Source organism: Rhinichthys klamathensis, unplaced genomic scaffold, assembly GCF_029890125.1.
Source record: "Rhinichthys klamathensis goyatoka isolate OS25496 unplaced genomic scaffold, OSU_Roscu_1.1 h1tg000275l_1, whole genome shotgun sequence".
NCBI classification, from domain to species: domain Eukaryota; kingdom Metazoa; phylum Chordata; class Actinopteri; order Cypriniformes; family Leuciscidae; genus Rhinichthys; species Rhinichthys klamathensis.
Window position 1 is genome coordinate 3,224,752 of NW_026606794.1, and position 112,450 is coordinate 3,337,201.

General features: G+C 38.2%; 4 protein-coding genes across 7 annotated transcripts; 2 read left to right on the plus strand and 2 right to left on the minus strand.

Moving 5' to 3' along the window:
• Positions 1–14,646: 14,646 nt before the first annotated feature.
• calca (calcitonin/calcitonin-related polypeptide, alpha) lies at positions 14,647–29,056 on the minus strand. Of its 4 annotated transcripts, none has more exons than XM_056268619.1 (5): positions 19,260–19,622; positions 18,480–18,571; positions 17,896–18,030; positions 16,392–16,577; positions 14,647–15,729 (listed from the first exon to the last, which is right to left on the minus strand). In XM_056268619.1, the coding sequence occupies exons 1-4, from the start codon at positions 19,260–19,262 to the stop codon at positions 16,418–16,420; spliced, it is 390 nt and encodes a 129-aa protein (XP_056124594.1). In that variant the 5' UTR covers positions 19,263–19,622; the 3' UTR covers positions 14,647–15,729; positions 16,392–16,417. The 4 variants fall into 4 exon arrangements, with proteins under 4 accessions (XP_056124594.1, XP_056124592.1, XP_056124593.1 ...); XM_056268617.1 differs by lacking the exons at positions 14,647–15,729; positions 16,392–16,577 and adding exons at positions 16,816–17,315; positions 28,635–29,056 and having other exon boundaries at positions 19,260–19,362; XM_056268618.1 differs by lacking the exons at positions 14,647–15,729; positions 16,392–16,577 and adding exons at positions 16,816–17,315; positions 28,635–29,056 and having other exon boundaries at positions 19,129–19,362.
• On the plus strand, positions 23,914–28,101 carry LOC130102651 (vitamin D 25-hydroxylase). The gene is made up of 5 exons (XM_056268615.1): positions 23,914–24,218; positions 25,253–25,394; positions 26,204–26,833; positions 26,917–27,243; positions 27,331–28,101. The coding sequence occupies exons 1-5, from the start codon at positions 23,979–23,981 to the stop codon at positions 27,510–27,512; spliced, it is 1,521 nt and encodes a 506-aa protein (XP_056124590.1). The 5' UTR covers positions 23,914–23,978; the 3' UTR covers positions 27,513–28,101.
• A 3,756-nt stretch (positions 29,057–32,812) lies between the features above and the next one.
• Positions 32,813–92,516, minus strand: pde3b (phosphodiesterase 3B). The gene is made up of 16 exons (XM_056268614.1): positions 91,442–92,516; positions 55,847–55,897; positions 54,060–54,308; positions 52,702–52,838; positions 52,099–52,205; positions 50,534–50,753; positions 50,345–50,436; positions 50,079–50,242; positions 49,367–49,501; positions 48,895–49,006; positions 48,613–48,726; positions 47,289–47,488; positions 46,805–47,008; positions 37,143–37,304; positions 36,819–37,056; positions 32,813–34,791 (listed from the first exon to the last, which is right to left on the minus strand). The coding sequence occupies exons 1-16, from the start codon at positions 92,333–92,335 to the stop codon at positions 34,574–34,576; spliced, it is 3,297 nt and encodes a 1,098-aa protein (XP_056124589.1). The 5' UTR covers positions 92,336–92,516; the 3' UTR covers positions 32,813–34,573.
• A 2,743-nt stretch (positions 92,517–95,259) lies between these two features.
• Positions 95,260–107,784, plus strand: copb1 (COPI coat complex subunit beta 1). Its single transcript, XM_056268556.1, has 22 exons — positions 95,260–95,409; positions 96,349–96,498; positions 97,018–97,247; positions 97,349–97,518; positions 97,601–97,715; positions 97,820–97,912; positions 100,370–100,507; positions 100,604–100,723; positions 100,813–100,920; positions 101,561–101,707; positions 101,900–102,045; positions 102,232–102,328; positions 103,538–103,698; positions 103,777–103,897; positions 104,005–104,232; positions 104,325–104,504; positions 105,342–105,486; positions 105,573–105,692; positions 105,795–105,940; positions 106,035–106,124; positions 107,040–107,195; positions 107,445–107,784. The coding sequence occupies exons 2-22, from the start codon at positions 96,408–96,410 to the stop codon at positions 107,502–107,504; spliced, it is 2,862 nt and encodes a 953-aa protein (XP_056124531.1). The 5' UTR covers positions 95,260–95,409; positions 96,349–96,407; the 3' UTR covers positions 107,505–107,784.
• Positions 107,785–112,450: the final 4,666 nt, after the last annotated feature.

The window sequence follows — 112,450 nt, forward strand, 5'->3', positions numbered from 1 at the left end:
CTGGCAAAACCAGTCTGTTTAAACTCCACGCCTGCTGATCACATAGGCCAATATTGTTCAAACCGGTGCCCACGGCCACCTTTTCCTTAAACGTTGATTGGAGCTACAGTTCTAAGAACAAGTAAAGCTTTGTGAGAGGGTATACAAGTGTACCTGTGTCTTTAGTGACTGGAGAGGAGTTGAGGTGGCTCTGGACGGCAGCCCCTGGTGTTAGTTATGCGTGTCAGAGGAGAGCGGCTCTCAGTGTTCTTCATGCAGTCCTGCCCCTGTCTCTCCAGAGACAGTGGGGGTTTGATGTTAAAAGTGTGGCTGGAAGACAATACTGAGTGCATGTGATCTTTTCGACTCTTTGGTCTATCGTAGGCTGAGGGAAGGTGAGTCAGGCACGACTCGCCACTAATGATCTTCCACAAAAGCTGCTGTAAAATGTTGGTAGGCTACTGAAACTTTTCCTTGAGCCCAAGAAGCATGATTTTCTCTGATCAATTTCAGCCTTATCTTTGAGAGCTTGTCCACTTGTATGATTAGTGAGCTATGGCAACATTAGCCTTTGTGCCTTGAAATCTCAACTCAGCCTTAATATATATCTGATTACAAGACGCTTTCTTCCACAGGCCACTGGTCAAAGCAGCACAATCAACTCATTATCAATGATGCATGGATCTAATAGACATATGATTATTACAAACTTAAGAACATTAAAAGACTTTCTTATGCTGCAGGTCCTCACTGTTCGCTGCAATTACGTCAGTCACAGAGTGAAACATATTGAACATGTGCGTACATAAGCCATGATACTCTTCTGAGTATGTAGCACTTTTATCATGTAATAAGAACATACTGTGTTAATATAGACAATGTTAATGTGGGTTTTTTTTATGCATGAAGAAATGAACAAAATATATGGAAATAAAATCAGTTCACACAATTTACAGAATTATTTAAAAAAAAATTAAGTCTTGAAGGACAAATGGATAAATCAACAGATAGATGAACAGTGGATATTTGTAGAAATACCATCATTATATTATTTTTCTAATGCATGTTATACAGTGGATATTTGTAGAAATACCATCATTATATTATTTTTCTAATGCATGTTATATAGTTTCAAGGATTTATACACTGTAAAATCCTTACTCCCTTTTTTCTCCTCCATAATTATATCCAACAACATATATTTAAAATATGACTTTATCAAACTGGAAAAAGCACCTGTTTAATAGAAATACCAAATAGCTGTTCTAATCAAATGACTGGCTAAACAAGAACAGTTAGATGCATTTGTCTTCATGATGTTTCATAATTGTTTTTGTTTGTAAGGGATTGTACATACTATATATCCTATATTCAGTAAGTGTAATATGTAAAAATAAAATAAAAAAGTAGCTTTATTTGAGATCACAAATGCTCAAGGAAAAGCTTCCAGCAGAGTGGAGAACAAAGTAGTATTACTAAAAGACTATTTTCTAGCATAAAAATGGATCTTCACTGCCATCTAGAGGAAATATTTTGCATCAGCGGTACGATAGTAGATTTTAGGTATGAGCAACTGTTGGTATGGTTCTTGTATCACATAAAGATAGTATTCTTTAGGCAAAATCAAATAAATCTTCATAGCAATTAACCATGTACATCACAACATTCCATTTCTTACCACATGGGTTTGCTGGGACTGGAATTTAAATATGAAGCCAATTATGAACAACTCATTCAGAAATATTATGATATAATTCAGTATCTTTTAAAAAGCAGTAAAAATCGACTAAAACAGCTCTTTTACTCCCTTGAAATTCAGCCCCTTTTGAGCCCAAAACAGGAAAATAACATGCATGCTTGAACTCAAATGGTTGTCTTTCCTAAACCCTTTTTAGTATGTGCATAGTTGAGGTATTTTTCAGTTTCAGAATAAAAATAAGTAAAAAAATAAAGTTAGACAAGCTGAACTATATTGGGAATGGAAACGTAAGCTGAACTGTATTGGGAATGGAAACGTTCCATTCTTTTTATCATTAAAAAAATTATTATTAGAATAAAGATGCCTGTGACTATCGAGGACCAAAGTACTCAAAATGAAATAATTAAATGAATAATGAGTTCAATAAAACAACAATTAAATGTTCCAGTTTATTCTGAAAAAATAAATAATTAAATGTATCTACTTATTTTGTAAAATTCCATGAAAACAACATTGTTTAAAATATTTCACAATATCCATTTTCATACACTCCTACTGTTTAAATAAATCTCCTTTTTTCAGAATAAAATGTTCTTTTTCAAAAAGCTGTTTTTCATAATAATATCCTGAATTTTAAGCAAATATAACATTTTAAGTTTTGCTAATTTTATCTCCCTGCACATTGTTAAATTGGTCTTCAAATGCCCAAATAACGCTGCTCCCCCACCCCTTTGCAAAACAATAGCCTAACAAGACAGCAAAGTGGTACCAGACCCATTACCCGAGCAGCATTAAAAGGTAATTGTATGATCCCTTTCCATAGAACATCATTTGCCCAAACTGGCTTTTCAGTAAAAGGGGTGAAATTATGGAATTCTCTACCAGACTACTTGAAATGTATTCCAACATTACCCACCTTCGAAAAAACAAAACAAATTGTGGCTAATTCAGGAACAATATTGCGCACATATTTAATTCTTACATTGTGCTCTTTCTGTATAGCCTACGTTTTTTCTTTCTTTTATTGCATTTTATTTGTTCTGCATTTTATCTGCATCTCATTTTTAATAATGTTAGTCTGTATTTTTATTTTTAACTAAAAGCCCTACTAGGGACAAGTGTTGTGAATTAGCTTTAGCTAAAAACACTATGATGCAACTGAACGCCTGTGACAGTGGAATTTGTAGTTGTAGAGAATAGCCACACATGTGTATCAGTAAATTTGAAGTCACAGAGAGAAATGTTTTAAGAGTTGCAAACGTGTAGACTTTTTTTGATCTTCCACAAACACAACACAACAGTGACACCTTCTCAAATTCTTCATTGCAGGTGCACAAATCCTATTCTACAAATCACAAATCTCGTACGCTCACATTTTTGCTACAGTTGCTGCAGTGGGCGGAGCTAACATTAATATTCATGAGTATCCCGGGCATGCGCGTGGAACTGCTCATTCTAGTTCATGCTCCTCGTTTCTCTGCAGGTTTAATGGATTATTTCAAAAAAGGTAAATATAGTTTCAGCGCGAACTTAAAGGGATAGTTCACCCAAAAATGAAAATTAAGCCATTAATTACTCACCCTCATGTTGTTCCAACCCCGTAAGACCTTCGTTCATCTTCGGAACACAAAGTTCACAACATGAGTTCAAGAGATTTCCACGAGAACTGAACAAGAAGTAGTAGAAGAAGAACGTCCTCTTCTCAGTTCTCGCGCATGCGTCGTGGAAATCTCTTGAACTCTCCTCTCAGGCCCACAAGGAAGAAAAGGAATAGTCTAATAAAGTCGTTATTTTTGTTTGTTTTTCCGCACAAAAAGTATTCTCGTCGCTTGATAAACTTATAGTTGAGCCACTGTAGTCACTTGGACTATTTAAACATTTTCTTCAATTACCTTCTGGGCCGTCAAGTTTCACTCCCTTAGGAAGCCTATGTAGCAGTGATCCAGCTCTCAAATTTAATCAAAAATATCTTAATTTGTGTTCCGAAGATGAACGAAAGTCTTACGGGGTTGGAACAACATGAGGGTGAGTAATTAATGACTTAATTTTCATTTTTGGGTGAACTATCCCTTTAAACTACAATTGTGTATCGTTTCGTTAAGTTCATAATGTTTTTATTAATTCGTCACTGACTGAATGATTGCTGGCATTCACTTCGTGTATGGCCTATATAAAGTAGGCTACAGCAAACTTCAACTCTTCATATAAATTCCACCTTGCGAAGCTTTAAAACTGTGGCTTTTACTAATTGTTATCATTTGTTGATTGCAATAAATTAAATAAACCCTCATAAATGTATCCGTGGGCTAACACTTTTTAAAAATATATATATAATATATCCTGGTGTGATTGTTCTTAAAATCTTGTTCATTTAAATAAGCCAAATGAGTCAATATCACTATAAAGTACCTTTGGTGTCCTCATCAGAATCGCTCAGTCATCATGAACATAATGCAAAATAATGAAATTCTGAGGTTTTATTATAAATGGCCAAACACTTACGCACATACAAGTACAATGATAAGTCTCTTGAAATGTGTTTTTCTGATTTTAGACCATTTTCTTTGATTGGATGTCTGTGATTTTGGTATGTCCCACACGCTGATCAGCTAACTTTAGTGAGTGTAAAAAGTGGTTAAATTACATAAAATTAAAATATTTTTTGAATGTTCTTATTGTCCTCGGCAAATTATTTAATTAAACAAGCCATTTTGATTATTTATATTTTATTTTCATAATAATATTAAGCATTTTGCATGTGTCCCTGAAATTGCTGTCCACCCTGTCATTATGGGGTAAACGCCCCTTTAAGAAACCAACTAATGTACTCAGTGACATCCTCTCCCCCATTTGGTCTTTCTTCAGTGGAGGTTAAAACCTCTGCTGCACACACAGTAAGTATCTACACTTATATTTCCTAATTTTCATCATATTGTGTTTGTAGTTGCGTGTTGTCAAGTTTAACATGTCCACCCTGTCATTGTGAAATTTTAATTAATATAAAAACTTTTCAGATATTCAAAATATACATTTTAAACAGTGCACAGTCAGCTTTCAACAGTGAATCACTTTGCTAACTGCTGTACACCATGTGCTCATTAAATGCTAACTTTAGCCAAAAAATGTCCACCCTGTCACTGTCCACCCTGTCACCAAGCCTTCCATTACAGGGTGGACATGGTTCATGATAAGGAGGACATTTGCAGTTTTCGCCACATTTTGATTTTTTCTCCCCACATATTAGAACAGTTATAACACATAATATTATTAGAACAGTAGATTCTATACATGAGTGGACGTGGACTTTTTTTTCCAATATCACTATCAGCAGGTGTTTTGATGATGACGATAATTTGATGATAGTTTACAAACCTTTGTTCCTAATAAAAGATTGACATGGATTTCATTGACTGTTTGAAAAAAAAAATACAGCCCCCCTAACAATGTAAATAAATAAGACTAGGCAAGCCTAGTTTAGCTGGACCAATTAAAGGGGAATTTGTAAGAGAACGTTTTGAATTCTTTTGAAATATAATTTTTTTTACCAGGAATGAGCCTAATAGCAAGGCGATATAGGGAATGTCGTGATGCTGACCCAGAGAGAAGAAGAAAGTACCTTGAGAAAGAGGGGGGAAAAGACAGAGAGACTGGAAAGAAGAAGGGTATTAAAGAGCTAAGTGAGAGAGAGAAAAGGGCAAAAAGATAAAACAAAAAGGCAAGCCAGAGCCAGTGCTTTGCTACAGTCAAGAGACACCACCAAACTCTCCTAATATTCCTGAAGCTCCTGAAAATCAGCCTGAGCCAGGCCCCTCCAGGTTAGAACATTAAAGCATTTGTCCACCCTGTCATGCCAAGTTCCACCCTGTCAACTTGTTGTCCACCCTGTCATGTTCAACTTTTTTGAAAATAAACAAATTATTTTAACAAGTTAACAAAACCTTGCGTGTGATTTCTTAATAAACAAATGAGGACCAGTTAGTATTGTTTTAAAGTTTGACTAAATATCTTTGTTTTTAGATTTTATTTAGAAAAGAATGTGCAACTATCGCATATTATATTGGGCAATACATATTTAGGCAGTAACTTCATTATTATCAAAAGACTTTTACCATTAACTAAAATGTTGTGTTGGGAAAGGGACACATTATCTTTCTGCAGATCTACATTTTATAATCACTATGCAATGAAAATGTATACTGTATAGGCTAAGTTCCTTCAGTATTATCAGCAGCTATCCAAATTACCCTCCTCCATCCCCAGCTCCTCCTCTCGCCAGTCAGGATTTGGCATTCTGATTACCCCTGAATCAGACTAAAATTCCCTAATTATGTTGTACATTAAAATTAATTAATGATATCTGTAATACATTCATGTTGGTTCTGTTCTGTTTATTGTTCTGTTCTGGTTCTATTGCTGCTCTCCCTGCTCTTATCCATAGTTCTGCATGGATGCGCAGGGAGTTCTTGCCCGGAACAGAACCATACCGCCAATCCTAACTGTATGCTTTTCAATCATATTTGACGATAGTGGTCCTGACAGAAATGGGAAAATAAATTATCTGTGAGGTATTTTGAACTGAAACTGCACAGACACATTCTGGGGACACCTGAGACTTATATTACATCTTGTGAAAATGGGGCATAATAGGTATAGGCTACCCTTTAATGGACTACATTTAAGAATTTAACATTAAAGATTACATTCATATTTAATAAGGTTAGAAAAAATTCCTAGGTAAAAATACCCCTAAAAATTATTCTGTTGCGCGGAACTGAGGAACATCTGATGACGGCATAGTTTGATGCGTTTTATTCCCGCCCATGTAGAGATTGGATTTAAAGCTATTTGTCCATTTTTCTTTTGAAGACAAAAACGAGAAAACAAATTAGGCTATGTATAATATTATTTAGAGGCATAATGTTCTTTATAATATTATTATACTAATTACTCCCAATTGGCCAGTTGAAATTATAGGCTAATTAAATAAATGTTTAAAAATGCGAAATTAAGAAAAATATAAAAACAAAATGCCTCCGATAGTAATAACTGACCTAACATGAAAATCCTTTCGATTGAAATCTATTTACAGCAAATCTTGCCTAAATGTGCGTGGTTTATTGTTCACTTGTTCATGCAACAGCTAGGCCTATAGTGAATTGATCTTTTGAAAGTTTCGAATATGAATAGGTCTAGATATGTTTAGAGTAGAAACCTGCTTCTATAAGCTATTTGCAGTACAGTTTGTTGGTTGCAATAAATGGTAGATCCTGATTTAGCCGCATGGTGGCGGTGTTTTGCAAAACTTGTACAAAGAAATGTCATGAAAAATGTAGCGAAAATTTTAAATCATCTGCAGAATGATTCGACTTTATCACGTGTTTTCGGTCTCTCTACTCTTTCAGTGAAATGCTAAACAAAACAGAAATCTCGTTGATTTAAAATATACCAGTGTAACAACATTATTAGGCTACAGCTTACAAAACGTTTTCTAGTTAGCAGTTTAATTGTTCTTCATCAGAATGCAGTAGCCTACATGGCAGGTCAAAGAAGGAAACAAAATTGCATTTGTTTATTGATTTTCTTTCAGAAGTGTGAGTTTTCGGGCACTAGATATATCGCAGTCGCAGTGTGATGTGAAATAGAACCACCATATGCAAACTTTTGGCATAGCCTATCTGAAATATTTTAAGGTAACAGTAAAGTTACTTAATTTTACTAAATGGTGTAACATTCTGTTTAAATAATAGCATTCGGCATTTTGTAACCTCTCAGGTAGTCTTATTTTATTGGGACTTCTGTATTATTTTGCATTTAGTTCATAACAGTGTACATGTTGTAGACACAATGGCCCTCATTTATCATTCTTGCGTAGAAACGGGCGTATATGTTGGCGTAAGATTATGCTTACACAAGTTACACTCCTCTCACCGCCTGATTTATGAAGCTGTGCGTACCTTTGAAATCCAGGTGTACGCAATACCTGCCCTTGATAAATCCCGCGGCTGAAAACGATCCTCATTAGAATAACACGCCCCTATATATTCAAGTCTCCGCTTCCCCCACGCCCTCATTTTACGCCATGGACACACGGAAGACGGCAAAGAAGAGAAACTTCTCTGACGTGGAGCCCGAAATGACCTATCACAATGCAATATTTTACAGCACGTCTTTTGAATTAGCATTCAATTTCGAATCACGTTACATGTATGGGGTGTACAATAGTGATGATGATGATGATGTGATGTGGAGACAGTGGAGTACCATTCATTCACATTAATAATTGCATGACAATTTGTAATATTATTCTTAGTAGGCTATTATTAGTATGCTTTGTATTATTAATGACGCTTATTGTTATTTAGAAGAATAATGTCATTATTATTATTTGTATTATTATTATTATTTAAAAGAAGAAGAATGTTTTTTTTATTATTTTGTCAGTCTGAATTATTTTTTGGTCATTGAAAGCCTTTCGTTACCGAACCCAGTCCGTGCGCACCTGCCGGGCCTAACCATGAAACGTCAGGGTAAAGCGCACAGGTTTTGCAACTGAAGGAATACATATGCTTATAAATCAAATGCTTTGGTAAAGTCACACAAATTAAACATTGAAGTCCGTGTTGCACAAAAATAAACACTGAAGTTTATAATTACTGTTGTTGTTGTTGTTGTTGGTCATATATCAATATATCATATCTTTTAGTTATGTCAGTTTGAGCAGTTGATCAGTTAGTTTGTCAGTGCGTTTTGTGGTGTTAGGAATTGTTTTTCTGCGCATTTCCGCACTAACTCAAAACGTGCGTACACCACCTCCTGAGCTGGCGTAGGATTTGAGCGTGCCGTACGCCAACGTTCATATTGATAAATCTCAAAGTCACCGTGGTTTTGGGTGTACGCTGGAAATTTGGTGTACGCACTTTTGATAAATGAGGGCCAATGTCACTACAGGTAGGCTAAATTCACAACTGAATCTTTACATTTCCTCCCATCAATGCATTACACTACAGGTAATTATTGTATTGTGTCTTTTCCTCCATTGTCAACCTAACAGCTGTTTAGGTTTCGTTGTTGTATATGACAACCTGACAGAACAGTGCTTATGTTCAGGATGAAATGGGTAAAAAAACATCTGTCATCTAATGGATCCATTTTTTGTGAAACTTTTCAGTCATTGACATTTGCTCTCCTCTTAAATGCAGTGTGAATCATGTTCAGAGAAGCGTAATGCTTTAAAAGATTATCATTATTGATCTGACAATGAAGACTTCTCTTTGTGCCTGCTTCCATATGGTCAGTCCACTTGGTCCTACATGTGTCTCTAATGCAAGTGCACACTATTGATCTTGTGACGGATGTATGGCGTAAATGGCGACCCGGGAAGACGCTTATCAAATATATAGTGGAAACACTGGTGAGCTAATGGCTTGTGAGTCTTGCAGGCTCATATCAGATAAAGTGCACTGGTGCCCACAGAGTGACTGCAGTTTCTGTATATAAGTGTGAGAAAGTTATGGATTAGTATTATTTACAGTCGTTGGAAAAAGTATGTGAACCCTTTGGATTTACCTGGGTGGGGGTAAAAATAGGGGTTCTGCATAATGTCATCAAATTTGATCTGGTCTCAGATAACAATAAATGTTAATCAATGATTTGATTCCATGTCTTTATTGGACACACCATGTAAACATTGACAGAAGCATGTTAATCACTAGGATATTGACAAACCTTGTGTCACGGATTGTGTTGGTAACACACACGAACACGAAAATGAAGATTATAAGGCAGTCTTCAATAAATCCACAGGTTGAAAGTAGCGTAACACATACAGAATGATGAACACAAACACATATTGAGAGAATAATGTTAGAAATCAAACTACCCTTTTATTGCATTGCAATAGTTATACTTTGTTCCCTGTATTTATTAGCACAGTCTACAGCAGCGGCGGAGTGATATGTAGTTACCTAGGCAACCGAGAGAAGTAGTGAGAGAGGTGGTGCAGGTAGTCCCGACTGTAGTGCACTTCGGTTCTGTTTACTTTTCGGCGCAGTACTACTAACCGGAGCAAAGTAAAATTCCGCCGCTGCTGAGAAACTAGTTCCTGTAAATGTATTGCGATCATTGAGAGATGCAAGAGTAGTTTGATTTTTAACATTATTATCTTAACAGACATTTACATAGATAGTCTGGCGTTATAATTTATTTGCTTTTGGTGTACTGTGGAGTGGGTAAAACTGTTTTTAATGGCAGGCTAGCAGTTACCGTTGACTCGCGCTAGCCTAGCACCGGCGAACTATGCAACTGGAACGACTGGATGAACATTTTTGAAAACTGTCTCCACTGATAAAAAACACTAAGGCTAACTTGGAAATTAGGCCCGATGTCCAAAATCCGGAACCACCCCTTTAAGTCTTCTTCTACTACGACTCTAGTTATGCCATCTGTACGTCTGACCACTATAAGATGTAGCTGCTAGAGCTTTTAGTTGTACTGCTCCGAGTCTTTGAAATACCTTATACCTCATCAGACATACGAAATAGTTCTAGTCTAGTAATTGAATTTTTAAATCATGTCTTAAAACTATTTTTTTTAGATGGGCTTATTCTGATTGACATAGCCTATGTGTATTTTATTTTCATTTTTGTTCATGTTTATATTAATTGTTAATGTATTTTACTGTTTGTAAGGTGTCCTTGAGTGTCTTGAAAGGTAACCATAAATAAAATGAATTATTATTATTATTATTATACATAAACGAGACCACAATGAACAGAAACAAGGGATCTTAAAATATTGTGCAAACAAGAATGAGTAGACACACACGAATAAATGACCAAATCAAATCCCGGCGAGGCCGGGAGGCCGAACTGCCCGATCTGCCCTTGCTGGAGACGAGCTCCTAGCTCCTGGCTCCTAGCAGGCCCGAGGTGTTGCCACGCCACTGAGAGGAGGCAGAGTTGTTGCCGAGGAAGGCAGCTATGACTGGGTGGCAAGAGTGGTGTTGTGCCGAATTTCGACTCCCTGCCAAATTATTACCCCCCTCGTTGAAGTCAGTACCTGATTGCCTAATCCCAACCCCGCCCCTAATCCTAACCCCTCCCCCACAACTAATCCTAAACCTACCAATGCTAGGGGGGTAATAATTTGGCGAGGGTCGAAATTCAGCACAACACCGGAACTCACTCGGTGGCAGGAGGCTGGGCTGGGCTCGCTTCCATCCCCTCGTACTCCAGGAGGGCTCCCACGGTGATGGAAGGTACAGCATGCTCACACACCTGATCAGACTCGGCCAGCTCAGGCTCCGGGGTGATGCCCTGCTCGATCACTCCTGTAGGCACGGGCTCAAACATTGCGGTGGAGACAGGCTGTTGGTCTGCGGTGGGCTCATGCTGTCGCTCCTCGCAGTGGGATGGTCTCTGGCTGGGCACTAGGTGAGGAGTGGGGCTGGTTTCATCATCCATAGGTCCGACGGTTAGCGCACAGGATCCAGAGGATAGCAGCACCAACTCCACGTAATCAGCGAAGCTCCCTCGAGGGCCCTCCCCGAACAACTGCTCTCTTGTGGCGGTGTTCAGGCTGGCGTGTAGGAACGAGAATAAGCAGTTGTCCGGGTAGTTGGTGAGATGGGCTAGGAACAGGAAATCCTCTACATGTTCTTCGAGGGAGCGAGTTCCCTGCTTAAGGCTGATTAAAAGAAAGCAGGATTGTCCCTGGTGGAAAAGAAAAGTAAATCCAAAAAAACATGAGAAACACTCAGTGTAGCGTGGCGTAATCACATCGGGTCTTCTGTCACAAATTGTGTTGGTAGAACACACATGAACACGAAGATGAATATTATAAGGCAGTCTTTAATAAATCCACAGGTTGAAAGTAGCATAACACACATCCATACATAAACGAGACTCGACAACAATGAACAGAAACAAGGGAACTTAAATACACGTGCAAAGTGCAAACAAGTATTATTAGACACACACACCTGAACTGAATGACGAAATCAAATCTGTGACAAACAAGACGAGAAGAAATGGTGCAAATGAAAACAAAGTCCAAACTTAGGTGACTGTGACACCTTGACAAACAGGCCAATCAATGCAATTGATGCAATGCAAAAAGATTGAAAGAGTTAAGGAAACAATCAAGAAATTTCAGAACACCTTGTGAACTTGCATAAAAATTAATTTTTTGCACATTTAAAGTTCTCAAACTGGCACTTGAATGTTCCACAGCACATCTTGAAATCATTTGAGCCCAATAAAACTGCAGCTAGTTCAACAGCACAATGGCTTCTTCAACAGATGAAAACACACCTTGAGCCCTGACCTCAAACATCATGCCCAGTGCTGATTAGGAGACGGCATTACACACACATAGATTTAACAATTACTAATTCCCCTGAGCATTTTCTCACAGTTTTTGAGAGGATTTATCACTCTGGCCTGAGTGGTTTTACAGCAAGAACAGATCATTAATATTGGAATTTTGATAAGAGATTCAGATTTTGATTAGACGCTTTCCTCCCTCACAAATAAATTATGATCTTGGTCTACATTTTCCTCATTCATCTCCATGTAACCTCAATTTCACGGATTATTGATAATTGAATGCAAACTGTTTTTGAAGAGGAGGAAAGTGGGCGTCAGTTCAATGATTTCATGACAGTGTCAACCATGCGTAACTTTAGGGTAAAGCAATGAAACCAGAAATATTGTGCTGATTGGCTCATCTAACCGAGTATTTTATGTCTTATTAATAAATTCAGCTGCCTTCGGTTTGTGCTCATGATCTGTGTAAAACCTACTCGTTTAATTTCTATTTCCCACATTTAAATTAGCAAAGAGCAACAAAAAAAGCATTCACCATTTGGTCCAACTCATGATAAATATCTTTATCAAAAAAAGAATAATAATAATAAATAAAAAAACAATAATAAATTAAGAAATTAATGAAAAAAATAATTTGTGTGAAGTAAGTAGTGTTTCTCTTCATGCAACAAACATTTATCGTCACAGCACAGGTGTGAAGATGTCAGGTAAGCATAGTCTACACAGAAACAGATTATAAATATTGAAACAGGCTATTAATTTGTATTGTTCGATCGAGGTAGAATAGCATCTCCTATGAGAATGCAGACAACAATCCTTGGTTTGGGGCCAAAATGCCCATTTCATCTTCCATAAACAGAGTCCACAAGAGAGTGATGTGGAAAGAATTTTTTTTTTTTTTCTCTTTGGGCTTTTCTTGTTCCACTCAGGGTGAGAGGCTTGGTAAATATCATGTTTTCTATATTCTGCCATTGATCTCATTAGCGGATGTGCGTCACTTTGCCTTCAATCAAAGCAATTGCTTTTTACAGTAAAGCGCATCCAGTAGTGACAACAAACAGAACTGCCCCACAGCTCTCCCTAATGAAAATTATTTAATTGAGATCACAAATCCATGAATTTCAAACCTAATTTAAAAAAATCCCATTAAGTATGATGAAAAGATAGAAACTTCATGCTATTATATATTATATGTTGATGTTTACCGTGTAATTTGAGGAGGTCAAGTAATATGTCGAATTGTTTTTTTGACATACTATTAAATAGTAATTAACTTACCAGTTGATAGTGTAGGATTCTTTTCCGCTTCATTCTAGAAATGTAGTCCTTCAATTTTAGACTGCTTAGCATTTTAGCCAGCTTGTTTAAGCAGTATTTGTCATAGGTGAAGTGACTGGCTGACTGCCATACAGACGCTAAAGCACTAGCTGCTTTATTTAGCTCCATGTGTTGATGTATTTCATTTAAATCAGTCCATTTTTTTAAGTTGGATGTACAGCGCCGGAGACTTGTAATCCATTTACTAAATGACGTCTTACTGTGGCAAAATCATCACACTTCCGTACTCAATTATGCAGCTCAATTAGCAAATAACTGCAGAGCTCTTTTTCTTTTACTTACTTAAAAAAAAACATTACTTAAAGCAATACATCTAATTTAATGCTATAGGAGCTTTTGGTAAACAATTCTTAAGTTTTGCAATTGTTGCGTTTTCCCTTCTGTTTGCATTGTGAAATATGTCAGATGTAATTACAATGAAATTTGTATGGTGATATAGGAGTAATGTAATGTAAAAGTTTGCAGATAAAGATTAATTGACTGGCTGGCTCTCAAAGAGAGCCTTATAATCTCTACTTATTAGCAGAGAGGAATGGGTGGGCAGCAGAGGCACTGCAATATGAAATGACTCACTACTACTATGAGGGCATAGAGGTTAATTAACAAAGCATCTAACTGGATGGGATCCATTTGAACTGTGAGGACACAAGAAAGCACTTGCCGTCACGATTGTTGAGAAGGCTGTGATGGGAAGCTTGGATGAGTGGTTTTGGTGATTAGAATGAGCCCCATTTATGAGATTATATGAATGAAAATGAATCATTCAGATTGTGCTCTTTTATTCTCATTCAGAAGCACATAAAATGTTATTGCTTAAATTTTGAAATATATTAAAGGTTTCAATCGCTCAAATAGATGCAGGAAAAGACGATGTATAGGCTACATTATTTAAACGTCACTCCTGCTTACAACAGAGAGACATGTTTCATAGGACCTCAATGGTGTCAGTAAATATGAAGAGGATCAATTCATTCTGCAAAACGGGTCTCTGCACTCCCTCTAAATGACACCAAAAAAGGCCATGTTACTTCTATTTTGGTTGCAAAACTGGGTACTGGGTAATATAAGGTAACTAAATGGGTTACGGTTAGGTTTAGGGGTAGGTTCAGGGTTAGTGCCTTGTTATTAAGCAGTTATTGCAATTACTATAATAAGTACATAGGGAACAGGACTGTAAAATAAAGTGCTACCTCTATTTTAGGGAATTGATTTGACTGTAAACAAGTTCCCATGGGTGGTCACTGTTGGGAGACCAGCAAGACAATTAAACACACACACAAAAAAATAAAAAACAGAATCATGACGAACGGTTCCCAGAAGGGTTTATACAGAATGGCTGCTGTCACTGTAATTTGCACAGAGGACCCAATAAAAACAAATAAAGCATGTCTCTGGGGCTACAAAACACAAAGCAGTGATGCAAAATCTTTGTTTTTACTCGAACAAACCGTACTACTATTATTCAGATATAGAAATAAGATTTATATTTTTTGTCTCCTGTTAGATATTAGGTTTTCATGAATTAAAATGAATTGATTATGCTAGATTAACGTTGGTTTACAAATTGGATTTCTTAAATAGACACTTTCAGTAAGACCTATTTCAGTGCTCCATTGGATTATGACCTTTTAAATTGGCATTCAGAACACCTGGACAAATCAATGCTGAACCTTGATGTGGTTGTCATTTAATTCTTATTCTATTATTGTTTCAGAAATGCAAAATCGAGCGTGACCTGAGAGGGGCATGGGTAAGACTATGCAGACCAATTACTAAAACAACCAGTCAGTCAATAAATCAAGTACCCCAAACCTTATGTATCTAAAATACATTTTAATCTTGCTCAAATTCACAATTGTTACAATTTGTAATTCAGTGGTAGTACCTCCCTCCTTTAATTCAAACATACTGTACAACAGCGGCATGTAAAGTGTGTTACATCAAGGCACAAGACACATCCATAATCAGGGAAGCCTTTTTATGAGGCACTGCTTTAATATGATCCCCCAAAATACCGTAATGTGCTGAGACACATTAAAGGAACAAGGGCCAAACCCGACTGTACATACTGAATGTGCTCTCTGCTGAGAGGAAAGAATGAAGCAATGCTCTTCCTCGGATCCAAATGAGTAGAAAAATGATGGTTACTGATCATCACCGCTTTCTCGTTTCTTTTTCTTTTTTTAAACTTATGTTGCTTTGTTGAAGAGCCAAAAAAATAAGCAGTTATAATGTCTGGCTGGATGGAAACGATCAGTGCTATCAACTGGAGTCCATTCAGATGAAAGTGAGGAGTTTCCATTCCCAGGGTTCATAATGAGGACATGATGGTTTCTCTTTTATTGACAGCGATCAAAGAAGAACTGTGGACGTGTGTAGATTGGTGACCTGTTGAAAGATTTATGTAGGATGTTATCATCATTGTATATGACACCTGCAATATAAATTCATACTCTAACTATAATATCAGCATAGTAATATGAAAAATTAAGATTTTTTAAAAACTATTTTAAGTAGAATAAGGTGCAAAAAGAGGAGTACACTTCTGAAAATACTTCTTTTTTATAATAGCATATATATATATATATATATATATATATATATATATATATATATATATTACATTTAAAAATTAATTTTACATCATAAAATTGTTTTACACTTTTCAAACATCTACAACCTTTTGTTTATTTAGGTTTAAATTAGATTATGAATCCCAATTTTTTTATTTATTTTTTTCAAGTTTTTATTCTTTTCACCCAGTACATCACAACACATGTATCAATACTGCTTGCAAGGCCAGAATATTACAGTGGTTAAATGTAATAAAAAAGCAAATGTATTGGTGGACTGTATCTATTATTGGTGGTGCTGTTTCAGTATGATCACATAATCATACGAACATTAAATATAATCATATTCTGTGACATCAACATCATCATTCTAACATAAAACACGACATGCCTATAATGTCATGGTGGAATTATCTTGATTGCGCTACACTTAACACTTGAAAAGACACAAGAGGATTCAGAACACAAATCACGTACCATTTCACGAAGACCCATTTAGTTGACTACTCCTGACTGAGCCTCCTTCGTCTGCCGAACGCCTGGGAGCCCACATTAGTGGGGACAAATTTGCTGCTTCCGATTCCCCCCGAGCGGCTCAGGAAATCTGCCAGGCGATGGGTCACACATGTGGCCGTGTTACAGGCTCTCTTCTGTGTCGTAATACTGGAGGGGTAAAAAAAGAATGGGAATTGAAATATTCATTTAGAAGAAATAAATCAACATATTCAAAGACTTTATGAATTGATTAGAAATGTACAGAATTTATGCATTAAATATATTTAACAAAACACATAAAAATGTCAGCAGTAATATCTCTTACCTAAAATGTGTACTTAAGCCTGATAATACATAAGAATGCTCGTTCATTTCTGAACTTTAAATAAACAACCGGCAAAGAAGATCTCCTTCTAAAAATATCTTTATTAGATCAAGAACAAAGTCAAATCACACAAGACAGGAATTTTGCTGTGGGTTAAAAAAAGCTTGTCGTTACGCCCTGTCTACCAATGAGAGCGCCCCGATTTTATGAATGAGTTATATAACCCAAATAGATCCAGTGACTATAGGAAATGAGTGGAACAGAGTCTGTCTGAGATTTGTTACTCTGCCAAAGAAAGTAGAAAAAAATGTTCTTTCAAGTCAATCAGGCAAGCAAACTTCCACATGCACTTGCATATCAGGGCCAAGCACGGGTTTACAGCCGCTGCCGATTAGACACGGTTGAGCGCCTCTCCGTAACCAGCCAACACATCACTCTCTTCCAGGCTGCGCTTCTTGCCCGGTGTACCCGCTCCAACATTGGTGCGTGGATATGTCTGCAGTTTGTGCAGCTCCTGGGACAGTTTCCCCAGCACGCAAGTGCTGAGGCTGGAGCAGCGCTTGGACACGGCTCTACCCAGGCTGTGAGGAAAAAGACCACATGCAGAGAAACTCATAGACACTTAGACATGCAGGATACATTCACATACAGGATAGACATGATGACAGGATGCATGTTGACATGCTTCCTCGCACGGCTGTCATTATGGTTTCATAAAACAAATCATGCTTCAATAATTCATTTCTGCTGCACTTTTCATGTCTTTACTTGAGCATATCATGCAGGCATTTTCTCACATGTTTTCAGATCATGCATCCGTCCATGCCGTTTGATATCCTCGTTTTCATGCATTAAGAGCAAACAGGCATTTACACATAGTCAATCTCTCATAAATCTGACAGGTAAATAAAGTTTCATGCAGAGAATAAACTGGCAGAGAACTCTACAGCCTTCCCCACTTCTTAACAGAAAGTCATCACATACCTGTCATTTACAACAAGTACAAGTACACTTGACATTAAGGAGGTATTGCTCTCATGTTGGAGGCATTTCGGGCTTACTTTCTTGAATATGAGAGAAACAAATCAGTGCACACTCGCTAAATTATTCATCAGATTGCGTTTGGAATGATTCGAGAAATAGACACAATGTGATTTGTACCTGTTTTCCTCAGTAGCTTGTTGTTCCATGTCCTCTGCGGTCATCTGCATGAATTCTTTGACAATTGCGTGAAGCAATCTTCTCGCTTCGTAGTCAGTAAGCGTAGTTCGATCTGGTGATGATTCCAGCGCAGGCCTGCAACGCAATGTCTTCATGATGATCATGTCTTACAGGACTATACAAATAGTTTGTGTGAGCTCTCCTCTCTTTTTTTTTTTTTTTTTTGTATGATAAAAGCACTTTTTGCTTGCTACATCAAATCCTAAACATAATCAAAACAATCTGCTAAGAGTATGGCACTTAAAAGCTGTCCAGTTGCCAAGTTAAGATTTATCGCCCGATCAATACTGTCGTAAGCAGAGTGGGTTTGGCCGGGATTCATCTGATGTAATCAAAAGACTGATAGTCCATGATGCCGCAACCTCTAATGAAAACATATGTTCCCTTGCCTTCGTCCGGATGACTTTACCAAAGCACCTATTTCACTTGTAAATATGTTTAGCCAATTTGAGGAATTATCAAAGGAAAACCACTGCCCTTTAAGCATTTATCAACATGACAATATGTTTCTAATTGAACCTTACCTGGCAGGAGCTGCATTAGAGCTGTACATCTGACAAATAATCAGTGCGTAGGCAACCAGGAAAGCGGAGATCTTCAACATAACCATGGTCCCCTGCAGTGAAACATTTCATCATTAAGAACAGACCGAAAATGATGAGGGGAAAAAATGTCATGGTCAAGCCATCACAAGTGAAAAAGTTGCAAATAAGCAGCCTCTTTGTCATTAGCAAATTTAACTAAGCTTAAAAAAACTCAAATAATATTATTTGGAAAGTTATCCACACATTCTCCTGTTTGCTGCAGAAGAATTAGAGCTTGTGTGGTTTGTGCAGACATCTCCTCCTGTCAGGCGCTATGCTATAACTGGAGCATTAAAGATATTAGCCTCGTGATTTCCCTTCCAGCAGGACCATGTGCATTAGTGTAATGAACTGCTGTCTCTGCACCCACAGCCAGGTCTAAGTAGCCGTCCAATTCTCCTTGAAAAAAAAAAATCCATCGAGCATGCCTCTCTGTGCAACTACAGAGCCAAAGAGTAATGCATATACCATTAAGCTCTCCCTAACATTTTATTTTATTACTTACACACATCTATGGTACAGTATATTGAGATTTATAAAAAGCATGGCACATTTATTATGTGTCAAGCCATAAATAGTTGTTACTTACCTTGAGATGTTCAGCTTCGTGCAATAGATAGAGTATAGAAAAGAGTCGTCCCAAAATAGAGGGGATATTTCAACTTGATGAAATTTTGAGTCTGTTGCATTAAGCTACAATACACCTGCCTATATACCCACCATGTGGGTCTCACTATTGACAGTGTGGGTGTTTAATGATTCTCCGACAGCCAACCAGAGCTCACTGCTCCCTCATCCAACCAATCAGATTGTCCTCGGGCTTCTGGAAAATGATAAAGAGTGTGTCACACTAATGACGTCATTCTTCAATCACAAACTGCTCCATTCACAAAAATTCACCAGTGATCAGCAAAATTCAATACCGTTTTTTTTTTTAAAAAGTAAGGGAACTATTTAAAGAAAGTCTATGATCTGTTTTTCTGTTGTGATAATTTTTAGTACCAACCTAATCTATCGTATCTCTTCAACTCTCCTATCTATCTATCTATCTATCTATCTATCTATCTATCTATCTATCTATCTATCTATCTATCTATCTATCTATCTATCTATCTATCTATCTATCTATCTATCTATCTATCTATCTATCTATCTATCTATCTATCTATCTATCTATCTATCTATATGGCTCTATCACACATATAAAGTTGGTATCATACTTCTGTTCCTGCTTTATTCTTCAAGTATAATTTTCTAAAATGATACTTTTGATAATTGTTTATAAAACCTTGTGTAAAGCACATACACGAAACTATTTTAAGAGAGGGAAAAAAAAAAACCCAAATGGATTATGTGTGACATTTTCGTAAAATCCATTTCAAATTACGTGCCAGACAAATGTTGATGGCAGAAAACAAACTCGAATACCCTTTAACTGTGTATCCTGTAATAATGCGTGTGATCAATTGCAACATTGCTCTTGTCCTTATTTGGGTTTCCGTGATGATGTGACCCTTTGTCAGAATCAAAGAGGTTACGTCCATAACAAGCCTTCTATCTCAGTCCCAATTACAGAAGTCTTTGTCTTGAGGCATCATCTGACTTCTCTTCTTTATTGGTTAAGGCCTAATAAACCATTTCCACTAAGAGACAGTGTTTGCGTCACATAGGAACCCCATTAGTCTGGATGAGCCTTTTAGTGCTATCGAACCCAAAGCTGCGCCAATGACGGAATCAGTAAATCTGGGCGACGTGACAGGACCAGGGACCCATGCTATGGACGCAAACTACACTTGCACGCGTGATGAACTCCAGCCTAATGAAAGGTCATTTCCTCTAGAGGAACACTTTGCTGAGACGCACCACGTCCATAGTTCAGTGAGTAAGCAAACAAAGTCGAGAGTTTTCCTTTCCTGCATGAAACTTTGGAGTCAATACTGTAACCTTTTCAAATTTGGTCATGCTTTCATCACTCACTCCAGCCAGCCTTCTGTAAGTTATTTCAGAAGACAGATAATCATTTTGTTTTGAAGCAGACAATGTCCTTTTAGATTATGTTTGCTCATGGGCTGCATATGCCTATGCACCTACGTATGTGAGACATCCTTCAGAGTTCATTTGAGGAACGGCATCAGTTTCATACGGTAGCTGTTATCATGGTGCATGAGACGCCCGACACAGCTTTTTTGGTCTGCGTGGCTGTTTAAACACCTGCAGACGGAACGGAGCAGGGATTAAGTGTGATTTGTAATGACTCTGAGAGGAAAACTAAACACAATCCATAACCCTCTCAGAGACAATGAGTAGCACTAAATGGTCATCGAGGAGCCAGCACAGTTCATCCTTAGACATTAAGGAAATGAGATTTAATCACTGAGTGTTGCTTATCAATCAACCCTCCTTAGCGAGTTAGAGTTCATCATAATCTCATCTGTGTGCTTTACTAATCACACACCATCCTTTTATTTAGGCTACATTAACAACCAATGGCATCATCTGACTGGGATTGGCACGCTACCAAGTCACCAACACCAAGGACTAACAAAAAGAATGACTGAGACGCCTCTGATGGGTATTAGCTGAGCCCATTCAAAACTGCTTACTGTATGTGCAACACTACAAAAAAAATGCAATATACAGGAAACAGCTATTTGTGAATTCTGAAACTAATTACGGTTTCAGCCTTGTCTTTTGCAAAAATCACTGCAAAGGATTTCTTTTCAATATGCCGTTGCTCCTCTGAGGCCTCAAATTCCTTTTATTGATTAATTTATGTTGACTGACTTTTCCCTCAGCTATACCAAATCCATAATTAGAAGTGTTTCTTATGGGAGGATATATTGAATGTTCTAGATGTCCTCATTATTTATCACAAACACTGCAGTCTTTGAAACAGAATCCCCTGAGACCTGCTGGATGTATCTATCAATACCGATGGAAGGGCTCAAACTTCATAGATAATAAAGCCCAAAGACACCATGTAATAGAGCATCAACAATGTGGAAAATCACATTTCTACTGAGAAAACCAGGAGGATTTATGATCAAATTAGTAGCCTATGATTGCTATAGTTAACACTCTGATACTTCATTCACTTATCCTTTAAAAGTATAAAAACATACAGAGGTTGGTATGATTCCTGTGTTGTGGAAAGACATGCTTTGTTTTCTTTTCAAAACTATTATTTTCTCAAGACAGCATTTCCCACTTAACACAGTTTATAAATACAAGCTCATGCAATTTATATAGGCTGCAATTAAGATGAGTGTTATGCCATTCTGCAGGCACAATTCGCTTTTTTTACGAGGCGCTGTTTATTGATAACATATACATAAGACTATTTATTAATTTATTTGTTCATTTTATTTTTTGTTCATTAATTTGGTGGTTGTTGTGCACAATTTGAAATGGAAATGTTTTGTACTGTCTTGAATTCAACTGTTGGTTCTAAAAAAAAGCAATTAATATGAAAGCAATTTCCTAATTAAATAAGAGTAATAGCCTACATTACAATAGTTATGACAAACTGAGTTTTAAATATAAAAGATTCTGCAGTGCATAGCCCATGATAATATTATTTAACCCTTTACATGCTTTTTGAACGAGTACAGTGGTCCAGAAGCATAACGTTTAAATAATACACTAGCATAACCGTACGGATAATAAAAACGATCACAATTCATATGTGCTGATTAATTAGGCTAAACTGGGTGCTTTTGTATAAGCCTATATGGTGTCTTGATAAACGTGCTGCGAACTTGCAGGTCTTACTTAAAATAGCAGGACAAAATGCTGACATGAGTGGAGGGTTACGTTAGTTTCAAATAAGGTCAAAGTTTGTAGCACAAATCCTACAGTGCAAACGTGTCTGACCCGAAAACTGGTTTTGTTTGCAAAGCACTGTCTGTTTCTCTCACTTTTCATGAAAAAAGCAAAAAGCCAGGCGGACTAATTTATTTTAAAACGATCGTAAATCTTCGAATTCTTCGGAACTTCACCCAAACTCATATTATAAATGGTAAGTGACTCAAAGAATTCAAACTAGGCCTAGTGATATTCGGTTCGTGAACGAATTAGTGTTTTGAATAAATAATTCACGTTACCTTCTAACTGACTCATATTTTGCGCTCACTTCAAATACGTTCCATTTGACTTGTATAATACGACTAGTTCAAATACGTTCCATTTCTTCTATACTCTTTGCTTCAACTGATGTAACGTTACTGCGTAGGAACCCTGTCGAATGGAACGCACGATTCTGCCTTTCGAAATATTCTGCCTTTCGAAATAAAGTGATTTCCTGTCTTCAAAGTTTATAACGACAAACAACCTATGCAAACAACTGGACCGTTGACTTATGCCGCGTTCCAGGCAACCTGTAACCCGTGTTTTTTCAACTCGTAACTGGGAGTACATCGATCTAGTACGAGTTTACGGGTGGGAAGTCACGGGTTTGACTGCCGTTCCAGTGCACTTTCACGGGTATAAGGTTGGAAAAACACGGGTTACAGGTTGCCTGGAACGCGGCATTAGTAGTCAAAGCATTAGCAGCAGACTGACTAGCAAGCAAGAGCAAAAAGCAAATATCATTCGAGACGAGTGCGAGCTGTGAAGGAGCATCTCATTGGTTGGAAGGAACTACTAAACGGACACGCCCCCTCCATTGAATGAGTCGATGTACTTTTTTAAACTGTTGCATTTAAAAAAAAAAAACATTTTTCGAAAAGGCAGCACAAATCTTCAGAACACCGGTCGCCCGCGGGTAGTTTTTAGTAGGCCTAGTCGCAAAGTAGGAAATAGGAAAAAGATAGACGTGTTGTAGTTTGTGGGGACATCTCTTGATGCTAGACACCTTTTCTTAATTTTTAAGTAGACTTAACCTTTCCGTCGTCTGCTATTTAATGAATCGATTCAGGAAACGGTTAACTTATTATTAAACAAAAATATTGTCGCCTGTCACAATTAACCTATGGGCGCTACGATGTAGCCTAACCGCAAAAAGGGGTAGTGAATGAATAAATGAGCAAGTCTTTTTGAATGAACAGATTCAAAAGATTCGATGAATTAGTCACTAGTTCAAAGAAGAGAAGGTTTTTCCACTGCAAAGTCCTTTTTTGGATTACATGGGTGGGCGTGGCCATTTATGTTGCAAGTTTCTCCAATACAAAGAAAACCCCGCTTGGAAACGTACTTGTGAACATCTGCCCTAATGAAAAGAAATTTGTCTGAATTCTCGCGAATCAATCTGACCACCGTTTAATCAAACAAGTTAATCCAAAAGCGCTCTTCCCGCCAGCCAATCTTAGCCTTTAAGAGGCGGGGGATATAGAGCAACATGTGCAAGATGATCTCCTAATACACTGTCTGACAGAGAACGGAGCTCTGGAAACTTTTCAGAAAGCACAGATTATCCCAAAGTGTTTAAGTAGCCTATCTAAAATGGTATCGATTAAACGGTTGACATCTCTGCTCTCTGTGTCTTGGGAGCAAACGCTCGTATGTTTGGGTAGTTTGTTCATTACACTCTTCATTTTGGTGGTGATTTGCAAGCTCCTAAAGCAGCGGAGACCCCGAGGGTTTCCCCCTGGACCGACACCTTTACCCCTGATAGGGAATATTCTATCCCTAGCCACCGAGCCTCACGTCTACATGAAGAGGCAGAGTGATATCCACGGACAGGTACGGATGACACTTCACTCTCATTCCTCAATTTTTCTTATTTACTTGCACATGATCACGTAACATGCAATACAGTAGACTTGTCAAACTGGCTGCTTTTAACGTTTTTGCTAATATTTTTTTGTTGTCACTGTATGGATTTTCTTTTTAAAAAAAGTTATTTTAAGCCACTAAATAATAATAATTATGCATAATATTGTAATGCATCTTACTGTCTTGTAATCAATGAAACTGTCTACAATGGAAGCGTCCCTTGCGGCGCATCGCCACTCGCCTTGAGTTTCTTTTTTTGACGCGCGCTGCAGAGCTGCTCCTCTAGCCACACAATATACGGAGATAAATAATATATATACCTATATATATAGCCTACATATATAGGCTATATATATTATTTATCTCCGTATATTTTACATATATATTTACATAGGCCTATATATACATATAAATTATATAACATATATATATATATATATATATATGATTTATTATTATTATTATTTAATAATAAATCATAATGGTCCGCACTAGTTGTCTAACTACTATCGTAAAAAAAAAAAAAAAATGTTTTGTGCAATGTTTGCTACTTATTGTGGCAAAATAATTTTTCTGTAATTGCAGAGATTAATTACAGATGCATTTGCATGCAGGCATTTTTATTATTATCATTATTATTATAAAACTGAAGTTCGACAGTTATACATTAATTTACTGTTGCTGGTATCCCTCGTTGAGCTCACATCTGATTGGTCCGTGCTAGTGAATTGGAGCGTTAGTCTTGAAGCGCCGCGTCGCTAGAAGTGTATTTGAAAGGAACAAAAGAGTGTTGCATTTAGCGTTGCATTTTTGGCAGAGCGCTTAAGCACTCAAGTTTTGTAGAATGGCCAAGACATGCTGAGTCAGCGTCCCTAATTCGTTTTCTTCACCGTATCCACGAGGGTGAATGTAGTCCGACTCCTCTAATTATACTCCGTTCATTAGTAGAAATATGTTTGGCATAGGAGTGGATTAATGAATATTGCCCTTTTATTATCCAGATTTTCAGTCTAGACCTGGGAGGAATCTCGACTGTTATTTTAAATGGTTATGATGCCATTAAAGAGTGCCTGTATCATCAAAGTGAGGTTTTTGCAGACCGCCCATCCCTCCCTTTATTTCAAAAGATGACAAAAATGGGAGGTAAGTGGTTTCTTATAGAATAATTTATTTTAGAATGTTTTCCAAGAATATATCACTGCCGAAAAATCTAGATAGTTAGAGAGTAATAAAAAATCCCAAAGTGAGAATTCTGACATTATGTATTCCCCCTTATGTCCTAATTTGTAAGCAGTTCTTTTTTTTCAATGGAAGAAACAAAAGGAGATAAAAAAAATCATCATAAACTATTTTACAGTATATTCATGCACTGTATTCCAAGTCTTCTGAAGCCACATGATTGCTCTTTTGAGAAACAGACCTAAATAAGTCATTAATCACTGACAGTTTATGATAACACGCTGCAGTAGAGTCCATACATTTTTATCTGTGCAGCTGTCATGGGACTTCAGAATAAAGCATATATTATGGACTAGTTTAATGGTGGGTTTTTTCCTTTGTCCATAACAGTCATGGTCACTATGAAATGTCTGGTAAAAAAAAAAAAAAACAACCTCCAATTGTTTTATGCAGAAAATATAAGGGAAGTTAATGAAATGATTTTTAATTTTTAGAAATTTATTTTAGAAAGTATTCTTTCACATATTTGGGTGATTCAGAGAAAAGGCTCTGGCACGGTTATGTTTGTCAGAGTTGGGGCAATAACTAGAGAAGAGCGGACAGTCACACATGAGGTTAGCACATTATCAGTATTGCAATTCTTGTAAACTGTGTTTAACCCATGAGACTGCTGTTTGACTAATAATCTCTGGTTAAACATACAGAAAGTTTTTGCAGATAAACTTTCTTTGTTTCCATTTTTAAGCCAACCGCATTGTTTATTCTCCGTCTAGGACTTCTGAACTGCAAATATGGTCGAGGCTGGATTGAACACCACAAACTGGCTGTGAACTGCTTCCGCCACTTTGGCAGTGGTCAGCGAATGTTTGAGAGGATTTCTGAGGAGTGCCTGTTTTTTCTGGATGCCATTGACCAGCACCAGGGGAAGCCCTTTAACACTAAGCATCTCGTCACCAATGCCGTCTCCAACGTCACCAACCTCATTATCTTCGGCCAGCGTTTCACCTACGACGATGGTGATTTTCAGCACATGATTGAGATCTTCAGTGAGAATGTGGAGCTGGCCGCCAGTGGCTGGGCTTTCTTGTACAACGCCTTCCCCTGGATGGAGTACGTGCCATTCGGGAAGCATCAAAAGCTGTTTCGCAATGCCAACAAGGTGTACAAATTCCTTCTGCAAATCATCAATCGCTTCTCACAGGGAAGGATTCCGCAGTCGCCGCAACATTACATTGATGCCTACTTGGACGAAATGGAGCAGAGCGCCACCGATAAAGCGACTTCTTTTTCTCAAGATAATCTCATTTTCTCGGTTGGAGAACTCATCATTGCAGGCACAGAGACCACCACAAATTGTCTGCGCTGGGCTATGCTCTACATGGGTCTATATCCCAGGATACAAGGTTGGTGCCCAGTGCCCACGAAGCAGTTCTCGTTTACAACATTTTAATGTCGTTGCACTAATGACGTGTGTTTTTCTGTGCAGAAAAGGTCCAAATGGAGATCGATTGCGTCCTGAACGGCAGACCACCTGCTCTTGAAGACAAGCAGAGGATGCCATATGTGGAGGCAGTGCTGCATGAAATCCTGCGCCTTTGCAATGTCGTCCCACTGGGCATCTTCCGCGCTACGTCTCAAGATGCGATGGTGCGTGGCTACACTATCCCCAAGGGCACAATGGTCATCACTAACTTGTACTCGGTGCACTTTGATGAGAAGTACTGGAGCGACCCATCCATCTTCTGCCCAGAGCGCTTCCTTGACTGTAATGGCAAATTTGTCCGGCATGAAGCGTTTCTCCCCTTCTCAATAGGTAAACTGCAAAGATTTAGGAAATCAGTACATCTAAACCTTGTCACGTTATTCTTCATTCTAACGTATCCATTTTGATGGTCTTTAGGTAAGCGGCACTGTCTGGGAGAGCAGTTGGCCAGGCTGGAGATGTTCTTATTCTTCACCACATTGCTTCAGAGGTTCAGCCTTCAGTTCCCCGAAGGCTTTATTCCAAGTCTCTCTCCGAAACTGGGCATGACCCTTCAGCCTCGGCCATACGCCATATGTGCCATCAGGAGACAGCAGTAAAAGTTCCCCCGTGAGCTCTGGAACACATGCACTCACCTCAGGGGATCCTTCCAAGAAACGCAAATGGCAGAGCAGTTCCCCATCTTAAATTCCATCAGGTTTTTCAATGGGGAATATTGACCTCTGATATTGACTTGTTAAATTCTCTGAACGTGTCCTTTAAAGTTTCACAGAACCCAGCCTGAGAGTGATAAGAGTACTGTTACAGAACACATGGCGTGTAGAGCACAGAATTAGCACATGTGTGTTACCAAACGAGTACGTACATGAGGGTATCAAGATATACTGTAGTGTAGCTTGTATCTTTGATAGCTTTGAATAAGAGTACTGTGTAACCAACCCAAACATTGTGCTTGTTAATATGAGAAGAGCTATTGTGTCAATGATTGACAGGGTTTACCTCTATAATGGTTTCGAGGTCTGTCTTTTTCAGCATTCCTTGAATTCCGCCATTTCTGGAGTCGGGCAAGTGAGAGGAGAACAGCTGCCTTTCCCAGAAAGTTTTGGAAATGTTTCATGACTCCTGTTGGTTTAATGCCATATATCAGGTTTGCAATAGTAACGGCCCTGTCCCTAGTTTATCTCAGTGGAAAGAAACTTGAGCTGCAATATAAGAGGAAAAAATGGTGCTATTGTGAAAAGCTGACTCCAATATACATTTTATAGTACAATATCATTTTTGATTTTACCTCACATTTTAACCAGTTTTTGTGATTATGATAAAAATGAAATGAAACAAAACCTGACAAACTTGTATAAATAAACACAAAATTAACCGTTGTTATGCGAGTTGTGTTTTAATGCTGATCCTAAGCTTTTTTTTATGTCTGCCTGCGGCCTCTCTTTCAACCGTGCTGGAATTTTCCGAAGCATATAAACCAAGCTGAAATGACTCATGTAGTTCTGTGAATTTATAAATCTAGCACACTTCAAGAATGAATGGTTTTCAATGGCAGTTCTTAACTGTCTTCAGTTTGTTAATGTGAACCTACAGAAAGCAAATACATGTAGCTTTTTTTAGTATATATTTTTTCCTTCTCATGCAGTGCCTTTAGAATCCCCATGTTGTCACCGTAAAAACATTTACTGGCCAAATAATCTTTCCAGTCTGTTATTACTTACACAAACTGCACAGGGCCGGAAACTCAATTAAAAACTGAGAGTGACGGGTAGGGGCAGCGCTGCTTTGGGTAAGCTGTCACAGTGATTCTGTCATCTGAAGAGATAAGGCTGGCCTTTCATACGACCTACACTTGGGGACTCATCATCCGCTGACTGTCATCTTACAGGCAGTTCCTCCCATGAGAACACTTGGGCTTTCATCTGAGCACGAAAGAAATAAGTAGAAACCTGCAGCTAGATGATGCTCAGTAGCACACAGATAATGTCAAAACATGTTGCGTCAATGAGATAATAGCGAAGGGTGAAGACATTTCGCTTGTGTCTGGACTTCTCTTAATAGGTGAAAGGTCACGTTCAATGCTTGGTCATTTACTGTAGTGGCATGATTAAAAAACTTTATTTGTACCTGGATAATGTGGTTTGCACACGGGTAAGACTGGAAAAACTGGAGGATAGTGTTCTCACCCTCTGAGAGAACAAAGCAAATTAACATTTGAACTCCCCCTCGTGCTACACTTCTCCTTCTCATCCCACATGGGAAGATCACCAAAACTCACATAAGAATATATGGTTTAATGTGAATGATTATCATGGAGTATTGTGTTTAATATCATTTTAAATGTCCCAGAGTGGGTGGTACAGATGTCTCATTCCAACAGTTTTTTAGAAGTTTAGGGATAACTGGCACACAAAGGAATGTGCCCTTTAGACATGATCCTTGCCCCAAAAAAGCTGTAAACTCCTGAATGCAAATCCCCACTGTTAGCAAATGGTCCACTCCTACCCCCAGTAAGTCTGGGAGGATGAACACGGTAAATTTCCACTGTGAACTCATGTTTACATATGAAATGAGGTCTGGCTATAATGAAATGCAACTAGAAGATCAAGGCCTTTTCTGTATCTCAGATCAGCCCGTGAATGCTGAGTCGCCGAGACTCAGCATTCATGTATTTCATAATGTCGGGTGAAAGATTTTCCTCTTTGTTCTAGAACATTTGATGGTTTGCATTGATTATCTTTCAATTGATTATGAAATTGTAATAATACATTTACATGACATAATAAATTGTTATATTTGATTATTCTAACAGACTTTGACTTTGAGTTAAAAGGAATAGTCAAACATAGATTTAATGATGCACAGATATCATTGAAAAACCTTTTCATTTATGGAGTCAGATGAAATAACGAGTTAATACATAAGATAAAATGTATTGCATTTAACTAAAAATCCCTTTGCCATGAGAAAAGACGGAACACGCGAGAGACCTTTACCTCTGATCGAATACCGCCATTGGATCAAATTAGATGGCCTTACACACGTTTTATGATTTTACTATTAATGAGACAAGGGCCCCCAAATATTTTGATCATCTTGGAGCCTCCCTTCCTGAAATATTAAGGTTGTTTTATATTTTCCATGTATAAAAAAAACCCTGAGGAAAATATCATGTGACGTCATAAAAACAAGTAAATACTTTCCAGATCTTTTTTCTTTTTTTATTAACAGCACTACTTTTTTTGTATAGTTTTGTGAAAAACCTCCCCATAAAAATTACATTTACAGAGACATACATATAATATTCAAAAGTTTAGGGTCTGTTTTTTTTGTGTGTGTGAAAGAAATTAATCCTTCAGCAAGGATGCATTAAATTGATCAAAAGTGACAGTAAAGACATTTATAATGTCACAAAAGATTTCTATTTCAAATAAATGCTGATCTTTATTGAACTTTCTATTCATCAAAAAAAAAAAAAAAAAAAAAAAACATATATATATATATATATATATATCATGAGAAATATTTCTTGCACCAAATCAGCATATACAAATTATTTTTGAAGGATCATGTGACACTGGAGACTAGAGTAATCGTTGCTGAAAAACATTATATATTGTAATTATTACAGTTTTTACTGTATATTTGACCAAATTAATGTAACCTTGGTGAGCACAAGTCTTAAAAATGACGTTTAAAAATTAGTGCTGTCAATAAATTTCATTAATATCTTCAGGGCACATATTAACTTTGGCAGCCCTAAAATACATTTTGTGAATTCTTTTTTTCTTGTTTTTGCAGGGATTTAAAGGGTTAGTTCAGCCAAAAATGAAAATTATGTCATTAATGACTCACCCTCATGTCGTCCCAAGCCCGTAAGACCTCCGTTCATCTTCGGAACACAGTTTAAGATATTTTAGATTTAGTCCGAGACTTTTCTGTCCCTCCATTGAAAATGTATGTACGATACTGTCTTTGTCCAGAAAGGAAATAAAGACATCATCAAAGTAGTCCATGTGACATCAATGGGTTAGTTAGAATGTTTTGAAGCATCGAAAATACATTTTGGTCCAAAAATAATAAAAACTACGACTTTATTCAGCATTGTATTGTCTTCCGGTTCTGTTGTCAATCTGCGTTCATGAGTCCGCAGTGACGCTGATGACGTAAGGCGCTGCTGACGTGTTATCTGGTGCGTCCGTGTATTCGGGTTCAAATAAATATGGCTGGGCAAAAAAATGCAAGTCTTCCTCTGTGTCGAAATCCTTAGACATGTTTGCAAAGATTGTTTTGTTTACAGCGTGCGTCTCCCTCAGACTGTAAACGAAGCTCGGGCGCACCAGAGAACACGTCACCAGCATCACTGAACGCGGATCAACAACAGAACTGGAAGACAATACAATGCTGAATGAAGCCGTAATTTTTGTTATTTTTGATGTATTTTCGATGCTTCAAAACATTCTAACTAACCCACTGATGTCACATGGACTACTTTGATGATGTCTTTATTTCCTTTCTGGACAAGGACAGTATACCGTACATACATTTTCAATGGAGGGACAGAAAACTCTCGGACTAAATCTAAAATATCTTAAACTGTGTTCCGAAGATGAACGGAGGTCTTACGGGCTTGGAACGACATGAGGGTGAGTCATTAATGACATAATTTTCATTTTTGGGTGAACTAACCCTTTAAGCACTCCCCCTCTCGTGGTCCCTGGGCCCCAGTTTGAAAACCCCTGACTTAAAGCAATCAAGTACACATCTGCTCCCATGCATAAACAGAACAAAAAAAAGACACAGAAAGACAGAAATCAATTGAGAGTAGAACTATTGTTCAGGGATGGTGCTTTTATGACAGCTATAAATAATAACAAAAAAGTAAATTCTCCCCCACAACCCTGAAAAGGCTGAATGGTTAAATCGGACATTGCTATCTAAATGCTACATAAAAAAGTAAATGCCATCATAAAGGTACTGATGACAGGAACGTCGGAGGTTACTGTGTTGCGACGAATGCCCCACAGTGAGATACCACAGTCCGCTTTGACGGTCGAGCAAGTGGTCAACACGAGGGGATGGTGGTGCTGTGACGCTCTGATCTGCCGGGGGGGTTGTTGGGTGGTACAAACTGAGCCACTTTTAAGTCCCAGAACTAAGAAATTATGAACACACAGTAGAGAGAGAGAGAGGGAGGGAGAGAGAGAGAGAGAGAGAGAGAGAGAGAGAGAGAGAGAGAGAGAGAGAGAGAGAGAGAGAGAGAGAGAGAGAGAGAGAGAGAGAGAGAGAGAGAGAGAGAGAGAGAGAGAGAGAGAGAGAGAGAGAGAGAGAGAGAGATAGAGCACCACAAGCTGCTTTGGGTGCACACAAGCCCCCAACACAGAACACACCCTGAGCACAGGCCAAAAACAGTGACTAATGAACAAACCCACAAATGGAGACAGAGACATTTAGGCATCCGGCATCGCTGATACAAGCTCGGCGAGCTTTGGAAATAAGGGGCGTTCGGCAAAGAGTGGTTATGGGCAGGAACAAACGACAGTGCACCCAAAATAAACAACTAACAAACTGAAAAACACAACACCCAAACACAACCACATCTGTAAATAGCATTAGATTTTTTAAAAACTCCTGAAACAAGATGATAATTACATGGTCTCAATGTACAATATATGTCAGCTGTATGTAGAAAACAGACGCATTGTTGATTAATTAAAAAATATATAATATAATATATGTATTTATATATGCAAGTATTCTTTCTGTGCAGAGGTTAAACACTTGGTTGGTAGTAAAATGTGCACATTTTTTTTAATCTTTTTTTACTCTTAAATATACTAGCTTGATTTACACTGCCTACTTGAGAACTTTCCTCTACAGAGACAAAATGAGTTTTGTCGAGATGAGGCGGACCGAGAGAGAAAGACACCCGGAGCCGGTTAGTCTCCGCCTCCCCGTCCTCCTCTCATTATTTTAGTGGAATGCCTAGAGTTCTTGCTTCAGACAAAAAAATATAGAACTTTTAGTATTAAACCTGCCTTATGGTGAAAAATAAGAAAATACGAAAGAAAGAAAAAAGTACAGCTTTCAAGGTGAAACCCTGGATTACTTGAAAATGGACAAACTGGCCAGATTATGCGTTTGGCAATAATTAGAGTAAGTACAAGCATGTGTCCGTATGTTCAAATAATGCCAAACGTGAAGTAACCCCAAAGCAATGTTTAGTCTACGACTTACGTGCTTAGTCAAACATTTTGTTTTCAGAAACAATCCTGGGTTCCAATTCTTATCAGTGGGTCTTTAGAAAAAAATAAACATGGATAAATTGGTCTGGAGCAGCTGATAAGGACGGGGGTTAATATCCAGGACACCACACTTTGAGGGAGCATCTCTTTTTGTTAACGACTTTTAAGTTATTCATACAAAAAATATAATTTTTTTCTGTCCCGCCTCTGAAAAGAATGCTCGACGTGCAAGTTGAAATTGCAGAATTAAATTTTCGCAAAAAAAACAAGGATCGATCCTTCACATGAATCCTGAGTAACCGTGAAAAAATATATCTATTTAAACGTAAAAAAAAGAGAAACGTCCCTTCATTTGAACAGCATTCCTGTCCCATTTGCTATGCTTTTAAACACAGACGGACTTTACAGATAAGATTCAACGATTGGCAACTCAGCGTTCCTGAAGAGGACAAGGTGGGGAAAAACACACAACAAATGAAATGAAAGAATGAAAAACTACCTTACAAACAACAAAGGCAAACAAAAAAAAAATGCAGGAAAGTGATCAACATGAATAAAAAGCATCCAAAACGATGCAGAAGTCAGGTCATTTTTCAGTCAAAAATGTCAGCATTTCCACTTGTCCTAGTGACTCAGTTCAGTAATACAGTGTTTTATGTCGCCAGCATGAATTGGGGACTGCACATACAGTGCAGGGTACATAGCCCATTTTCTGGACCACAAGAAAAATAAAAACAAACTATATATATATATATATATATATACACACACATACATATACACATATATATATATATATATATATATATATATATATATATATATATATATTTAAAGTTCAGACAGGCACATTTTGAGTTATGCTTCCTGACACTGAGCCTGAAAAGGCATCAGTTGTAGTCTTTATGTTTTTGAACGGTTCGCTTTGGTAACGGGTGTCAATTATGTCATTGTCTCTTGTGTTTTTCCAGAGTCTTTTTTCGTGTCCTATTTGACTTAAGTACCTACGGGAGAGATAAGAGCTCTACGTTGAAGGCAGCATCACAGCCAGGTAACCATGGATGGCACGATTCTCCCCTGCCTGTTTTCTTCTCTGTCTTGTTTTAATCTCATAACACGATTCTGCGTCTTCAAAGCTCTGTTCGTTCTCCGCTGATTCTCCATGGGGTGAAAGTGCATAGGAGTGGGGTTCCCACCAAAGGGTCCTCTCACAGTAGTAAGGCCTTTTTTTCAACACAATGTGAACTGCATTAGCTTCAGAGTGTCGGCACAGTGACGAATTTCAGCATGGGGAGATCCGCTAGGGTCTTCCTCTGGGTGTCAATGTGTGTGTTTGTGTAGGTGAAGGAGAGGGAGGGGTCATCCCCTCCGTTTAAGCCCCTCAATGAGCTTCATTTCTTGACCTTCTCCTCTTGCTACTGCCTTTCCTCCTCCTCTGTCTCCTCTTGAATGACCTGAATGTCATCAGAGGAAGAGGTGGATGGAGGAAGGCTGGGGCTCTCGGATTGCTGCTGCTGTGTCTCCAGCTCTTTGGCCTTCTCCTCTTCTTCGATGGTCTTCTTCCACACCTTGTGGTTCTCTGTTAAGTGCTGCATGATGTTGCAGAACAACCGACGTCGACCCTTCCTCCTCTCTGTAAGGAAAACACAATTAGTGTGTGCTACATCTAAGCTGAAGTATTTGGGGGGGAAAGCATTCTGTCATTATTACAGATTCTACAAGAGCTATGTAAACTTATGAGCAGTGTTGGTGAAAACCTTACAATATTCCGTTACTTGCTAAAAAGTAACTAATTGCTTTACTTAGTTACTTTTTATGGAAATGATTGCATTATGTTACGTTTGCATTACTTGTTCTCACCTGGGCTGGAAAGAAAAAGTAACAAAAGTTAAATGTTTTGTCAAAAGGCCCTTTCACACCAAAAGTGAAACGAATAAGCCTCGGGCTGAAGCAAACCCATGTTCTCTCCTGTGAACTATGAATATATGACGCAGAATAAAATTCAATGCTCTTACTTCAGCAAAATAAATCAATTAAATGCAAATGTGATGTGTCATTTTTAATTATTGGTATGGTTGAATTGGATCATCAAATGTCAGCAGCAAAGACTAATAAATTAAGATTAAATACAGTACGTTAAGTATTTTGTATTATGTAAAATATTTCATTACTGCAGGTTTGCATAATATTCTGAGTTTGTATTTCACTATTCTTATTAATTTTAAGGAATACTCAATCTGTTTTTGTGCAACTGAGATGGGTAAATACATGCTCACGTACAGTCTAGAACTACAATACCCGTCATGTTTACACAGCGCACACAACGCCTCTGCACTTACTCCTGAATCCCGATTTCTCTCAAAATGGGGATAGAAGAGCTTGTCAACAAATGTGACAAAGTAACTTTGGCACAAACTTGATTCTACATGCTGTAAATTCATCTGAAACTGTAAACAACCCAGACTTAAATTTGAGAAATTGCTGCGTGCAAAACACGAATTTTGAATTGTACCATAGGGCCTTTCGAATAAAATGCATTAAAGTTTGGCTCAACCCACTTTCCTGGGTTCCTTGGAGAGAGATAGAAGAGAGCTTAGCAGGCAAACCAGACATTCTGTTCTCTGGGTTGAACAGCAAAAAATGTATGCAAGCCTTTGGTCCAAAAGGCCAACACAACAGTTAACATTAAACCGAAGGAAAAATGCATTCATAACTCTTATATTTGGCACACCCATACACCTATCTGGTATAATAATAATAATGAATGCATGTTAACCTTTCAAGAACTGTGTGAGCGGTATGGAACAGAACCCTCTTCCCTCTTTTTGTATCTGCACCTCAGGTCGGCTATGAAGGCCTACGGGGTGCCTTGGGGAAAACTGCTCACCACACATCCGATCATTGCTTGGTTTGAAATGTCCCCTTCCAGACACTTGATCTTATGGTTGTACTGGAAAGTCTAAGAAAAACGCTTAGCCATATTGCGGACAATAGGAAAGAGACCTTGAACTAGAGGAGATAATCATGGATTGGGGAAGAGTATGGGGCTATATTTTTTTCACCTCATCTAGGAATCCTATTCACCAACTGATTAATTGCAACTTAAGTCACAAAAAATATTGGGCGCCACTTAAAAGACATTGTTTTGACTTCTACTTTAAAAATTTTGGACTGAGCCTTATCAAAAACTATTGACTCACTTTTCTATACTGCTGAACCCCCACTGAAAGACAATTCTATTTTGGCTAATGCTGGCTCCCACCACACACCCTGGATATTTACAAGTGGTTGACAACTCCAGGACATTATAATGTTGGAAATATCCATGGCTCGGGTGAATTTTGCACAAATCTCTACATTAAAGATCGGGACTATAGCTGCTGAGAAGATTTCCAAGTATATTGCACATAACAATGACCAGGACTCAGAGTAAATACCCTACCACCTTATCTGTTTTTTTTGTATTCCTGTAATTTATTTTTCATAATTCCTGTGACTTTGTTTTTTGTTAATAATAAAGTAACTCTGATATTATGTTGTAAATCTATAAGTAATACATTACTTCACTAGTTACTTGAAAAGTAATCTGATTACGTAACTTGTGTTACTGGTAATGCATTACCCCCAACACTGCTTATGAGCACAAGTGTATAGCCATACTTGGTTCAAGATCCTCGTCCAGCTCTTCATCTTCCGTTTCAATGTCTTCTGTGTCCTCTTCATCGTCGGAGCCTTCCTCATCAATCCAGTATCCTGGCAGCAGGCCTGCAGCATCATAGGAGTTACAAAGAGGCCCAACGATGTGCGTGATAAAAGACTCCTGCAGCTTTGCTAACTGTGGTGCCGAGCGGTCCATGAAAGGACTGATGGGTAATCCTAGAGTGGCTTCCTCGTCACCCTATAAAGACAGAAATGCAAAAACGCACAAATGTTGAACTCATGTTGCCGCAGTTGAAGTTGTGTAATAAAGTGAATGGGACATACCTGCTCATAAAACTCATTGACGATACCCTCTGTCCATTTGAGGTGAAGGCTGCGGTCTTTGGCTGGCCCATTGATATCTGCCAGCTTAATGCACACTTGGCACACTAACAACCTGTCATTTTCATTAGTCCAGTCAATGCCTGGACTATTCACGTCATTAACCTGAATAAAGAGAAATATCAATCAGGGGATTAACCACAAGGAAACACCATTTTCTGCAGTAGGCAGGTAATAGGCTTTATGCCGAGCGTCACGTGACCAAACCGGAAAACAGGTCTCATTGCATCCGCTTGTCAGAGAAAGTGTTAACGGCCGTAAGAACTAACTACGATATCTATGGATTTTTAAGGTAATCAGCTAACCTACTAAGTTCACGTTGTTATTGGTGTTTTATGCCATTTAAATATCTAAACGTTAGTGTGAAGAAGAAAAATAAAAAAACTTTTAAATATCAATCTGCACATGCGACATTGGTTATGCTCATTTTTGCTTGCTCCTTTTAAGTTATCTTGAGTAAAACCGCAAAAAAATTCATGAAGCACATACAAAAGACCTGAATCGGAAGCGATGTGATCTGTTTTCCGGCTTGGTCACGTGACGCTCGGCATAAAGCCTATTAAGATTTTTCATGTTTTTGAAAAAAGTCTAAACCTCACCAAGGCTGCATTTATTTAATCAAAAATACAGTAAAAAAAAGTAATATTGTTAAATATTATTACAATTTAAAATTATTATTTAAAATTATTTGAATATATTTTATTTTATCCCTGTGATGACAGAGCTGAATTGTCAGCAGCCATTGATCCAGTTTTCAGTGTCACATGATCTTTCTGAAATCTCTTTTATGTTGATTTAGTGCTAAAGAAACATTTCTTCTTATAATCATTTTTGAAAAGATTTTGCTTAAAGGGGTCATATAATGGTACATGCACTTTTTCAAGTTGGTTGTACTGAAATGTGTGTTGGCAGTGCCTGTACACAACCATCATATAATGATAAAAATCCATCCAGTGGTTTTGTTTTAATCTCCTTATATGTTTTCCCCTGCCTCAAATCGAGCCGTTCGACCGTGTGACGTCACACGGTCGGACGCCCCTCCCGCGATTGTTGATTGACAGCCGGGTTTCAACACAGAACCGCCCTCGCTCGTGAGCCAGCTGTCAATCATAGTCTGAGCGGACCGGCGCGATCATTGTTGATATGCTGGAGCACTGTCTATGAGCAGAATGGCGTCTAAGCGATTGTGGTGTTCTGTTCTTGGGTGTAATAACGAACACAGTCATTTTAATGTTCCCAAATCCGAACCGCTGAAGACGCAGTGGCTGTGTTTGTTTTCGAAGGGAATATTCCCCACGAGCAACGTCAATGCTCTCATGTTTGCGCGAATCATTTCACACACCAGACTGCTTTATAAACGAGTGTCAGTATAAAGCTGGTTTTGCTAAGAAGCTTCCTGAATAAAGGATCGGTACCAGCTATTCGTGTTCCTGCTGAACCTCTAGAACAACTGAAGTGAGTGTAACGTTTTATTATCCTTTATATTAATATTTATATCTTTGCAAATCGCTTGCACGCTTCACGATGAATGAGTCTAAGGTTTACACTCAGGGTACATTACGGCATGTTTTCTATGTACGACGTTCTCAATATAATTCATAATCCCACGTCTATAATGAACAACGCGTTATGGTTATTGTGTTATTGTGTTACAAACGTGTACGCACAGAACAGAGGGGCGGAGTGAGCGCAGCTCATGATCATTTAAAGGCATATGCACTGAAACAGCGTGCTGAAAACAGAGCTGTTTTTGACCAGGTAAAATAACTGTTTTCTTACAATACTAATGAGAATTTTTAATTAAAGTATATTACAAACTTTTAATTTAGACCCTAAAGAATCATATTAGCTTGTACAAAAATGGCATTATATGACCCCTTTAATATTTTTGTGTAAACCATGTTACACTACCGTTCAAAAGCTTGGATTAAAAAAAAGAAAAATAATACTTACTTAATACTTTTATTCAGCAAGGATGCATTAAATTGATCAAAAGTGACAGTAAAGATATTCAAAATTGTACAAAATGTTTCTATAAAAAAAAAACAACTTTCTATTCAAAGTATCCAGAAAAAAAAGCATCATGGTTTCCACAAAATATTAAGAAGCAAAACCTGTTCCCTTTCGTAGTCACTCCGAGTTACGTCGGATGACGGAGAATGGGGGTTTCGCCAGAAAGCCTATCATCTTCGAGTATTAAAAAACGAGCCTATGGCAATGAAATGCCATGGGTCTGCGGAATTTGCATAATGTATCTCCGCCCCACCGCGTGGGTATTTAAGGAGAGACACCTGCAACAGCAGATCATGTTTTCGCTTAGGAGCCAAGAGCATCTCTTCACTCCACAAGCCAAATCCTGAGTTTTCTCAGTGACTACATCTCTTCGAGACGAGCGAACTCTCCGGTGTTGGTGTGACGGCGGTATCCAGCGAGTTTCACATTGCCTGCGAGCTGAGCAGTGGTCTGCCAGTCTGTGTGTTCTCCCTGGTCGCTTCAACATCCGCGGAGTTTTTCCTCTCACTAAAGAGCTGCACGCAGCACGTCTTTTTAAAGACGCGTCTTTCTAAAGACGATCTGCCCGTGTTTTTCTGAGTGTGGTATTCTGATAGATTCAGCTGATGGGCGCGAGCGCTGTTTTGAGTGTTTGGGCTTTGATCGCGCTCAGACAGCGCTCGTGGGTGTGTCACGTTCTCTCACTGGGAACGTGACCATCGCAATGTAACGGTCGAGACTCGATGAGCTCAATGAGTGAGAGTCCCCTCATCCACACCCCGATCTATTTTTCTCCACGTGAGATAATACTTCGGCTGGTGGCCAGGGTGACCTAAGACGGCAGGTTTGGAACTAAACCGACGAAAAATTCCTCGGTCCACACCCCGTCTTTCACATTGCAACCTGCGTGGTCCCAGGTGAGTTCGCTGGCCCGCTGGCTCATTCGGTCCCCCGGCTGATGAAATCATGTATCACCGCATCACAAGGTGAGCTGGAGTCCTCTAGAGATGATGGCTCGTCTGTGCTGCCGTCCTCGGATGTGCTAGCCTAACGAGTTTGATCCAGAGTGCACAGCTATGCTTCCCGGGTGATTGGTTTTTGGGGGTGGCGAACCCAAATCCATTCTACCCGGACGTGCATGAAGAGATCATGAGATCGTGGAAGTCTCCTTGACTTTTCGCGACTGCTCAGTGGCCTCTTCCGCCTTCTCTGCCCTTGCAGAGGCCGCGGCCTAGGGTGCACTGGGGTTCCCCCTGTGGAGTGTTCTGTGGCAACACTTATGTGTCCCCACAGCGCCTCCACCTGGCGTGGCGACTCTTAAGCACCCCTCCAATGCCTGTAGGTTCTTGTCTACTCCGGTGGCGGGGACCTATAGAGCTGCGGGGCAGGCTGCCACCTCACTGCGTGTTATTGCCATCCTCCTGGGTGTTCAATGACATGCACGAGGGTAGGGCTGATTCAGGGCTCATCCTTGAGCTGCCTGCCGTCACCGACCTTGCTCTCCGAGCGACGTAGGTGACCGCACGCTCCCTGAGTCAGGTGATGTCCACATAGGTGGTCAGACACCTCTGGCTAACCTGGTTGATGTGCGCGAGGCTAAGTGATTTCGTTTCCTCAACTCCCCCATATCCCAGGCTGGCCTCTTCGGCGGCGCGGTCGAGGACTCTGCCCAACAGTTCTTGGCCGCCCAGAAGTGGACTGTGGCTATTTTGTCTGACCCCGCGGCTTTGCTGCCTCCAGCTGCCGGCTCAGACGCCTCAGTCCGCTTGCTGCCGAATGCGCCCTCCTGCGACTTCCGCCCCCTCCCGCCCGGCCCCCAGCAGCTCCGGGCCGCGCCGTGGAGGTGGTCGCAGGAAGGCGCCCCTGCCCGTACCGGTCCCGCAGCCCCGCCAAGGCCAGGCTTGCGGCGCTCCCGTTACGGGCAGCTCAGATGTGGGTTGCAGTTCTTCAGGGAGTGGTTGCAGGGCCACTCCTTCCCCCGGTGGAGGGAGAATCTTTTCTAAACCAAAGAGCTGCATCCCATCTCTGAGCCCTCAGAGGGCCGGACGACAGTGCGCGACGCTCTCGGGCCTTGCCGCTCTCGTCCCCCTCTGTCTCTGAGGGCGCGGATGACAGTGTGTGCCGTCTCCGGACCACACCACTCTCGTCCCCCTCTGTCGCCAGACCCCTGGCAGAGCAGACCCCCGTGGAACGCTGGTCCTTCCCTGGTCTCCTCTGTCAGGACGCGGAGCATGACCGTGCCCCCGCACCGGGCCGCTATGCCACCCACGCCTGGGCCGGTCACTCCGCTTCGCTGCCCCTCCGGGGGGACGTCTGTCGTTCGGATGTTTCCGCTGGTTCAGTTCTTGGGAGCTTGGTTAGAGCTTCCCTACCTGTCCCGCTGGGTCGCCCGAACTATCAGGCTCGGCTATGTGATCAAATTCGCACGGTCTCCTCCCCGCTTCAGGGGAGTCCGTTTACTTTGGTCGGTGGCAATGCCCCGGTTGCCACCCTGCTGGCGAAGGGTGCAATCGAGACTGTCCCTCCAGCTGAAATGAGGTCAGGGTTTTACAGCCCGTACTTCATTGTCCCCAAGAAGACCGGTGGGTTACGGCCAATCCTGGATCTGCGCGTCTTGAGCCGCTCCCTTCACAGGCTGCCGTTCAGGATGCTCACGACCAAACGCATTTTCGAATGCGTGCGGCCACAGGATTGGTTTGCAGCGATAGACCTGAAGGACGCCTACTTTCATGTCTCCATTTTACCTCGACACAGACCGTTTCTTCGGTTTGCTTTCGAGGGGCAGGCATACCAGTACGCAGTTCTCCCATTCGGGTTGGCTCTGTCTCCTCGCGTCTTTACGAAGGTCGTCGAGGCAGCCCTTGTTCCCCTGCGCGAACACGGGGGTCGCATCCTGAATTACCTCGACGACTGGCTAATATTAGCTCACTCTCGAGTCCAGGTTTGCGAACACAGAGACCTAGTGCTCCGGCACCTAGCCCGTCTGGGCCTTCGGGTCAACTGGGAGAAGAGCAAACTTTGCCCCGTGCAGAGGATCTCTTTTCTCGGTATGGAGATAGACTCGGTCGCCATGTCCACGCAGCTTACGAGCGAGCGCGCACACTCACTGCTGACTTGTCTTCGACAGTTCGAGGGCAAGAGTGCGGTCCCACTGAAACTTTTTCAGAGGCTCCTGGGGCATATGGCATCCGCAGCCGCGGCAACGCCACTCGGATTGCTTCATATGAGACCGCTTCAGCTGTGGCTTCGCGATCGGGTCCCGAGGTGGGCATGGCATCGCGGTACGCTCAGAGTTCCAATAACTCCGACCTGCCGTCAGTCCTTCACCTCGTGGCGGAACCTCAGCTTTCTACGGGCCGGAGTTCCCCTAGAACGAGTTTCCAGGCATGTTGTTGTCTCCACAGATGCCTCTGCCACGGGCTGGGGCGCCATGTGCAATGGACATGCAGCCGCGGGCTCCTGGACAGGACCCCAGCGCCTCATGCATGTCAATTGCCTCGAGTTGCTGGCAGTACGCCTTGCCCTGCACCGCTTCCACGCGCTGCTCCAGGGTCAACACGTACTTGTCCGTCCGGACAATACCGCGACAGTAGCGTACATCAACCATCAGGGTGGTCTGCGCTCTCGCCGTATGCCGCAACTCGCACGCCACCTCCTCTTATGGAGTCAGAAGCACCTGAGGTCCCTTCGTGCTATTACATTCCAGGAGAGCGGAACCTTGCAGCCGACGAGTTGTCACGGCTCCGGCCAACCTCTGGCGAATGGCGACTCCATCCCCAGTCGGTCCAGCTGATATGGGACCAGTTCGGGGACGCACAGATATATCTGTTTGCCTCCCACGACTCATCCCATTGCGCCCTGTATTACTCCCTGTCCGAGGGTACGCTCTGCACGGATGCACTGGCGCACAGCTGGCCGCAGGGCCTACGCAAATATGCGTTTCCCCCAGTGAGCCTTCTCGCACGGACTCTGTGCAAGATCAAGGAGGACGAGGAGCAGGTCATATTGGTCGCCCCATACTGGCCCACCAAGACCTGGTTCTCCGAACTGATACTCCTCGCGACAGCACCTCCTTGGCCAATTCCTCTGAGGAAGGACCTCCTTTCTCAGAGACGGGGCACCCTATGGCACCCTCGTCCCGATCTTTGGAGACTCCACGTGTGGCTCCTGGACGGGACGAGGCAGGTTTGAGTACCCTGCCACCTTCGGGCCGGCCTGCTCTCACGTGATCCTGAGACCCCGGCCTGGATATGTGCCCAAGGTTCCCACCACTCCCTTCCGGGACCAGGTGGTGAACCTGCAAGCGCTGCCCCTGGAGGAGGCAGACCCAGCCTTGGCACTGCTCTGTCCAGTACGCGCCCTCCGTGCTTACGTAGACAGGACGCAGTGTTTCAGGACCTCAGACCAGCTCTTTGTCTGTTATGGTGGGAAGCTGAAGGGAAAGGCTCTCTCCAAGCAAAGGTTATCCTATAAGGATAGTGGACGCCATTGCTTTGGCATACCAGCAGCAAGGTCGACCGTGCCCCCTTGGTGTGACCGCCCACTCCACCCGGAGTGTGGCGTCCTCTTGGGCTTTAGCGCGTGGCGCCTCGCTAACAGACATCTGCAGAGCTGCAGGCTGGGCGACACCCAACACATTCGCCAGATTTTACAATCTCCGAGTGGAGCCAGTCTCCGCCCATGTACTGTCTTTTTCAAGCTAACATGGGAGCCGTTAGGTGTCTCGCTTGCTCGCCATTCCAATCCACGGACTGGATACGTGCGATATTTCCTCAGGTAGCCTTCCTCTCTGAAGCCCTGAGTTCCTCCAGCACTGTTGACGCTGGCGCCAGTGTCTATTGCCTGTGCGTCGGCTAGGTGCGTCCGTGTGCATGGTTCCTCCTCTGAGTAACCCCCACATGTGTATTTCTACTGTAAGCCTCTTTGAGCATGTGTCTTTCCCTCAGCAAGCCACCTTGCCACTCCTGGAGTTGAAAGTTGCCACCCCACGGGCTGGTCACTCCAGTGTTCCTCCATATGAAGCCCCCTCGGCCATATGTGTATTCTTAAGTCCTCCCTATGGGTAGGCATGCTGTGGCATTTCTCCCCTGAGATATGCTTCCCAGTGTACCTTGGTATTCCTGTGTTAAGTAGGACTCCTTTGTCCGTGCCTATATCACGACAGGGAGGTCAGACTTCGCAGGGCACTGGAAGACAGCTGTGAAGGTGGCGTGATTACACGGGGACCCCCATTCTCCGTCATCCGACGTAACTCGGAGTGACTACGAAAGGGAACGTCTCGGTTACGGATGTAACCCTCGTTCCCTGAGTAGGGAACGGAGACGTTACGTCTCCCTGCCACTTCCGCTGTACCGCTGGGTAGACGCCTGAGTTCAGTCTCGGCTCCTCAGCGAAGACATGATCTGCTGTTGCAGGTGTCTCTCCTTAAATACCCACGCGGTGGGGCGGAGATACATTATGCAAATTCCGCAGACCCATGGCATTTCATTGCCATAGGCTCGTTTTTTAATACTCGAAGATGATAGGCTTTCTGGCGAAACCCCCATTCTCCGTCATCCGACGTAACGTCTCCGTTCCCTACTCAGGGAACGAGGGTTACATCCGTAACCGAGACGTTTTCCACATTGATAATAATAACAACTGCTATTAATTAATTGAGCTCCCATAATAATTGATAATAAATGAGCACAAGTCTGTTCATGTTGATTTTTCCTGTTTTTGACTGCTTAAAGGTGCATTGCGCAAGTCTCTGAGTTTTTGCAGAACTATGCCCCCTCTGGCGACAAGCGAAACTGCAACCAGAGGTGTGCACGCTCATGGACCCAAGGGGGTAATCCATCAGCCGGAAACTGAAGTCTCCCCGGGGGCCGCCATTGGCTAGCAAGCCTGCCCTTCACCTGCTGTTAGCATTCCATTGACTCCCATTCATTTTGGAGCCACTTTGACAGCGAATAACTTTACATCTGAGGCGTTTAAAGACTCCATTTGTCCATTGTTTATTTCTAAAGAAACACGACAATGTATAAATGGCTCCATTACCTTGTATCTTACGTTATGGCCCCGTAGAAGCAGTTTTTGTAAAAAATAGGCTAACGATTGCGTCACAACACGCGGCTCTCTGTCGCACAGTAGAGAAATTACCGTATAGAGAGAAGTAGAAGCTCGCGCACAATCGGGGGGACGTGGAGGCATAAAGTCAAGGGAGAAGCCCATAGAGAGTTGTAAAGTTGATCCTGCTACGAGCTCATGGACAGCTAATACTCACGATCTCCGACTCTGCAAGATTCGGAAGGGAATGATTCAGATTCCTCTTGGCACAGCTACTAGAAGACGTACAACTGTGAGACAGGTTGCTCACGTCACATCTACATCATCCAGCTCAGTTTTGAGTCTGCGCAGTTCGCTTGGCAATCAGGAAGTCAGTGCTTCTAATTGACTTCACTTTTCTCCGTTGAAGTCTATGGGGTCGCTGTGTCCATTTCTTTTACTGTCTATGCATGGACCACACGCATACGCATGCTTGCACGAGCACAAGCTGTTCATAACCAAAGGAGCATCAGCCACACAAATCTTTTGTTTACAGTCATACTGTCTTCAGAGGTAATAAAGTTATAAATCTGCAAGTCATTTTAAATATATGAAAGGAAAGGCATTTGAGTAAATGACACACTTATGTGTGAGGGGAAAACGGGGGTAGTAGAAAACTTCGGTTTTTGTTTCCATCTATCTCCATGTTGAACTGTTTTATGTGTTTACTGTATGATAGAGCAGACCGGAGATCTCTCCATTTGTTGAAAGTCTTATTCCGACGCCTGTCTGACTCCAATTTGGCCCTTTTGGTGGCACTAGACAAAAGTTTTCTTTTCTTTGTCTTACGTGGAGTTTGCGTTGGGGTTTGGAATGAACTACAAGCCGGTCTCTTAGAATCCATCTTCTACTTTTGTCGAAAGTTGACTAAAGTTTTGTCGCTCGAGTTGTCTTCGCTGATACGGAGAATGGCGGCGAATACACAAACCTGCCAGACATAGCCAGGTGAGTGTGAACGCGCATGACGTCACGCCCAGTCTCAAATTCCGTCCCGAATCCCTCTTATTTATTTTACTGTACAGGATTATAGAGGCAATCGCAATGATCAGAGAAGGGCTCATTCAGACCATCAAGCAATTGTTTAAGCATGTATGGGTTAGAAAAACGGGTATTTTTAACATGAAATGTTGCGCAATGCACCTTTAATGACCATAGTTCAATTTACACTACTGACTAGAGGATGCAAGATGTATGGCAGCCAAAGCATTATTCGCAAAAATAAAATTACCATTAATACCAAAAGTGGAATAACAGAAATAGTTTCACTCTGTTACTCTGACCATCTGTTTTTTGAACACAAGGATGTTTTCTGTTTCTGTATCCAATACATTACCGTAGTTTGCAAGTGAAACAATGTTTGTTTCATTCGACTAGCTGAGGCCTTTCCAATGACAGATGACTATCTGATCTGTATGATGATTTACCACAACGTGAATTGTATTTATTGGTTTTGGCCCACAACAAGCTGTTGTGCTCGTTACTAATTATTGATATTGATACCATATCGGTGCACCCCTACTACCTACCTTAGAATTAAACTCTGCAAGGAAGTCAAAGTGCTTCTTCAGGTCTGTAGCGAGGATGGCCTCGATCACAAGGAACCGAAAGCGCTTAAACTCAACATGGTCCAAGCTGCACAGGAAGTTGAACTCAGGCTGGGAAAGAAACAGGCTCCAGGCAGAAGCTGCATGGTGGTTCTCCAAAACCGAACGGTCATTATACAACACCGCCTGTGTGAGAGAGAGTGTGTGTGTGTGTGTGGTGAGATGGAAACAGGGAAAGAAAGAGAGAAGAAGAGAGTAACAGCGTGCATGAGTCGAGAAGTTCCATGCACTGATTACAAAATCATATGCTTCTGATAAAAGATGGGCTGGCTTCACTTCTTGACACAACAGTGTGAAAACTCGGTAACCAAAACTGTGTTCATAAGCTATTCAGAACAAATTTAACTACAAAATCCATTGTTCTTTTAAACTGCAAAAAAAAAAGAAAAAAAGTTATTTTACTAACCTGAGGAGCGTTAGTGGCTACGAGAAAGGCATTTGTGCGACCAGGGTGATCATAGTCATGCATAGCAGCTGCTACATATAGTGCCATGAGTTCCAGCGCAGGGACATTCCAGGCCAGACAGCCGTAACTGTCATCCGAAAACGAGGAGCTTTTGGACGTGGCATATGCCACCCTACCTGGGGAAATTCCACTGTCCGAATCTAATAAAAACAAAAAATTACCATGTAAAACCAGTGATGAAACACTATTACACATTCATTCCAGACTGAAAACTAGATTTCAAAATGAATTTCCTTTGCTGTATAAGATCACATTTAACAGTTTAAATTATTAGTGTTTTTAAAGATTATATTTAAGTGAGTTTTAGATGACAGCAAAAGTAATCTATGGAAAAACCAGGGGAAATGGGCATGTGCAATATTGGCCAAATATATCCAATATAGACCGATACCCTGAAAAAAAAAAAAAACATATAGCTAAATGACTATAAATATAGTACTATATATAAACTATATGAAATATGTTCAGCAAATGAAAAAATAAAAAAACTTGCCAAAAAAAGAAACAGGTCAGTTTATTCTTTGTTTATAATCAAGCATGTTTTCTGTGTTGCTAATTCAAAATTGGAGTGCATAGGCCTTAAACATCACTAATGAAATAAGAGAATCAAACATGCCAAGAGGCTGCAATTAAGCCGACATTTTACAGCAAACCAAATACTCTGAAATCATACTCCACCATCTCTTTCCCAAAGATTTTGGAATATTTTGTAATTCTGTACTTGAGCCAGCTAGTGAAGTCACTGGTCTCGGTGTGATTCAACACCTCTGCTTGCCAGAGATGGCTGCTACGTGGAACAGCAGCAGAGTGAGTCAGAGTGAACTCCATTTGAGAAATTACAAGGGCCATCAGCAGACTTAAAATAAGCCCCGGACATGCTGAGCCAGCAGCCACCTCAGATCTCAATCGCAACAGACGATTTCTAATCGGACAGCATTTGCGCCGCTGGCTGGAATAACGAAGACCGAGCAACGGTCTCTAATTTATTTCTGATGGATCAGGAGCTATGCTAAATAGAATTAGAGACATAACTGAGGAAACAGATGCTCTAACCTGAATCTGTCCATCGTGTACTCTATATTAAAGTTTCATCCAGTACCTTATCCAAGGGCACAATGATGGTAGACCATGAATCTGTCATTGTGGGATTTGAATCAACAACCTTTCAGATACCAGTCCACTATACCACCCCGCCTCAGTAACGCTCACATACCTCAGTTTCTTGATGGCAAAACTGTAATGGAGTATGAGAGCATAGTTGTACCTGTATCACTTCCTGTGACATGCTCATTATGGATCTGCTGAAATCCTGGGATTGGCTGGGTGGTAAGATACCACACTGCATGAAGGACGTCGGTGGCATGGACCCGGTTGTGATCTGAGTGGAGAGCAGATAAAATAACACATTAACGCTTCGCTGGAATAATTTCCAACCGTTCTCAGTTTCACATGACACAAATCTGCACTGTGGTCCAATTTGAGAAATACTGGAACAATTCTAACCCAGTTTTCAAGTTTAACTTTAACAAGATTTTTTTTTTCTCACAGGGGATATCACGATAGCCGTTCTCCAGAGCGCAAAAGTACGTCATGAATTCCCGCACAGGGATTTTGAAGATTTCGAACAGACCGGTGTCCTGGAACAAAGTGTACGCCACCTGAGAGAATGTAACAAACAGAACTTCATTAAGACAAGACAAGCAGTGAGCCATTGAGTCCCTGCAGATTCATGTTTATTGGCACGCAGTACTGAGAGAGACCACTAGCATTACATCCGGCTAAATCTACGAAATGCCATTCACATCAGATCAGACAATAAAAGTGTGTAATTGGTTGGATTTAACGAAACGGGAATGGTTTTAATTATCTAAAAGAGAACCATGTTTTCCACCAAAGTGATGAAAAAACTCTCAATTTGACTAAGGCTGATTTCCAGAACTCAGGCATTTCATTATCTTCATCATGTCAATAGGATTTCTTAATGCTCGGCTTAATATTTTGAATTACAAAGCACTAACATAGCTGAGAATCCTGCCAGTCTTCCCTCCCGTAATGTCCATCAGCTCAAAGATCTGGAAGTTCCAGGTGTTGATCTTTTCCATGAGTGCTTCATGCTCCACCAGCATAGAGTCCAACCTGAACTCCTCATTTCCCTGCCAGAGATCAATCACAGTCAGCAGACAGAAGGTAGAAGGTTTTGCAGTAATCTCAGCTTAGTCTTACAGATAATGTCATGTCTGGCCACTTTTCCAGAGATAACAACGAAAATATTTTACTAAGTCAGCTAAATTTATGTTGTCCTCACACGCTCTTAATGTAGACCCCTTTGAGCAGAACAATAAGCCGAGGATTTGAGGAGAGATCCACTCAAGAGCCACAGCTATAAATCCAGCAACCACATAACAATGCAAAAGTATGGGAATGCAAATAAGCACTCTTCTTCTAAACTCAACTCGGCTTGTTCAACAGCTGGCCACTTTAACAACTGCCAGATTGGCCAATAAAAGGAGCGGGAGAGCGGTGGAATCGAGATGAGGGCATTTGAGGTTACGTGAAAGAAAAGCTCTTCTCTTGTGGGGCTTTCTAAGGCGAAACAGCACTTAATAAATTAAAATTACTTGTCCACAAGCAACACTGGATCTTGATTTCAGTTCCTGAGGCAATGTTTTAGACATTAATATAATGAAACCATGTGGGGATAAAGTGCAGTTCACCGTGTGTGCGCTTTACCTCAGAGTCCAATGAGGTCTGCTCTGTACTGGAGGTCTGTTCCTCTTCCTCGGTCTGGCTATTTAGCTTTTCCTCCGCTGTGTCTGGAGTCCTTTCCTCCTGAGACTCAGCCTCCACGCTCTCCTCTCGGATCAGGTTTTCCCCACCATACTCTGCTCCTTCAGCTAAACAAGCAAGCAAAAGCATCATTTTGAGTGTTAAACCAAAGGATGGACACAGGAATGACTATACTCCTATATATTCCTGAAATAGCTTAATAACTTTACCTGAGCGTGTTCTTTGCATCTCATTGGCTGTTGGGTGATGGCCCTCACCCATTTCCACATTGGCCACACCTTTCAGCATCTGTCGGCCACAACTAAAGAAAATACAATTAATTATTTCTCTTATAAGGTGCAGCTTCATTGGTCTACTCGTCAGAGAGAATAGGGAAAGGGTTCTAGAAGTTACAGTACCTGGTGCACAAGGGGGCCGAGACCTGACCTCGATACGGTTGCTGGAAATCAGGTGAGCTCAGCATGTAGCCCAGCGGTTTGTGCAGGTTGACACTAGGCTTGGTGAGGAAATCAGCAGTGTCTGGGAACTCCACCGGAGAGCGTGTGACTAGAGACGAGCCGGAAGCAGCAGAGAGACTGTGACTCGGGGAACTGACGGGGCTCAGGCTGGGAGAAGCACCTATATATATTAGAAAATCTACTAAGTTATCCAAAAAAAAGTAGTAGTAATATATATATATATAAGTAAGTAATATATATATAAGTAAGAAATACACAAAAATAATCAGATACACTGCTATGATGAACATATATGTCCATTTCAGAATCAAAATCATTTTGATATTTTTGTGGGCTTTAAGTCAAGGTGGTGTAATTGTACAGAGACTGCTAAAGGTCTGTAAAGGTCTCATTAACATACTGAAACATACTGAAATTCTTGAAAAAGAAATGTTGGCAATAATCTACTATCATTGCTTGTCTGTCTAATTAAATAAATGATGCGTAATCAACATACTGTACAGGTAGCCATTTTGTTTACCTGCAACAAAACAAGTACAAAGGACCCTCATGCATGTGTGTTTGGGTCATTATACATTTATAAACCTTAAAAAATAGGATTGATTTTTTTTTTTTTTTTTTACTTAAGGGTTACACCACATACTATTAAAACTATTTAGATTGACTTATCTGTAGAATACATAAATGTACACAATACATTATAATATAAACTTGACCTTGGCTCAGGTTCGTTCGTTCGTTCGTTCGTTCGTTCGTTTATTCATTTATATAGCACCTTACAGACTACCACTGTAGTTCCAAAGTGCTGTACATCACAATAAGAAGAAACCAGCAAACATGTAGACATACAAAACATACAGAAAACATCCAAGTACACTGTACTAAAAACCCAAAGAATACAGATGCGATTTTAGGCGGCCCTTAAAAACATTTAAATTTATGGAGGATCTAACATCCAACGGTAACTTATTCCACAATCTAGGACCCGCGACAGAGAAAGCACGTTCACCTTTCATTTTAAGACGTACACGGGGAACAGTTAATAAAAACTTCTTTGCTGATCTTAATCTTGCACCCGCATTGTAGGGCTTAATAAGCTCAGCTAAATATTCTGGCGCCATTCCATGTAGTGCTTTAAAAACATATAGCAGAATCTTATACTGTATCCTATAATGTACTGGTAACCAGCCTAAGGAAGATAAGAAGGGAGTAACATGGTCTGTTTTCCTACCATTCATCAACAACCTTGCGGCTGCATTTTGTACAAGCTGTAAGCGGGCAATATGCGTTTGACAGGTCCCAACGTAAAGTGCACTGCAATAGTCAGGTGTTGCATAGTAAGTACTAAGTTTTCTTTTTTAAAACATCTGACATCCTTGTTTGTCATTTGCCAACATAAGGATATAGCTGTTGCAGTAAAGCCTAGTAAAGACTAATCTCAAATATTTTTTTGTACAAAAAAATGATATGAAGGGAAGGTTATTTCACTCTTGATTGGTGCTGACCTGGTCTTCTGGATACAGTGTGGCCGTAGGAGAGGGTGACAGAGGACGATCTCTGTTTAGGTATAGTCAGCAAGTTGCTGTTGGGCCCATTAGAAACACAACTCTGGCTGTAAGACAAAAAAAAGTATAGAAGTCAAGTCACCTATGTTTATGCCCAGTGGTAAGTATGGGGAAAAATCTTTGCAATTAATTTTAACATTGCAAAATGTGTTAAACAAAGCTGAGATTACTACACTTTCATTGAGAGCTGAAAGGACAATTAAGTGATTTAATAAATCGAAATATTTAATAATTATGCAAGGGACAAGTGATGTCAATTTACGTTAGATGAAGTTTCTTTTAGGGATTCTAAAACCAGCTGCTGACTAATTTCTTTTTAACACTGCCACCTTGAGGACAAGCAGTAAAATTACAGAAAGCACATTGTCCTAATAAAATCTTAAAACTATTGCCTTATACAAACATTTCATTATATTATAATCACATTTGGTGACGACTACCAATTCACATATACAAATGCACTTGTGTTCCTGTCCTCGTCCGCCCTAGAGGAGTACAGAGAGTGCACTAAGGTCTGTAAAGAGTGTAGTCGTGAGGCCTGACCTGCTGAGCTCAGAGAGAGATCTCTTTCCACTGGTTCGTTCCCAGCGTGAGGAGGCAGACTCCATTGGGGGCAGAGAAGAAGAGGCTGAACTGCGCCTCAGCTGAGGGGTAGGGAGACTGTTCCTGCTGCTCAGACCCTGAAAGTACACAGTCGTTTAGTAAGTACTCAATAAGCAGACGTGACTTACAGTACACCTGCTACAGAGAAAATCCCTTTGGAGCTACCTAGGGAACAACTGTGCTCAAGGGCACAACAGTAATGGCTCATGGATTACTACTTGCAGGGATCGAACCAGCAACCATCCTAATGTCCCATGGTATTGCGCAGTTAGCCCTAAGTTAAGGCAATATTTCAAAACACTCTTCTAAATTATTACTGTGAAACATAACTACAATTCAAAATAACAGTTTTTTATTTGAATTTGTTTTGAAATGTAACTCATTCCTGTGATGGAAAAGCTTCTGAAAACATTACTCCAGTCTTCAGAGTCACATTATCCTTCAGAAAAAGAAATAAATAAATAAAAATAATTGTAGAACCAGTGAATTTTTCTTCTTCTTCAGGATTCTTTGAAGAAAAGACAGCTAAAAGGGCAGCATTTATTTGAAATTGAAATAATTTGAAATATAATTTTTTTTCAGTGACCTTTCTAAATAAAAGTATTCATTTCTTAAAAAAAAAACAATATGGGTTTTCAGCTGACATTACATTTTTTAATTTAATGGTATCAATAGATACTGGATATATAATGGCCGATATTCGAAATTTAATTGTGGATACTAATTTCCCATATTTTCTCACACTAAAAGGACTATTTTAAATGCATTAACGATGTAACACTATAAAGTGCAAATCTCATAATGAACATCCATTTATTATATAGTACATTATAATGTGATACCTAAAAGCATTTAAAACAACTGATTTTACTTTTTAGTATTTCAAATGTAATTTATTTGGAAAAAACAGTAAAAAAAAAAAATATATATATATATTTTTTTTTTTTATAGTCTTTTTGTCAGCCAATACATGCCTTAACATGTATCTAATTATCAGCTTACTAGTATTGGCCATAATACCAGTGCATAGAAAAATACATTCAATTATAAAATCATTATAATTAGGGGCCAAGTACCAAAGATGCACAGGCACCTCTTGTTATTGTTAGTGTTCTTATTTATTAATTATAATCATTATACGTTTATATCTAAATATGTAACTATTGGCCCTTGAGCAGCTTCAATATAGAAGCTACATTCTGATTCACTTTTCCAAAAGTGTAGCTTGACATGAACTACTTCAAATTATGAGTAACTTGTAGTTTCAGAATCTCTTCCCCACACTGCTGCTCACCTACCTTCAGTGGCTTTCTCTCTAATCTCTCTGAGGGGTCTTCTATCTCAGCACAGGGGTAGAAGCCAGGGAAGGGTGTGAAGGGGTTGACCCGTGGACGGCAGGACCCAGAGAAAGTTCCCATGAGGCTGCTGACGCTGCGCAGTGAGGAGAGGACGTGGGGTGAGAGAGAATGGTCCATCAGCAGGTCTGAGACCAGGTTCCTGGCCTCATTTATCACAGATAGATCCACGCCATTCCCACTCACTGCACCCTAAGCACACACAGAGCACATATTACAACATCCATAGAATGCAAAAATTAAGCAGCAAAAATTTACCTCACACTTATCTGTTTATGGGACTTATACTGCCTCCTTGTGGTAATTTAGAGGTACAGTGAGATTTCAAACATTGACATTTGGGAAAGTTTTTTCGGTCACACTTTAGATTACAGTCCAATTCTTACTATTAACTTTGACTTTTCCCTCAATAAACTCCTCATTACTGTTTATTAATAGTTAGTAAGGTAGTTGTTAAGTTTAGGAAGAAGTTTTTAGAAGAAGGCATTAATGTGTGCTTTATAAGTACTATACACAGCCAATATCCTACAAATATGCATGCAAATAAGCAACTAGTTAATGAGAATTGGACCCTAAACTAAAGTGTTAAAAAAAAAATTCCATACATCGCATTCAGGCTGCACATTTGATCAATTCATGCATTCCCTGGAAATCAAACCCATGACTCTAGCCTCATGCTTTACCGTTTAAACAAAATAGGCCATCCCACTGCTCCAGACTTGTGCGAGTAGTAACTGTAGCAAAGAATGACTCATTCCCGGAGCCATCCATTTGATAAATCTAGCCAAGTAGTTTTTGATGATATACACTCAGCGGAAAAAAGGAACCGTTCATAATGATATTACAGGAAGAACTCTGGGTGTATTTATAAACTCAGCTAGTTTTAATCCATCTTCGGCCTTGTGCGTACATGCTGAGCTCATTTTATTGATTGTATTTAATTCAAACCTACATAATTTTTTTTGAAGGGGGTGGTTCTGATGAAAGTAATAAAGTAGAGTGGAGGCACTGCTGCGACCTGCGCGTGTGTGCGCGTGCTCACACGTGTGTGGTAAAAGTGCACAGCGAGCACTTCCTCCAGGCATTGACGTCATTTGGCAAGCTTTATGTGAGCCAGGATGAGGGTTATCCACTCGCAGGTCAGCCGCAGTAATGAGCGGCAGGCAGATGGAGGGGCTACAGGCCCCAGCATGCTAACAGGCTACAAACGGTCCTCAGATGGACGATATAAGGGTCTTTCAGACAGAAAGAGACTGAGAGGAGATGCTGGCTGACTACACAGTCAGATTACACTCTTATTCCTGACTTTACATCAGTGCTATTGTAGTATCATTGATGAGACGCTATAGTTTTAATGAATTTTTTAATAAGATTTTCAGTTTTCATTGTAATTTCAATTAGTTAGTTTGTCATTTTTACAAGTTTTAGGTTTTTTTTAAGTATGTCTATATAGTTTTTATTTTAGTATTTTTTTTTTCAGTTTATCAAGTTAATCTGAATGAAAATCAACTAGCTGAAATAAAATATATTTTTTATATTTTATTTCAAGTAATTTTTTATGGTTTTGGTTGCAAGTATAATAATTATCCTGCAGTACAAAAAAACATAAAATAAAACTTGCACACAAATAATAATATGTTTAATAATGTAAAACAATATGTGTGTGTGTGTGTGTGTGTGTGTGTGTAAATACACAGATTAGTTAGAAGCTAAAAATGAGCAGTACTGACCTGATATTGCGGCTTGTACCATTGTTTCAGGTCCCAGTCCCACAGGATCATCTAAAAGGACAAAAAACAAAGGCTCTTTAAAAGCACATTTCTTTCACGACTGCCACGCTGCACAAAACCAATGGAAAGTTAAGACAAAGAAGCAGTTAAATGAGTTATTTTTATGTTGCTGAAGTTCCTATAAGCATTTAAAAAATAAACACTCTTCTAAGTATTGGTTTGTACAACCGTTTGATGTGGGAGTGAAAATTGTCAACACCTGAGCAACGTTTTTTTGTGAGCAGAAACCTGCTAAACGAAAACCTTTCTGGCGCTTGCAAAGAAAAAAAGAAAAGAAAACCACTCTAACCACAATGAGACGTCAACAATAGCGCTCACAGATCTTATCTAGCCAAACTACGTCATTTGACTGCATTTCTACGTTATCTGTCTCACAGGCTCAGAGGAAAGCCACCCAACAGAGGCCAAGTCCCACAACACTATCACCGAGATAGGTCACAGACTCTGCCTGTTTTCTGCTATCATGAAGTAGCTAAGCCACTTTTACAGTTACACTGTAAAACAAACCTCATTCTTTGAAAATTGAACGAATCCACACACCAAACATAGAGGCCCAAACTTCAAAGCAAACTTGCACAACAAGTCACAATATTTTTTAGAAGCAACAATACAATGCGAAACAAAACACACACTTCACACACTAAATAGACATTTGATAAAATGTGATTTCATTATGCATTGCATACAGCAAAATATAACTTTTTTCATTTAGCAAATTTAGGGAAAATGAGACATTTCAGGCTAGGTGATAAAAATAAAATAAAAGGTTAATTTATTTTTCCAATATCAATATTTTGTTTAAAATGTCTATGAATGTATAACATAATGTATATTTTAGATTCTATCACTAATACATTTTAAATAAGTTTTTGGCCACTTTTTGAAAATCACGTATAGCTTTTTTGCAGTTCAGTTCTATATTCCTGCAAGGTGACAAATTAATTTTTAAAAGGACATATTCCATGCAGTTGTAGCCTCATAATAATTGAAAGACTTCATGTATAATACTTTGACAAGAATTGTTGTTTAAGATTAAGGGATTTATAACCCATTTATTTTTACATTTCTGCAACAATGAGTCTGGTTTACTTCCGTTTACAACAATAAAGAGAGATAAAGTCCTTTCTTTCGGGATATGGAAAACTTTTCAGGGTAGCCTACGTTGGCAAAAAATATTTTAACAACCAAGCAAGCACAAATGAACAAGAGTTCAGGCTCATTATCAAATCAGCGGCATGTCACACACACACAGTCTTAAAATAATCAGTCAAGCAGAGTTCGAGAGAGTTCTCGGCCAACAACGGCTCATGTGAGCGGTCGCCATGTTAAACTCGGAAAGTCACTGTAACTGAATGGCAGAGCAGTGTTTGACCACATGGGGGAGCACTGGTGACATGTGAGAGAAGAGGCTCAGGCGAAGCAGAAGTGCCTGCACCTGCGCTGGCCGTGTCATGTGTCACTTCCAGCAGCTCTAATCTTTAAAACCAGCACTCAAAGCTGTCCAAAAGACATGGCCACAGACTCTTACTTATCCGACACGCACGAGGCTCAGAGAGCAACAGAAGGAATTGATGGAAACACTCACATGTGAGACTGCAAACTGAGTGAATAATAATAAAGAAAAAATTACAACAACATACGAATCCACATCAAGACACAGATGAAGATTCATTTGAGTTTAAATGACTCGATTCCATATATGATGTCAACACAGTGTATGGCCTTTTGCTCTCAACTGAGATGTTTCACTGATCAGACAGAGATGATCACTTGTTAGCTGTCAGCATCTGCTTAACACCATCAGACATTTAGTATGGCAAATAAGCACTGCCATGGCAACCTGACAGAGGCCAGCAAACAATAGCACAAACGTCATGGCAACCATGATGGCGGGAGATAGATGGAGGAGAGATGTTTCAGAAAAAGCCAAGGAGTCTAACACTCTCTCACATGCAGAGTTTTGAGGGTCAAAAATGGCCACTGGTCAGATACGTTTCCATCAAATCATGTGGCATAGAGCTTGTTATCTACACAAACATAGGCTCAAACCCTCTGAACGCCCCACAATGTCACAGAGTTACTTACATCAAATCTCTCTACTTTTGTTCTTTACGGTCTGTTGAACTAGTAAACTTCACAGACGTAACAGAGATTACCAGAACAATAAAGGTGGGGTTGGTTTCATAACCGTTTCCTTGAATTTGTTACAAAATTTGGATCCCGGTGCGCCTGGTATTAACAATTAAGATCTGTTTTCGTGAAGTGAACAGCACTAAATAAGGATGTAAATGGGGTTCAAAACATTTTGTGAGGCAATCACTCAAACCACATTCGTACATTTGTGATTGCACTACAAATACATGCATTTTCAACTAATTCGTCCTGATATATTACTGTTCAAAAGTATGAGGTCATTAAGATATCTTGAAAAAGGAATTAATTACTTTTAAGGATGCATTCAATTGATCAAAATAATAGTAAAGACTTTTACATTGTTACAAAAAAATCTATTTCAAATAAATGCTACTTTCTTTTAAAAAGACACCAGTATTATGTTTTCCACAAAAATATTAAGCAGCATAACCATTTTCAAAATTCATTATAAATAATAATAATAATAAATGTTTCTTGAGCACCAAATCAGCATATCAGAATGATTTCTGAAGGATCATGTGACACTGAACACTGGAGTAATAATGCTAAAATTCAGCTTTGCCATCACAGGAATAAATTACACAGTTGTGATGAACATAGGAGACATTCCAAAATCTTACAGAACCCAAACCTTTGAATAGTGTTTTGTCCCAGACAACAGTGAAAGACTGCCTACATACCTGTCAATCAAAGACAGCAAAACAAGTTTTTTTCACCAGGTGCATGCAGCTTTAAAAGAAAAGAACATTTTGAAAAGTGCACGAACCCGTACACACACACAACTTCACGAGACTAAAGACGGATGTTGACGTGACACACATGAAGCACAGCTAAAATTCACTTAATACAGATACTCCTGTATTCCACTTAAAACATGTTTGTTTTTAGATTAAAATGCATGTACATTTGAGAGGAACACCATGCAGATTTTCCTTCTACACTCTGACGTAGTCAGTGATGTATGTAAGTCATGAAATCCCCTTGTAATCTGATCACAAGTGGTTACAGGAGGCACACTTGAAATGCAACTACCAGGTGTAAACACCTGTAAATAGTAAAAGAATAATGTCTTACCTTCACTACATGTTAGTGTGCAATCTCAACCACTATTAAAAAAAAACAAAAAAGTTTTCCAAAATATTTTGAAAGGTAAAAAGTAGTTTTTTTTTTTACAAATACAATTCATGAATATTGTTAAGTCATATTAGGGTTACACCATTTGACAACTTAGCCTTAATACAAATCTAAAGTCAAATTATATTAAATGTTTTTCAAAGAAGTCTCTTATGCTCACAAAGTTTTCCTTCATTAGATAAAATACAGTAAAAAGGATAATATTGTGAAATATTATTATTATTACAATATAAATTGACATATATTTTATTTAAAAAATTTTACAATGCAATTTATTCATGTGATGGCAAAGCTGAATTTTCAACATTATTACGCCAGTCTTCAGTGTCACATGATCCTTTAGAAATCATTCTACTGTATGCTGATTTGGTGCTCAAGAAACATTTATAATAATTACCACTGTTGAAAAAAACACTGTTGTTTTTGAGGAACCTGTGATAAAAAAAAATCAGGATTATTTGAAGAATTGCAAATTCAATAGAACAGCACATTTAAAATTGAATTGTTTTGTAAAAAAAATTAAATAGTCTTTGCTGTCATGTTTGATCAATTTAATGCAGCCTTGCAGAATAAAACTAATTATTTTTTTAAAACAAAAATCTTACTGCCCCCAAACTTTTGAACGGTAGTATCATTTTTTTTCTTTTAATGAAAGTTTTGTTCTTCTTTAGAATCTTACAATGGTTACACCCAATATAGTTTAACAAGCAAAATTGAATTTTTAATTCTGAAGCTGAAAACATGTTCATCATATCAGATGTCTATTTAAGTCACTGTCAGCATGAATTGCATTTAACACATTTTAACTGAACTGATTTAGACCAAAAAAAATCATCACCACATCACTGACAGCATGTACGTGTACAAATACACTCGATTAATCAGACCCTGCAGGCAAAAAGAGTGAGTGCTGTTTTTTTGTTTTTTTTACAGATAACCCGCAGGTGCATTGTGGGAAATATGTGTCATATAGTATTTGCATTACAACACTCTGAAATAGTTCACTCGAAATTGACTCTAGTCTGCAGACATTCACCTACATAAGGTCAAAGTGATCATACTTTTTACGTAAACCCAAAGCTAACACAAATGATGTGGGATTTGTGCTGACAAATAAAAAAGAGCCGTCAACAAAAATGAAGAAAAAAGAAAAAGGATTTGCACTACTACATTGTCATTATGAGAGTATCAAAGTGATGAAGTGGGAGACAGAGAGTATAAGAGCATTGTATGTTTGTGTTTGAGAGAATCTCAGTTAAATGGTTAAATAACTGCACACACCATCCAAAAGCAAGAGGCCAACCTGGCCAAACAAAAACAGCATCATAAAAGCAACAGAGCCAGTCAAGAGCTTCATCAACACACAACAGACCAGCCAGTGAAGCAGAACAACAAACCAACCACCGATGAACACGTATCACCACCTTACATGCAGAGACACGGGGTAAGAGAGACAGAGCGGGAAAACACCAGTCTGTACGTCATGATTTTATGAAAATGAGAAACCTGTTTTAATTGATTAAAATACAGCAAACAGTTGGGTGAAGTTTTTTCATAGGCAAATACTGTATGATCTGAGATCAAGGACAATGAAGCTATGGCCTGATAATACAACACATGAAATGACAAGCATGCAGTTACTGTAAGTTATTGATATCATATTCGGCTGGTTTTGAAAGCTCTTTTCGGTAACACATTACAATAAGCGTTAATACTATGTAATGCAACAGAGCAATTATAAACTATATTTCTACAGTATTTATTCATCTTAAAGGTAATGTTTACACACAAATACATAGTTAATATTTTAAGTTGTATCAAGGTATAAATGGCCAAACATGAATTATTATAGTATATAATAATAATATAAATATTTTCATTCAGCAAGAATGCATTAAATCGAGTGACAGTAAAGTCAGTAAAGACAACCATTAAGCAGCACAACTGTTTTCAACATTGACAATAATAAGAAATGGTTCTTGAGCCCCAAATCAGCATATTAGAATGATTTATGAGGATCATGTGACACTGAAGACTGGAGTAATGATGCCGAAAATTCAGCTTTGCCATCACAGGAATAAATTACATTTTGAAATATATTTAAAAAGAAATTAATTATTTTAAATTGTAATAATATTTCACAATATAACTGTTTTTACTGTATTTTTTATTAATTAAATACAGCCTAACAAAAACAGATCACTTTTTGTGATCTTAAAATCCCAGGGGGTACTAAGTAAACAATTAAGGGTTCACAAATAAAAAAAAATAAAAAAAAGTTTGGAAACCCCCACATTAGTATGTGAATAAAAGCTTTGAAAAGGAGCAATAAAAATACCAATACTAATATTTAAACCTTATGCCAGCAGAAACACCATGTACAAAATGATGAGATCCTTATGTATACAATGATGAGATAAATGTGGTGCTTTAGGAGAGGCCAATCGTGGATGGTAGCAAGAGTGTGTGTGTAGCAGAGATGAATGTGTCCCGGCCAGTGGGTGTCAGGGAGCTGACGTCAGTGCAGGGCAGGCTAACGCCCCTCACGGCTCAGCTCATCAGCAGCAGCTGTGAGTGTGGGAAAGTCTTGGCTACTCTGCAGTCAACTCCAGCCAGTCTCACAAAGACAAGGTCAATGGCCCTTTCTAAAGTCTCATCTGACCCCTAGAGACGATCACATTTCACACTGAACATTAGGACTTTTCGGCTGCATTGATCTGAATTGCACATTCATGTTCTCCGGGAAAACGGTGCAATGTTTCTGCATGAAATCACATATTGCAGAATCGATTTTAATCATTTTTTAATTTAGGAAACACCACAAAAGCAAGAGCACTTCTCCATAAAAATGATGCACTTCTTCAAAAAAAAAATGTAGAAGTAAAAAAGTACTTGAAACATTTTTTGTGCCAAACAATTATCTGACAGATATTTATCCCAGTATCTCCCAAATCAATGCTGTGGTCCTTGAACTTGGGTACAACCCATCCTTAATGGCTCACAGTCCTGGTCATTACAGAGTTATGCCGTCTTCTGGAAAGCAGTCAGTGACTTCATGCTGAGCAGTGATTATGTCTGGCTCTCAGTCGCTGGTGTCAGGACTCTGACGGACAGGAGAGAGACTGGGGAAGAGGGTTATGTTGTCAGGAGGAGCTGGCAGGCCTGTGGAACATTCCCTTTGCAGAGGGGAATGAAGAGATACCGCGCCGTCCTGTGCTTTTCACATAGGAGCATCACTTCTCTCCAAAGATACAGACCAAACCGGTTACAAGCTTCCAATGTTCCACTTGGCTGAAAAGATACGATGGTAATTGCTTGATTACAGTCTTCCAGGAAATTATGCAAGTCATTATAAGACGCTCTAATACAAAGATGCTGTAAATGGGTTGATGCATCAGTTGCAGTTTTATAAATTATTAAAAGTGGTTATGGTGTGATAATGGAGAGTCGTTCCAAAGGGAGGGTTTGAAAGCATTTCCCAACAATGCCGTCATGGGATGATTATTTTGATGGCTTTTCTCTCCACAGTAAAGACAATGGTCTTCAAAATGGTTCATTGTCATATTTTGCAAAAATCTAAACCTCACAAGAACTAATTTGATTAAGGTCTGGAAACGCAGTTAAGCTCTAAGACAAGTTCCAGTTCATTGTGTGTGTGTTGTCTTAGTCTCAGTCTAAGCTCGCTAGCATCTGGTTTAGCCATCGCCATTTGTTTTGGAATTACCGTAGGGGGGGCCTTGGAGGTGGGGTTATTCGGTGGTCAGCCAGGGTATCTGATTCGCTAGACTAGGTGGAAGGGAATCCTGTCCTGTCTAGGGATGTGCAAAACTACATATTTTCAAAATCAGTAAAACTTTAAGTTTGAAAGGAAAGGACTGTTTTTCAAAAAGGAATATCTTGCCTTTTGACATAGCATCTTAAAAACACAATAATAAATGGCGAGAAGCACAAAATATTGCCCAAAAATTGAAAAATAAAATTGTTGAATCTTTTATTTTTTTTGTATTTGAAAGTCTCTTATGCTTACCAAAGCTGAATGCATTTTATAAAAAATACAATAAAAACAGTAATACTACAATTTAAAATATCTGTTTTCAATATATTTTAAAATATATCTTAAAATAATTTATTCCTGTGATGGCAAAGCTGAATTTTCAGCATCATTACTCATTACTGTTTATTTATTTTAATGATTATGAAAAGTGTCTATGCTCACAAAGGCTGTATTTGTTTGATAAAAAAATACAGTAAAAACAGTATATAATATAATAATATATAATACTATAAAGATCATTTATTCCTGTGATGGCAAAGCTGAATTTTCAGCATCATCACTCCAGTCTTCAGTGTCACATGATCCTTCAGAAATAATTCTAATATGCTGATTTGGTGCTCAAGAAACATTTCTTATTATTATCAATGTTGAAAACAGTTGTGCTGCTTAATATTATGTATCACTTACTTTTTATTTGTCAGTTTTCTTCAGGCTAATTATTAAAATGTGATCAGTTTAGTCAGTTTTATTTGCTGTAACGTCTAATTAAGCATAGGTCAAGTTTAAAACAAGAAGTCCCAATACTGATGACACCACGACCCTCTGTGACAGTTTAATAGAAAAGTTTCAAATGTAAAAGTTTTCAATTTTAAAACAGCATTTATTTGAAACATAAATAGGTTGCAACAATGTAAAAGTATTTACTGTCACTTTTGATCAAATTAATATGTCATTGACTCCTTGCTGAGTATTACATTCATACACACATACGCATGTCGCATGTTCGTATGATATCAGCAGAGCTGGGGCGAGATCATACAAGCAAAGCTCCTACATAACAGCCAAATGCTAATCGCAGGCCAGCAGCCACAGAAGTTGCTGTCATTCCCCCCTAGCCAACCAACCAGATTCCAGTCACACCAGAGCGGGTGCTGTGAACAGGTGGGGTTGCTTTGCGGGGTCATCGGGGCAGGCCTAGGGCTTGGCTGCCCTCTCTGTCGCCCTGCCTCTGCACACAGCTGGCTGGCACAGCGAAGAGCAAAGAGCTCCAGAGAGACTGCTCTTTATGTCAGGGCTGAAATGAAAATCCTGCTGTCTGAAGCTTGATTCAAAAAGCAGTGAATACAGTATCTGGGTGTGTGAAGGATCTCTGGCACACGAGGGAAAGAAAGCAATAGTTCATGACTGTTTATGCGTCGATGTGATCAAATATTCAAACAAATGAAGCATGCAGGGCCATGCAAACGGACCGTCCCGGCCGCTGTGCTTCTCTGAATTACAGCTCATCTCTCTGGGGTCACCTGCCTCCAACACAAACAGATGCTGATGACGCAAGTCTGCTGAGCCCCAGCCGGTTCGGTTCACCGTGCTCTCCGGTGTCACACAACACCCCCATCCCAAGAAAGCTACCATAAAAACAAAGGAGGGGACTCCAGGGCTGAACCCTGGAGGAGGGAACAAGTGTTTCCCAAAGGTTGGCCTTGACTTGTGTAATTAAGCTCATGTAAGTGTGGCACCAGGACAATGAAACCCAAGCTGGTTGGCCAGAAAATCTGTGCCGAAAGTTGCATGTCATTGGGAAGACCAGGCTCTGAACCTGCTGATGGTGTGATCTTGCAGTTTCCTCTCTTTCAAGCCACACTCCCTCCATCAAATCTGGCTCCTAGATTGGGTATTTCAGAGCTCTTCCAAAGTCCAGCACACAGAGTCACCAGTATTGGGACTTCTTGTTTTAAATTTGACCTGTGCTTCTAATAAGACGTGTTACAGAAAATAAAACTGACTAACATTATCAAATTTTAATAATTAGCCAGAAGAAAACTGACAAATTAAAGTAAATTGTGAAATATAGTTTACACCAAAGCATAAATCCTTTTTGAAAGACTGTCAGAAGTGTATAAATGAACATTATTACATTTAAAAGAGTGAAAGCAGTGTTTCTGACTTCAATTGCACCATGAAGACTAAAAACAAAGAAAAAAAGTCAAATATGGCAGCTAAAATCTTTATAGCTGAAAAACTACAAACACACGTGAGATTAATCTCTGCTAAAGTCTCTGTCTCTTCACTCATTCTTCAGGTTTTGGCTCATGGCCGCATGCCAGACCGAGAGGAGCTTGCATAATAACAAACACGTTTTTGCAGGAACAACAAAAATGCCACAAGCTGAGGAAGGTCAACAATATTACGTCAATGATGAACTTTTTCCCACAATGGTATGCTTCAGGACTTAATGGCCCATCGCTATTTGGCTTTGCTCAACTTTATACTCATCAAAAAAAAAAGAAAAGTAGACGACATTATACAAGTCAAAAAGAAACAAAGAACCACATATCGACGTGTTTAGAAAGAATGAGGACATGGGCTCAAAACAAACCACACAGACAGGTTATGATCTATGTTTGTAATTAACTGAAGAAACTGACACAAATGCAGAATTATCTCTGTATGTTTGACATCATTACCATGATATGTACACTTTTCAGTTCAAATGTTTAGGGTTGGGTTATACTTTTTAATGTTTTTGAAAGAAGTCTCTTTCACTAAGCTCACTAAGGCTGCATTTATTTGATCAAAAATACAGTAAACCAGTAGTAATGTCAAAATTTAATTTGTTCATGGGATGGCAAAGCTGAATTTTCAGCATCCTTACTCCAGTCTTCAGTGTCACTTGGACCTTCAGAAATCATTCTAAAATGCTGATTTGGTGCTCAAGAAACATTTCTTTACACATTTCTGTGGAAACTGTGATATATATTTTTTCAGGATAATGTGATGAAGAGAAAGTTCAAAATAACAGCATTGAATTAGCTAATACAAACTATAACACAAATGAATAGTTACTTTACTGTCACTTTGATCAAATTAATGCATTCTTGCTGAAGCATTAATTTCTTTATTGAAAAAAATAGAGAACTTACTGACCCCAAACTTTTGAAGGGTAGTGTACACAGTTTGTGCATTAATACATAAATAAAGGAAACAAATGCATTCAGAATCCATATCAAACACACTTTGGCTAGAAATATTGATTTGTTTATCATTTTCAGCCAGTTATAACAGGCTCAAAGACAATCACAAGTGAAAACATTACCTTGGTGATATTTAATTCAGCAGGATTCGACAACCATATTCAAAACGCTATAAAAACCACAAAAATGTTTGCAAGGCAAAAAACAAAAACGTAGGCCTACATGACAACCCAATTCCATCAACTGGTCAATAAGTCTCTGGGCCATAAGGCCATCCTTATTGACAAATAACCATCACAAAAAGTTTAAGCAGTTTGTTAAAGTCAGTTTTGAAAGCTTGTTCCAGAGCGAGCACACCGAGTTCTAGCAGGAGTGTGTGACATATTGACTGACTCTCTCAAACTCCAGCTAATAGGACAGTGTGAAAACTCAAAAGCATGAAAGGTGATCGCAGCCTCTTTCGACCAATTCAAACTCCTCCCCTGGCTTTCTATTTATTATTGTCTTCTGAAGCCTTTCATTTCAAAACAGAGGTTAAAATAAAAGCAGGATCAAGAGGTATACAATATTTCCAAGCCAAATGAAAAAAAAACATTAGCATTTTGGGGTTTATCATAAAATCTCTTATTTTCAGTTTATTGCACCCAATATATTTAGCAGCTTAGGGCTAGCATATTGCGTCCGTATGGCAACATTAATGCCATCAGTGTACTTTTGAGATTAGATTCTGAGAGGGTAGTTTGATCCAAAGTTAAAGCGCAGCACTCAATAAATCACACACCCATTAATAGTTTCAGACAGGTGGCATTTCATGTGGGTTCAGCTTCATCTGTGCCCAGCATCCTCGAATGCCCTAGACCTCAGCTGTTCAACCCAGCACTGATAGGTCTAAATGACTGTGGAACACACTGGCTATGTGCCCTTCCATCATGAACACCCTCAACACTCCCTCTCAATGACAAGCCTCTTGAGCTCAGCCTTCATTTGTCAGTCAACCAGTTTACCGTTTATCTTATTCTAGCAGACGTTATCAAAAAATAAACTGCTATGTGGTGATGCACAAAGTTTTGAAATATTCGGTAACAATTACATTTTCAAGGCTCTTGTTAAATGTACTATCTATTTGTAATAACAGGACACATTAAAATAAAAGTGTGTAACCAAATATTCCTTCACAAATTATTTCTGGCATTTTGACTAAACTTTGTTAGTCTGATGTTGTCTGGATGTTAATCAACACTACTGCTGAATTGGCTTTATGCACAGCTGCACTACTTCCTGAACTTCAGCCAGCTCCTTTGTTTCCTGTCTGCCATTATTGGACAAACTGATTAATCCAGGTGTGCCTGGCCTCAGTAACAATAATCAGGCACACCTGGATTAATCAGTTTGTCCAATAATGGCAGACAGGAAACAAAGGAGCTGGCTGAAGTTCAGGAAGTAGTGCAGCTGTGCATAAAGCCTATTATCTCTGTATTTTGGACTTAAATATATCAATGAATAAAGATACACAAAGTATTTAAATATGTATGGGGTCTTGACTAAACTTTGTTATTCTGATGTCACCTAGATGTCAATGAACGCTTCAGCAAATTTTCATGTGAACCTGAAATAAACAAATAAATAAATGAAATGAAATGAATAAATAAAATAATAATAATAATAGTAATCAAACAAATAAGTAAGTAAATAACTAATGGGCAAAATAAACACATAAATGGATACATAATTTTTCTTAAATAATAGGCCAAACAATAAGGATTAAAAATGGTATCAAAAAACTAATTGTTTTGTGGTAATGCACCAAGTTTTGAAACATTCTTCAACAAAACTTTCTTGACTTTGCCTGGATGTTGATCTACTACACTACTGCTGAATTGTCTTGACTTCAATACTGTGATAAAAGCTATTATTAGCTATTATTTATTTGACAGACTGCAATCAATAAAAAATAAGTATGTACGTAAATATGGTGATATGCAAAATCTGCCATCTTTTTTGGTGATATGCAAAATCTGCCAAATCTTTTTTTCTGCCATCTTGAATAAACTTTATCAGTCTGATGTCACCTAGTTGTTGAAAGGTTTTTCACGTGAAGCCAATGTGCAATACTGGGAACAATAAAACAGCGTTCAGAAATGTTACAAAGCATAATCTAAGATTGACTCTAAAGTAGCCTTTGACTTCCCTGTTGTCACCAACAAGAGCTAGTCATATATTTTATGCAAGTGACTTTGAAAGGAGAGGGCAATAAATAGTGTTTCCTGACAGACAGACGTTTATGCAGCAATTGCCTTGTAAATGAAGGCTGAACGAACACAGGCCACTGTTCCTTATAGCTTGATGGAACAGAAGACACACACACAATGGTGTTTCTACGACAGCCTCGCGCAGAATTGATCCCTCAGAGTTTCTCCAGAACTCCAGTGTTAACATTACACCCCATAACATCTCCAAAACATCAACATACTGGATACAACATGTCAGGCCCTGGAATTTTTCGCTCCGTGGAGCACGGCTCATGCCAGACTGATTTGTGTCAAGTAAGGCCAAACACACAAACAACGCTGGCAGAGAAGCGTCCTCTCATGCGGAGGGGAAAGAGAGTCGGAGCACAACAGGAAAACTCTACCTGATATGGCCATGGCTGCCAGATAGGCCCAGGCTGGAGGCCTTGTAAGGGAACATCTGGCTTTATCTTGGAATCAGTGCGGACAGACCTCTCACATAAACACAGGCGCTGCAGATCTCTAGTCACTAACAAGCCTGTGAACAGCGCCGAGCTGCCATCTATTAGAGAACCCAGAGAAATCACCTGTTGACAAGTGAATCATTTACAAACAAGTGGACGCTCAGGGCCACAGGCTTCTTAACTGCTTATCAAAGCGATCGTATAACCACGAGTTCTTCCTGCTTAACTCTTTCTTACATATCCATCATATCTAACGAATGAACTGGAAATCAGGGGTCTAACTCATGACCTGGTGGATCACTAACCAGGTGGTGCATTCCACTAACAGCCAGTTGAACAGTTACAACAAATTCAGTGTTAACAAAATGACAACCATGGTTTTTTTTTTTTTGTATGTGAAAATACAAACAAACAAACCAGTAAATAATTAAATGTTTATTACATAATGCATTATAATATATATAATTATAAATATAATATAATTGTTGTAATAATTGGAATGAACAAATTATATTTTATAAATATGTCATAAAGTAAATAACATTAGGAATAATAAATAAATAAATATCAAATGATTTTATAAATAAATACATATAGTAAATTACATTAGGCATAATAAATAAATAAATATCAAATAATAAAACAAATTATTGAAAAATACATTTTTACTTTCTAGATCAAACTAGCAGTTCAATTAGGAGATCAGAAACATTTATCTGGCTTTGATGTAACTGTGAGAAGAAATATATAAAAAATACATGGCAATCAATTAATACAAGTACAAGTAATATTATTTAATTTGGGAAGCAAAATTAAGTAGTTGGACGAGCTGTGCAGTGTATCAAATATAGAAACAGGCCTTCCAGTGTATAGACGGCACTGTTGATTATGTTGGGAGAGATCTCATGTTGTGACAGACGGGCGTCGTCAAACTTTTTTGATGTATGAGAACAAGCAGGTAAGTTTGTTGTCTTAGGGTACAGTTTATATTTGTGTTTAAGGCATGTACTAAGCCATGTAGATATAGCCTACTGTAGTTCAGGCTACTGTTTAACCAACCTTTAGGAGAACTGAGGTAATCTGAGGTTTCTTTGAAAACAGCATGTATCCCAGTTAGACTTGCATATGTGAATTAATATAATTTTTTACCAACATATAAATTGAAATTATTTTCTATAGGAAACAACAGCATCCATAAAAATTACTTTAAGATACTAAACCCAAGTCATTGTTCGCCATTAAACACACAGCTATGTAAAGGCAAAAAGATACTACAGGCAAAAACATTGCTTTATCCACCACTGGTTAATTTTGAGATTTTGAACTATTTGGCTTTTCATGACATGTTTCAGACTAGTGAAAAGGAAACATCTACAATACACTTTTAACTCTTTCCCGGCCAGAAGGAAATTTCAGTAATTTATGAGACAACGCAACCCTGCCATTGAAGGAAATTTTCGTCTTTCTGTGTTTTCACTGTTATAGGTGGCGCTATGACACATCTTCTGAAAGAGAACTGAATCTCCAGATCAAAAGATATGAGAAGAAGAAACAGAAACAAGCAATAGCATATATAAGCAGATGCATATGTAAAATAACACAATCATCAATATTAAACACCATATAAAATAATAATAATAATAATAATGCTACTAAATGAAATGTCGACCCAGGACGAGCTACAGGACTGTGCGAGCATTAGGGCTGTTGATGGACTCGATCTACTCCATCTATGCTTTGATCATCGTTCTGAATCCCATCTGGATGTAGTCTTTGACAAAAACAAGATTTTCTCAGCTTTTTGTTCAAAAATTTAGATTTTTTATATAACTTACCAACATTCAAATGTTGATAATAAAAGATAATGCATTAAGCTAGAATAAAACAGGTTTTTGTTTAAAAGCAGAGGCTCTCTTCTTTCTTTTGATGTATTGCATGTTCAAATATTCAAACAACAAAATATTTTGGGGACCATGAAAATTTTGTGAAAATTATCAAAAATGCTGATGGTGGCTGGCAAAAGAGTTAAGTGTTTATTTTATTGCATTTATTCTATTTGTGTCTGTAGATTTAAATTACAATACATTTCAATAATGGCCATTTTTTCCAAATAAGTATTGTTGCATGCACTGAGCCAGAAAACTCGAGTAGCACTTGCACTTACATAAACAAAACTTTACATCATTTTATACAATATTTTATTCTTAAAAACATTAAAACGTTGTTTTTTTTTCTGGCTATTTACAGTATTTTCTTATTTAATGATAAAGAGATACCCAAAAAAACGAATACGTCAACAAAATGAAACAAGAATATGAACCAGGCTTTATCCAAATGTTCAGATTTCTGTTCTGCAAATGTATGCAAATTAGTGCATATTTAAGGGATAAAGCTAGCGATGTCAGATTAATGTGATAGGCAATATTAGATCATATCAGATATATGGTGATGATTAAGTTATATTTAGAAATATAAACAAAAAGAAATTATAGTAAATTTAGAGATACACAAAGCTATACAGATCTAAAAACGCAAGCCACACAGCAGCGAGGCAGACAGGCAAGACAGGTGGTGTTAAGCATTGAACACACAGGGGCTTGTTATAAAAAAAAAAGCAGCGGGCAGCAAGGAAAAGCTCTGAGAGCGGAGAGGGGATCAGGGCAGGAAAGGTCAGCATCTAGTGTGCCGCTGTAGTATGTGATGCCTGCCGTTGTTTCACTGTGGGACTTCACGCTCACATGTTCTCTGTCTTACACACAATCTGACCAAGAAAGTACACCGAGACCCTTCCTCAAACTCACTGGCACAGCAGCAGTGTTATGATCTCACACCTGACAAGCTGTTGTTTACTCTGTCTGCTGTCAATCGTCACAAACCAAAGTATTCTGGCCAAAACACTTTAGGATAATAAAATATCAGACACTGATTTTTTTCAAGGCATGCTTTGCGAAATGCCTGAAAAATGCCTTTTTGTCGCCAATGTGAGGGTAATGATTTGTTTTATGAGAAACATAAAATGGTCCTTTGTGATAGGAGTGTATTCTGGATCAAGAGTCCAAATCATGACAGGAGAGTGTGAAAGAGAGTGTACGCATGTGTAGGAACACTGTGTATGTACTGCCATCATACTAAAGGAGACCTCTTCCACCCTCTGATGTCCAACATCAGTTGATCAGCTTTACTCAAAGGCCAAAAGACACAGAGCTCTTTAAAAGATGTCAAAAGGTTTGTCTTATAATGAATGGTATTGTTACAAAAAAGTAATAAAAAGTAAATCAAAGTCAGAATGGTATAACCAACATGCAAAAGCCATTTTTGTTATCATGACAAAATTTCACAAAAGTTTGGGCTCAGTAACTTTTTTTGTGAAACAAATTAATACTTTTAGTCAGCTAGGGTGTAATAAATTGATCACAAATGACCGCAGATAAAGATATTTTAAATAAATGCTGTTCTATTGAACTTTCTTTTCATCAAAGAATCCTGAAAAATAATATCATGGCTTCCACAACAACAACAAAAAAACAAAAAAAAAACAGCACAACTGTTTTCAAGACTGATAATAATAAGAAATGTATCTTGAGCACCGAATCAAAATATTAGCATGATTTCTGAAGGATCATGTGACACTGGAATAATGATGCTGAAAATTCAGCTTTGCCATCACAGGAATCAATTATCTTAATATTATTATATTATATACCATTTTTACTGTATTTTTTTATCAAACAAATACAGCCTTTGTGAGCATAGACACTTTTCAAATCATTAAAATAAATAAACAGTAGTGTATATTAGACAATATATTTGAATATTTTCACCACTTATTAGAGTCATTAAATTAAAAGAAATAAATAGTAAAATAATATAAAATATAAAGATAACTATTGGATTACTAACTTGATCACTATCCCAGACATTCTTATTTGTCATAGATCCACAATGCACAGCCTGATCATCACAGTTGTAAGGCCACAATGTTGTCACCAAGAAACAATTTTTATAAAATACAAATACACCTGATGTTATTTCCCTGCCTTCTAGAGCTGCACGATTCAGGATAAATTTAGAATGACTTTTTTTTTTTTATAGAGATCACGATTCTCCCACGAATCTGAACAAGCAACTAGGTTCTTCTGACTGAGTAAAATGTTAATTGCTGCAGTCTATTTAAAAAATATTTAATTAATTTTAATTAATTGTTTTTAGAAATCTGTTTGAATGAATGATTCAATGACTCACTCAAAAAGACTAGTGTTTTGAACAAATCTTTTGAATGAATGATTCAATGACAAATACATTTTATAACATTCATTTTTTGCCACCTACTGGTGTACAATCTTTATTTGAAGCGTCAAGTTATTTAAAATGGTGATTTGCTCTATTTTGATTGCTACCATATTAGTGTTTATATCAGAATTAAAAAACTTTTATTCCAGTACTTCTGTGATCATTTGAATTATTGTAACACAGAAATAGTGATACTGTGGTTGAAAAGACTATTTGTGAAGCTGTTTCACACTGACCTATAAAAATTGATCTCTCCGGGTCAGCGGCAGCGTCAACACAGATTTGAATGTTCACTGTGATCGTACTTGTCAAAGGTTTAATAGAAATCCGCTGTCATTTAGGAACAAGATCACGTGGGTGTTTGAATCAAGATTGCGATCTTTTAACGATTAATCGTGCAGCACTACTGCCTTCAGCTTGGGTTGCTCCCTCACTCCTCAATGATTCAGAACCTCAACCAACTTAACACTCACTTCAAAATAAAGCACTGCCAGGTTCCTCCTGGATCTTTATTGGCTCATGTATAGAAAAAAAAGCACATTCAATTATATAATAAATAACAATACATTACTATTTTTATGCATGTTTTTAGCAGTTATGATTACCAAACAGCAAAGTTAAATATAACAAATTCTTAAGAAAGTAGACAAAAATACCAAACACTCCAAAATCTAGAGATGTGTGTCTCATATCATCTAGTGTGAGCATTATTTTTCATGTCACTGTGGTGACTCAGTGTTCAAATATCAGATAGAAACCCCATGAACCCAAACAGAGAGCACTCTCACACGCAAACCACCATCACCAGAGCTCGGTAGAACACAGTTTTTCTTCAGAGAAAGCACAAAGCCTACAGGACTGATGCTAGTTTGTTCAGTTATTAAAAAAAAAAAACAATGAAAACAATTAAAGGAGAAACAACAAAAGGGAAAAAACCTTCGAAATGTTATACGTTTTAAAAGAAAAATGTAACAAAAAAAAACATTTTAGGCAAAAAATTGCATCAGGTATCTTCATGAATTAGTTTCCCAAAGCTGTATTGGCAATTAAACAAGGTGAATGAGTTTATAAAGGGAAAATACTTTGGTTGGCCAAAGTCACATCTTTGGAATGTGGTTGCCAGAGGACATTTCTTAAGAGAAATCTCCTCAGGATTACTAATTGACTAGGTTGATTCTACGGGCAAGATTAGCAGTGTTTCAGCTTCTAAATGTTTCCAGAAACTAATCAAAAGCAAATATTTGACAGAGAAAAATTAACATGGATTCTGATTTAAAGTAATTAGTGATTACTTGGAAAAAAATCTGGATAAAATGATACATTTGAACTATTATAAATACACTGTAAAACCCATCAAGGTATAATAACTAATTTTAATCGAGGAAACCGATTGCCTTAATTCATTTAGGTTTTGAAACCAATAGTTAAGAGTACTGTAAACCTATTACAGGGGAGTTAACTAAAATAATATTTCCAAAAATACAATTAAACTCCACTCAATTGTTTTATGTTGCTGAAACTTAACTGTATCGAATCGATTAAAACCATTTCATTTAAAAACATTAACTCTACTCTCATATAGATACCTGCTCATATAGATAGTTAACTAGCTAGCTACTTAGCAGGCTATAGCACTCATATGCCTGGTTTCACAAACTGGGCTTAGATTAAGCCAGGATTAGGCCTTAGTTCAAGGACATTTAAGTAGCTTTTATAAACATGCCTTAGGAAAAAAAAAACATTACTGGTGTGCATCAACAATGGCACTGACATATTTTAAGATATGTCAGTGCGAGTTCTCTCATTAGTGGCTGTTTCTATGGGCCGCTACACGGAAGCAGTCTGCCATATTGGAATGGTCAAAGCACCGGTCGGTGAACACATGAGATGAGAGCAAGTTGACTGTACGTCTGCAACCACAGTTAGACACATACTGATTATCTATATCTGTATTAACTGTATTAACTAAACCCATTACTTTTAAAAACATTAACTATACTATCTTATTGATACCTAGAATCCTGCTAGTTAGCCAGCTAGTATGGCAAGAGATGTGCTAATACGACAAGAGACTATCACTGTGTGTTTATCAGTAAGTGTAGTTACAACTTTGACTTAAATTGAGATGGTCCTCACTGCAGAACATGAAATCCAGGGGGAGGAGTTGGATCCAGATCCAACTCCTCCCACCTTACATATACCTAAACCTACCCATCTCCGCCCCCTGATCCCTAACCCCACCCCTAATCCTACCCATCTCTGCCCCCTGATCCCTAACCCCACCCCTAATCCTACCCATCTCCGCCCCCTGATCCCTAACCCCACCCCTAATCCTACCCATCTCTGCCCCCTGATCCCTAACCCCACCCCTAATCCTACCCATCTCCACCCCTGATCCCTAACCCCACCCCTAATCCTACCCATCTCTGCCCCCTGATCCCTAACCCCACCCCTAATCCTACCCATCTCCACCCCTGATCCCTAACCCCACCCCTAATCCTACCCATCTCGGCCCCCTGATCCCTAACCCCACCCCTAATCCTACCCATCTCCGCCCCCTGATCCCTAACCCCACCCCTAATCCTACCCATCTCTGCCCCTGATCCCTAATCCTACCCATCTCCACCCCTGATCCCTAACCCCACCCCTAATCCTACCCATCTCCACCCCTTAGATCCGGATCCAACTCCGCCCCCTGGATCTCGTGTACTGCAATGAGGTGCTACTGCTTTAATTTGGCAGTTTGATTTTACAGTGTATTTCTAATTGTTATGATTTAAAAGAAAAAAATATATATTTTATTACTACTATATACTGTTAATGCTGCAAGGGCTGTTTTTGCTCACATAAAACATGGAATGTTTTTATACGCCAAAACCTCAATGGAATTGAGTTTTCCCTAAGCAAACATTTGTTGATGTCTCATTATTAAAAGACAGTAAATAATATTTGTATTTACCCATAGAAAAACAAATTAACCATTATCATGCCTTAGTGTAGCTACTTCGACATGTGGTGTCAATTTGCACTAACCAAACAGCATCTCGAAAGAGCAAGGCATGTGAGGAACGCAAAAAGAATACTTTCCACTTGATCCCAACGGGCTTTAAAACTGTTATCATGATACAGACAATCCAAAAGCAAAACTGCGCACAAGCAGCTAATGAGTTATATGCAGCGAGAACATCCCCAAAAATAATAAATGGGACTGGAGCAGCTCCTGCTGAAACAGTGACTAAATCGTGTTAAACCTCAGTCCCTGTCCTAAAGTCTGAGCGAGCATCAATCAAAAATCTGCCACATTCAGGTTTCTAAAATTCCGAAACAACCACTGAAAGATCTTTTGATCCGTCAATCCTATTCTAAATCATTCTAATCTCATTACAACCACCACTTTAAACATAAACATGTGAGATCTTCAATGGGGTTCAATATAAAACCTTAGGGTTCTTGACTTAATTTAAAGGAGAAATGTCTTAAATTACGGCATACTATTATATTATTTATTTATAAAGTATGTTTGAGCTGTTTAATTCAATTTTTTTTTTTTTTTATAAGATAAAAAAAAAGTCAAACAAAATGTATTCATTATAACTAAATCCATAAGATGATCCCATGATTGGAAGGTTCTGACAGCCCTGTAAGGTTCAGAACACTCTATTCAGTTGTGGATTTTCATTCCCTTGAAGTCCATTTTTAAAACGCCTTCATGAAATTCAAACATCATATGAAACGGGCATATATTCACATAAGAGTGTCTTAATTACACTGTCTTAATGATTCATAAAGGTTCCTCTGCCTACGTGCGGCGAGGGTGTAACGGAGTAACGTCAAGCTAGCATCCGTGGCGCCCCTGAGCAGGTTTTACCTCAGCGGCCTGTCATCGAGGATACAGGTGCCCATCAGAGCACTGAGCTCCTTTTGTCCTGTGTGCCACGATGCTGAGAGCGAACATGATACGGGCCGCGGCAGGGATCGTGATAGGGCTTCTGGTCATACATCCCTTCCTATGTATAAGCAGGGCCGTGTATGCTGTCATCGGGTTTCTGGGGGGTTAGGGATCAGATCTTTCTGTCAGGCACCGGGCCGTGCCAGGGAGCTTTAGCTCTGCCTCCGAGGCCGATGAAGCGAGCGCCTGTCGGTGTGCAGCTGAGAAAGGCTTTGCCGTGCTCCTGTATCATCCCTGTTGCACTGCACTGTGGGAGCCCTGCAGCTGCTGCAGTCATTCTCCGGGCACGAGCGAAGATGAGCATCACGCTCCATTTCCCAAGAGGCCATTCCCTTTTAAAAGCACTTCAAAGAATGGGATAAAAAGTTTAAAAAGACGCAAATGGCCTGCAAAAAAACCTATATCATCCTAGTGAATGTACTCGGACTCTTTTCTGTGTTTATTTTTAAATATAATAATACAAGTCTCTTAAGCTCACCAAGGCATCATTTATCTGATCATTAATACAGTAATACTGTTAAATATTATTACATTTTAAAATAACAGTTTTCTATTTTTAAATGTATTTTAAAAGCCATTACTCCAGTCACATGATCTTTCAGTAATCATTCTAATATTCTGATATGGTGCTCAAGAAACATTTTTTTTATTAATATCAGCAATTTTTTTGCATTATAAATAATCTGTTGCATAATGCAACTTGCATTATAAATGTATTTACTTTTGTCAATGTAATGCATCCTTACTGAATAAACGGATTAATTTCTTTAAAAATAAATCTCACTGACACCTTTTGAACAGTGCATTTATAATAATGTAAATATTTGGTATATATATATATATATATATATATTGGTATGCAATTTGAATATGCATTTTTTGCTTTCTCTTCAAGCACTGCTATATTTCTCTCTGACGTCTTTTGGGGAAAAAGTACAATCAACAATCAAAGCTCACTTGCCTGTTTCTTAGAGGCCTCTATTCATTAACCTGGTGGGGAACTGTGTGTGCGTCATACGTGGCAGTTTGGGTGGGCCACGATTCTGATTTAATCTAGCGTAGTGCCACCACCACCACCAGAGTGTGTGTCTGTGCGAGAGCTCACTAAAGTAACGAGTCTTCTGTGCTAATGGCCACGTGATTCCCACAGACGCCTATCACACTCTTCATTAAGCCACATGCTTGAGTGGCCTTCTTATCTCTCATGACAGCTCACGTCATTCATAACACACACATGAGCAAGTACACAAAGCCCAAAAGATACACACACACCTCAGGGTTTAACAGACAGTACTTTTATGCCTCATTACTTACATTTGCGATTATGTTGTTCTACAGCCATCTATAACTTTATAACTTAGAGGACATTTTTTGCCATGTACCAATCAGAATGTCAATGTGTAACTATGTAGACAGACCTGAAAGAAACTTATTAAATGTCAAGTAGTAAAAGTAATTTTAAGCAAAGAGACATTAAAATGATATATTATATATTTTATTATTATTTTATATATTTATTATAACAAAACCTGGAGTGTACATTTCATTTTAAGAGTAAACTTACATCAATCATTTTAAATTTAATCTAAAATATAGCAGTCCTAGTTTAATAGTTTCATACATTTCACTTTTATAGAAAACATTTTTTACTCAATTTTAACCACACTCAAAGACAAAAAAACAAACAAAAAAAACTGAAAGGATCAAAGCACAACTGCAAAATAATAATTAAAAAGGTAGTAAAAAGTCCTGGTAAAAACACTGGAAACATCTGCCTTTAACCATTTCATCTGTTTAAAAGTAGGACTTCCTGACCAGCATAAACAAAGTCAAGAGAATTCAGGACGAGGCTCATGCGAGAGGGGGCGAGACGCCGCCGCCGAAGTCAGGGATTTTCTTTTGACACTAATGATTGACTTTTCCCCTCCTGTGAAATGCGACTGACGTCATCATCACAGCTAAAGCTCAAAACAGGGGGAGGGGGGCTCGCTGGAAGGGCTACATTTTATTAGCATTACATTTTCACAGTGAAAAACTTTTAATAGAAAAGGAAACATTTGGAATATTTAGGTCAGTTCTTCCAGGAGTTCAGCTTTCTGCAGGGTAGTGAGTAACAGCGTTTCATAGTTTTGCCCTCTTTCAGTGGGGTTCGCTCTCAGCAGCTAAACACACAGACCTTCCTCTGTAGCCACCACTGACGTCAGCAGTCACCTAGCAACAGTCTTTTGATGTAAAAGCAGCAGTGCTGACACTGTTTTCAAATAAGACAGAAACAGAAAGAGAGAGAGAGAGAAAGAGAGAGAGACAGATGGTCAAAGAAAGAAGGGAAAAGGAGAGCAGCAGCGCTTTTAAGATACTTGTGTTTCAATGGCATAATGCATTACCACAGTAATTTAATGCTTCCATGAACACACACATGCAACTTTATTTTTTAATAATAAAGCTTTCCAAAAACTCTCAAATCAGGCCAATTTCATTTAGCTAATACATTTTTCTTGTCTACACAGAATAATTCACATAAAACACATATTTAAAAAAAAAGAAAGAAAAATAAAGTATTCATCATGAAAATTATAGTACTTAAAAAATAAAAAATAAAAAACTTCAAAATAAATCTTGCTAAAAAAAAATCACAGAATTCATTAGAGTATTTTTAAATAAATTTGTGAAATTTAAATTGCGAAGTGTAACTACCGGTACTCTAATAATAAATAAAAAAATCTTGCATGCCTTTCATTCTCATGTCATGAAAATCCGATCTTTAAGCAAATTTGACACAGGCTTCCCGAGCTCAGTAATTCACCCATGAACTCTACATACGACCCACAATTCCCTCCTTTCCGTCAGACCTGACCATGTGTTCGACCCCCGCAGCCGGTCAAATGAACAAACAGTTTTTTCAAATGCAGGACACACATACAAGGATCAACAACCTCCTTGTGGACTTAAGAGCTACTAGGCCACCTTAAATGTTTGAGTGTCTGGGAACCTTATGGTGCAATAAACCTTTCCTGATAAGCCATGCAGAAAATCCCTGGGCCTACTTAAAACCAATAAGCAGTGCCAATTGTGTGGCTAATATAAAGAAGGGAGGTGTGCCAGACGTCCCCTGTTTTGACCCATGGGTCTTCTGGTCCACTTTCAACCCTGTCCACTAAGGGAAGGTGTGAACCTGTCACTTTAACACATCCAGGAAAATTCACTTATCTCTCAACTGTTTCCATTAATGTCCCCAAAACATGTAGACCAAAGCACTGCATGGATACGGCGAGTGAGAGAGCGCGCACACACACAGTTGTGGAGAGAGAGAGAGGCCAGATAAGAAGCTGGGGAAATGAGGAACCGCCAGAGTACAATTTGACAAGAGTTTGGCTTGGACAGCTTGTCCTCAAATATTCCCCCTGTGCTAAATTAATAATATTTATCAATGTTAGTCATGTCAATCACATGTAATGTATTAAAGGAACCACTGCTGCACTTGTGAGAGAAAAAACAGCAACTGAAGCTGAACGAGACATCAAGACAAATAAAAAACCAAGGAGGTAAGAAGAGGGGAAAAAAATGGTAGTATTAAATAAAAGTTATAGATGTACTTTTAAAAAGGTACCGGTGTGTTAGTAACCTAACTAACAGCGGCACTTCAACGCTTTAAGCAACCGCTGCTCAGCTCGCTCAGCCAGCATGAAAAACTAAAGAGCTGCAAGCTAATTGCTGGCGATCATGACGCAAACGGTTTCCAAGGTAACAGAGTTTTGGAGTAGCCACTCCAGCATTTCCTCATCTGTTTGCACTCACACCAGCAGGCTGACAATGCACTCGCTGCATCCTGTTTCAGTCTGCAGACAGAAGCGGTGCTGATCTCTGTTAACCCCTTCCTCCTCAACACGCTACACTACTTATTACTCGCGCTACAGGTGCCGTCAGGATCTTGTGAGGTGGAAATCTGGGAGAAAAAAAAGAGGGGTCCTCCGGTAGTAACAAAAAGGAACAGCTGGTTTTATGTTACGCTTCTACGCATCTACCTTAAAATGCAACAGACAACTTACGAACTGAGAGACATGCGAAGAATGCAACGGAAAGCATCAACCTTTGAAATATTCCAGCTTGGCACGGTTCCTGGCACAACAGAACACATTTATCTACTGCTCCCCTCAATAAAGAGCACATTTCACATTAAAACCAGCCAAACACATTATTAGATAATCAAACACGATTACATCGTGAATGCACTGTAAATCTAGCTGAGACTAACCAAATTTGTAAATTTAACAATAATAGGCGAATCGTTATTATAACAAAAAAAAAAAAACATCATGGGGGGTTTCTTATAAAAACTGTAATTATTGTTAATTTAATAAATTATTAATAATTATTATTATTATAGTTTTGTTATTAAATAAGAGTGATGTGCAGTGTAAAGATCTCTCCTCACTGTCGGCTAGCCACTGCTCCTCATTTTAAATTTGCAATTTGGGTTGGAGAGAGGATTTGTTAACCAGTGTTAACAGATACAACACACATAACCACCAATAATGCAAAAGGATGCCAGTTACTCCTCTGAAAAAAAGCAGCCTGAATATATAACTTAATCCCAAAATGTGAGAATAGTTTTAAATTTCCTCAAGATTCTCCCTCTTTTTCCCCACACACACACCACCTCATTCAGAGAATGAGAGTAAAAACACACTTGCCCTCCAATAATAGATCACAGCGCCTAATCTCACTCATAATAGGGCCAAGCCTCCCCATTCTCTTTTCACTTGTTTTAAAAGGCATTCTCAGAGATTCACACCCTAAGCTGTTTCACGTCATCCTTTTCATTTATGAATATGAATTGCATTTTTGAAACGTACTGCTCTCATTGTTTTTCAAACTGTAATTTTCATCTAAAGAAAACAATAGTAATATTGAAACTATCACACCTCTACGAGAGAACACACACACACAGACCGGTTTATCATGTCTCTGAGCTCTCGGTATGGACGGAGTGTTCTCTACTCCGATCATGCCGTTGAGGAGGCAGTCAGTAAATTGTACATGGCAATAAGTAAAACTTGGCCTTTTTTTCTGCAGACATACTCTCATACGTCACCACTTAGTGACGTCAATGTTATATCATTCCACATGGCATTAGTGCAGGAGAACGTGACAGCTGAGAGGAGCTCCACTCCACTGTTCCACCGTCTCACACACACACACACACACACACACACACGCACCTTTTCTCTCTCTCTCTCTCTCGGTCTTATATTTAAGGGTTGCTTAAAGGCATTACTTGCTACTATATATGACTACAAATACAACTGTGTATATGGCTGGTAATGCATTTTAACTAATAAGGGATTGTACTTTAATTACAAATTAAATCATTTGTAAATTGCACTTAGATGTTAAAAGTGTATTTACAAAAAAAGAGAAACTTAAAAGAAAAATGTAATAAATGAGAATAAATAATAAAACTAAATTTTACAATTCACAAAGAAATACTGCTGACCGTACTTACAATAACTCCACGCTTACTGTGTGACAGCCTTTGTCTTATACTATTTTTAGTCCTCTGTATTATTACAGTAAATCACAGCAACAGCTGATGTTTCAAAAGTCTCAATGAGACAAAGAGAGTGGCACAACATCATTGTTGCACACACCATGGCAGAAGGCCATGTAATACCACACAGGGTTTATTCCTTAAATATACACATACACACACACACTTCATGCTGATGAGTGACTGCAAATGCTTCTGCTTAATCCAAAATAAAATGTAGAGACTGAATCACAGCCTGAAGAACACTAGCTCTGTATTTATTCAAAGATAAACACACTAGCATCACGTTCGGCAGGAGAGGACATTTCCATATATTAAACTTAACAACTAATGGGGGAAGCGTCAACTTTGCCAAAGAAAGGTAGAATAAGATTTGGGCGTAAAAAAGCCTTTATACCGAATGAAAATATTCACGTATGCGATTGCTCTTATTTTTGAGTAGCTTACATAAACCAATGTTCGGGTGATGATGTTTTACTGTGAATCTCTGCACGCACTTTCACCTCACTAACACCTCAGTTGCGGCAAAATGCAAATCCCGCTTCAAATCCAATGAATTATGAATTGTCAGTCTAGCTGTTCTTTCATAAATACATAATATGGAGCGCTTTCCAAATGTGCCGAATGCATTGCAGGGGATTCCCGGCCCAGGACATCACCCGCATTCAGGCATCTCATTTGCAAAAGTGATCTATTCATTTTCAACTGAGGGAAATTATTGTGAGCACACATGGCCTCTCTCTGGCATTCACACACACACACTGGCCATTCACATGTTGTCAATTCATACAGCAAATAACAGTGCTCAATTTACAATAATCCTTATGACAATCAAACCACTTTTCATATATATATGAAAAGCGGTTTGAGTGGTTTGATTGTCACAAGGATTATTGTATGGTGTATATATATATATATATATATACACACACACACACATTTTTTAAAGATTCTTGTTTGATAAAAGTATGATTTTTTTAGGAACTTTTAAATGGAAACGTATCATGGATTCCACAAAAATATTAAGCAGTACAACAGTTTTCAACACTGATAATAAATATTTTTTTGGAGATACTTTAAATTTTTATTTTTTATTTTACTATACTTTCTGATACAATTTGAATAGAAAATATTCACAGTGAAATTCCCTTCAATTTCCCATTCCAATAGAAACAACAGCATGACCAAGAACAGCAGTTTCTCACCAGAGTGCACAATAATGGAAACACTATCACAATCAGCAGTAAGCTGTTAAACAAACTGTATTTCATCAAATAAACATTGGTCAGATCTATGTGGAGTATGATACAGGCCCTTATGACAGCATTTTAACCTTTTGTGAATGCAGCATTACTTATGTGCTTCTAAACCTTCTGGACCCTCATTTATTGTTGTGTTGAAAAAGATTAGCCGAAACCCTGCCTAAACACAATATATTAAAACTCACAGAAGCTGGCAAAACTGAAAATAGCTATGAGCCAAGTAGTGATTGTGCTGATTCTCTCCCCTTTCTTGAGACCACGAACATCACGAAATACCCCAAACTCTCTATAAACCCATATGGCAAAACACCCCAGGGACAAATAACAACTGCCAACTTCACAGCTTCCATATCAACACGAGCCACTAATAGCAAATGACCAAACTGCATTCCAGTCTCAAGCTTTCTGAATCATTCTGATAGTAACAAAAACAAAATTACAGAAACGTGACTTCTACAAAATAAACACAAAAAACCATCATCCTTAGTTGTTTATTAAAGATGAAATACTAATGAATATGAAATTAACTTATTACCAATGTTTTTATAATGATACAGACAATATGTCAACAACCTCCATAAATTTTGACTTTGCATATTAACAATGGTGATCTGATGTATTCTGATTTAATACCCTCTATCTGTAGTATCCGTTTTCAACGACTTTCAAAAGGTAAGCACTGTTCATTAATTTACATACAATTTTGCAAAGGCGTTCAATCATATAACAATTACATTTCATATCTGAATAATTTAGTCTGAGCCATGGTCTAGCAGTTTAGATAGGTACTGTCAACTACTAAATGAGATATACAATAATAATAATAAATAAATAAATAAATAAAAATTGCACTTGCACAATGGTTCAAACGAATTCAACTAAAAGCATCCTTGCTCAGCTGGTTAAGACAGGAACTATAGCAAGAACATTCACATTAGGCAGCATATTTACCACACTTTTTCATTGACTGTTTCTTCCACATAAGGAATAATGTACAGCACTACAAGTTTGCTAGGAGGACTAGAGGCCCGTTCACACAAAGAACAATAACTAAAAAGATAACTATAACAATATTAGCGTCCACACCAGCGGACAATATTGTTCTGTTTATTCTGAGCATGCGCTGCAGTTTTGTCATGTGCCGCTTTAAAAGCTCAAGCTCTTTCAAGCAGGATGGATTCTGATTTGCTGTAATTGTTTTATCGTTCATCAGCTGGAAAAAAACATTCTGAAAGTAATTACAGTGATATCGTTCCGCTCTATTGTTATCATTATAGTTGTGGTGAGGACTCTGCTATTCTTTATATTCAAACTGATTTTATAACTATATCTTTATCAATTAAGTTATCGTTTTTGGTGTAAACGGGAAGCAAGCAAAGACCGACTGACCACACCAGTTAAGCCTCTCATGATGGGTTATAGGGTGATGCTGCTGATCTACGTACGTAGCCTACATACCAATATGCTGATTTCACGCAGCCGCCATTTTGAAATGGCTCCGGTGGGAAGAAAACCGGAAGTGTCGCCTTTAATCATAGGAGAGTCGCGAATGCGATGGCGTATTGTTGTGTTAAATGTAGAAATTAGTTATTCTAAAAATGTACATACATTTCTTTCATACTTTAGACTATATACAGTGAAATTCATTTAGAAATAAAATGATTTTCTTTATAATTCAGAACGTAAAAAAAGTAGCAGGAACGAACTATATACATATCCTATATTGGATATTAACATCCAATAGTGTAAATCGCGGCAGCAGCTTCAGGTTGGTAGTCCAAGGCATTGTTGTTTATCTGTACTTACGGGGTTCTTCCCACTAGAGCCTAGCTTTCGATTTCAAAATGGCGGCTGTGTGAAATCAGCGTATTGGTCACCCTTTACGTCTTTCTGTGGGTTTTGCAAATATTTAACAAATGAAAAGTATTAAAAAGAGCTTGTGACTAAACCTCGTAACTACATTGGATCTTTAAACTGTCGTTAAAACCTCCTAACTGAGCTTCTATCTGAATGAAGTGCCACCATATATTTTGGACCGTCTCTGCTTGTTTGCAATGCAAGAGTAAATAAAGAACTGGTTGTTCGAAAAAGTACAGCATTTTCTTTATTTAAAAAAAAAAAAAAAACTATATGAAGACTTCAGATGCAAAAGTGCCACCTGAAATTTTCTTCTAAAATGAGCATTTTTATCAGGCTCGCATATTTAAGTTCAGTAATTTCACTTTAATGACAATTAATAGGTAATTTTCATTGCCATTCAAGTGAAATAACTGAACATAAACATACAAGCTTGATAAAAATGAAAATTTCAGATGGCACTTATAGAGGCTTTAGCATCTGAAGTGTTCATATATATATTTATAAAGGCTAATGTCTTTGAGGAGCGGAGAAGAGTGTCTTAGTTTTGCATTTGTCGTCAAGTCATTACTTACTGCCTTAAATAGCCTGTCTTAAGTGACATGAGATTTTGGCCAAATGACACATAACTGAGCGCCCACATAGCTACAGTAAACTTTATAACTGTAAGTTGATGAAAACGTGATGAGATGCACTTACTTACTGCCTCAGATGCGGCCGTTCTAATGACGGACAAAACACGTATATCCGAAATCCTCAAATAATTTTTGTAAAATGTTAATAATAATGACATATGCAAACGTCTGACTATATAAAGCCACAATATCAAATATGACAACGCTGTGTTTAACTATTTTAAAAATATAGGCCTGGTTTCGCAAACAGGGCTTAGATTAAGCCAGGATTAGGCCTTAGACATTTAGGTAGCTTTTATAAACGTGCCTTACTGGTGTGCATTTTGAGACAAAACAATGGCACTAAGATATGTCTAAGATATGTCAGTGCAAGTTGCTTTCAGTTAAAACAGCTCAAACATGCATTTTAGTCTGAGACTAGGCTTAAGCCTTGTCTGTGAAACCAGGGGATAGTGTTTTTTTCCATTTCCTGAAAAGTAGCGTCTTTGGATATAAAAGGTTTCCATCCGACAGCAACGACAAGTTTCTTAAAGGTGCCCTAGAATGTTTTTTATTTTTATTTTATAATGTTTCCTGGGTTACCCTTATAATGTTAGTATGTTTTTTAGATAAAAAATAATCATAATTTAGAAATAAATTGCATTTTTCCTAGCCTGCTTTTAGCCTCTGATTTGAACACTCTGTTTGAAGGGGCGTGTCTGCTGTGGGATTCAGTGTAACCGCGGCCACTGCTGTGATTGGCTGACATGCTTGCATATGAAATAGCAACGCATTACATGTGAAACTCTCTCCCGAATACTTTTACTACTGCTATTATACGTTTTTACTATAACAGCTATCGAGATTAACGAATCGTGAGATGTTTTTAAAGTATTTAGATCTATTCCCATCACATAAAATGTTGCCGTGATGAGCATTGAGCAGATGACGTGTTGATCGCGAGAATGAAGATCTTATCATTGCAAAGCAGTTTCTGCACTCTCTCTGCTTTCACCAATGCAAACACGATGATGTAAATACAGTAAAAGCTTCGTTGTGCAGTAACATTGATTTCATAACGAGTTTGGCAAGTGTCCAGATAAACTGTGTGGAAAGATTGTTCTTTGATCGCTTTCTGTATATAATTTGTTCACAATTTAAATACGATTATTTTCATCCTACTAAAAGAAACGATGTGAAGCTGATATTTTAGTCACTGGCTTGACTTACTGATGCATAAACAGTATTGAACGATTTTGAGAGAAAGATTACCTGTCTGAACTTGAACAATTACACATCAGAAAGTGTTGCTTGGTAGCTCGATCCGAGGCCAGCTCTGTATTGGCCCAAGTTGAGGAAACAGTCGTCGGTGAAATGTTTGAAAATTTCCAGAGAAAATAAAATTAACCCATTGTTTCTTCAGAGGCTCAGATGAAGGAACTAAAAAATACTTTTGTGTTCATGTGTACATCCACACTGAGCAACTGCCATGCTTCGGCTGCGCAGTTCCGCCTGGCATTATGCAAATATTTGGAGGCGTACATATTAATGATCCCGACTATTGCGTCACAGTCGGTATTGTGTGGAGAACCGACCGTTTTTCAGGGGTGTTTTTCATAAACGTGAATTAAATGAGAACGCGAAAACAGTACAGTTTGAGATTCACTCTATGTCATGTCCATGCACTGAACTCTTGTTATTTGACTATACCAAGGTAAATTCAATTTTGAATTATAGGTCACCTTTAAAGATTCATTACATTCGAATTAACCAGCACTTCAAGAGTTCTTTTGGCCTTAAAAAAAACAGACCCTGACAAAAACAAATCCTTTCTAATCAGTGACTCCTATAAAACAAACACATCTTCAACCTGATCTGCAAACAACTGATATGCTTCCTAGTTTAGTTTGGAAACCGTCACATTTTTCACAGATGACGATTTCAGCTTGTCAAAAAAATGCACACACACACACACACAAAAAAAAAAATCCATGCGTTTTGTTGAACTGGTATGAACTTAATTCAATTCTAACTATAAAATGATAGAATAAACCAAATTTAACCTACAGTAACTGCATTACTTCCAGCTAAATTTCAGTTATAAAGTTAGCATTGTCAGAAAGTGCATGCAACACAAAAAGGAATGAGGTATAGTTCGCTCCTCGGCCTCCAACATCTCCACAATATAATCATTGCTCCATGTGCTATGTAAAAAGTGACTGGGCTTTGTTATGATTATCAACTGATTTAAAGATCCAAGCCACATAAACATTTCAAACAGCCTGGCTACCGCATATAGTGGTCTATCTTAAAAGAGCCATAATCCTGCCATGGGTTCTAAACACAGCTCAGGCTGTGACGAACATTGGGCTGAAAATGCAATGAGTCACAGGTGGCTTGAAGAGAGAACTGGAGCCGTTTCTCACTCTGTGCGAGTGAAAAAGTCATGAGGCCATACGTGAGACACAGCACTGGCCGGAACAACCGAGAAAAAAAATTCACACATCACGACACTGTCGTTGGAGAAAAAACCCCACAAAGAAAGGTCCATTAGTTTACACTTTTTTCGCATAGCAATGAATTTGACAGGAGAACATGAAGTAGGACAACCCTGTTTACTTCAAATTCCCCATGAGGTTTTTTACAACTGATAATGACCTTACACTCTCACACTTTTGAGGTCTGTAAAATATATATATTTTTAAATATATAAAGAAAAAATATCTATATAATTTACTAGACCTACTTAAAGTTGTGACAAATATAAAATGAACATTTATTACTATTAATAACAATGTTAAATTATATAATGATAATTAATAAAATAAACTATAGCAATACTAATAAAATGCATTTCTTAAAATCAAGCTGAAAAAGTATTTTGAAATTTTTTTTATAAAAAGCTGTTCACGAGGTCCATCTAAATGGGATCATGTGCGAGTGAACAGAGGGAAAAGAGCTGAACTATCAAAAACAGTGAGAGAATCAGACTGAGACACCGGTGTCTCAATGTCATATCATAACTCAAACTGAAAAAAAGACAGAAAAGTTCCACAAAAACACCTATTTAAAATGAACTGTAAAACAACTATACTTCAAACAAAAAATGAGCACACACATAGATGTTTGTGTTCAATGTGCAGCTTCGAAATGCACTTTTCCAGCTCCCTTTTAATTGGCTTAGGGCTTCAACTTAAGCACAGAAGGATGTCATTTTTTAGTAAAAAAAAAAAAAAAACACATTAATACCGGTAGTGTAAATATAATAGCCTGATAACTCAATATTATTTGTTGTTCTATGCATTCTGAAAAATTTAAATTTTCAATACATTTGTCATTAGTAATGATGGCACATGAACATTAATATTGAATAAGCACAAACAACAGACACAAGTTAGAATTAAATACTGTTGCAATTCAAACTAGGACAAAATGGAATGGAAATGCAGGCAAACTTAGCAAAATCCATTCGCTTTCATTCTAGTTTGATATTTTGTTTCCAGGTGTCCTTACAGATCCCCCCCCCCCCCCCCCCAACCCCCAACCCAACCATGACAGAGAACTGATGCTACTGCTCAGTAAGAACAGGTGCTTTACAGGTCAAAATAAAGTCTGAAACTGGTCATACTGAAACCTCAATTCATGAGCGTGACTGGAACAGTGCACTCATTCAAAGCACACTCAGAATCACTTGAAGCACAAAGTGAATGGCTTTATGTGCAAGCAAGTAGAGAAAGGACTAAACTCTTTATAATTAGTGTGGAAAACATGCATAGCTCACTCCAAATTTACTTGAATTATGTTTTTATAATTCACTGAAATACTGCCTGCCGACACAAGTCAGGATGACTACATGAAAACCCAGCACAATGTTAAGAGTATATTTACTTAGCCATTCAGGTTTGATGACCTTGAATTTAGTGTTTAAACATGACCCTTTACCCTTGGCCAGGGCTGACTTTTTGGGCAATATGAGCTTGATGTTTCAAAAAATCAAACAGCTGCAAGCACCATATCCTACTTAATGAGCTAACAAAGTTTTCATATTTATAGAATCTACAGATAACAAATTCTGCGTCTAAAAAAGTTAAATAAACTGTCTGCTCATTTTCCATTATGTCACACACACACATAACATAAGCCAAATACTTTTGTTAAAACTTTTGCACTAGAATGCAAAAGAAGTCAATCAATGGCAAACTTTTAAAACTCTACATTCTATTTGCAGCACAGACACTGGGACAAGCGATACCCCACTTTTCACGTGTTTGAATCAATGATTAATAGTGTATGTTTTTTTGTTTTTCTCACTTCACAACATTCTGACCAGCATTAAGAGTGCTGTAATAACATCTTCTGCATCAAATGTAAACGCTTTACTGCTGTACTGAGAAGAGACCATAAGGAAATATGACTCAAACAGACATTTTCATTAAAAGTGTTTTCGTAACTTGTTAAAAAAGGATCAAACTATTTTAACAGAGTAAATATTTTAAATAGGCTAAAACAGCCTGTTTTGGACTACTGGATCAACAAGACTTCACATAAGGCCTAAAAACAATTTTGATCCATTTGAAACATCCCAAAATGTACATCATGGTCACTCTAAAATACCAAACAATTTTAAACTTAAATGTTAAAGCAAAGAAAAAAAAATCTCACTACATCACAGTGAAACAATCAAGCCTAAATAAATTTGGGAGCTATAGGCAACAGGTTACTGACACAACATTAAGACCTGGCCAAACAACAGTGTATCCTCCAAAATACTAATCACATCCATGATATAAACTGTATGTAGGCTATTGCATGCTCTGGACGTGTATCATCAGGGTTGAGACTGTGTAGACCAAGAGTTTGATTAGCCTAGCCTATCACATATGTGTTCTGGGGTATCAGGAGTGAGTTTTTTCGGCTTTCTATAATTGTATGGGACCATTTGAAATGTCAGAAGTTTGATGAAGTGTATCATGAGCATGATGATGAGTTTTGAAGGTGTGATGTTATAGTAAGGTGTACATCAACTGGTTTATCATGATCAGTGTGTGCTGCTGATGAACAGCCCCTACCTGTTCTCTCGATATACAGGGTAATGAAGGTCTGCGGGGCATCTTACAACTGCCATAATAACTGCTGGACGTCTCTCCCAAAGAAACACAGCTGGACCTTCTCCTGGGTCTGATGACGGGAACTTTCTCCTCTGTGTTAGGAATCCTGCCGGCCGTCTCCCTCGGTGGGTAATAGTGATCAAAACAAAGCGCCAGTAGAGAGCCGGAGACCCCCGCTATACACGCCAGCACCGGCCTGAGGGACGGAGACAGGCAGCCGAGGCTGGTGAAGGACAGCAGCCACACCAGGCTGGCGAAGACCAGGATCAGGACGCTGTGCTTAAGTTTGAGAGTGGGGATGAGGGTGAGCAGACCCACGCAGCCCAGCACAAACAGCAACCTGCCCATCATTTGCATCTGATGGTGCTCCTCTCCCCACTGCAACAAGCGCAAGACCATCAAATCCCCCAAGTAGCATGATGCTGGTAAGGACAAAAGCCAACATCTGCTGCTCTCCCTCTTCGTCCGCCTCAGGTAGAGGGTCAGAAAGAAATACGCGCAGCCGATGCTGAATAAAGGACTGATGGACTGTGAGAAATCAAAGAGGAAAGTCCGCAGATCTGAGACGCCGTGTTTACTCTGAAAGCTCTTCGAAATGAAACAGGAGAGCGCCAGAACCGCCAGCGCTCCCACGTAGAGAGCCGAGCCGCGGAATAGTTTGGACTTGAGGATATCCTCGTTGCAAAACCTGCAGACGTTGAATAAAAAGCCCCTCGGATGGTCTTGTTTTAACGGAGTGACGCAGCTCTTCACATAGCCGTTCCTGAAGCTCTCCGCGCTGTTTGCATTGCCAACAACACCATCGTGCTGTCTGATTTTACTGTGCAAAACCTCTCCGTCCTCCCGCACAGCCATGTTGTCCTCCTTCCGTGCTCTTTAAACTTTCATTCCTTCGAAATAAATCCTCCGTGTGTCAACGTTTCACTACATGACGGCAAACGCGCTCCATGGTCACTCAAACGTGCTCAGGCATTTTGGCCAGGAGGAAAAGAGGCTGAAATGTTTTTGTTTTTTAGCAGACTCGAGCTCTATGTCGCCGTCTAGGTGCGACAATTTGTAACAATGACTAGAGCGCGAGACACAGACGCGCGCTCTCTCTGCAGCGCAGCCAAACCGCGCGCACCTTCAATTTATGTCTATATTTTTTCATTTTTTAGTCAGATTTACTACCGTTATTGCAATATTTAAACAATACTTTAGACGGCTAAGTTGTAAACATATTTTATGTATATATTTGTTGAAAGATCTTAAGACCTAAAACACGGGAGCTTGTGAGTGTGTCCTATATTAGATATAGCCTACTTTTGAGTCGTGTGTAGGCTAGGCTACACATCCATTTTCTTTATTGTTTGTTTATACTTATACGATTCTATCTTATAATTAAGCTAAGCCAGTATTTAGTAATGTAAATAGTATTGAGTATTGAGCCATTCGCGTTTTCCGATGTTCATGAGCCAACAGGCCCTATGGTTTCAATGCATAAGCACCACAAGAGGTCACTAACATTACATAGACATTATGTTGCAGCTGAGTTGTCTTGTTTCTTACCAATGGGGGTTCCAGAATCTCAGCCAACCCAGGAACCCCCTATTAAAATGCTGTTTTACACTGCAAAACACATCATTATTATATTATGATAATTTTGGTTGAGTCTCTCAATTAGCTTTGCATTCTTTGCAATGTCCTCTATAAAAGCAACAAAATCAACCAAAGATGATATCACCAAATATCAACCAAAGATATTAACCACATAACAAATAATGGTGACACTTTGTAATAAGGTTTCACTTTTAAACATTAGTTTACTGCACTAAAATGAACAATATTAGGCCAACTTCTACATCATTTGATAATTTTTTTTTGTTGATAATTTGATAATCTTAATGTTAATTTCAACATTTACTAATACATTTTGTAAAATCAAAAGTTGTGGGTCTATTTGTTAACATTACAGTTATACATGAACTAACATTAATAATTGTATTTTTATTAAATTACATTAACATTATATTGTAACGTTTTGGCCAAAAACTTTTGATATTTTTAGAGAAATTGCTTCTTGCCAATGGATCAGTCCACAGAGCCCCTGCACATTCATGAACGTGTTACATGTACATTACCTTATCCCTTTCGGGTGTTATTTTTAGTTAGGTCAAACAACTGTAGCAACATTCATTGTTAATACTGAAGCTTTTTTTTTTTTTTTGCAAGACAGAACTGACCTTAAGATTATACGATTAAAGTATAGAAATCCGGGGGACATAAATGGCCTCATGATCCTTTTGTATTTGTTCAGTCAACATCTTTTTCTATTTCCTAAAAAAAACATATTGTAAAAAAAGGGAAAGTCCCTCCAATGCCAATGCTTCAGGTAAAAAGGAGCTGTATTGTGAAAAGTCTTGAACACAAGGAATGGTTTGTTTAATGTTCTTAAAATGACTCACATTTGTAAAAAGATCCAGATATAAGTTTATGAAAAAGTAATATATTTATTCCATATTGATGAGCAAGAACAATTCATGCATTTGGCTGGAAAATTGGTTTGAAATTGTGGTTCTCGCATTATGGTTCAATTATGATCTCAAAAGATGGAGACTAATGCTGGTTCCATAATGCATGAAATTGACCTCATTTATTCACTTCTGTGCTGCAATCCCCACAGCTATCTTAAGAGCTTTTCCATGATTCCAACTGCATAAGTGGTCAATAAACCACCAGTGATTCTCATGTGAAGATAATGTATCTTCCAAGTTTTTATGGTAAAAAGCAGTTCAGCATGAGGCTATGACATGATATTCATACACAAATGTATGCACTCTGTAAAGGCTTCAATGTACTGTGTTGATATGAAGGAATGTTCCATATTGATTAATCAAGTATTTTGAATTGCGCATTGTATTGTGTTTAAGGGTTAAACGAAATGTATGTAAACTGGCAGAAAATTACCAGTATATCAGTTTTTTTTTCTTACAGTGTAAAGTAATAAAAAATATAATAATGTTACATTGTAAATGTAAATATATATGGGATAAAATGTATTATTCCAATATTATTTTAATTGTTAAAACAATGAGAGAATATTTTAATATTTAGATTGAATGGTAAATATAATAGAGAACTAAAATGCTACTGAAAACCTTCTTAGTGTAGTAATCTCAACAGGCCTGTCTTTTGGCCAAGACACTGAATAGAAATAGAAGAGACAAAATATTTTATAAATGTATTTTTATTAGCCATTACTGTTTCATACCAGTATTGTTTTAGTATCGTTGAGATGCTTTTACAGTTTTTATTAATATTTTGAATTACTTTTTGTTTTTATATATTCCATTTTAATTTTAAATAAAGTTTTTATACATTTTTATTGTGTGTTTTTGTCTATATAGTTTTTATTAGGGTATTTTTTCTGTTTTAGTTTTAGCTATTTTATAGGCTATACATCAAGATAAATTAAATTGAAAAGTTGCCTGGACATAAGTGAAATAAAACAAGGTTATTTTTTGATATATTATTTTATTTCAGTTTACGTTTATTTCATTTACAGCAGCTAACGTTTTTTTTTTTTTTTTTTAATAAATATAATAACTCTCAGATCAACGAATACAAAAAGCTTATACTATCGAACCCTTTCGCAACAAATATTAGGTTTTGTTTTTACCTTACACATCTTGACTAACACAAGGCAAATTAAGAATAGCATTCCAGTATAAACCAGTAGAACATAACCTCAAACAGACACACACCACAGCCACGAACGTAATCGCTGCAACAAACTTTCGCGTTTGTGTAACCGTGTAGTGTGGTCCCCCTCGCTCGCTGTAGTATTGATGTGGCCAAGTCAGTCAGGTTCCACGTCACTCGGAAGGATCGGAATCTCTCCAGACACGGATGCGCATACAGAAGAGACAGACCTGAGACCTATTTGAAAGGTAATAAATGAACAGCTTAACAAGAAAGCACATTAATAAAAATCGAATTTGTTGTTATTTTAAGCCACAGACAATAATCACCGGTTGTCTGTGTTCGTTTTTATCATAGACTGTTAGCGTGCTAGCTGCTACTGCAGCAGTGATGTCGATTGATCACGCAATCAATCAGTAATATAACTACAACATTAACTGTGTTATCTATATGTGTTATTAGACAGAAGTGCTGATATTAATACGTTTCGTGTTTATAATACATGCACACATGGTACAAATCGGCCTTTTTTCACGGCTGGCTCAGGGTTTTCAAACTAGCTGCTAATTCAGTGGATCCCAGTGCTGCCGTAGACCGTGAGACTTCTGACTGGATCTTGTTAAAAAAATCTTGTTAACAGGATAGATAGACTCCAAAATCACGGTCGACATTAGTTGAATGTATAGTTGGACTCTGCTTTATGTAGTTGCACATATACTTAGTATATGTCTTAGTATCATGGTGTTCTTTGAAGTGCAAGATACGTGAGAAGAGGTTGAAGTTTTACATAATAAAACTTAGAGAAATATAATTAAAACGATGTACACTTACATAAGGTGACTCCAGTTATAACAGTCTTACAGAAAATGGGTTTTATTGTACATGATGCTGGTAGTCCTTCATGGGCACCACCAAGTTGACATTACATGTCCTGCTGTGACATGCAATTGAGTAACTTCTATTAAAACTGTTTATTTGTATAGCGCTTTGTTTGAGCCAGTGCTCTGCTCAGGCCACTTAATGTACATGAATAAGTATAAAAGTACCAAACAATATACATAATTTCAACAGAGTTTTTACATTACACACATCATTATAGACTAAATTTCAAAGGCTGTTTTTGTTTATGGTATTAAATGACTATTCACTTGAACTTTTACTAATGTATTTTGTAACCTTTGTTTTAGGAAACCTCATAGGCATTCTGTCTGAGTGGAGTCTCGTGAAGGGAAGAAGAGCTGACATCATGACAGCCGCGGAGAATGTGTGTTACACCCTCATCAATGTCACCAATGACTCTGAACCACCATCGGAAGTCAGCTTAAAAACTGATTTAGGTAATATACATGTGTAGTAATTTGATATTAACCCCTTTTTTCATGCACACTATCGCTTTAAAAGTTTGGGGTCGATTGAGATTTTTTAATGTTTTTGAGAACAGTCTCTTGTTGCATTTATTTGGTCAAAAATGCAGTAAGACCAATAATATATTATCAAATATTATTACAGTTTAAAAATAATAATGTTCAATTTTATATATTTTAAAAATTAATTTATTCCTTTGATGGCAAAGCAAATTTTTTAGCAGCCAATACTCCAGTTTTTAGTGTCACGCAATCCTTCCGAAATCGTTCTAATATGCTTTGATTGATTCATAGAAAGTTCAAAAGAACAGCAGTTATTTTAAACCTAAATCATTTAGAACAATGTACAAGCCTTGACTGTCATTCTTGAACAACTTAATGCAAATGTATCCTTGCTGAATAAAGGTTTTGACCCCAACATTTTGAAAGGTGGTAAATGTGGGGGTTAAAATGCACCCTAACACTTTTCCTCTTTTATTCTTGTCAAAACAGAAAAGGGAGAAATCAAAGCCAAGACAGAGGCTTTGAAGAAGGTCATCATCATGATCCTGAATGGAGAGAAACTGCCAGGCCTGTTAATGACCATCATCCGGTTTGTGCTGCCTCTGCAGGACCACACAATTAAGAAACTACTCCTAGTTTTTTGGGAGATTGTTCCCAAAACTACTCCTGATGGCAAACTTCTTCAGGAGATGATCTTGGTCTGTGATGCCTACAGGAAGGTAGGCATGACATATGGAGCTATAATGTGTATTGCTTATTGTGGGGGTATATTGTGTCTATTTCTTTGTTGAAATATGCCATCTGTGTTATGCATCTGTAGGATCTCCAGCATCCCAATGAGTTCATCCGTGGCTCTACCCTGCGCTTCCTGTGCAAGCTGAAAGAATCTGAGCTGCTGGAGCCCCTTATGCCAGCGATCCGCGCCTGTCTGGAACACCGTCACAGCTACGTACGACGCAATGCAGTCCTGGCCATCTACACTATCTACAGGTGTGTTGATGGATCTTTGTGTGCACAAGTGAGAGACAAACATCAGAGACCATTTTCATTTATTCATTTATTATTTTTTTAGGAACTTTGAGCATTTGATCCCAGATGCTCCTGAGCTGATTCATGATTTTCTTGTAAATGAGAAAGATGCAAGCTGCAAGAGAAATGCTTTTATGATGCTGATTCATGCAGATCAGGTACACAGTCTGATTAATAATAATAATTATTATTTTATATAATTTTTGTTACAAGAATGAATCTCATGAAGCTAAGTAGCTGTTCTTTTAATATATTTTTGCAGGATAGAGCTCTGGACTACCTAAGCACATGTATTGATCAGGTGCATACTTTCGGAGACATTCTACAGCTCGTCATTGTGGAACTAATTTATAAGGTGAGGTGTCTATTCATATCTTAAAGTAATTCTTGTTTAACCCACAGAGACCCAGCGTAGCAGGATTGCTTTGTAAGTATAAAGCAATTAAATATAGAACTTTCTTTAAATATGGGTAAAAACAACACATAACAGTTGCTCACACTCTAATATTGATCACAACAACAGTCACACAATATGTCACCAGCCAGCTGACACATTTCTTAACAGTATTAGAACAAATTTATATATTTACAAAATAAGTATTTGATATGTAATATTTTCTAATATTTCTAAATGTCTAGTGATGGGTAAAGGCTTGCATACCTTGACATTTTGAACGTAAATAATTTTGAGAAATTATTTGTAGGCGTAGCAAAAATGAAATGCTGGGCATTAGGGGTCAAATGTTTTCCTATTGTTCTCACACAATTAAGCCTCTTCAGTGAATGAATTATTCCAATTTTATCAGGTGTTTTCTGAGCTGTTTCGGCATTATTGTCTCAGTGATATAACTATAAATATGTTTAAAATAAGTGGTATTAAAATGACTATATTAAATTTAATATAAGCTTTGCTTGGAATTTAAAATGAGAAAATAGTGACATTTATTAACTTTTCATGGCTGAATTGTGTTGAGAATTCAAAACTTTCAATTACGATATAGTGGTAAAATTTTGCAGCCTTAAAGCTGCAGTCCGTAGCTTTTTTAAGTTAAAAATAATCCAAAATAATTATATAAAAAAAAACGTATTCTGCCAGTGGTCAAAACTATCTGCTTGCCATAGCTAGAGTCAAAACGGTTAGCTTGTAATAATGATTTTAATTCCAGTGGTACTGGTGGGTTTCTGCGGGAAATTCGAGCATGTCTTTGCGTCATTACGTCACACCCGTACACATAAAGTTTCGGCTAGCCGGCTATACTGCGCGTGACGAGATGTTTAGATGTATAGGCTTTTCTCGCAGCACTTTACATAATTAAACTTATGGCGGATCCAGAAAGATCCAAACAACAATCATCAGTGTCAACTGGAGATTCAGCAGTTATAAAACCTAAAAGACTTCGTACTTCGGATTTAAGGTGCCTAGAGAAAGAGAAAGAAACCGTCTAATGCGAACACAAGGATTAAACATCGGCGGGGCTTTTGAAAAGTGCGTGAACTCCGTGTTTTGAAGGGGTTCAAAACGGAAGAAGAGACGGCTTTTTTCTGCTGAACAAGTAAGTTAAGACATTTCAATAGTTCAATCGTGTAACAGTACGTTTTCTTAATTCACACAGTTATGGAGTTTCCTTTGTTGTGCCTTTCTCGTTTTGCTATTATGGAGAATATGAATTCTGAACTACACAGGTAGCTGCTAACCATAAAACACATTAAATTTAACATTAGTCACGCAATGCTGATGTTGTTAACATGAACAATTTGAGAACAAAGTAGGCTATAATTTGCACGGTTGCTGTAAATCGCGCTGATTAAATCTAACGAAGCTTATCATGTCGAATGCTTTTTCCCCCTTAGTTGGTCAGAACAAAAATGGATGTTACTTGTTCAGAAGACATTTTCTTATGAAAATTCTTATGTTGGTCAAACTTTCAAAAAGTGAATCTGTGATTCTGTATGACAGTATCCACACAGCAGCACTCGCCTCAAAACACTGTGTTCATCCGCACTGTTTCATGCCGATTTACAACCCACGTAAAGATGATAATTCCGCGAATCACTGCAGTTACAGATTTCGAACAGAGAGATGGCGACAAAGAGGAAAAGCTACGGACTGCAGCTTTAAATTCTCAACACTGCATTTTTTTATGTAATTAATTGCCTCTTAAATGCATGAATAAGGGTGAAAGAATACATCATGAATATCAATGTGTTTTTTTACTAACCCTTATGTCGTCTTAAAGCTGTATGCTAAAGCTGTATTTAAAAAAAAGAATATTAATAGTTTTTGTGTGTAACAACAGTTCATGGTGACCATGGGCTGTTAAGCTCTAAAGGGACAAAAACACAATGAAGGTGGTCCTTATAAGTTTTGTGCTTTTATCCACATTTACTGATAAAATACTCTTTTACAGAACTGCTGTCATCAACAGCACAGTTATTCCTAATGCTTAATTAATTAAATGCTGAGCTCTTCAGCATTATGCTGTTTATGCACACTGCATATTATCAGGTGGTCTAGATCAGTGTTTCCCAACCTCTTTTTTTTCTTTTTCTTTTTTGCCAAGGCACAGTTTTGATAAGTAAAAAATCCCACGGCTCACCACTAAGCACTAAAATAACAAAATTGCACAACATGCATTGCTTCAAATGGCATATTAAAACTCAATATTATATTAAAAGAAGTAATTACATTAAACGTGATTACTATTTTTAATATAACCACTAGTATGCCAGGATGCAGGGGTTGGGAATCACTGGTCTAGATTATAGAAAACAGTCTTCTCACTGTCTACTTTATATCTCTACATTTGTTTAGGTCTGCCATGCCAACCCCTCAGAGAGAGCTCGTTTCATCCGTTGTATATACAACCTGCTGCAGTCATCCAGTCCTGCTGTAAAATATGAAGCAGCTGGAACTCTGGTTACTCTGTCCAGTGCTCCCACCGCCATCAAGGTACAGTGTCTAACACCAGGGTTGTTCCCATATATACGTTTTCTGCATGGTGGAAAATAAAGTGGAATGACATTGGTTGAATGTTCTTTGTTTCAGGCTGCTGCTCAGTGCTACATTGATCTGATCATTAAAGAGAGCGACAACAACGTGAAACTCATTGTTCTGGACCGGCTGATTGAGCTGAAGGAACACCCCACACATGAGCGTGTGCTGCAGGTACACATGAGTTCATCACCTCTTGAGGAGCCATTCGTTCCACAAATGAGACCAGTAACAGGACATTTGGTGCTTTGTTCTGCTCGTAGGACCTTGTGATGGATATTCTGAGGGTTTTGACAACTCCCGATCTTGAGGTCCGCAAGAAGACCCTACAGCTGGCCTTGGACTTGGTGTCATCCCGCAATGTAGAGGAGGTGTGTGACAACATGCCATTTAAAGGGATGGATCATCAGGATTGTCATCATTTATTCATGTAGTTTCAATCCTGTATGACTTATTTTCTTAAGTGGAACACAAAAGGAGAAAATTTGAAGAATGTATTGGCCACTCTTTTCCATGTAAAGAAAGTGAACAGGGACTGTAAACGGCCAAAAAGAACCGTAAAAGCACTATAAAAGTAGTCTGTATGACTCATCCAAAGAAGTTTTGCATTTTGCTGTGTTCTCAAGTTCAAGTTTAGTGGACAAGTTTGGTTTGCATCACAAGTAGATTTGACCAATAGAACGATACGTCATAACGTGACCTCTTAGCTAAATTAAAAGTACACAAACTGTAAAGCTGCAGGTTTGTGATGCAAACTCATTTCGCATACTCAAAGTCTAGTGTAAAACTCCATAATTTTCCATTCTATTACTTTATTAGTGCTTTTTTTTTCTGAGTTTGTCACTTGACATCCTGGATCCCATTCCCCATTTAGTCTCTTTATATGGAGAAATAACATCAAGAAGATACAATGAACAAAATTAAAGTCTTTTATACAATGTCAAATAATTACTATGAACTAATTGCACTTTCCTATTCAAGCGAAGTGCCTGAATTGTTATTTTTCTGCAGCTGGTTATAGTGTTAAAGAAAGAAGTCATCAAAACCAACAACGTGACAGAGCATGAAGACACAGACAAGTACAGGCAGCTGCTTGTTCGCACTCTCCACTCGTGTAGTGTGCGCTTCCCTGACATGGCAGCCAATGTCATCCCTGTGGTACGTCTACTGACTGAACACTCAGAATGCTTTTTTACAGTTAAACTATTTCAAAATATTCTTTACTAGCAAAGAAATTGAAGTTACACACTTCACCAGATCGGTGGACTGTTTAACTTTTACTGTTAAAACATCTAGCCCTTTTCTCATCTTTACTCTTAAATTCACTTCTTGTGTTTTGTGTGGCCACAGCTGATGGAGTTCCTGAGTGACACTAATGAGGCGGCCGCAGCCGATGTGCTGGAGTTTGTGCGAGAGGCGATTCAGAGGTTTGACAACCTTAGACCTCTCATCATTGAGAAGATGCTGGAGGTTTTCCATGCCATAAAGACGGTCAAGTAAGAGATGCTTTTTAACTGCTTCCTTAGAACTTTGATAAATCCAATTACATAGATCATCTGTATATAAAAACTTAATTGGTGTATTATTCTAGACCGCTTGATAGTACTTTGTCCTGTTTAATGTTGTAAAAGGGATTGTGATGCATTGCAGTGATTTTTAAAAAAAGGACTTTTGTGTTGCAGGATTTACAGAGGAGCTCTGTGGATTTTGGGTGAATACTGCAGCACTAAAGAGGACATCCAGAGTGTCATGACAGAAGTCCGTAGATCTTTGGGAGAGGTCTGTAGTACATTGATTTGCATCGCTTTTGTCATATCCAGAGCTCGTCATTAAAGTGTCACGAACTTTGTGTTCCGAACGCGGAATAACATTTAAAAGGTCTAATCATATTTTCATTATATTTACGAGCACTACAGTCTCTGAACAAACTACACGCGTCAGTTCAACAGAGAAAAAGAATAAAGGCATAGTTACTTTTTTGTCCATTGTTCTTTGAATTTTTGGTCTACATCATTGTTTTCTGTGTATCAGAATAATTCATCGTGTCATCATGTTCATCGTCAAACGTACGGCTGTATCAACGTCCATATTTGCACATATATTTAAATTGAAGAAGACGTGATTAAATATGTGCGCATACACAGTGCGGGTTCATGTTTAGAGCACTGGAGTAAATATGTCCATAACTTGAAACACGCTTACTCTAGTCCGTATATGATCTATGGCCCACGTTGTGAGTGTTGTTAAACTCATCACGGCGCTCAAAAAATGTGTTTTAGGGTTTCATGACCCTTTAATGCTTGTCCGGAACAAGCCCTAAATGAATTCGGACAACTGAAATGTCAAATTAATTCCTTCAGAGTGATAGTAACCATATCAAGTCGAATGAAATTGAGTGGAAGGCTCGAGGGTTAAATAGTGTTGCAATACAAAATGCGGTGAAATAAGGACAGAAATATGTTATTGTATAATACAATTTTAATATTCTATATACAGGGTTTACATGGTTCTGGAAATATTTGGGAATTTCAAAAATGTGATTTCCAGGTCTGGAAAATTCTTGGAAATTAATATCTTTATAGGTTATGAAAAGTTATACAGTCGGTATAATACTAGATAATATTATAAAACTATTTATTTGGATAGAAACCATTATTGCGAGTGTGATTGCTGTAAAAATATTTTTTTAAATCTTTATTCAGTCATTACAAGTGACTGGAAAAGTAATGGAAATTAAATTGTCAGAAACTGCGAGGCCCTGAATATAACAATTCTACTACTATATTAATATAATAGTTATTTATCAAAATATGCAGTTTTACAGAAAACAATAGTGTGAATGATTCAGTGCACAATATACATCTAAAACTGAGATACGGCTGACTCTTGCGAAAATTGCGATTAACATCCTCTATAAATGTCTCTACACCTTATAGTGCTTTCAAACATTAAATTGTTTTATATTATGTGTTCTTTCTTCTTATTCAGATACCAATCGTGGAGAATGAATTGAAGAAGGAGTCTGGAGAAGTGAAACCTGAGGAGGAGATGACTGCAACTCCAGCTCCTAAGCTGGTGACAGAAATGGGCACCTACGTCACTCAGAGTGCCCTGAGTAGCAGCAGGCCATCCAAGAAAGAAGAGGACAGGTGATTATCTCCCCTTACTGATACATTATGGAGATAGTCCTCCGTATTACATCTCTAAAATATCCCTTTATTCTGTAGGCCTCCTCTAAGGGGTTTCCTGATGGATGGAGACTTTTACGTTGCTGCCTCATTGGCCACCACCCTCACCAAAGTGGCCCTGCGCTATGTTGCCCTTGCCGAGGACAAAAAAAGACAAAATGTAAATTCATTTTAAAACTCCTCATTCCATAAACAGTGACTAAACTGTCAATTTATTTATTCATGTGTCTAATTGTGGTAGAATAAATGTTATTTTGCTGTTTTTAGTCCTTTGTGGCAGAGGCCATGCTGTTCATGGCCACTGTGCTCCATCTGGGCAAGTCGTCTCTACCCAAGAAGCCCATCACCGATGATGACGTGGAACGGATCTCGCTGTGCCTTAAAGTCCTGTCCGAATGCTCGCCCCTCATGAACGACATCTTTAATAAAGAGTGCCGCAGATCCCTGTCCCATATGCTCACTGTCAGACTGGAGGAAGAGAAACTGTCTCAGAAGGTATATGGTATAATGTTGGATAATGTCTTAGATTAAAAGATCATCATTTGTGACCATGATATTGAATTATGTTGTTTTTCTTGTTTTATCAGAAAGAGTCTGAGAAGCGTAACGTGACTGTTCAGGCGGATGATCCGATCTCCTTCATGCAGCTGACCGCTAAGAGCGAGATGGCGTCCAAAGAAGATCAGTTCCAACTCAGTCTGCTGGCCGCGATGGGCAATACTCAGAGGAAAGAAGCCGCAGACCCTCTGGCTTCTAAACTTAATAAGGTATTTGGAGGATTTTATTTGTATCTTTTTGAATCTGTACAAGCCGTATTCTTATGATAGTGACAAAATTGGAAAGGTTGTTTGTAGTTTGTCATCTTTTACCACCAGAGGGCATGTTGGTTCATCTGATGGGAATTTTAACACTAAAATGTCACATCAGGCAGGAGCCTTAAGAGTGTTCCGTCCATTTACAGCATCTCACAATATAATAGTTCCGTACTTCAGAAAAGCATTTGAATTGCCGGTTTTGATCTTTTTCATTACAATGTATTAATAGCTTTTATATTTTTTGCATTTGTTTATCAGTTAGATTACCATGACTAGTGGTTCTCAACCTTTTTGACTCCAAGACCACAGCAATATTTGAAGGCCCCCTCCCCATATAGGCAAATAGCTTTGCTCTAGTACATCAGCTGTAAGTTTTGTTTTCGATGCTTATTTTAAATGTACAGAAACTAAGAGTTTCCATAGATTTTTTTTTTTTTTTTTTTTTAAGTAACTAAAATAATTCTAATTAAAATAAATACCTTTTCTAATTCCAGAAGTTTTAAAAGCTGAATGTTCTTCAATGATCCAACTCTATGTAACATGAATTTACATGACTTTTCTAGGTCCAGAAATGGCCATTTTAAACTTAGGCTACCTCATATATCCAGGGCGGTAGGGAAAAAATGCTGTTGAGCTAGTGAGTTAAAATATGAACTTTTTATTTTTAGCTTTTATAGCTTGTTTTGTCTCGTTTTAAATCATTTTAGGTTATCTTGAGGCCCCCTATTGGGCCCTGCCCCTTGGTTGAAAACCATGTCCTAGACTGAACCATCTCATGTTTTCTTCCAGGTCACCCAATTGACTGGTTTCTCAGATCCAGTGTACGCAGAAGCTTATGTACATGTCAATCAGTATGACATCGTCCTGGATGTCCTGGTTGTTAACCAGACTAGCGACACCCTACAGAACTGTACCTTGGAGCTGGCAACACTTGGTACAAGTTGTTCCTTTCATCCATAAAAATAATTTGTTAGTGTGTTTTTGGTGTATCTTTTACTGAATATATTCCTCAAACTCCAGGTGATCTTAAATTGGTTGAGAAACCATCTCCTCTCACATTGGCTCCTCACGACTTTGCCAACATCAAAGCTAATGTGAAAGTGGCCTCCACAGAGAATGGCATCATATTTGGAAACATAGGTTTGTGGACTATATGTAGATATCCTTATTTAAACCTGTACTATTTTGTTGTTGAGGTAGGACCTGGAATCAGTTCAATAATCAAAAACACATATTTTGCAGTGTATGATGTATCAGGAGCAGCCAGTGACAGAAATTGCGTAGTTCTCAGCGACATTCACATTGACATCATGGACTACATTCAGCCGGCCTCCTGCACAGATGCTGAGTTTAGACAGATGTGGGCTGAATTTGAGTGGGAAAATAAGGCAAGTCTGGGGGACTGGTAAATTCTTTGTGGATAACTGCTACGTTTATCTCCTTTCTGCTTGCTGGAATTTGTTCTGTTTTGTTTCCACACAGGTTACCGTCAACACCAACATCACAGATCTGACCGAGTATCTCCAACACATTCTTGGGTCCACCAACATGAAGTGCTTGACCCCAGAGAAGGTACAATACTCACTTGATGAGAACAGTAAACGCTCTGCTGGGCAGATTACTTACAATTTTTAGTCGTTTACTGATTCCAAATTACATGACCGTTTTAGTTAGTAACATAATCCATTACATTACACATTTACGGTAATATAATCTGACTACTTTGAGATTACTTTTCACCTAAACTTGTTTATCACATTACTTTGAATCGGATAATATTTGACCATGTAAGTTACAAAAATAATTTCCATGCTTTATCTACAACATGAAGTGCATTAAAAATTACATTACGTCAGGGTTTCCCAGACTGGGGTTTGTGATGGAACTGAATTAAACGTGCGAGTTTAATGAAAAGTATGAAATTAAGTGAATTTGTACATTTGAATTTGTTTGAAATACTAAAGTCTTCCAAAGACCATGGTTAAATGACTCATTGAGTGATAATTCAGATAAATGGTCATCAGGAGCTGATTAGATATGCAATGTTGAGAACTTCTTAAAAGTCAAATGATTTCTGTAAATCCAGTGATCTTCTGCACGAGTCTCAGTTTTCAGTGATCGGCTCATGGGTAGTGGCTGGTCTGTGTGTGCAATTCCATAAACCTGGAAGACCTTCTGAACGTATTTAAGCAGTAGGCTTTTTAAGAAAGGAAAATATAAAACAAAAAGTAATTGAGAGAATCAATGAATTATGAATAATTTACTGCCATTGTGAGAATAACATGTAATCAATAAAAAAAAGTCATTTAGTCCTATTACGAGGATTTTAAAATGTAATATAATCTAATTACAAGTACTTCATTTTTTGGAGTCCTATTACGAAATCCAGATTACATGTAATCAGTTGCTGCCCAACACTGAGTAAACCCCTCTATGATTTAATAATACATTTACATTCATATCTCATGTTTGTCTTTTGTAACTCAGGCCCTGTCCGGTATCTGTGGCTTCATGGCAGCAAATCTGTATGCTCGCTCTATATTTGGAGAGGATGCCCTTGCAAACGTAAGCATCGAAAAGCCAATCCACATGGGACCTGATGCCCCAGTCAATGGACATATTCGCATCCGAGCCAAAAGCCAGGTGATGTTTTTTACCCTTTGCACCGTTTTAATTAAAAGGCATTGGGATCTTTATAGTAAATACTAAATGCTGGATTAGCATTTTTGTGCCTACAGGCGTGGATAATGTTTTATAATTTCAGTAATGGATTTAGTAACTTCTTTTATAACTTTTTTTTTATCCTGATATGCCTTTGTATGTTTTTTTAATCTCCCTATGTGATGTTTTACTGCATGATTGATAACTCCTCTTTGTTTGTTTTTTTAATAGGGTATGGCTTTGAGTCTGGGTGACAAGATCAACCTCTCTCAGAAAAAGTCTCACTCATAAATTCCAACGACTGAGGCCATCGAGCCAAAGGGCGAGATTCGACTAAAAAGCGTTACCGTTATCCTACGTCTTGTCTTTTTTTCCCTATCGCTTGTTTGTGTCCCTCCAGACTGCCGTACACATGCAGTGCTTTGTGGCCAAGCTCTAAGCTCTTCAATCCCATAAAATATGTCTAAAGGGGATTATTTTGACATTTTCTACCAACACGATTCTTAACTGCTCTAAAAGGGATTGACCCTGTTCATCTGTAATCATGTTTCAATAAACATTGCACACCATATACCACGAAAGCGTTTTTATTCTCTTGTTAAACGAATAGTCTTACAATGACCCTTTTTTATGAATTGGGTCACTTGTAAGTATAAGAACAGTACTGCCCTTAAACCACAGTTGACACAACAAAGGATGTGTTCTCTTGAAGAAAATCTTCTGGAATCTTGAGAATTTGTTATGGTCTCCTGCCTCTTAGATGACTTGGACTCATAAGACTTGTGGTCAGTCATAACTTTCATATCTGCGTAATGCATAATAATATTAAGGACGAAGGCGTCAAGGTCATGGCTTTGCCCTGAGTAGATGAGCCACATAAATTTTTTTAAATGTTTTTTTGAAAGAAGGGTATAATACTCACCATTTGCATTTATTTGATTAAAAATTCAGTAAAAACAACAATATTGTGAAATATCATTACATTTTGAAATAACCTTTTTCTATTTGTATGTATTTTAAAATGTAATTTATTCTTGTGATGGCAAAGCTGAATTTTCAGCATCATTACTCCAGTCTTCAGTCTCACATGATCCTTCCGAAATCAATCAAATTTCTGATTTGGTGCTCAAGAAACATTTCTTATTATCAACATAGTACGGAGCCTCTAATGGGACATGGTGATGGAAAAAATGTGAGATGGGAGTAAAAAATATTACAATGCTTTTGCATTTCCTCTCAAAAGTTTTGCATTCCCTCGAGAAACTGTTCGCTCGCAAAATGTTTTGTTGAAGAACGCAAAACATTTTACAATCAAAAACGTTTTTTGAGGGTTTTTCAAAATAATTTGTGTTCCCATCTCTTTTTTTTCCCCATTTCACCATGTCTCTTTAGGGCTCCGTAATTATGGAAAACATAATTACGTAATTTTTTTTTTTTTTGTGAGAAAACAGCATTTGTATGAAATAGAAATCTATTGTAACAACATAAATGCTTTTTTTGATTAATTTAATGCATCCTTACAGAATGAAAGTATTATCTGACCCCAGACGTTTGAACGGAAGTGTATGTAGTCACTGCATTCACCTGGTCACCATTGTCTCATAAAGTGCCGTGGAAGCAGTTTTTGATGTAAATGATACATTAGATCTAAGTAGTTTCTAGGTTCATGCAGGGTGGGAGAGATGGGTCATGCATTTAATTCCATTATTCTTTATAAGAAGGAACATTACTCATAAAAATGATATTACTGGAGTTTTATGAGTTTCCCAGATTTATATATTGTTATATTATACATGTAATAAAATCATAGCCAATGAAAATGAGGTAATAAAGTTCTAAGTAAGCACTATAAATGAAGAGGTTCGGCTTGTACTGCACATTCGCACAATTTCTTTTCACAACATGTAAAGCAGACGGCTTCAAATTTTGTGCAACATCTGCACGCGTAACTGTTATTCCATTTCTTCTGAGCACAAGTCATAATTAAAGCACTCAAGACCCTCCCTATAGCAGTGACACAAAGCTGGAGCTTGAATGGTTTCTTTGACATCTTTACACGTCAGCTCTTTTCCTGAAAATGCCATTTCAGAACGAGACTTTGATCAATATTGTAACTTGTCAGCTCCCCTTGCTCACGTGAGACAAACATTTCAACATGTTCAATACATCAATACAAAGAAGTCTAATCATTTGATTGTAGAACAAGAGAAAACCTCTACACTGTATAAGTTCTTTCAAAATTGCAAACCTTGCTTATAAAAGTTTTAGCAGAGGCTATATAATCCAAGCTTTCCATTATATTTGCTATTCAGTTAAAACACTGTTTGAATAAATAGTTATGCTTGTGGTGTCATGAGGCCAAGAGGAGAGTTTTACAATCTGGGCACAGTTCAACTGGTTTATATATCTCCTTGTAAACACTGCATTGAAATAGATCAGTATTCTGGCAAATCCTAAATGTAAGTATAATTGTAGTAATGTTTTAGTATCATCACCGCCTCATCAAGCACCCTTTGAAAATGCTGCACTGATTGGCCAGCCACATTTGTCTTTACAATGACTAACTGAGTGGGGAATCACAAAATGACAAAGCTGTAGGCTACGGTTTCTGTTTTGAAATTACAAACAAACACAGTAGGGGACATTTAATCATACATGCACAGTAAGAATGAAAATGTTCCGTGATGTGAGTCATAATGTGAGAGTTTTGACTTTTGCATTAAGAGGTTTTTGTTCCTTTGATGTACTTATGTATTAATTTTCCTCTTGCATGATACTGGATTAACTGTTGTATAAAAGCAATATCGCACTCGCAAGAGAGTGTTATGGCTGTATGTCATACAACACTCTTAGTCGTGTGATTCTGCATACACTACTGTTCAAATGTTTGGGTCAGTACTTTTTTTTAAAGGATGCATTAAATTGATCAAAAGTGACAGTAAAGACATTTATAATGTGACAAAAGATTTCATGTAAATGCTGCTCTTTTGAACTTTCTATTCATCAAATAATCCTATTAAAAAAAGCAGCACATAAGAAATGTTATGGCTAACATTAGTAATGGCTAATGAAAATTCAGCTTTGCCAGCACAGTAATAAATCACATTTTAAAATGTATTTAAATAATAAAAAAAAAAAATACTATTTCACGATATTATTGTTACTATTTTTGATCAAATAAATGCAGCCTTAAGAGACTTACTGTACTAACTCCAAACTTTTGAATGGTAGTGATATGGATTCAGTCATTTTAAATGAGAAGGGTGAGGCTGGCAAAAGCTCTTGAGGTGACATCACCCAGAGATTTTATACTCCCAATAAAAGCAGAATAAATGATGATCTCTGGTACACTGTGTAAAGGGTGTTCAGAAGTACTGTAGATAAGATTGACATTTCTTGCAAGAATCATTCTCAGATGTTTTGTGTAATGTGTACACTGGTTATCTTTTTCCCCTGGACTGTGGGAGGTGGAATGAACTCTTGTTGTTCCTTTGCTCTCGGAGACTGCAGTGGGACCATGTGAATCTTAGAGTTCTGGATTACGAGTTAATTGAAATTCCTGAAATTCCTCTGGGGCGGGAGGAGGAGTCAAAAGGAATTGATTAATTCTGCTACTCAAATAATAACTTTCCGACAGTTTGTGTTTGAGGTTTTGCTAAAGAGAGTGTGTAAACCAATGCGTGTGAAAAAAAGAGTATGCAAACCACAGTATCATTACATGGATTTTTGTTATTATTTTAATATGTTCCTTGAGCTTCTTATTATTTAAATTATTTATTAGCCTATTATTAAAAATACAATATATAAAACAAACAAATATAAGTGTGGGAAAAGTATTATTTTCAAAACTCATTCTGCCCCTCTGTCTGAAATGGTCATTTTTTGCTTCAGATCAAGTTCAGTTGGCTGCTTCATCTTTCAACAAAAGTTTTTTTGTGAATTCTTACACTGTGCTGCGTTTACAAAACAATCTGCAATCAAATGCTCCGAACTAAATCATCTGACACCATCCAGGACACCATTAAAAATAAACCACCAACTTGTTCCTTTATTTACAATGAGGAGGAAGTTTTAAGCTATGAAACTTGCAGGATGTTTAAATAGTGCAAAGACCTCTTAATGTGTCAAAAGATCAAGGAAAATTAGACTTCTGATGGCATGACCCCTTTAACAATGGTATTCATGGAGGTCGGTATGTAGTATTCACAGAGGATTTACATTTCACAGCTGATGCTTCCTCATGTTGTAAAAATTCTTACTTTGTTGATTCACATTGTTTTTTTTTAGGGTAATTGTGCTAAGATAGACTGATCCTGAGTAAGTAGTGTCTACTGCAGCTGTGGAAATAAACAGCTCCATTATAGACCCTGCATATACAAGTGGGTGGAGAAGGGACTTAATTGTTATATTTATCACACACACAGGTGCTGTGTTACTGGTTGTCCTCTTCAGATTTCCATAGAGGGATAAAATCATTTGAATAATTTCCCCATGAGTTTCCCACAATGTAAATTTGAACTTAACAGCTCATGTAGGAGAGTATAAAGTTATGAGAAAACAAATAGCATACTACAATAAAAGAGAGTAAACATTTAGTGAGATAATTCATTTTCAACATTACAAGGATAATAGACATAGCATGTAAAGTGACAGAGCAGCGGTTCTTAGCCTTTTTGATTCCAAGTCCAAAAAAATATTTGAAGACCCCCTAAGACCCACGTAGGCTTGGATATTTTTAAGCCTACAGCTTTGTAATCAAACTATGAATGTTAATATATTAAAATGATCAAATAAAACCATTTTCATAATAATAATTTAATAATTAATTTAGTTTAATTCCATAATTCTAGTAGTTTCAAGAACTGAATTTTCCGTGATAACAGGATTTTTAAGTGCTTCAAATTATTATTTTTTACTCACAACTAGCAATTTATATTTGTAAAATTATATTTTGATAAAATGTTTTTAAAATAATTTGATAAATATTTTAAAATACTTTAGCGCTTGACATAAACAAAATGTATATTCATTATAGAACTTTTTTTAATATATATATTTTATTAATTTCCATGACTTTTCCATGTCTAAAAGTCACCCTTTTAAAATCCCTGCATATAACCATTTGCATTTTGCATATGAAAAATATGCATTTTCTAAGACTGTGGGAACCATGATGGTGAAATAAAAATGTTGTTCAGGTATACATAAATTTGAGCCCTGGCTGAGAACCACTGATT

What these genes read in the sequence shown, in the direction of transcription:
- LOC130102651 (XM_056268615.1), top strand. Translation starts at nt 23,979, where the DNA reads ATGGTATCGATTAAACGGTTGACATCTCTGCTCTCTGTGTCTTGGGAG. An exon ending in AGAGTGATATCCACGGACAG is followed by an intron (nt 24,219 to 25,252) that starts GTACGGATGACA and finishes TTTATTATCCAG; the next exon opens with ATTTTCAGTCTAGACCTGGG. An exon ending in GTTTCTCCCCTTCTCAATAG is followed by an intron (nt 27,244 to 27,330) that starts GTAAACTGCAAA and finishes GATGGTCTTTAG; the next exon opens with GTAAGCGGCACTGTCTGGGA.
- pde3b (XM_056268614.1), bottom strand. Translation starts at nt 92,335, where the DNA reads ATGGCTGTGCGGGAGGACGGAGAGGTTTTGCACAGTAAAATCAGACAG. An exon ending in GGTACAAGCCGCAATATCAG is followed by an intron (nt 54,309 to 55,846) that starts GTCAGTACTGCT and finishes GTGTGTGCTTAG; the next exon opens with GGTGCAGTGAGTGGGAATGG. An exon ending in GGACGAGGATCTTGAACCAA is followed by an intron (nt 34,792 to 36,818) that starts GTATGGCTATAC and finishes TTTTCCTTACAG; the next exon opens with AGAGGAGGAAGGGTCGACGT.
- calca (XM_056268617.1), bottom strand. An exon ending in TCTAATGCAGCTCCTGCCAG is followed by an intron (nt 18,031 to 18,479) that starts GTAAGGTTCAAT and finishes ATTGCGTTGCAG; the next exon opens with GCCTGCGCTGGAATCATCAC. An exon ending in CAAGCTACTGAGGAAAACAG is followed by an intron (nt 17,316 to 17,895) that starts GTACAAATCACA and finishes TTTTCCTCACAG; the next exon opens with CCTGGGTAGAGCCGTGTCCA.
- copb1 (XM_056268556.1), top strand. Translation starts at nt 96,408, where the DNA reads ATGACAGCCGCGGAGAATGTGTGTTACACCCTCATCAATGTCACCAAT. An exon ending in GTGCTCCCACCGCCATCAAG is followed by an intron (nt 100,508 to 100,603) that starts GTACAGTGTCTA and finishes TCTTTGTTTCAG; the next exon opens with GCTGCTGCTCAGTGCTACAT. An exon ending in CACATGAGCGTGTGCTGCAG is followed by an intron (nt 100,724 to 100,812) that starts GTACACATGAGT and finishes TTCTGCTCGTAG; the next exon opens with GACCTTGTGATGGATATTCT.